Genomic DNA, 144,179 nt, shown 5'->3' on the forward strand with positions numbered 1-144,179 from the left:
TGCCTAATTCGTTGTAGTCTAAGTTCAACCTGCGTGTGTTCAGACTGAGCTGAGTTAATACTGCAGATGCTGGTATCATCCTTCATCCCACACTAGGAGGTAGATCAGTTGTCCTTTTTTTTTTTTTTTTTTTTTGAGACAGGGTATTTTAGTTAGGATTTCTATTGCTGTGATGAAACACCATGACAAAAAGCAACTTGGAGAGAAAAGGGTTGATTTGGCTTACACTTCCACATCACTGTCCATCATTGAAGGAAATCAGGACAGGAACTCAAACAGGGCAGGAGCCTGGAGGCAGGAGCTGATGCAGAGGCCATGGAGAAGTGCTGTCTACTGGCTTTTTCTCCATGGCTTGCTCAACCTGCTTTCTTACAGCACCCAATACCACCAGCCCAGGGGTGGTACAACCCACACTGGGCTGGCGCCTTCCATATTAATTACTGAGAAAATGCCCTAGAGGCCGATAACCCAATCTTATGGAGCCATTTTCTCAATTGAGGTTCCCTTCTTTCAGGTGACTCTATCTTGTGTCAACTTGACATAAAACTGGCCAGCACACAAGGTCTCCTTATGAATCCTTGCCTAACCTAGAATTCCCTATGTAGACCAGACTGGCCTCAAAATCAGATCTGCCTGCTTCAAGTACTGGGATCAGAGGCAGGCACCACCATACCAAGTCCAACTTGCAAAAATCTGTTGAGGCTGGAAAGATAGTTCAGCAGTTAAGAGCACTGGCTGCTCTTCCAAAGGTCCTCAGTTCAATTCCCAGCAACCACATGGTGACTCACAACCATCTATAATGGGATCTGAAGCTCCCTCTGGCCTGCTCTCAGACAGAGCACTCATACCAGATAGATAGATAAAAATCTGTCTCCTTCTATTCAGATCTCTTCACTTTCCTCTCAACTTCATGACATCCTTAACTGGTTAAAACACTGACCGGGCTAGGATCAGGAGCAGAGCTTCTGAACACGCAACCAGAGCTCTGGTTTGGTGAGTCAGGGATTCCTCTGGTCACCACTACCCAGTAAGTGATACACCTCGCTGCGCTACCTCCACACACAGCTCTCCCCTTGGCTGCATCCCATCAATGGGAGCTGTCAGATGCCCTGATGGGGAACAGATGGTGCAAAGAGCAACCACATTCCCAGGGCCATGCCTGCCAAAGTAGGAAGTGAGTTCTGCAGGCAGTGGCTGCCACAGAGGTTCTCCCTAGATCTTCCACTAAGTGCAATGGAGCTAGAGATGACTTCAACTAGCCCCAAATTCACTCAGCTCCCTTAGTGCTGTGGATAAAGATTAGAAGAGCAGGGTTCCAAGACCAGGTCTGCTTTTATATGCCTTCGGGCGCCCAGGAGTTCGCTTGGTTTCCTGTAAATAGCACAAGCTCCATATCTGTCCTGTGTCTCAGACTTAGGGTGGGCATCAATGGAGCTGAGCTAAAGAGCCTGCGTGTTGGGAACCTTCCTCCAGGGCTGTGCATGAGGCAACCCTAGCACCACCCCAGCACACCTTCCATGACGCCAGCTCTCCTGGGTGCAAAGCTTGAGACAATACAAATCAAAATAACTTCCTTAGGTCCTGGGGGAGGTGGAGGGAGGCAGTTTGGGTGGAAATGACCAAAATACATTGGATACAAGCATAGAAATGGAAAGAATCTTTTTTAAAATACACCTATCATATATGGTCAGTTTTGAGGTTACAGACATACAAATGGTTGTCAACAGCATGCAGCTGATCTTGAGAAAGTCCCAATCCTGCTTTATTTTAATAGAACAAATTCCATACTTCACAGCTCAAAATAGTTTTAGGAAAGTGATTAAGTCACAGCATTTTGGGGGTGGTTTGTTTTTTGGTTTTTTTGTTTGTTTGTTTTGCAAAGAAAGAAGTTATCCAGTGACATTGACGGGATGTTTGTAGTCACTTCCTTCATGTTCAGGCCTGCACTCAAAGCTGTAGGGTGAGCTGAAGCTGTGTCCCTGGTCTCAAGGACATCTGGAGTGGGCATCTCACAAGGGGACAGAACACCTGCTAGTCTATGCTGCTGATTCAAGAACAGAATCAGCACATGGCAAGGCTGTGTTTTCTCAGCCTTCCTCTGACCACACAGAGTGGCTGTTGGAGGTGTTTGAAATCTGGTGATGTGTGAATTTCTCTCTCTCTCTCTCTCTCTCTCTCTCTCTCTCTCTCTCTCTCTCTCTCTCTCTCTCTCTCTCTCCCTCTGTCTATGTTTGTCTCTCTGCGTCTATCTCTCTTTGTCTGTCTCTACCCCACCCCTGTCCCCTGCGTGTGCAGCCTTGACAAAGACTGCCCAAGTCTCTCAGAACTTGATTCCTCCCCTGTGGAGTGGGCTTACTATGCGCTCCTCACCTCCTTAGCACAGACTTCTTCATCACGGCACCATCTCACCGTCCTCCCTCTGTGCCCTCTTCATGGACCTTAGGAAAAGCAAAAGAAAATGATGTATATTAAGTTGCCAACCCGATGCCAAAGCTAGGCAGCAGGGTTTCCCTGACAAATGCAACAGATACTTTCCTGGAGATGAATCATGACTAATTTCTCCAAGACAAGTTTCTGAGATGGCTGCATGATGCTTTGGATCTCAAGCTTAGTGTTTGTTACGGTGTCACGACTCTCTCAGTCTTGAAATCCAGGAAGGATGAACTACAATTAAAACCTCATTTAAAGCCGGATGGTGGTGGTGCATGTCTTTAATCCCAGCACTTGGGAGGCAGAGCCAGGCGGATCCCTGTGAGTTCGAGGCCAACCTGGTCTACAGAGTGAGATCCAGGACAGGCACCAAAACTACACAGAGAAACCCTGTCTTGAAAAATGAACAAACAAACAAACAAAAAACTTCATTTAATACATCATTGCTTAGGGATAATAAATGGAAATTGTCCAGATTTGCAGAATTAAAATTCTCAAAGTGAAAATATATCGTTTAAAAGTAGGGCCCAGCAGAATGGCTTGGCGAGTCAGACTTAATGAACTGAGTTTAATCCCCAGGTCCCACAAGGTAGAATGAAAGAACTGAGGCCTGCAAGTTGTCCTGACTTTCAGATACATGTTGGGGCATGTGCACACTCATCAACGCTATGCTTGGGACACACACACATGTACACAGGCATGCATGCACACACACACACACACACACACACACACACACACACACAAGAGAGAGGGGGGGTGATAACACCACTTACTCTTTTTTTAAAAAGTATATATATATATATATATTTTTAAAAAGTATATATACATATACTTTTTTAAAAGTATATGTATGTATGTGCACCACATGTGCATACACATGTGTCCAAAGAGGCCAGAAGAGCACACAGGATCCCCTGAAACTGGTGTTACAGCTATATACTGTATATACCAAAAAGGTCAACTGAATATTTAATATTTGTTATTAGCATTTCTTGAAGGTTTTCCTTAAGTGATGAGAACTGTCAGATGGGAGCAGTTTAATGGCTTGATTGACAGCTGGCAGACCCCTCCCAGTGCCAGGCCACAGCAGCTGCTCTGAGGGTCAGACACGGGGCTGACGGGGTGTGTGGAGACAGCGCCAGATCCAGGGTAGCTGCCGTTGTCTCCACAGCTGAGTCCATGCTCCTGATGTTGCGCAGAGGTGGCAGGAACCGGGACTCCAGGACCACTGTCTTCTCAAGGAGCCATCAAGCAGCCAATACCCCCCTAGCTGTCATGTGGACAGTTGAGGCTGGGTCTTTCTCAACCCCACTCCAGATTCATCTCCGCTGCAGCCAAAACCATCCTGTGTTCACTTGCCTAGACTGCTGTCACAAAATGCTGTGTTTTCAGAGCAGGACCAGGGGTTTTCACCTCTCCATGACGGCATTGCGGTGCCTGGCTCACTAGCGACAGTTCAGTGAGGTGAGCACCCCCATCCCAGCTCTCAACCACACTGCACTCCGGTCACTGCTTGCACACATTTCCTCCCTAGCCAAGAGAGACCAAGACTACTGGGCTTCTTCTTGTCTGCGTAGTTCTGCACAGTGACAGCCTGTGCGGCCTGGCCTGCTTTCTGACTACTTCACCATGTAACGCGGCGGGTCTTAGAAAGGCATGCACCTTAGAATGACTAGATGTGGTGGTGGTGATCAAAAGAGGCCACACCCCCAAAGCCAGCTGGAGAAGGGTGACCTGGCCTGTAGTCTTACTTCTGGAAGTTTCTCTGTGCTTTTAGTTTATGAAAAACTCTTCAGCATTTGGCTCATAACACAGGACGGTCTTCGGTCTTCCATATCCAGATGCCCCACTTGCAGTGGGTAAGTTACTCCATATATTCTTTCTTGCTTAACCCCTTAATCCTTCAAACAACTTGGAAATCCTCATGATTCAATTTACAATACCCCGAGACCTTGTCATGTGTACAGTCTTTATGCAATGGTCACGTTCAGGGACCCACGCCCAGGGCAGAGTCGCCAAGTTTCCTACCTTCATCTACAGCAGGTCACCCACAGGAGCCTGTCCTTGGAAATGAATTCTAACTCAATACTTCCAAACTCAGAGCTTGCAAACCAGTGTCCTGAGGTCCATATCTACCTAGAAGACATTCATTTGGCTGCAGTGTGTCCAAATCTTTCAACTCGACTGCCTTCAAAGTGATAGACCCTACCTGACTCAAACAGCAGAAGTCCCTGGTGCCTCAGCCTTCCTCTGGTCTTCCTCCTCTGTGACACCTGTTTGGCTGTGTGTGGCATTGAAGCCTGTGGCCTCACCTAACCCAAGCACCCTTAGTAAGGCTCACAAGGACCCCAAGGGGCTGGAGCAGAATGGTCATGGTAACCAGAGGGGCTGCCCTGGCTGCTGAGACTTTTCCTTGGCAAGGCCACTTCTCTTTCATTCTCCCAACGTTGGCATAATCCTGCAGAAAGGTGATGTCTCCTGACCCTGGAGTTTAAGGAGGTAAGAGCTTTGTGCTTGGGGGATTCCAGGAAGGGACCTCTGAGAGATTCCATGCTGGTGCCATGTCTCTGAACACTAGCGGTTGGCTTGGGCTGGGGTGTGAGCAAAGCTCCTGCCAAACAAGGGAATTAGCATTGTCCTAGTGAGACATCCCTATAGTCAGTCGATGAAAACCGGCTGCTGCTCAAGTCCACGCTGCTATTTTTAGCCATCCTTTCTGCCACGCTGGCAGAAGCTCCTGCTCAATGGCAGGCAAAGGGCTCCACACGTGCAGACTGGAATGCGGAGACAGAAACACCCCCAGAGGGTGGGGCCAGCCCATGCTTCCTTAAAAGGCATGAGAAAGCCCATGGACCAACTGTGAGATAGGAATATGGACCCCAGATGCGGACATGTTTCCATTCTCAAGAGTTCCTTGGGACAACAAACTCCCCCAGAACCTCCTATGGGCATGCTTATAAAGGAAAACAGGATTTCGCTTTGAAACCTCAAGAGGGACAACAATTGGAAGCCGTAGCTGTGATGTGCTCTGGCCAGAGGCAGGGACCCTGGATAAATTTCCTCCAGGCATTTGCTTTCCGAATCAAAGCTATGCCGCCAGGTGGTGGCGCTTTGCGGCTAAGCAGACTCGGTCCTCGGTGCCAGGTTTCCCCAGGACAACCCCACAGACAGAAAGTATTTTGAATACAATTCTGAAGTAAGGGTAGAACAGAATAATGGAAATGGAATAGAATTAAAATACGTCTTCATTGGGGACCTTAATTCTGAGTCAATAATGCAAAGCGTGTGGAAGTGCTCTGCCTAGAAATGGCCAGTATTTATTTTTATCTTGAAGCTGTATCCTTACCCCGAGGAGTATTTATCCCTTGAAATGGGAGATTCAACAAACTATTGGGTGGAGATGACAGGCAGGCACCCTGTTGCCCAAGCCCTCTTTGCCTTTAAAGAAAAACAAAAATACTTTTTTGAGACAGAGTCTCACTATGTAGCCCTGGCTGTACTAGAACTCGCTATGTAGACCTCGCTGGCCCACACTCCGGTCTTCCACTCTGTCAAGGGTTAGATCTGGTCTAGAGAATAGAGAATGTCAGAAAGTGAACGGAGAACAAGGTATGTCTGGAGGGTGGCCGCAGGTCCTCTAGCATCTAACTCTAGCTTAGGAAAGACCATGGGACCCAGTTCAGTGTATCAGAACGCCACATCCTGGCTTCAAACATCCCATCACATTGGAGTAGATCCTACCAGTTCCCTCCCATGGTTGAAAAAAGATGTGAAAACCATTGTAAATCTTTCAGCAGCAGAAGGAATGCTTGAAAAACAGGTTGAGTTCCAAAACTGGATGAGAGACAAGGTCCTAGCCATCCAGAGCCACTGCCAGAGTTCACATCACAGACGGGGGTCTGGGCTCAGTGGCTACATGTAACATGAGTGCAGTTACTTCACTGGTCCCAAGGGATAGATGGCAGACATACAGCAGGCTTTGGTGCTTGCTCAGAGTATCTTCACAGCCAGGGAACCCTACCTCCCTTCTAGAGTACGGACAATGCAGTCTCTCATCATCTTGATTCTGTCTCCACTACTGTCTAGAGTTCATGTCCAGTGTGTCTGATCAGTCCCATCTGTGCCTCAACCCTCAGCCCACCTTGAGTTCACTTGGGTCTGTGGTGGGTGTCTCCATTTGTGCTGTGTGGTTCACATCCCCTGCCTCTCTGCCCAAGCACCTTCCTTAACAGTGGTGTGTAGGTCATCCACCAAATGGAAAGAGGTAGCATGCCTAGGTTAACCCCCAACCAAAGAACTCAGAGTAAACAGAGAAGCACTCAGACTCCTATTCCTCACCACCCTGCCCCCAGCTCCCCAGTGGTTGGAGGTGGCCCAGTCCCAGCTGCTCACAATGCATCTATGTTGATTTTCTCACACTGTAGTCTTGCTTCTCTGTGGTCTGTTTTGTGCATCCCCAAACAGCTACGTGTGCTGTAACCTGTTTTACACCTGACCTCTCCACTCCCTGGACTAGACAGGGCAGATATCAGACACAGGTTCTCTAACTTTAGCCTCCAAAAGCAGAAATACTTTTTCTCAGGTATACAAGCTCCACCAGTTTCTTTTTGTTGTGCTACTTCTATTTCCAAGACCTCTGGAAAATTTTTGCAAATACAGGAAATCCATCATTCTTTTGAAATCAAACATGTGCAATTGTTTCCCTCTGCAGATGCCCAAGTATCTTCCATCAGATGACTGCAACGGCCATGTGAAGGTTTTCCCAGACACCTCTGACTCGGGGCAAGAGAACGGTGTCTATTTTCCAGGCTGAATATCACTTAAAAGGTGAACTTGTTATGCAGCACCCCATTCGCTGTTCATCACTCACTACCAAATGCCACAGCTGGATTGTTCCAGACCTCCCTGCCAGTGTTTCACTCCATAGCGACTGAGTACCCACACGTAGGTCCCGGAATTAATAATATATAAACTGGATTCATGTGGGCCCTCAGGAGGGCAGGACAACCCAACGTTTGCACAAGATTCCAAGCAAATAGCCAAGATGCCCTGGGAATACAACGGAACTTAGAGTAGCTACCAGCCCTGGCATCAGGGAAGGATGGGGCCCACAGGCAGCATGGAAACTCAAACCTATAAAGAAACAGAGAAAGAGGGGAGCAAAGATCCTCCCCTGCACCATGCCCTGCCAGCTCTGCACCACACACACCCTGCCTGCCCAGCATAGTGGCCCACCAGTCCTGCACCATGATCCATGACTCAGCATAGTCAGACATGGCAGTTCTCAAGTTCCCAGAAGTCACACCCAGCTACGTGGAATCCTGACACCCTGCCTTCCAGAGAGCTGTGGGGCCAGCTGGAAAGCTCACCAGGTAAATCTGATGTGAAACTATGAACCAATCCTTCAAAAAAAAACACTATGAGGATAAATTCCAAACGAATCTCAAAAGATCCAGATATTACCTTCCTACAAAAAGATTGGTACCCACTCACATGAATTAAGACAACTTTTTAATTGTGTACAAAATGGTAGAGAAGAATGAAAAACCGAACACACTTGAAGATCCTGCAGAGATGTTGAAGGCGAGGTTGAGGCAGGCTCTGTGCTCACCAACAGCGCAGGGCAGCATGCCGCGCTGGAAGAGGTCCTCAGCCCCGGTCTTAACCTCCCCACAAGCCAGAGACAAATTCCAGAACAGCCTGCTTCCCCAGGGCCTTCTGAAGGGAGCCAGAGAAGCTCAGATAACAAATGGGACTAGAGAAGGTCATGGTGGAAGGTCAGGGGAGAGCGGTGATTCTCTGAGAGAAGAACGGGAGGTCCAGGCAGAGCTGGCAAAAGGGGCATGGACTTGGCTCTGGGAGAAGACACGAGATTCTCTGACCTCAGCCAGACAGCCGAGGCCGCTGAGGAACAGCAGTTGGGACCACTCGGGGACCAACATTCACTGGGACTTTGGGAGAATGGCTGGTTTGTAATGCCCATGTGTTATACCATAGCTGGGTGAACTGTACCAGTCTGGCATTCTGAATACTCACCTGTACAGCTAAACTAAAGGCTTCCCCTCAGGGCATCACCTGAGATGATGTGGGAAGTACCCACAGCCATGCCAGATTCCAGTGCCACCAGTGAGGGTAATGTGACACTGAGCTGCTAGGACAGCCCATGGTTTCAGTGCCTCAGCCCAGTAGACAGTCATTTCTTACACACACACACACACACACACACACACACACACACACACACACACACACACACGAGGCACTCTTGGTTGCCAAGCCAGGCCAGAGCTGCCCCAAAGAGACAGGGGACACCAGTGTCGTGAACATGCCAGGGATCAAGAATAGACACAAAGCTCGTTTGGTCTAGTGAAGAACTGTTCTAGAGTGGGGTATGGCAGAAGTCAAGGGTCAGGAGCGGCCGTGCAGCTCAGATCGCACTGTCCTCGATCCCCAGCTAACACGAACCACCCCACAAATGTCATGGTTTCTTTGCTGTATGGGAACTTATGTCACTCTGCTCCTGTTGGCTCACAGTGAAGCCAGAGACCATCACCACAGGGTTTCATCACCTGTCACTGTGGTCTTCCTTGAATTTCTGCAATGGCTTCATAGCTGTCCTTGATTGTGCCTGGCGGTCCTGGCATCTTGTCTACCCATACATGGCAGCCTGGGCATCCTTCAGCATTCATCTGCTTCTCTAAGCTGCTGGCCAGATCCCATTTTGGTGAGTAAAACCAGCCTTCTCCTACCACCCCAGTGAGCCCTGCGGTCTCCCCCCTAACCCCTGCCATCCCCCAGTTGTTCAGACCACCCATGGACCTATCCAGTCTTGTTACTCCCTTGAGTATCCTCAGTCTTGAGTTTCCTGCTATGAAGGACTCTGACCCTCTATTTCCTTCTTGCCTGCCTCCCTTACCTCCTTGATATTTAATCAAAGCATCTTAGTGAGGCCCACAGTGATCCCTATAGAGATCTGATGACACAATGATGACATCACAGCATAGTAACACCACCCCTTCCATTTTCACTCACAGTCCTCACAGTTATCCATCACCATCCCCCCCCCAGCAGTCTGTCACATGCATTTCAGGGGAGGGATGCAGAGCTTATGTGTTCATTCATATATCCTCCAAATCCAGAATAGCACATAGGATGGGCTCTGTGCCTGTTGAATAGATTGTAGCATCTGCTGATTATCTTCACTGGGCCAAACAACTATATGGGTTTGGGAGTTCCATGCAAACTTCAAAGTCTGGGGTGGATGAGTCCTCTGCTCTGCTTCAAAACATGCACTAGAGGTAATGCAAGTTTGGTGTAGGTTCACAGAAGAGGTCAGCTGCTGGTCAAGGGAAGTCACTTCCGGTACCCAGGGAGTGTTCTCTGGCAGAGGAATTCTCCTGCCAGCAACCTGCAGCTCTGAGCACCCCTGGGTGTAGATAGAAGGTCTACAATGGTAGCCAGGGTTTCCTTCCCATGAGAACACCAGGTCCTAACTGCATAATAACCACAGATGAGCAAGGAAAAAGAAGCCTGCCATAGTTACTATCCTCACACTTCCTATGTGCCAGCACTTTACAGAGGTATCTGTTTTCTATGGTCCCATGAGAACCTGTATTTCTAGCACCCACCTTGCAGTTAGTGCTTCAGAAACATGTGGGTGGGTGGATGGATGGATGGATGGATGGATAGATGGAGTGGGTGATGTGCTGGCTAGCTTTCATTGTCAACCTGATATGATCTGGCATCATCTGGGAAGAGAGTCTCAATTGAAGGGTTATTTACATTGGGTTGGTATATGAGCATGTTTATGGAGGATTATCTTAAGTTAATTGATACAGGAAAACACCCCATTGTGGACAGCACCATTCCCTAGATGAGCAGTTCTCAAACTGTGGATTGCAACCCCATTGGGGGTTGCATAACAATATCCTGAATATCAAATATTTATATTATGGTTCATAACAGTAGCAAAACTACAATTATGAAGTAGCAATCAAATAATTTTAGGGTTCGGTGTCACCACAACATGAGGGTTAAAGGGTCACAGCCTTAGGAAGGTTGGAGACAAGGGTCCTGAAATATGTGAGAATGGAGGAATCAAGCCAAGCACAAAGAGTGAGTGAGTGAGTAAGGAGGCATCACACATTTCTCTCTACACATCTCCATTGTAGACGTGATATAACTAGCTGTTTGACGCTCCTGCCCTGACGTCCCCACAATGATGGACTATAACCTGAAAATATAAGCAGAAATAAACCCTCCTCTCTCTAGGTTGCTTTTTGTCAACATATTTTATTACAGCATTAGAAACAAGACTAGAACAGGTGTGTAGATATGAATATCCACACAGCAGGAGACAGTTGAATTCACAAATGGTATCAGTTCCTCATGAAGATAGCTTTTAGCTTAAAATAGCTGGTTGAAAAAGACAGCATGTTTGTATATTTAAAAACAGGAAAAAGAGGGAGTAAAAAGAACGTAATGACCTCAGGGGTTTGGAGGAGTGCTGCAAAATGGTGTACTCTGCAAAGATAGGGCTATTGCACTCAGGAACTCTCTGCATCTATAGTAACCTGCACACGATTGAACTCAATTGCATTGGTGGGGCTTCATGAGATCTTGCCCTTCACTAAAGGACTATGGGCAGTTAATGGTGCTGGAGGAGGAACATTCATGTTCATGCAAGTGACCGAAATTAAATCCAGTGAGTCACACATTAAAAAAAAAAGTGCATCAAAATAAAAGGAGGCTTGTTGAAAAGAATAAAGATTTCAGTGAGAAAGGAGGAGGAGGAGGAGGTGAGAGATGGCAATGGAGGGCAAAAATGACAAAATTTGGTGTGTATTAATATACATCAAAGAGCAAAAACATAAATAAAAATGAAAATTAAAAGTTATCAGTATATATAAATAAATGCCTTGTGTATAAAGTATTTCATCTCAATGGATATAAACAAGCTTATTTTTTAATGAGATGAGATAGATGCATCTCACATGTACAGTACAAGAAGCAAGAGAAACTCAGGAATTAATAATGACTCTCAGGAAGCAAAATGGCCACCATGAAGCAATATGGCTCCCAGAAAGCAAGATGGCCACCATGAAGCAATATGGCTCCCAGAAAGCAAGATGGGAAAATGGCAGCCACTTATTTTTTATGGGCTCATTTGTCTCTCAAGTGTAGTGCTCCAGCCAAGAAGCAGGAGTGAGCTGCTTGTACACACAGAGGATGTTATAAGCATCTGAGTGACAAACACTGAGAGGACTTGAGACAGCTGTTGGGGAAGAGGAACTTCAGAGATGACAAAGCCTGCTACAGGGCAACTAGATAGAGTCAAACCATCGAGTGGGCAATGGTGCTCTTCTTCCCTCAAAAAGCCCTCAGCAGATGATCATTTGTCACAGATGCATGACAGAGACAGGTTTAGAATAGTATGTGGGGCTGCCTTGGTGCACCGCCTTTCTTCAAAACCAGCAAGGAACAAGAAAGAGGCTCCGTGGTCAAGTAAACACATCTGAGAGAAATGGTGCCTCAGCCCTTCCTCTTTGTTCATGGGCCGTCAATCTAGTTATGGGATAAAACTAGTTGTTGGTTCATACCAATAACATGGATTTTTTTTAATGGGAGAAGGTGATCTGCCTGGCAAGGACATGGCCTGAGTCATTCCTTCAGTGACAGTAGCCAAACCTCTTCAAAGTGGGGAGACACACGCACACGCACACACATGCTCCTGGGAGCAGGGAAGACCAGGATGAAAATGGCTAGCCTACTCAGCCAACCACCTGAATCTCTATGATCTGTTCTTCTAACTGGAAAACTAGTGGCTGTGATTTTCTCAGCAACCTTAAGCATCCCAGGAACGGGTGCAGAAAAGCAGCACCCAGTCGCAGTGGACCAAATCCAAGTGATGGGGCAGGTGTAGAGAGTAGGCAACAGTAGACAGGAAGAGCAGAGAGGGCCTCTCTCTGCAACAGGAGGAAATGACTCCTCCAGTAATAGACACCACTCAGCTTATTTGTAGTTTACCTGGAACAGACCCTTCAGGGATGTCAGAAATATAGAAATATCTTTGGTCCAACTACTGCCCTGTGCCCTGTAAGCACAACATGTATCTACAGGTCATTTCCAGAATACTACACACAGGCCCCGTGGCCAGTAGTATACAAGCAAAAACAACCAGTGGGCTCACTCTCCAGAACAGACAGACAGACAGCCATCCTGGGAGTCAGTGTAAGACATCCCTGCTCCTTCACACCACAGTTAGGCTGCAAAGTTCACAAGCTACAGTGGTTTTCAGAATTCCCTCATAGAATCAAACCTGTGACTCCCAAAGTGGACATTGACTACCACCTTTTAATCCTGGTCTCACCTCCTCCTCACTTCCCACTCCCCAGCTTCTCGGTGGCCCCCTTCACCTCTCTAAGAACTAACACATCTAACTCCTCAGGGCTGCATCTGGAGGAACCCAAAAAAGAACACTGGGTCATGATAACCCATTTTAGGTCCAGGTCTCATAAATCAAAAAGGAAGGTGCAGAGCTCAGCTCGTTGCTAGGATCCAAAGTTCTCTGCTACCGAAGGTCCTTTTGGGGCTGTGCTTGGGTGTCTGGCAGTCTCATCTTTCAGAGCCATCAGTCATCAATGCTCCAAATCAGAGCACTGAACTGAAGCCACCATGGTCTCTGCTGGGACAGGAGAGGACCAGGAAAGAAGGTCCCAGTGATTTCATGAGGACAAAGCAGGACTTCTGCAGAGAGATGTATGCTTCCCTCATCTTCTGTGGAGAAAGGAGGGGCATTCAGCTGATCTTTCCTCAAAGCCCAGGTCCCAAAATATCTTAAGAGGACACTGAAAGCTGTATGGGCAGGCATGTGAGCCGTTTCTTCCCCACTCTGAGTCATAGGATGGACTCCACTCTCCACTAACCACATGGTGACTGAGCAGAAAAAGGGGATGCCAGTTTCCATGGTGACATCATGTGTGTTTTCTATAGATGGAGTGACCCTAGAAGGGGATGGACTTACGCCAACTTTCTTATGCTCCACCAGAGGGTGACCAGCCTGATAAAGGATCTTAGCATCAAGAGCCTGTGGGTGGTGGCATTGCCTGACACAGAGATGTGGGGGAGAAAAGGAAGTTTATCCCCCAAGCTAGGTGACCAAGAGTCCTCCAGAGAACCAATATATGCTTCACATAGGGGAAACCTGCCACAGACATGAGCCAAACAAAACCAATAGCAACTGGTGGGCACCAGCTCATACCTCCTCCCATCTAGTCCAGGAAGTAGTCCACCAGGGCACTTTATGGGCCTGGAGAACAAAGAGGGGGAGAATGCAGGGTCAGGTCATAGGTTTTCCACTCGAGTTTCACCCAGAGCCAGGAGCTGAGCTTGTCCTGGGGGAGTGGAGCCTGTATAAGGCTAAGACAGAAAGGCTTCATCTAGGATTTGAGATTCAAAGTTCAAAATAAATAGGAGATTCCCATCTTAAGACTCAGTTGTGATGGTTTCAGTAACCAGTCACAACAAATGAACAGTAAGACTCTCTGTGGTCTCGTTGGTGGAGCCGACATCTAGCAATGAGAAGGATCAGCACCTAGGGGTGGGAGCAGACATTGATGATGCTGAAACTGTGATTGATGGAAAAGATGATTTCCTGACCCCCAAGTCACTCAAGATGTGTTTTTGTTGAAAAGCGGGGTGACTGCAGAAGTCATTAGATGAGCTCAGGTCAGACCAGAGGATGGGGGCTCCTAGTCCAATATGACCGGTATTCTCATGAGAAGACAGCCATGTGAAGACAGAGATGCATGAGAAGAAGCCCTGGTTATGAAGGAGACTGGTGGGGAGCATCTGCTAGCTGAGGCACGCCGAGGGCTGTAGCAACCTTGAAAGGCAGAGAGAGACCAGGGAAGGGGATGTCTCCCTTCTGTTTTAGAAGCAGCTCAGTTCTGCTGATATCTTGGTTTAGACATTATCTTAGTTAGGGCTTCTGTTGCTTTAACAAAACACCATGACCAAATAAACTTGGGGAGGAAAGTATTTATTTGGCTTATACTTCACATTGCTGTTCATCATGGAAGGAAGTCAGGACAGGAACTCAAACAGGGCAGGAACCTGGAGGCAGGAGCTGATGCAGAGGCCATGGAGGGGTGTTGCTTACTGGCTTGCTTGCTAAGCCTGCTCTCCTTAGAACCCAGGACCACCAGCCCAAGAATGGTTCCATACTCAATGGGTTGAGCCCTCCCCATGAATCACTAAGAAAATGCTCTACAAGTTTGACTACAACCTGATATTGTGGAGGCATTTTCTTAATTGAGGTGCCTCCTCTCCAATGACTTTAGTTCATGTTAAGTTGACATAAAACCATCCAACATAGACTTCCAGACCACCTGATTGTGAGGGCTCTTGAAATGTCTCCAAAGCTTTGTAATTCCCCTGAAGTTACCCTGATGTTCATTTGTCATCTAGACTCAAGATATACATGAACTCAAGTCCTCAGCATCTTGGACCATGAAGCCCTCAGTTCTTCCCAAGAGCATCATTAATTTCCAGTAATACTCTCCTTGACCCAAGCCATCCCTCATGTCTGCACAGTGACATCAGCGCAGAGCTCAGTTCTTGCTCTTGTTTCTAAAATGTCTGCCCACTCTGAGAACTTAGAAATCTTCTTTGAGAATCTTGCAGGTGTTCTGAGAAGGGTCCCTAAGGCTACTGTCTCCCCTAACTTTCCTGGCTCTGCACACCCCATTATCCCTCTCCTCTCCATCTTCTCTACAGATCTACTTCAATTTTACCTTAACAGTTCTGCTCAGGCATAAGATCCTATCTGGGACCTACTATTGGCACCTCTCAGAGTAGAGGCATTCTATTCAAAAAGATAGTCTCTTGCCCAGTGGGAATTTTTTGTGTACCCTCTGAGAGTGTATCTTCTTTGTAGTGTTGTTGTCGATGATGATGGTGGTAGTGGTTTTGTGTGTGTGTGTGTGTGTGTGTGTGTGTGTGTGTGTGTGTGTGTGTGTGCGCATGCAGAATGGGGAGGGGAGACTGCTTCATTTTACTTTATGGGTATTTTGCCCTTATGTATGTCTACACAGTATGTATATGCCTGGTACCCCCAGAGGCCAGAAGGTGGTATTGGCATCCGCTGCCCCCCCAAACAAGAGTTACAGGCGGTTGTTAGTGTCCATGTGCACTCAACCACTGAGCCATCTCTCTAGCCCCAAGGGAGAGCTTTCTGAAGAAAGGGGGAAGATTGTTAAACAGGAAAGAGAAAAACATCAACAACAAAGTTTATTTTGTCTTAGAGATTCCAGGGAAACAAGAATCAAAGGGAACCAACTCATCTCAGCCATTGTTGGGTAGGCAAAAAATAATAATAATAATAATAATCACGGTAGAGAGGTCAGAAGCTGAGGTTCTGGGGTCAACCAAAAGGTAGAAGACAGCATGAGCATCAGGCCTCTCTTGAGTCAAAAAGAGTCCAGGGCAACCCAACAAGAGTACAGGCCGAATGGGGGTGGCATGCACCTTTACTCCCAGCACTCAGGAGGCAGAGGCAGGAAGATCTCTATGAGTTCGAGGCCAGCCTGGTCTGCAGAATGAGTTCCAAGACAGTCAGGGCTACATAGAGAAACCCTGTCTCCAAATTCCACAAAAAAAGAAAATATATATATGGTATGGTCTGCCTGGCTGTAATAAACACCGTGCACCTGGATCTTCCACAAAAGGGTACCCCAGCTCCACTGGCCTCCTCTTTCCATAGGGTTTTCTGTCCCTGCCAGTAAAACCATAGGCTGGGCCTGAGCCAAAAGTCCTTGGCCTTGGGGGAATCTTGACCATGAGCACCACAGAAACAAGAGAACCAAGACCACAAAACCCATGACACATTCAATATACTTTATTAAAAAGTTTCTTTGTATAAATTTCCTAAAATTTTAAACATTAAATCCCACCTCCAAACTCCAAGACAACAACAACAAAAGAAACAACCCACATTAGAGGAATGCCAACAATATTCTCTATTGCAACTTTCTTTGAATTCTTTAATCGGGGCATTTGTCCCAACAGTGCACACAGATGAATGGGAGTCTGATTTCTTCCAATTAGATCATTTTTCAGAGAATTTAGAAGAAAAAAAATTATTTAAAATCTAATCCAGGAACTCAGGGCCATGAAAACATTAGACTCTTGTTTCTCCATCTAAGCCATGCAGCTACAGGGGAATGAACCAAGCAGAAATGTACAGAGCAGCTGTGACGTTGGGGCTGTGTTCCAGACATCATCGCATTTGCCCGGCACAGGCCTAGAATGAAACTCCAGCGGGAATTTGAATTTAGAGGAATGTTCACATAAACACCAGCAGTGGCTAGCTATTACATAATGGTCCAAGTATTCGGTAGAACTGCCTGGAGATGGAGAGCAGGGTCCACAGACACGTTTAGCACCATATTGACAGGTCACGTGCAGAGGCTTTCCTCCCGAGGTTGAGTGTCAATCAAAGCATGAAAAGGCACCGTGCTGGGGCATTTACCCAGAGCTTCTATTTAAAAAAAAAACGAGCTGGAAATGGCCGCCTCCTTCTTCTCCCAGAGGTACGTGTTGCCTGAAGGCCATGCTTAGGTTCTGATCAGGCTGATAAATCTGGGTGTGGGAAGCATTGAGTGTAGAGAGAGGGAGAGAAGAGTGAGGCAAGAGATAGAGAGAAAAGAAAAGGAGAAGTCACTAGACATAAAAGACACTATTTACCACGGCACGAGCCCACAGCCTCTAGTCTCTACCCGCTCCTCACTGGTTCCTGTGACCTTAGTGGCTTCAGGTCTGGGCAGTCTGAAATGGGACCCCGCCCCGACAGCGCCCCAGCCCTACTTCCACTTGGTACACTGGCTCCCTCCCGACTCTGAGCCCAGGTCCTGTGCCATTACTTAAGGAATTCCCACTATGACGCAGAGATCAGATAGCCCCAGTGTCAACATGATTATTTATGGGAAGCAAAATTAGTTTAAAGTGAATACATGAATGTTTATCATTAGTTTTGTTATTGATCATTATTCTATTCTAACAATCATGTACAGTGGACATTTCTAAAGAGACAAGGATGTGGTAATGTTTCTGATATACTTGGCTCTGTGTTTCCTAACTGCCAGAGATACACTTATGCTTTCAGGACACAAATCAATCATTCCAAAAACTAATTTCATATGTGTGTGTGTAAAATTAAAAATTGTATCTCTTTTTAGTATTTCACAAGAACATCTTATCTGAGGATACAATTTAACTGTATTCAGGTTTTCCATAATCATTGTAATTCAATATTTTTCAGTGGTGCAGTTATTAACCCGGATCTCTACAAAGAGCAAAATAAACACAAGGGAATGACCACTTACCAGGACTGCACATCTTTTCACATTCTTCCTGTGACTTGAATCTGTTCTCATTGCCCCCACAACCTCCATACCAGAATCTCTTGCAGCCTCTCTCATTGAGGTCGTAGTACCACAGTAACTTAAACTGATCACAAGTCCCACCGTCTTTGGTCAGCTTACAAATGTCTATAATATCAAGAAGAGGAAGGAGCATCAATCTGACTGTGTCAACAGCTCAGGCTCCAGAGCCAGTATGGGAGCCTGTGGGCTGATCTCAGTGCTACAGTAAAGAGGGGTTTCGTGGTGGGAAGGGTTCAACCTAGCCACGCCTGTTTCCTCACTGTTGTACTGACTGACATAAGGGTCCCTCTCAGGTTTACAAAGAGTAAATAAAATCACACCAAGAATCTCAAATAAGAGCCATCATTGAACAACAAAAATAAAATGACTAACCCCTCCTCCCACCCCATGTCACTCTCCAAGCCATTTGCTTTCCAGTTCTTTCTATCTTTAGGGTCCAGAGAAGAAACTGAATTTTCAGACACAGGCTTTTCTACTCCTTGGTAAAATGGCATTAAATTCTGTTAGTACTTCAATGTACTTCAAAAGTAAGACTGTACATTTCACAAAGAAAGTAAACTGAAATTTTTGGCAGAATGTAAATGGGTGTATTTTTTAAACTTTTATTTTATTATGTGTGTGTATGTGTGTGTGTGTGTATGTGTGTGTGTGTGTGTGTGTGTGTGTGCAGAGTGGGGAGGGGAGACTGCTTCATTTTACTTTATGGATATTTTGCCCTTATGTATGTCTACGCAGTATGTGTATGCCTGGTACCCCCAGAGGCCAGAAGGTGGCATTGGCATCCACCCCCCCCCAAACAAGAGTTACAGGCGGTTGTTAGTGTTCATGTGCACTCAACCACTGAGCCATCTCTCTAGCCCCAGGGGAGAGCTTTCTGAAGAAAGGCGGGAAGATTGTTAAACAGGAGAAACAAAAACATCAACAACAAAGTGTATTTTGTCTTAGAGATTCCAGGAAAACAAGAATCAAAAGGAACCAACTCATCTCAGCCATTGTTGGGTAGGCAAAAATAATAATAATAATAATAATAATAATAATAATAATAATAATAATCACGGTAGAGAGGTCAGAAGCTGAGGTTCTGGGGTCAACCAAAAGGTAGAAGACAGCATGAGCATCAGTCCTCTCTTGAGTCAAAAAGAGTCCAGGGCAACCCAGCAAGAGTACAGGCCGAATGGGGGCGGCATGCACCTTTACTCCCAGCACTCAGGAGGCAGAGGCAGGAAGATCTCTGTGAGTTCGAGGCCAGCCTGGTCTGCAGAATGAGTTCCAAGACAGTCAGGGCTACATAGAGAAACCCTGTCTCCAAATTCCACAAAAAAAAGAAAAAATATATATGGTATGGTCTGCCTGGCTGTAATAAACACTGTGCACCTGGATCTTCCACAAAAGGGTAGACTATCCAACTCCACTGGCCTCCTGTTTCCATAGGGTTTTCTGTCCCTGCCAGTAAAACCACAGGCTGGGCCTGAGCCAAAAGTCCTTGGCCTTGGGGGAATCTTGACCATGAGCACCACAGAAACAAGAGAACCAAGACCACAAAACCCATGACACATTCAATATACTTTATTAAAAAGTTTCTTTGTATAAATTTCCTAAAATTTTAAACATTAAATCCCACCTCCAAACTCCAAGACAACAACAACAAAAGAAACAACCCACATTAGAGGAATGCCAACAATATTCTCTATCGCAACTTTCTTTGAATTCTTTAGTGGGGCATTTGTCCCAACAGTGCACACAGATGAATGGGAGTCTGATTTCTTCCAATTAGATCATTTTTCAAAGAATTTAGAAGAAAAAAAATTATTTAAAATCTAATCCAGGAACTCAGGGCCATGAAAACATTAGACTCTTGTTTCTCCATCTAAGCCATGCAGCTACAGGGGGATGAACCAAGCAGAAATGTACAGAGCAGCTGTGACGTTGGGGCTATGTTCCAGATATCATCGCATTTGCCCGGCACAGGCCTAGAATGAAACTCCAGCGGGAATTTGAATTTAGAGGAATGTTCACATAAACACCAGCAGTGGCTAGCTATTACATAATGGTCCAAGTATTCGGTAGAACTGCCTGGAGACGGAGAGCAGGGTCCACAGACACGTTTAGCACCATATTGACAGGTCACGTGCAGAGGCTTTCCTCCCGAGGTTGAGTGTCAATCAAAGCATGAAAAGGCACCGTGCTGGGGCATTTACCCAGAGCTTCTATTAAAAAAAAAAAAACGAGCTGGAAATGGCCGCCTTCTTCTTCTCCCAGAGGTACGTGTTGCCCGAAGGCCATGCTTAGGTTCTGATCAGGCTGATAAATCTGGGTGTGGGAAGCATTGAGTGTAGAGAGAGGGAGAGAAGAGTGAGGCAAGAGATAAAGAGAAAAGAAAAGGAGAAGTCACTAGACATAAAAGACACTATTTACCACAGCACGAGCCCAGAGCCTCCAGTCTCTACCCGCTCCTCACTGGTTCCTGTGACCTTCATGGCTTCAGGTCTGGGCAGTCTGAAATGGGACCCCGCCCCGACAGCGCCCCAGCCCTACTTCCACTTGGTACACTGGCTCCCTCCCGACTCTGAGCCCAGGTCCTGTGCCATTACTTAAGGAATTCCCACTATGACGCAGAGATCAGATAGCCCCAGTGTCAACATGATTATTTATGGGAAGCAAAATTAGTTTAAAGTGAATACATGAATGTTTATCATTAGTTTTGTTATTGATCATTATTCTATTCTAACAATCATGTACAGTGGACATTTCTAAAGAGACAAGGATGTGGTAATGTTTCTGATATACTTGGCTCTGTGTTTCCTAACTGCCAGAGATACACTTATGCTTTCAGGAAACAAATCAGTCATTCCAAAAACTAATTTCATGTGTGTGTGTGTGTGTGTGTGTGTGTGTGTGTGTGTGTGTGTGTAAAATTAAAAATTGTATCTCTTTTTAGTGCTTCACTGGAACATATTATCTGAGGATACAATTTAACTGTATTCAGGTTTTCCATAATCATTGCAATTCAAATATTTTTCAGTGGTGCGGTTATTAACCCGGATCTCTACTAAGAGCAAAATAAACACAAGGGAATGACCACTTACCAGGACTGCACATCTTTTCACATTCTTCCTGTGACTTGAATCTGTTCTCATTGCCCCCACAACCTCCATACCAGAATCTCTTGCAGCCTCTCTCATTGAGGTCGTAGTACCACAGTAACTTAAACTGATCACAAGTCCCACCGTCTTTGGTCAGCTTACAAATGTCTATAATATCAAGAAGAGGAAGGAGCATCAATCTGACTGTGTCAACAGCTCAGGCTCCAGAGCCAGTATGGGAGCCTGTGGGATGATCTCAGTGCTACAGCAAAGAGGGGTTTCATGGTGGGAAGGGTTCAGCCTAGCCATGCCTGTTTCCTCACTGTTGTACTGACTGACATAAGGGTCCCTCTCAGATTTACAAAGAGTAAATAAAATCACACCAAGAATCTCAAATATGAGCCATCATTGAACAACAAAAATAAAATGACTAACCCCTCCTCCCACCCCATGTCACTCTCCAAGCCATTTGCTTTCCAGTTCTTTCTATCTTTAGGGTCCAGAGAAGAAACTGAATTTTCAGACCACAGGCTTTTCTGCTCCTTGGTAAAATGGCATTAAATTCTGTTAGAATGTACTTCAAAAGTAAGGCTGTACATTTCACAAAGAAAGTAAACTGAAATTTTTGGCAGAATGTAAATGGGTGTATTTTTAAATTTTTATTTGTGTGTGTGTGTGTGTGTGTGTGCGCTACATCAGACCCCCTGGAACTGGAGTCATAGACAGTTGTGAATAGGCTGACATGGATGCTGGAACTGAACTCTGGACTTCTGGAAGAGCAGCAACCACTTTAAACCCCTGGACCTCCTCTCCAGGCCCTCAATAGACGTTCTTTAGGATAGGTGTGCACATGCACACACATGTGTAGCCAAGTGTCTTCCTTGCCCCTCACATAAAACTAACTCGAAGATGAAACTCCTCACCACAGCAGAAATACTCCAAGGCAAGACTGTGTGAGAACAGGATTTTTTCCTCCAGTTAAGGAAGTTCATGGTTTGCAGCCCAGCTGCAAAGGAAAGCCAGATCCCCTAGATGCCTACAGAGGTAAGTTTACAGTTCAAGAGTAGTGAGGCTTCCGTGTACAGAACTTTCTGGCAAACTCTGGAGTTTGCTGGGAATGATGTGTGCATGTAAAGTGCTTTAATCTCAAAGTCTGGAAGGCTAAGCCTTCTTTCAACAAAAGCCCTGGAGCAGAGACTGCATATTGGTGCAAGCCACTACCAGCCTGACACGCAGCTCTCCCCGCCAAGTGCCTCCTCCATCTAAGACTGCGCAAACCAGAATGTGATTGCTGTAGTTAGGGCTTCCTTGAGCAAGCAAGGAGGCTCAGTCAAGTATTCCAAATACAACTGGAAACGCGTTCCTTGGCAGTTCCATGGTCTTAAGAACACGAATTTGATCACCTTGGGTACCAGCAGTGTTGATGTGTTGATATAAGAGTCTGCCAAATTTACAAGGCTGAAGTCAGAACCCCATGTCTACAATTGGGGCCTAATGTTTCACTTCAGTTTTCAATGTGATTGTGACTGAGTTTTGGGTCCTTCCTTCCATTGTAAGTCAAACACTGCAAGCAGTTAAGCCACCGTCTCCCAAGAGATCAACAGCCTTGAGCACAGCCAAGGAAAGCAAGCATTTGTACCATTTATCTCAACTTGCAGGGTTTAGCCCTTTAAGTTGTTATTGACATGAATTTCCCCATTGCATCATCTTGTGCCAATCAGTGGTAGACAGAAGATAGATGAATGGATGGATGATAGATAGATAGATAGACAGATAGATGATAGATGGATGGAGATATGATAGATGGATTAATAGATGGTTAATGGTAGAGATATATAGATAGATAGTGATAGATGAATAGATAGGTGATTGATGATAGAGATAGATGGATGGATGGATAGATGGATGGATGAATGGATGGATGGATGGATGGATGGATGGATGGATGGATGGATGGATGGATGGGTGGGTGGGTGGGTGCGCGGGCAGGCGGGCAGGCGGGCAGACGGACAGGTAGGTAGGTAGGCAGGTAGGTAGATAATCTATCCATGTGGCATATGGCTAACCAAATGGTATACTGCCATATTAAATTTATTTTCTATCCTACCAACACAAAACACTACCAAAAATGAAAACACAGCATGTATCAACTGTGAGTCATATTTTGGTGTCAGAAGTGATACTATGTGAAAAAAATTATGTATCTTAGAATTAATACAACAATAAAATGTTGGCGAGCATGGGACAACCATTCATTTGTGTAACCGACCCAGTCATACCAACAACGGACACCAAACGTACAATGAGTTCTGTTGGCTAGCTTTGCCATTGGTACTTCTCTTCCACAAATATGGTTCAACTGTTGATTTGTGGTTCATTTGGTAATAGTGAAAAGGAATCAGTGCTCTTAGTTAGACTTGCTTTGTTTAGAAACTTTCACTTTAACTGTAAGATGCATAGAAAGTCTTCACCCAAAGGCTTCACCAGGCAAAAAGGAGATGAGAAAAAAAATAGTTACTTACAAAGTTCTAAAACCAAAATTAACAGCCAGTGCATGGCCTTTGCAGTAATAAGCCTGTGGCTGTCAACAACTGCACACTCAGCCTCTCCATGCTTTCCCAAGTGAGCTAAAACGGAAGGATTTGTTCAGTGGTTGCCAAGTGCCTGTAACAGGGCCCCTACCGTACTGCTTTAAAGTGGCTGCACTGGGATATTTAAGAGCTGAAGAAAGCAAAAGGTGGAGTAGGGCCTAACGGGAAGTTTGTTTTGCTTGGTTTTAAAAAATACAATTTTTAAGCATTTCAAATGTAATTTCAAAGTCTAGAGTCTTGAAAAGCAAGTAATGGATGGCACCATAGGTCTATCAGCAGAATGGACCTCCATCTTCAGGCAAGGTCTTACAGAGGCACAGTCCTCTACCAAAGGGACAGGCTTTATTTAGATGGAGGGCATGGAGCCGGGCGGTGGTAGCACATGCCTTTAATCCCAGCATTCTGGAGGCAGAGGCAGGCAGATCTCTGTGAGTTCGAGGCCAGCCTGGACTACCAAGTGAGTTCCAGGAAAAAGCACAAAGCTACACAGAGAAACCCTGTCTCGGAAAAAAAAAAAAAAAAAAAAAAAAAGTTGGAGGGCATGGAGTCAGACTCCCCTCTCCTTGTGAGGCTCTGTCAAGCAGACATGGATGCTCATCTTCATCCTCAGGCTGGGTGCTTCATACCCACCAGTGTGACAGAGACAGATTTTAGAATCACCTGCAACAAATGCTCTGTAGCCTTGACAGGGCCATGGGCTCCATTAAAAAACAAAGCCACATCTGAGTGGAAAATGCTCCCCTCAATCTGAGAGCAGCAACTCCACACTGAAACACAGAACAGTCTGACCAGATTCGTGTTTAAGGATTATCTTGTTTACACTAACTAAACACTGTTTATCCAGTCTCATCCTTCTGAGATTCACATAAAGGAAACAAATCCATCCCTGAATCTTGCTATCCAGGAGTTCCTCCAAGCCATCTTCTCCCAATGAAACAAGAATTTGCTAGAAATTTTTGTCTTTTCCACATCCAAAGAGGCAAAAGCAAGTAAGAGGGAGTCGAATAAAACAAGTTTCCTGTGCCTTTGAAGTGCATTCTGGGTAACACACAGTTTCCTGTGCCTTTGAAGTGCATTCTGGGTAACACACAGTTTCCTGTGCCTTTGAAGTGCATTCTGGGTCTTCTTTGGCAGGGCTTTTTTTCCCCCCTAAACTTTATTTATTATTTTTGTTGTGTGTGTGTATGATAGGAGAGAGGGATGTGCCACGGCAGGAGGACGGAAGCCAAAGGAAAATGTGGACTAAGTTCTCTCCTTCCACATTTATATGGGTTCTAGCGGGTCAAAGGTCAAAGGTTGTCAGGGCTGACACTGCAATTGCTGGACCCACTGAGCCATCCCCCTGGCCCCGTGACCAGTATCTTGAAGGAAAATCTGGGAACCTCCAGCCACAGAGATGTGGCTTCTTTATGAGGTCAGTCCTCTTGTTGGGGCGCCCTTACCGGGGCAGCTTAAGAATATACCGGAATAGACTCTGAGTCGGGTGGCAGACAAAAGTCTGTCTGCAGTCGTTGGTGAGGGCAGCAGTGTCAAGGGTATGGAAACTCACGTTCATTCTCTCCGCTTCCTCCTCCCCATCCCCCAACCAACTCTCACGGCACCGACCCACTTCAGTTTTCCAGTTTGAGTTGACGACATCATAGCATTAAACTTCTTCAAGGCGTTTTATGCAATCTCTCAGCCATTTAATTGGCACAACCTGTATGGATTCCTGCCTCGTTTCCATAAATTTCTATTGAGAAAATCCCCTAGTTTTCAGCCAGTCTTTTCCCTGGGAAGGCTAGAGGCACTGAACACCATACCGTCGTTTGCCCATTAAAAGATGGAGGTGCCTCTTCAGTCTAGCACAGCCACAAAGGCAGCTACAAACGCTTCTTATGGACAATGATTCACAGCGGGGGGAGGAAAGCACATGGTGAGAGGCACTCTGTTCCTCCTGACTGGCTAGAAAGTACCAAACCGTCTCCAGGCTAAGTAGAAGCTTGCACTTGGAGGACTATGGAACAGCACCGTACCTAAGTCCTCTGGGGATATTGAGTTCTGTTAGCGCTGGCATCTTCAGCTGACCCATCTTAAGTCAAATACGCTGACCGCTGCAGCAGTCGCTTCCTCAAAGCTCATGGCCAAGCCTCCCTTCTGCTTTATGGGAGTGGTGGTTGGCATGAGAACGGCTCCCACTGGCTGATGTGTGGGAACGATTGGTTCCTGTGCTGGCTAGTTTAATGACAATTGGACCCAGGCGAGAGCCGTCTGAGAGGAGAAAACCCCAATTAAGAAAAATGTCTCCATACGATCAGGTTGTGGACAAGCCTGTAGGGCATTTTCTTAATTAGTGATTGATGGGGTGTGGTGGGTGGTGCCATCCCTGGGCTGGTGGTCCTGGGTTCTATAAGAAAGCAGCTGAGCAAGCCATGAGGAACAAGCCAGTAAGCAGCTCCTCTTCATGGCCTCTGCATCTGCTCCTGCCTCCGGGTTCCTGTCCTGTTTCAATTCCTGTCCTGACTTCCTTTGATGATGAACAGTATCTGGAAGTGTAAGCCAAATAAACCCTTTCCTCCCTGAGCTGCTTTTTGGTCATGGTGTTTCATCACAGCGACAGTAACCCTACCTAAGACAGTCCCCAGTTGGTAGAACTGTTTGAGAAAGATTAGGAGGTGTGGTCTTGTTAAAGGAAGTGTGCCATGGCTAGGCTTTGAGGCTTTAAAAGCCTCCCACCATCCCCAGTGAGTTCTCAGCCTCCTGCTTGTGGGTCAAGAGATGGGCTGTCCACTACTGCAGCTGCCTGCAGCCTTCTACCTCTGTTCCACCATCATGAGAAGACCCTTATTCCTCTGCAACTGTAAGCCCCAAATAAGCTCTTCCTACCATTAGTTGCCTTGGTCGTGGTGTCTTATCGCAGCGACAAAAAAATAACTAATTCAGGGGTTGCAGGTTCTCAGACTCACATTCCAAGGACATAAGTCATGCCTGTCATACGCCTGTCGCTAACAGACACACTCTGTGCTCAGGTACCCAAGAGAGTGGTATACAAGACCAAGCCAGAATGTGGCGTTTCAGGAGCACATCCGAATTCTCCTGTTCTGTGGGGTCTAATCCGGTTGTCTTGTGTTTCCTAAGCAGTTTCTTATAGATAATTCAATGAGTGGATGAAACCCTATTCTTTGCAGCACCACAGACCACAGGTCAACCCTAGTCTTAACACTAGACAGAGAGGAAGTGACTAATGGAGACATGCATGCTGCCCGCGGGCTCAGAAGCAACTCCATCCAGCTTCCCCTAGCAGTATGGTAACAAGCATAGTTCTGATGCATTTGAAACAGACAATATGCAGAATGAGATGAAACTCAGCAGCTGAGAGCCCCTTCGGAACTTACTGCATGGAAGTCGAGTGAATCACTCTCAGGCAGTTGATCTCAATTTCAAAGGATTTGCAATTCCTGAGAGAACACTTTCTGAGATCCGTTAGTGAGCCCTACTATTGCCATGACTCACCTGTTTTAGTGAGAAACAATGGTTCCGTGTTCACCATTAGATTGATGGTTGAACTAGATGCTGGTCGTGCTGGCTGAAGAGGTGGAGCCTGAGTTTTCTCTATAAGAAAAAAAAATGCAAGCAACTAGTAGTTGATTCAGAGACAAAAAAGGCTGGGGAATGATAAGCCACAGATGCACACTTCCCTTCCTGGATTAATCTAAGCCACAGATGCACACTTCCCTTCCTGGATTAATCTAAACCACAGATGCACACTTCCCTTCCTGGATTAACCTCTTAGGTGCTGGGGTGCTGTTGAAACACAGGAGAAGTCTGCGCTCACTACAGGTGCTGCAATACACATGCTAAATGCACCTGTTAGCAAGCGGGTAAGAGGGAGTCCCTGACCCAGGAGAATGGTGTCCTGGAGTTGGATGGGTCTTCAGACTCCCTAACCTGAGGCTACTGGTGGGAATGCCTTTCTTCAAGAATGATTCCCCCATCTGAGCCATGCTGAACTAAGGAGAGACACTGTGCCCACACCCTTGAGCAGAGGGGTCAAGAATAAAGAGGTGAGGACCCAGAAAGACTGGAAGAGAAGAGAAATATGTTCGTGAGTGGTTCAGAAGGACTGGAAATGAAGAACATGGTGGTGTGTGCGTGGCTGGGGTCACACGGGAAGTGAAGTGGGGAGATCATTTGGACCCAAGGGTTTCAGGACAGCCTAAGCAACATAGAGACCTAGCTAAAATAATATAATAATAATAATAATAGTAATAATACAGGAAATTTTTGAAAAGGAATGTGAGAGAAGGCCTGAGCAAAGTGTGCGAGCCAGCGGAGTACAGGCCGGTAGGGCCAGGGAGGGAGAGGCTGGTGGCCTACCCACCACAGCTCCAGACACCTCGTGACTCTGCACATCGAGAGCTCTCAGCCTCTTCCCTGGCTCCCTAAGGATTCACTTCCATTCATTGAACTTGGAAACGGGGACGGATAGTGACAACAGAGACCCCACCATCTCCACTGCCAGGATGCAAGCCCTGTTTCCCCAGGTGCCGCCCTGGATGGGATGGGCCAAGGCAGAGCAAATCTGGTCTCCCCCATAAAGTATGCCAGGAGCCAAGGATGAGGGCATACTGCACAGGGAACTCCATCTTCCATGCTTGTTGCTGTGTTTTAAATTTGCAGGGTGCAACCTAAGTACCCAAGGATGGAGAGCTTTTCCTTTTTAATTGGGTCGGTGACTCAGAATAGACTCGGTACATCATTGTTTTACATACTCTTTGGTATGCTATGTAGAAATCAAGAACCACACGCTCTCAAATCAGCCAGGCACTTACTTGTACTGAAACTCCCTTGGTAGATGCCTCTGACCTGAGACTGCAGGTAGCAGACCACAACCACGTGGTAGGTCTGTCCAGGCAGCAGGCCACCGATGACACGGTCAGTGACAGTGAGGTTTTGTCTTAGAACCAGCGACTGGTCATGGGCTGAGGTTACAGTGAGGTCATAAAAATAGGAAGCAGAGGGCTCAGGCCGCTCCCAGTAGAGTCTGGCACTGTTCTCCGTGACTTCAGAGACCTGGACTTCTCGGGACACTTTTGCTGAAAGAGCAGAGCAGAGTGCAGAGTCACAAAGTAAAACTCCTCATGACTGGAACACACACACACACACACACACACACACACACACACACACACACACACACACACACACGGGAGCTTTAGAAGAGTCTGGAAGATGTCAGCAGACAGCTGTCCCAAAGCTTGCCAAGAAAGGGAACTAATGTCCCGTTCATCGGTCATATCCTCCATCAGCCTACATGGCCTGTTACCGCATAGTAACAGAGCCCTCCCTCATTCATCAACAAGGTACATAAATAACGACTTTCATCTTCCTGTCAAAAATCACTTAAGATGATACTTTGAAATGTAAGTTCCAGCATGCTAGCAGGAAGTTAGGTGTGCACTACAAAACCAACCCTGGGATTTCAGACATGGAAAGTCATGACGTTTTAGGCTATGACATGAACTCGTTGTCAAGAAGTCTCTGCTCTCCCTCTGCTCTTAAAAAGACAGTTTCTATTTTTTCGAGAGCATGTATGTCCTAGATTTGTCTTCTTTTATAGCATATGGCTTTCTGTAGAATCTTCCTACATCCACTTTGAAAGGCAGGTAACAATAACTCTCATTAACTCACCCATCCCTCACTAATGAAGTCGGAAATGTGCTTTTCTTGGATCAGAACAAGCACGCTGGTCAGCCTCTGAGGAACAACTGAGTGTCTGAGGTGTAATTTCTCACTTTACTGAACTAACCCCCAATACTGCCACAGAACTCAGTATGGGACCCCTTTCTGTGGCCACATCATTTGGGAAGGAACAAAGCGATTAATTATATCAGCTCCAGCTTAGATTTTTCCAAGTCACATTATAAGGGGAGCAAGTCTGGTTCCAGAAAGAAAGAGAGAAAGAAAGAAGGGAGAAAGGGAGGGGGAGAGAGAGGGAGGGAGGGAGGGAGGGAGGGAGGGAGGGAGGAAGGAAGGAAGGAAGGAAGGAAGGAAGGAAGGAAGGAAGGAAGGAAGGAAGGAAGGAAGGAAGGAAAGATGGCCACCCTGCTGCCCAAGCAGAGCGACAGCAGCAGGTTTTTCCTTCTCCTCCACTCTGAGTCAGGAGAGTCCGACTCATGGCCCACATTCCACATGCGACCAAGGATACCTATGGATGTGGTCCAACACAAAAATCATAAACTTACTTAAAACATTACAGAACGTTTCTTGTGTAACTCGATGACATAGTTCTCGAGCTTGAACTTTGTAGATAACAGCATCACATGGCAATGTCAAAGCAAGCGATGGACAGATCCCTGGCCAATTACCCATGGGTGGTGAGGCCATGGGACCCAGAGAAGACTCTACTACTGCTATGTCCCTAAACCAGTGTGATTCCTAACTGCATTCTAAATACTCATTTTTATATCCACAGGTAAGTACAGCTTTTATAGGTCATCAAAGATGCTTCTTTTTGCAATAGAGACTATTGCAGAAAAAGTTACAATTGCTCAAAATGCAGAAACAGCTTCTAGTGGGGTACCCAGCCCTAACTAATGCATCTTCAACACAGCCTCTACACCTAAAGCTCAGGGAACACTGTGGAAGACAGGGAAGACGTACTGGAAGAACCAGAGAAACAGGACATCTACATCCCAGGGAGGCAGGGATGGCAATACAGGAAGGAGTTGTCTTCATCGGGACCCCAAGCAGCCTTGGGAGGTTGTAACAGGAAAAACTGCTTTACTATACAGAGAAAAGCAAAAGGATGTGTGGACAACCCTATGTAATGGCTAGCATCTTCAAAAGTATCATCTAGCTATGCCAACCTCAGATCAGCAGTCTACCCCGGAAACAGGCTTCCAGGGCCATGTCGTTGGAGGGGTAAATTCATACACAAAAGATGGTTCTCTGAGCAGGTTTTCTTACCCAGGGGCTTAGTAGTGGCTGGCTTGGTGGCAGCTGCTTTGGTCTGTGGCCTGGCGGTCTCTGGCTTCGTAGCAACTGTCCTTGAAGCAGTAGCAAGGGGTCTCGCTGCCGCGGGCTTCGCCGCTGCTGGCTTCGCCGCTACCGCAGGTCTGACTGTGGCTGTGTTCGTGGCCACAGGTTTGGCGGCCACATGCTTGTTGGCAGAGACCGGCTTCACAGCGGCTGGTTTAGCAAGGACTGGCTGAGCTGGGGCTGGCTGAGCTGGGGCTGGCTGAGTATGCATTGGTTGAGCAGGGGCTGGCTTAGCCGGAGCTACTGGTTTAGGAGGAGGTGCCTTGGCAGAGTCTGCTTGCTGAGGAGGGGTTACCTTAGCAGGGGCTGCTTGCTGAGGAGGGGTTACCTTTGCAGGGGCTGCTGGCTGAGGAGGGGTTACCTTAGCAGGGGCTGCTGGCTGAGGAGGGGTTACCTTAGCAGGGGCTGCTGGCTGAGGAGGGGGTAGTTTAGCAGGAGCTACTGGTTTAGCAGCTGCTGTCTTAGCAGGGGCTGCTGGTTTAGCAGGCGCTGATTTAACAGGGACTAGCTGAGCAGGGGCTGGCCTAGCTGGGGCTGGCTTAGCAGGTGGCAGATTTACAATTGCTGTTGGTCTGGTTGTTGTCGCTGGCTTCATTGTGGTCACAACTTTGGGCGTATGACTTGAATTAACACTATGTGGACTGTTTCTGTTAAAAACAAATCAAGCATTAGCTGTACCCAAGCTTTCACATGTTATATGAAATAGTCATAACCCTATGATCTACAGCAAATGTGTAGTTTTAGCAACATGAAGGTACTGGTTTCTATAGATCTTATATAACATTGCATATACTACATTTCTTACTTTTAGAATCTACCACTAAGAAAATGTTGAACAATAGATAAAATAGAATCATTCAAAATGATCACATCTATTATAAATAAATCTGATATTAAAAATCAATTGATAATAAAAGGTGGAAAATAAAAAGTAGAATAAATGTTTAACAATGTTCTAATTTAAACAATTAATTGAGTTATGTATATCAAAATCAGTACTATTCAATGGCACTATAAAGTCTCTACTCATCAGGTAAGGTAGCTCACACTTGTAATCCTAAAACACTGGAAAGATGAGACAGGAGGATTGCTATGAGTTTGAGATCAGCCTGGACTACAAATGCCCAGGCCAGTATGGCCTACACAAGATGACCATGTCTTAAAAAAGTCAAAAAGGGGGAGTGGGGGAGGAAGAAGAGGGAAAGAACTGTGGGGCAATATAGCAGATCCTCAACTCTGTTCACACTCACCACACTCACCACACTCACTCAAATCCAGGCTAGCCCTTGGGCATATTTTGACCCATAAGATATGGTTTAAAGTACCATGTGCTAGGACTGGCTTCCATCTCAAGAGGCCTTATACTTAATCCTTTTCTCGTGAAAACCCTCGTTGTCAGTTTGTGAACAAGCCCAGGCTGGGACAATGGAAGAAGAGAGGTCATGCAGAGCAGAGATGAACCTTCTCATCTAAGACCAGGCTAGACCAGCCTGTCCATTGCTGAGAAACATATCATCAACATAAAGGAGACCCATAGAAAAAGAAAGAAAGAAAAACCATCCTGCTGAACCCAGTGAGAAATTTCTAACCCACAGGATTGCAAATTATTTTTGTTTTAAATCTCTAAGTCCTGGATACTTCGTTATGCAGCAGAAGTTAATCAATACAAAAGAATGTTTAAGACCTCACATTACTTAAAGTCATATTTTCTATATTTCAGTGTCTCCATCCACAAAGCTTTGGATTGGTTGGAGAACCTCTACAGCTATTCTCTCACTGTATTTGGTACAACAATTATAATTACTTACACATGCTTATGACCAAATTTCACACCATTCTTCACTGGTTGGTCCCCTTGGAACCAATCACACTGTTTCCTGATATCTGGAGGCAGGTAAAATGCATTTTCACCTAGAGGAGGAAAAAAAAGTTTCATGTGAATCATGGAAATTAAAATGAGTGTGTCAATGGGTTGGTTACACAAATACTTGGATGACTCAGTTAACGATAGTATGTCTTCAGTGTGAGAAAGTGGACCAGGACAGGATGCAGCTTTAAGTAGAAAGTATAACAGGTTCCAGACATGACCATCAAATGATGAGCCAGTTCTGCTAGTGTCCTGTGGATGCTTTGTTGGGTACACTCTTATTTACCCCTGGGCAGAGCTGAGGCTTGACTTTGCTTCGCACTTTCCCCCCAAATGTTCTGTGGAACAGCCTTCAGAATGTGAGTAGGATGTTGTTCATGGACCTCGACTTTCTCTTCAATGATGAATATTCAGCATGGACACGTTTTTTTTATATTTTATAGGCCACCCTCATTTGTTTGATATGTGGCCTGTGCTGTTCACTGTGAACCATGCCAGACCCTGGCAAATACAACAAACTGGTTGTCCCTATGGAGGATGCAGTCTCCAGAGATCACAGGTCTAGAAACAAATGATCCATAAGACACATAACTGATGCCCTAAGCCCCAGTGTCCAAAGGTGGGAACTATTGGAAATTAGTTTTGAAGATAAATGCAGAGCAGCCTCTGAGATAATGAAGGAGGGAATGAAAGGGATGTTATATCCCACCCAGAGGCTAGCATGGGTTGGGCAGCAAATCCCAAACCAATGCAACCCCTTCTAGAAGCTTCCCTCAACCCTCCCAACAGGGTAGACTTCCTTATGACACACCAGCATACTAGGTCATGTGTAGTCAATGTGTGTTTGGTCCATTGAAACCCTAATTGGGAACTCTTTGGAACACCATCAATGCCTCATGGATAGAAAGTACCAGTCAAATGGGCAGAGTAAGTGAGCAAAGGAGACAAGGGATGGTGCCTATGAGTGCCTTGTTGACTCTAGCTCCCAACTCAAGGCACAGGGTAGTCACATACACACGTGTGTGTGTGTGTGTGTGTGTGTGTGTGTGTGTGTGTGTGTTGAATGAATATATATATACATATATATTTATATTATGTATATTATATATTTATATTATATTAATACATATATATTTGTTGAATGAATGGACAAGGTCACATCAGCACATAGATGTGTATATGTTTTTTCTGTGACTCTTCCAGCCTTGTGACCAGTGTATGAGTCAGGATGAGGAGAAGTAAAAGATCATCCACCAATATGACATCTCTACAAGTTGTAAGAAAAATTTAACAATCAAATAGTATACTTACTGCTGACAAAGGATGGCAGCAGCCTTCCAAAGCGCATCAGGGGCTCCTCATTGAGCTCCGTTGATTTGTCCACAAGTTTGAAGAAGACATCATTGGGCTCACTGGCAAAGCTGTACACCTCCTTGACGTTCACCTTCCTGCCAATGCCCAGAACCACGAAGAAGTAACCCTTGCACTTAGCCTGCAGGATGGCTCTCTGGGCCTCCTCCAGCTGCTGCCTCTGCATATCACCAGTCAGCATCAGCACCACAATTTTGAGGTCCCGTGGGTTTGGTGCACTTTCAAAGACATTCTCTATGGTGTACTCAATGGCATTGCCCAGGGCCATGGTTCCCTGCAGCTGGGTCATCCTCCTGCTAAGGAAGTCCAGCAGCTTTTCCTTGGCACCATAGTCTGTCAGTGAGAATTCCACCTTCACGGGGGGCACACTGGCATTGTCCACAGACTCGTAGGTCGCCTGCTGCACGACAGCCACTCTGGCAAAGTGCTGGGAGGCTTTGGGGTCTGGACTCAGGTCCAGCTGCCTGACCACATAGCTTATGTACTTCTTCATCTCATTGAACTGGAACAGAGTAGTGGCCTCCGAGCTATCCAAGATGAAAGCCAGGTCTATGTCCACATCGCTACCTGCTGCCCTCCGGTCCCTGAAGGAAGGCCGCCAGCTGCCAAATCCACAGGATGGGTCAATATTGCAAATGTCTAGGGAAAAAAAGCATGGTGGCCTTTTATCTTGTGGTCCCCACAGCATCCCCAACTTCTGGGAGTCAGGTGACTGCTGTCGTCACATAAGATAGAAACTTCGCTAGGAGGGGTGGCGCACATCTATAATCTAGGCACTTGGGAGGCTGAGGCAGGAGAATCACCAGGTTGGGGCAGCCTGGGCTACATACTAAGACTATGCCTCACTGCCCTAATTGTGGCCAGATCTCAGTTCTGTCCCTTATTTCACTAGATGAAACTTGTCAGTACCCTAAAGTCTTCATAATGCTCCGTGAGACTAAAACACTCCTGTCACTTGCTACCCCTTAAAGAAATATCTTCTAAGAATACTTTTGAGCCAAATATGTAGGCTCTAGATTCCAAGATGAGAACATCCTTGCATGGCCTTTACATTAGTAAATACAATGAGCCTTGAATCTTAACTGAACTAAGCTCAACACCATTGCTCTCCATTCAAACGTCCCTCTGTCGTCATAACTTTAGTGGCTGTGACTGGTCAGATCCCAGGCCCAGATGAACAGCTTACCCAAGCAAACATGGCAGGTGAGGACGTTCTTCAGGAAGTCTTTGAGGTCCCCCCTTGCAGGCAGAACCAGGGCATGTCCCACTGCTGTGTTATTGATCTAGTTTAGACAAGGAGAGATGTTGGCATGGACACACACACATATGGAGTCATTATGCAAATGGGGAGTGGTAACAGGACAAAACCAATGAGACAACTTCCCCTTGGCACAGCACATTATCATTTGGACTGTGGGTGCTTAGATGATTGATTAGGCACCAAGTAAAGGGTCAGGTACATCCCTGATAGACAGTGGGGGCTAAAATATTATGGTGGTGGCTTTAGCAGTGGCAGAAGCTAGCAAACACTGGTCCATCCTTTCCCTGTTCCCACTCCAGTTTAGATAGTGACAAGAAAAAAGAATATCACTCCCAGATGAAAAGGTCCTGCCTATCATAGCAATAGGCATGTGGCATCCATGTAATGAATAACTGATGTGAATGAGTGAGGGAATTCCCGTCTGATCTATAGAAACCATAGGAATCTCATGTGCATCCGAGTCACTCAGCTCACGCAAAATTAGATGAAAAAAATGTTTCCTCATAAGAACTCATGGCCAGAAACCCAGTTCCATGGCCAGGAATTCAGTTTAATACTGAATTCCAAACACAGTGTCTGACCCCAAACCAGCCTAGTTTGGCAGAATAAACACCGAGGGATGGTGGTACTGATGGAACCGTAGCTTGCTAACACAGAGAGTGGTGATCCCCACTGGCAAGACACAAGAGCCCACATCACCCAGGGTCACCTCACAAGAGAGAAACCCAAGACACAGAGAGGGGTAATGTGCCATGGCTATAAGGCAATGAGGACTAAGGACACCTAATTCTGGTCAGGGGCTCCTATCCTCTGTATCTATTATCCATGTGTCTTGACTAGTATTACTAGAAGTGGTCCTGAATAAACACTACTGGTCAGTTACAACTAAACACACAAGTGAGAACAATATGTGTCTTCTCCATAGGCTATCCTAGGGGCCTAGCTAAGGAAAGGTTTTCGCAGTGGTGGAGATCTTGAGGACACTCATATTTTGATGACCTCCTGGGAGGTTGTAGGCCCCATGACCGGCTCTGGCAGAGTCTCCTCCAGAACAGAGTGGAGTGAGCTGTGTCCAGCACATGGGCCTCAGAGTCTGGTGACCCAGCAGCTCCTCTGCACTTGAGGCCCTCACTAACTCTAAGATCTTCTTAACCACGGGGTGGGAGTGAAAGCATAAAGCTTAGCAATGTGTTATAGGAAGCAAATGCCCAGGACAGGGTCATGAAACTCGAACTGAGCCACATGGCAGAGCCTTGCTCCCTCGCTAGAACTATGAGCATGGATGATGGGACCTGGAGAGAGCAAGTTGCAGTCCTCTGGATGCTGGTCCGGTGCTGATGCTGCAGGCTGCTCTAGACACCTCCCAGGAGATCTCAATTGGCCCAGCCCCTCTAGGACCTTTTAGAAGCCATAGAACACAAATCCTTCATGGAAAGCACGGCATTCCAGAGAACCTTCTCGGGAATGAGAGGGAGGGGCGCCCCAAAGTACCAAGCACAGACCTGCAAAGCGTTGATGAGCTGTCGGTCCTCCTGGCTGGTAAGGAACAAGGGTGTGATCCCCGCATCCGAAAGCTTGAGCACAGCCTCTCGGAGCTGGGGGGATGCTCTCGTGGGCTTATTGCTGAAGAAAACGGCCACTTTTCTCATCAGGAATCCACTCCTCACACGTTTAAACGTGTTCCTGGCCACGAACGACATCGCAGTCTCCAGGCTCTGTTGCTTCGACGTCAAGGCCACTTGGAGATTCTGAATACTGTCTAACAGGGCAGACTTCTTCTTGGAGTCAGCAAATCGGATCTCCGTGGTCACTTCATTGTTATAGGTGACCACAGCCACTCGGGCACCCCTCGGACAGTTGCTCTCGGCGATGGTCAGATCTCCCACAATGCTCAGGAGCACCTCTCGCATCCGGCTGAAGGTGTCCTGAGTGACCCCCTCAGAGGTGTCCAGGGCAAAGGCAAGTTCTGTTGGGAATACAGGGCACTCCAGGGGCCCTGTGGAAAATGGGGTTTTCAGAGATAGGCTATACTCACACAAAGGAGCCTCTTCTCCTCAGAAGAATGTGAAATTACCAGTACTCACCATAGCAACAAGCTAGAAAGGAAACAGAGAAGAAAAGATGAAAGCCAGGTCAGTCAGGTGAGAACGGCAAGTGTGAAAACATGATGTGCCATAGGCAACGGAAGAGCGAATACTTACGGCATTTGTCTTTGATGTTTTGGATGAGGGCGCATTGCTTTGAAGGGAAACGAGAGTATTAGAGAGAGCAGGTAACAGGTGAGTCGGACAACAAACAGTTCACTCGGAACACTCACTACTTACATCCACAGAGTCGCCTCGGTTGCCCTTGTGACCCTGTAAAACCAAACAAGGTCAGTCTGAGAGAGGAAGCAGATGTGTGCGGTGTGGAATGAGAGAAGGGGACGGGAGAGCAGGGGTGAGCACGATCGAGTCATGACATGTACACATACGGAAACGGCAGAGTATAAGGAATTACAGCAGCCTGTACAGTGGCTGTGTGCTAAGAATTATAATAACAAGAAAAATAAAAACAAAAGGTCAGTCTAGTCATAGGAACATGATGGGAAGCCATAGAAACTGCATAACCCTGAACTTTCACAACCCTCTGTCTAAATTAGATTCCATTATTTGAACAGAAGAAAGACACTCTGGAAGACAAAGCGTTCTCCCTAGGCAGTGAGCTGGCTTTGAAGAGGCACCCTCACACCTGGAAGCTCACTGTCCATCCACGTAACTCATGAATCTAACCACAACCACTGAGGCCCCTTTCAACTGTTCTCGGAAACCAACCCAGCTTCTCCTGAGAACACAGCTTCCTCCAGTATGCACATTCTGCACAAACCGTTCCCTGAAGAAGTGAAGGTGAGGAATCACCACATTGTCCCCTCATGCCAAAATTCTCCCATCTCTGTGGGATTCTACCCTTAGGCTCTTGGGCCAGACTCTCAACTGCCCCTGTGTCTTGTCCCCATGTTTTGTCAACCTGAGGGTCAAGCTTTGCGGGCTACTTGGCCGTCTTTCCCTGAAGCAGTTTCTCTTGGCTATTAACCTGAAACAGCTGTGAGTCACCCTATTAAGTGTGTCCGTCCTCAGTCTTGCACCCATCACATCCACAGGCTCAGCCTTCTTCCCTTAGCTTCAAGCAACCCAGCCCCTCAAATTTTCCCTCTAGGAGAGCTTGGCTAGCTCTTGCCTGTTCTTCCCTGAACCTCGTGCGTTTCAATAGAGGGACAAACCAAACAGGGAAACAGTGGTATCAGTCACAAAGGTTCCTCCTGGGCCCTGGAGAAAGCATGACCCATGGGTTCCAAACAATGAGTCAGTGGCTCCCTTGGGAATTTATAGACAAAGGAAGTGCTCCCCAAACCCAGATTTGGCCTAGTTGGGCAATTTCTTCAAGATACAAACAAATGTACTGCATCTTGCTCTCTCTGAACAAACCTTTAGTGAGAAATCATAAAGGCCATTATTATAATATTCCCTGGACCACAGGGTGGCATAAAAAACAAATTTATAACTCAGTGGTAGAGTGCTTGCCTGGCATGAATAGGGCCTTGGGTTCAATTCCCAGTACCACAAAAAAAGTTATTTGCTTTCTTATTTATGTTTCTGGGGACAAAATCCAGGATCTTGTTCACGACAGGCACGTGCTCTGCCATTGAGATCCATTCCCGGCCTCCAGGAAACATTTTTCAAATTGTATTATTTCAAATGCACTTCCCTCCGTCATGGCATCAGAGGGGAAGCAGTTTAATAAACAGACAGTCACACAAGTGCAGGGGACTTTTTTGAGGCGAGAAGATGATGGGAAGTTTTCAGAGATCAGATGCACCAGTCACCCTTCCTTCCACGGAATGATTTGTTAGGACATAGGTGGGTACTTACAGCTGGCCCTGGGTAGCCAGGGTCTCCCTTCTGTCCAACTATCCCTGGAGGTCCTGAATTTCCCTAGAGGAGTAGAAGATGGAACAGTCTTAGCTCATGTAGGTGGGAGGGTGGGGGGAGAGAACTATTCCAGCCCTCCCCTCCCCTGTGAGAAGTCTCTCACTTCAGCAGGGCTGATTGTCTCCAAACTTAGGGGTAGAGGACAAATGACCCCAAAGAGTTTCCAGGAGCCTCCACACTGTACACTCTGGCAGGCTTGAGTAGGACATCTGTCTTTCCCAAACCATCACTAAAATTCCTGAGTGTCCAAGAGAATTAGATAACTGTTCACGAACACCAGTAGCCTGTTGTTTCAAAATGATCTAGATTGACTGTTTTTACTGGTCACATTAACTGGGTAGTTATTGTTATTAACTATATTTCAGGCTAAAAAAACTGTTAGTAGCTTATATCTATAGCTGGACCACAAATTGAGATTCTATCCAATATTAGGAGGGTAGGTGAATGATCACTGAAGAGAGAAATCCAGAGGCATTAGTGGCTTAAGTGAGAGGTGTCTCTGAAACCAGGGAATGAGGAGCCCACAGTCCAGGCATGGCTCACCTGAGATGCTATAGGCTTCCTGACCAGCCCACTCCCACTCCCCCCCCACCCCCGCATTAAGCCCTGCTCCCTCACTGAACAAACATGGCCAGATGGGACTATGAAGACTGACACCATCCAGCCTGGGACCTAAGTCTCCCTGGCACCATGCTGGGGTAACCTGTGGGCTAGTGACTTTTGAGACACGCTATAGAAAGGGCTGTCAGGGCCTCCCCCAACGGGGGGCATGGCTGAAGGAGGCCCGCGCAGAAAACGGCTATGATGGGCCATGAGGACATTGGTTTGAAACCTGGAATTCCCTTCTACTGCCTGGCCTGTCACTGATCGGGCTGAGAAAGAAGAGAGCGGTATTTTAAAGGCTCAACATCCCATCCTGTTGCCATGAGCCTGCTCATTTCCACCCGCAGCAAGGTGTGGGCAAACTTACCCTTCGGCCTCTGATACCTTTGGGTCCTGGTGGTCCATCTGCCCCTGGCTCACCAGGGGTTCCCTGGGAAGAGAGCCAAGAAATGACATGTCAAGGTCTGCAACAGAAGGGCCTGCTGAGGGTCCCTGGGGCAGGATTCCAACAGGGCATCTGGACCATACTTTCCAAATAGTTCACAGGTCCACTTCTACAAACGGCTCCAGTGCATTGGTGTCATGTGAAGAAAGCCTAAATTTAGTCCATCACTGGTGTTCCTGCCGCATGGGTTACGGCATTTACAGGTCCCCGATTCTTCCACTGTCCACATAATCTCAGGCACCATGGACAATGAGCACGGCCCCCTCCACCCATACAACAGGGAGCATCTTAGAGAGTCAGAGACTTTCCCAGTGTGGCCCTGTCCTGAGGGGCTGACGCAGGCTGAAGTTGAGATATTCTGATTTCAGCTCGTGGGAAACGCCAGGCTTCTCCAGAAGCAGCACTGTGCTCCATCACCCAGGGCACTCACCTTTGGTCCTGGATAGCCAGGGAATCCTCTTTCTCCCTGTAAAAGACAATAAATGCCTCAGTATCAGGTCCCAACTTACAGCCATCTAAAATCAATCTTGATATAAGATGTGAGAAGCCATCTTGGTGACTCTCAACAGCAGGGCTTTGTTTCCTCAGAAGCTTCAGCAGATACATACTTTTTTGCCTCTCCGTCCTTCGCTGCCAATCCCGTCTCTCCCATCGTCTCCCTAAGGGGAACAGAGAGAATGTTACCGCAAGCCATTGCATCAGGCACCTCACAGCCACCATGTCACACTGTCCCCCACCCTCAGCAGAGGGTGAGGGCGTGAATGTTTTCAGACCACAAGACAAGAGAAGGAAGTCTTCCCATCTCTGTGCCCTCCTCCACAGGTGTGAGCAAGGTCGTGTCCACAGAGATGCTCAGGTCTACGTGACCATTTATCTGTGAGGCTTCTTCAAAACAGGAACGCTGACCTTGACCTCTCAGACTTCCTGAGTCTTGTGAGCTTAGGTCTTACTCTCCAATCACCAAGCCCTTCATGTCCTAGCCTGTCACCCATTCCAGACACCCTCCTCCAAACACCTGGCTTCTCTATCCCCAGGCCTGTGCCCACCATCATGCAACACATTCAGAGTGAACACTGCTAATCACTCCACAAGAAGAACATGTTGGAAAGACGTATCGATACTTTAAAGCTTGAGATTATAATCATCTGCTGGCTGGCACTTTCACAGAGTCTTCAGAAAGAGTGGTTGTTTTAGAGAAACCGCCAATAGCCTATAGATTTTTTTTCATCCATAAAGCTGCCAATGAAACAAACCCCACTTTGAGATGAGCAGCTTTCACAATTTTCAACTGTATCCCCAATAACTCAAGCAGGGAGCCACAAGCCCCTCTGGGTCCCGGCTTTCTGCACCTGTCCTCGAGATTAGTGAGTCCTGCGGGGCACTGGGTGGTGGCCTTACCGTCTCCCCACGGGGTCCACGGTTCCCGACGCCTCCCTTCGGCCCTGGCTCTCCTGGCTCACCCTACACAGGGAAAGAAAGGATGACACACTGAGTGGAGGCTGGCTCATGTTTCACCTTTTAGGTTTCCACGAAGTCGATTTTTTAATTGTAATAAGTCAGGCACAGCAAGACAAGTACCACATCGGCCTCACGCATGAAGCGGCAAAGGCTGGCGTCATGATAGAGTGGAGACCCATGGTCAGTAGGGATGGAGGAGCGGGGGCCAGAGCACAAATGAGTAATAGGTACCAGCATGCAGTGAGGCAGGAGGGGAATGTTCCAGTGGGTACTGTGGGGTGGCTATGGTTCATAACAATTAATTACGTATTTCACCAGAAGAGTTTCAAGGGTCCCAAGACAAAGAAATGACCGTTTCTCTGACCTTATCATTCTATGTATGTATGAAATTATCACATTGTGCCCTATAAACAGGTACTGTCACATACACAGTTTTAAAATGCTAAGCACGGGGGGCTGGTGAGAAGGCTCAGGAAGTGTTTTTGCTACCAAGCCTGACAACCTGGGTTCAAACCCTGAATTCCATGTGGAGAATCAAGAAAACCAAATCCCGCCAAACTGTCCAATGACTTCCACATACCCACTGTGGTGTGTACACAGCCACATACATGACAGACAGACAGACAGATAGACAAACAGACAGACGGACGAACAGACGGAGGGATGAATGGATGGATTAAAATTTTCAATAAAAAAACAAAATACTGACTATACTTTTTTTTCCATGATCGCACTATATAGACTAGGCTGACCTGACACTTAAAGCAATCCTCCTGTCCCACATTCCAACCAAGTACTAAGATTATAGGCACAGCCACCACAAGTGGCTATGTAACTACCTTTTTTTTCCATTTTTTGGGGGGTGTTTTGAGACCTCTATATAGTCCTGGCTGTCCTAGAACTCACTATTTAGACCAAGCTGGTCTCCAATTCACAGAGCTTCACCTGCCTCTGCCTCCTGAGTGCTGGGATTAAGGATGTGCCCCACCACTAATTGTAACATTCAGAGGGTGTTTGTGACCACTGACGCACAGGGGGTCAGGCTGAAGGGGAAGGGGGGGCAGGCAGCAGGGAGGTGGCAGCATCCAGTTCAGCACAGGCCTCTGTCCTTAGGCAAGCACTACTGTTCTCCAGACAAACCTTCCTCCCCAGGGGACCAGTTCTGCCACGGTCTCCAGGCGCCCCAGCTGTACCTCCACTTCCCTGTAAGGCAAGAGAGGGGTGTACATTGAAGCAACAATGTCCAGACCGAGGATCCTGGCTGTCCCCTGTCAGAGGTCATGGCCTGTCTCACCCACAAATCCCAAGCACTCGGTGATATTCAGCGCTATCCACTCAAGCCCACCGAATCACAGAGCGGCTCCTGCCGAGTCCACACTGTCAGCTACTCCGGCATCAGCTCCACCAGCCAACACCCACTCCGGCTGTCACACTCAGAGGCTTACCCGAGGTCCAGGGATTCCTTGTTCTCCAATCAGGCCTGGGGGACCAACGGGACCAGGGGGACCCTGGGAAGTGAAAGGCCATGTCACAGGTGAGTGCTGTTGAGCTGAGCCTATGAAATCCTACGACTTCTAGGTAACCAAAGAGTGGTAACAACCCAAATGCCAAGCAACCAGTGAATGGAAAAACCGTTCTTCATTCATGTGGTGGAATACTTTCAGCCATTGAAGGGAGTAAAATTCTGGTATGTGCTAGAACATGTCTGGAGTTCCAGAAAACTGTATTAAGTGAAAGCAGCCAAACATAAAAATCCACCTATCAAGTCCAGATAGGCAAAACCATAACCACCCGTGTTAGCCAGAGGTAGAGGGGATCAGGGTGTGGGAGGCAATAAAGGTGGGGGGCAACGGGGATGGAGGGGGTAGGGTAGAAGGAGACAGCAGTTAGGGCGACAGTGGTGGGGGTCTATAAGGGTGAAGGGACATGGGTGGGGATGACAAAGGTGGAGGGTAACAGGTGGGGTCGACAGGGTAGGGGGCAACAATGGCAGAGAGCAATACGGAGGGGTGAGGGTGCAATGGCTCCCTTGGGGTTGGTAAAATGTTTAAAAATTCTCACACAACACGATGAATGCTCTAAGTGCTGTGGAACTGTTAGTAAAGGTCAAATCTGGGTCACGTGACCATCACCTCAACTTAAAACAAAAGGACAAGGGTCTCCGGGGAATACTACAAGGCACGTGTCATGCCAGGGTACTGACCTGTGAGCCTCTGGTACCCTGCTCTCCCTCGAAGCCTGGCTGGCCAGGACCGCCCCTGTTGCCCTTGGAGACAAGACAAGCAGGTCAATAACCCTAGCTCTGTGTTCCGGGCTGAGGAAAGGGGACAGATGGCTGGTGACAGGAGGGGCAAGAACCTGCTCTCGGGGGCGGTAGCTGTCCCTCTGAGCCTACACAATTGTCTCTTGCCTGTTCCACAGGGCGGCTTTGAGAAATAAGGATAATTTGGACTTAGTCCTCTCTGGCACCAGCAAGAAGGCCAGATACGTGGGCAGGCCTGGCAGAGGGCTACCCAGAACTCCACCTGTCAGCCATCTTCCTTCCTTCCACCCCCTCCCCCTCTGAAATCACATGAAACACCTTCTACTGGAGAAGAGGCTGAGTTTGAGAAATGATGGAGAAGGCCGAGGTTTTGTACGCTGTCGGCCAGGGAAAATATCTTAATCCCTAGGCTGACTGTGTCCCGGATTCTCCTGGGAAGCTGGGTGACCGAGAGACAAGAGTCATGCCAATCCAGCCCAGTGGCTCACCTTAGCTCCTGCAGGTCCCCTTCGGCCAAAGCCCCCCTGTGGGAAGAAGCCATATGACTTTGAGGAGGCGATGGGGGAATGCTGAGTCCTAACACACATATCCACCCATTGTAGAGCAAACTCCTTGCCAGAAACTAGCCCGTCTGTCTAGGAGGCTGGTGAGCTCACACCGAGACCTTCCTGCCTTCTTTCCTCCCCCATCGCCAACAGGTTCTACTTCTATGCTATGCCTGCTTGTTACTCCAGTGGAAGTTTGGGAATGACTCCTGACCTGCCAAGGAAAATAATGGCTTCTGGCTGCAGAACCCCAGCCAGTTCCCAGAGAAGAATGAGAAGCAAGAATTCCAACCTTCCTATTGCGCTAACTTAGCAGAGCTGGGATGCTTCCCTGTGGTAGAGAGAGTCCTGGGTTCTCAACCCTCCCGGCCAAATATAACAAGATCAACCCCAGTACACACACGTGGACCTGAGAGTTGGGCTTATGTCTTGGCAGCTTCTCCCTGGGTGTTCCAGAGGTGAGCCTTAGTTTCAAAATATGTGGGCTCACTGCAGAAGGACCCAGGGACTCCCCACCTTGAGACTGCTCCAGTGGAGAGCTGGGAGAAGGGATCTGTGGGTGTGCCAGGCTATCTGGGCAAGGCCAGCGGCTTTGTCAACGTAGAAGCCACATTCCCCACCCCAGGGTGGTCAGCCCAGGAATGCACAGTAGCTACTCCTCAGCCTCCACAGTGCTGTTCTCCCGCCTTGGGTCAGTGTGACTGTGAGGGCCACTCCTGTCCTGCATAGAGTAGCAATCCAGACCCACTCCTTCCTAAGGAACATCCATCAGACTCAGTGTTTTATTGCTTAATGGAAGTCTGCAGAGGCCAGAGGAGGCAGCCAAGGAGTGCCCTGACCCCGAGGAGCCCATCTTGGTCTGTGTTTGGCAGAGCAGACTCCTCAGGGAAGGAGACAGAAGGCATGTCTGTTGCTCCTCACCCTGAGGCAAATTTACTGTGTTCCATCCCTTGGCACTTAGTGAGGCCCTACATTGAGACTAAAAGAGGCCCTGAGTTCCAACAGGAGTTTCTGCCTCCCGCCCATAGTGAACATGACCATACACCCCACACACCCTCCCCTCCCACCCCCCCACCCCGCACTGGACTTTCAGCCCTGTCCTAAAATTGTTTTGAGAGCTGGGTTAAAACAGCTGGTGACAGCAGCCCTTGTCTCCGTGTGACTCAACCATATTAACCCCCCACCACACCCAGACTTTTACCTACAAACTCAAGTTCACAAGCCCGTATGGTAAGCATTTGGCAGACTGAGCTAGCTCTCCCGTCTAATGTCCAAACTTTTTAAGATAACAATTTAAGTTTGGTTTTAGGAACTTAGAAGCCCTTGAATGCGAGGGTGTCACCACTCTGGGAAGCCCTATGCCTCAGAAACTCACTGTGACTGCCAACTGCTGGGCCCAGCTCTGCTGGGGAGCCTGTCCTGAGCTGCCCAGCCGCCCCACCACCACCACTAACTTCCTGCACTCCCTGAGGACTGTGACCTCCTGGCCACTTCTTCCTCCTCAGGTGGGACTCCTCTTCTCCCAGCTACAGGGACCTGGCTTTCTGCTTGCCTGGGCCCGGGAAGCTTTCAATGGGCTTCATAACAGTCATGGCTTCACCTTGGCTTCCACCTTTCTTCCGTGCCTAAGTGTGCAATGAGTCGTTCAACGACATACATTCCAGAAATGTATCGAAAATACAACGTGCTAAACCACAATGAACCTAGTTTCCTTATGTGAGTGGCACCAAGAAAGAACAAAAAAACAAAACAAACAAAAAAACCAAGCAATTATACAAGCAACGAGTGTCTGCTTCAGCCTTCTCCCCCCTCTGCCCTCAGCAGCCAGCATCAACTCTTAGGATGAGAACAGCAAAGACCTTTTTCTTTTTTCTTTTCTTTTTTCTTTTTTTTTTGTGTGTGGGATTATTTAGCGTTCTCTTTGAAAGGAAAGAACAAAGGACTGATAACAGAGGAAATGAAGAATAAAAATTTTTTCTATAAGCAACAAATTTGGTGTAAAGATCCACATCTTGCCCTCTGCCTTCCCCATGGGAACACAAGCATGAAGCATGCTAGCTATGCTCTGTGAAGGCCCTAGACTGTGCTCTGGGGCCTCCCTGACACCTCCAGAACTGTGAGCCAAGCAACGTTAAATCAAAAGCCAAAAGCTACTCATTTGAAATTGATGCTAATTGTCTTATTTTGGGTGCTGTGTCTGTACAGCATAAAATACAGATGGTTTCTGGAATGGCTCTATCTCCTCCTCCTCCAGTCAGGAGCTGCTCCGTATCAGAACACCAGACACCAGGCACCAATCTCTTGCCACTGAGCAGCCTGGCAGGACACAGCATCCTAAGATACTCACATCCTTCCCGGGGTCTCCTGGCCTTCCTGGGACGCCGTCTCTGCCTGGGAGACCCTGGTGTGGGGAGAAAAAAACAGCCTGAGATTCTCACCTGCAGAGAACATTACCCGCCCCCCAGAGAATGTTGCTGGAGATACATGGGGGGGTCTATTCCCAGGGTGCGGGTCTGTCTACAGGAGGACAGAGATCCGAACACTCTTGAGGGACAGTGCTGCTGGTCTCACAGACTCTGCAGTTCATGGGAGCTGTAGTTGGTGAGGTGTGATTGACACACGAGTCAGTTTTCTGCCTTGAGCACAGAGGGTCTCTGGGTATGGATCACTGTACCATGGGGCCGATGTCACCCGTCTCTCCTTTGGGTCCTCTCTGCTGGCTGTCCCGTCCTGAGTCACCCTGAAAATGACATGGGTTGGGGAATGAGCCCCATAGGAGGAAAGCTGCAGCCACTGGAATTCTTAGTAGCGGTGAAGGGAAGGTTCTCAAAACAGTGCTCCGAGCTACATCCTGCCCAGCTAAGGGCCAGAGCCTAACCGTGGCCCTGACTGGGTGACCTAAGTCCTTCCTACTGAGAACATTCAGCCTCACTTTCCATCCTCTCCCACCGAGGCAGGTGACCTGCAGACCAGGCCATCTCAGCAGTGGCCTTTGGCTTAAAGGGTTTCCAAACCACGAACTACAAAGAGCTGCATAGGTTCACTTTTTAAGGCGAGTGCCAAGTGTCCCAGAGGGCATTCCCAGACACACATCTACCAAGTGGCACGCAAACGTTTGTTGTACTGGAAACAAATCAACTCCACTGAACCCCCCCCCCAAATTGAAAGGATACATTTCATATTTTATCAGCACATTTTAAAGCAATTTCAAAACGTAAGTCACTCCTTTCTTCTCCCATAGCCTCCCCCCATGAAATCCACAAGAGAGGATCTTCCTTACCGGGTCACCGCGAATGCCAACGTCTCCTCTCTCTCCCTTCTCTCCTTTGGGTCCTTTGTCGCCCTAAATCAGTCACACATAGGAAGTGAAAAACTAGACATTTCCGGTGGAATCTTTTGACAGGTGTTTTATCGAGTGTTTGAGATTTATGACATGATGCTGTGAGTTATATACAGGTGTGAGATGGTTGCTATGGTGAGGAAAAACGATTGTATCTATTGTCCCACTCAATTGCTTTGTTTCTGTGATCAAAGCAGCTGATGTCTCCTATTCCGACTGGAATCTTAATACAGCAGTTTTTATTAATTATAACCTTCATGACATATATTAGAACTCTAGATCATTCATCAAAATTACATTCCCCCTTTTGTAAGTCTCATGATAACACCTGTTGCCATTTCCCACTTAGCATGAAGCTGGGGAAAAAAACCACTTCTTTTCTAAAATAAATTTTCTTTTCAAGTATGTATATGTGTCTGTGTGTATGTGGATCCAAGTGCAGTGTCTGCAGAGGCCAGAAGGGGGCATCATATCCCCTGGAGTGGAAGTTACAAGCAGTGATGAAACATCCAAGCTGAGTGCTAGGAACTGAACTGGGGTCCTCTGTGAGACCAGTATATGTTTTTAACCACTGAGCCATCTCTTCAGCTCCCAAATCACATCAAAACATTTCTGATGTGTTTGGCTAGTCCACAAATGGTTCCTGGGGTGCCACTCAGTGCCAGGCATTGGGAATCCATTTATAGCAGAACAAACTCTGTCTCCACCCTGTAGAACATGCTTTCAAACAAGGAAATAGCATTTAGGGTGTAACAGCTGAGAGGGGACATCACTCATACATCTACACACAAACCCATGGAAAGAATATTAACTGGTCCCTGGAGACGGTCTTATATTTTCCCCTGCCCCTGGGAACAGTGAGATAAAAGTATACCTACCCTTCTTCCAGGACTCCCCTGTTCTCCAGATGAACCCGGTAACCCCTTGTCTCCCTGTAAAGACAATGAGAGTGGGTCACACGATGTGACAGCTCCTCCAGACTCAGCTGCTGGTAACTGGGACCTCAGGAATAGAAGCAGTTGGGACTTGGGAAGTAAAGTCACCCACCTCTTCACCATCCAGACCATCCAAGCCAATTTCTCCCAGTTCACCCTGAGAAGAGAGACACAGACAGTGAGTGGAATGAGTTATCCCAGCAAGGGAAAATAAGAATGTACTGGGGGCATTCGCATTAAAGCAAACAAACTTTAGTACCTTCTCTCCTGGGAATCCTCGAGAACCCTGGAAGGTAAGGGAACAAAGGAAACGTGAGTGAATCAGGGCCAGTCCCTCAGGACAGATGCCAAAAGATGCTCCCCCACCCCGGCCTGTGTCTGAAAGGCCCTGGCTCTGAGGGTTCTACATTAAACATGTATTCTGGCTTCCTCTCTCACCACCAAGTGAGGTGCTATAAAGTGAATGTGCCTGGAGGTGAACACTTGGGTGGTCTTCATCTCTGGAACGGAGAGGGAAATCCGAAGACAGAAGAGCAGCTTCATAACTGGCAGTAAGCTGGCCCTCCCCTTCCACCCTGCTCCCCATGTCGGCAAGCAGCCACCCCTGGAATCCCATGCAATTCATGGCTGCACCTCTTCCCCTGGCTCCTCCCAGCCAGCCTGTGGCACCTCGTGACTGGCTCCTGGCTGCTTAATGTTTCCACAGGAAATTATTTCTCTGCTCAGGCTGCTTTCCAGCCATAGTCTCTGCTCTGGACTCCTGACCCACCCACTGCAGAGCTACCCTCAGTAAGAGACCCTGGCTGCTGCGCACTAAGAATGGAGAAACCCGGGCCCGCAACCCTCCCTCCCCAAGGCACACAGAGAGGTCGGATCCTCCCTGCATGCACGGTCCTGCCTCTCCTACACCCCGGATCCATACTGTACCTTGACTCCTCTCTGGCCTGGGCAGCCCTGGAAACCTTGTGTACCATTCACACCAGGTGGACCTCGCTCACCCTGCAAAGAAAACAAAGGCATGTTGCACGCTGGCATCCCTTGTCTGGTGGCTCTTCTAACTCGGTCTCCGAGAATGGCATGCAGCATGGAGAGGGTGTCACTGGAACCAGGCTATGTGTGCCAACATCTCCAGTCCCCTAGCTCCTGGCTGAGCAAGAACTCACAACTTTATGTGGGGAATAAACTCTGGGATGGTAGCAGCACCCAGGGGCTACTGCCTGACTGGCTGAATGTCAGTGACCCTGACACCCAGTATGGGTGCTGGGTCCCATAGAAGTTCTCTCCCCTGACCATTCCTCTGTATTGTCATGGTTCCCAGCTGTCCCATGACAACAGAGTCAACACTGACTCCCTTATCTAAACTGGACACCTGGAGGTCTCTTACTCTCCCGGGAGCCCCTCCATCCCATATCCCAGAGATGGGCCTTGTTCTGGGGTCCCAAAGCCTCTCAGACTTGTCAAAGTCTTGCTACATAATAGCTCAGGCTGCCCATCACCCCCCTGCCTCGGCCTCTCAGAACCTGGGATTAGGGGTGCTTACACTAATTTCTGCTCATATTCACTTAAGTGGACACTGGGCACACCATACTTGGAGGCCCCCTGCCTAACCTTTCTCCACTCTGAAATAGATCAAGTCTCCACCTGCATGCCACATCCACAATTATGACGTTCAAAGAACCTCATTGCTCATAGCATGGAAATGCAAGGAAAACGGTTAACTAGGTTAGGAAATCATTTTTTCTCCTAATGAGAAAGGCCCTGGCCGCCAGACAGATTACAAACTCCACTGTTCGGCCCCCACTTGGGAAGAACTAGAGGCGGTAAAAACTTGACGGAAAGGGTAGCTTTTACTCACGGGTCCACCTTCGTCACCAGGATAGCCTCGGTAGCCGTCTTCCCCGGAGATGCCCTGAAATAAAAGCACATGAGTCCCCATGTCACCTATGTTCTGTATAAAGCACCTCATCGGTCCCTCCACTGGGTGGGGCTGTTCTGAAACTCAGCGGGGCACTAAGGCAGTAGGCGTTGGCCAGAGCTGAGTGCTGCTATTCGGTGATAAACCTTTCCATCAGGATCGTTCAGGCTCTTCCTTTACCAAGAGAGCTGGTGGCACCCCCTCAAGGCAAACGCTAAGGGACCCACTGACCCACATCGTGAGGCTGCCAGTGGATTTGCACGGGTTTTCCCATTGGTTTATGAAGTGACAAATCCAGATGTCCAAGAGCAGGAGGAGGGGAAGGTGGCAGGTGCTTGGGCCTTCTCTGTCACCAGCAAGACACACCCTGGGGATACCGGCCGGAGCCCAGAACTGGCAGTACCACTGGGGCTCTTCTCCCTCTCGTGTCCACACACGACATTGGAGAAGTCACTCAGCTAAGATCGTTGGGGCCTGCAGTCTAGCCTGAGGTGTGACCAGCCCAAGTGTCTACCTTTGGCCCGATGCTGCCGATGGGTCCTCTGTCTCCTCTCTCTCCAGAGCACTTGCATGGAACCCCGCAGCAAGCTTTCTCGGCAATGTTGTCCTGCCAAGAAAAAAAAGAAAGAAAAATAAAGAAGAGAAAACAGAAAGCCACCAAGGGGCTGGTAATAGTCTCAATCTGTGGCACACGCGATGGAGAGACCCAAAGCCACTTCCTCAAAGCCGGCTACTGCTGAGGGCTGAGCTCTTGGCGTGGGGTGGGATGCCATTGTTGGAAGAGAAAAGAGCAACCAACTATGGTAATTCTTATCCACACTGTCCCAGACTAGGCCCAGTTTCCAGAAATTTCCAATACAGATATTCAGGATTTGCATTTTCAGTATAACCTCCACCTGTCTAAACCTCAATTATAAAATCCAACAAATACTTTGAAGCTGGCTGAGGTCAAAGAAGATTCAAAATGAGAAATTCACGGCCTGCCTTCCTCTGAGCCGTGGTCAGACTCGTGGCAATCAGTACTTGCCTGGTGGAGTCCCTGGAGGGTGGGCAGCATGTGGGAACCTGGCCTCTGAGCCACAACCACCACAATGTGGTCACCAGTGTCTGTAACACCACCAGACCCTCTGCGTCCCTCCCCCACCCATCCCCTGACCTTACACATCCTGATGTGTTTACATTGCCATGCACTGAACTAGCTGATCACGCATGTTCTAGGCCATGAGCTCCCTACAGTATTTTTCTGCCCTGTTCTGGTCTGAACCTGCTTCTACCCAATAAAAACAGCCTAATTTCGTGTGACAGAGAGAAGTGGAGAAGAAGAAGGGGCAGAGCTGGTCCCTCCCACTCTTGCAGCACTAGTCCCTATCTGAGAATCACTGACCCCACTCCCCATCCCAGGGGGCAATTGCTCCCACTGAGAGAGGAGCCCAGAAGAGGAGGCAAGGAGAGGACTCTCCCACCAGGGAGTGGTCTCCGTCTCTCTTTCCCTGTATAGTCGTGATTCCATCTTGCAGATAAGGCAGATGCCATATCCAGGTCTCATACAGCAATAAAACAGCTCTCAAGTGAATTCGATGACACACCCAAATACCCTTCCCCCAGTCACCGGGCCATCAAGTCATCCGGCTTTGCTGTCTTGAGACGCCAAAAATCTAAATTAGTGTGTGTGCAAAACTCTAAGAGAAACAAAGACTCACAAGCTGCTCTGCCAGCTCATAATCCAAGTCAAGCAAGTTGAGCCTCAGGGGCCTGTCGTACATGAAGCCCCGCCCAAACTCCAGCTGCTGCGTCAGCCGCTCCAGGTTGGCCACGCGTTCAAGGCCCACCAGGATCAGGGCTCGGACACCTGCGAGAAAAGAACCAGTTAATTAATACACCTCGCCTAGGCATTAGAGAGCCAGATGTCATTTTTCCTGACTCTGGTTTTGCTCAGTTATCCAATTTTTGGGGGGGAGGGGTGTTGTTCAATTTACATTTTGGGGGGGCGGAGAGTGAACACAAGTACCACACATGATGGTCACACACACACACACACACACACACACACACACACACACACACACACACAATTAGTCAATCAATCAATCAATCAATCAAACTTTTTTTAAAGAAAGTATGCTTGGATAGCTCTGCTTCCTTAACATCTTCTAGAGCAGTGACTCTCAACCTGTGGGTCATGACCCTTTGGGGGATCATGTATCAGATATCCAGTATATTAGATAATTATATTGCAATTCATAACAATAGCAAAATTATAGGTATGAGGTAACAACGAAAATAATTCTATGGTGGGGGTCACCATATCATGAGGAACTGTATTAAAGGGTCGCAGCATTAGGAAGACTGAGAACCACTGCTCTAGAGCCTCTGGCTTCGGCAACTGCTTCATCGTCAACAGCGGGACGTTCCAAAGCTCACCTGACCAAGCAAGGCTGCCCATCCAGTCATGGGCAGGTCTGCTTGATAAGAACTTATGTGATTTATTTCACATTAGTTATGTGTATATTAATTTAAGGGATGAATATTGGTTGTGTTATAGTTAGCGGTTTAACTATGAAGCTGTGAGAACTGGAAACTGATAGTGTGGCAGCTTTCTAGTCATCTCCTGCCATCCTTAGCGTATGTGATGGCCTTTAGTGAACTAATACTTGAGCCCTTTTGCAAAGCCTCACTAATTCTGGATAGTCCCCTGGTAAATGTGTCTCTGAAGCAGGGCTAGGACCTGGCACTAAAGCTGTCCCTTGCTCAAAAGTAACTTTAGTACCCTAAGAAGGGCCCAGAGGCAGGGCTAGAGCCTCTGATGGCCCACACCCCAGGACTCCATTGCCAGACCCAGCAAAGTGGCGGGTCTGCCCTGGACAGTGGGAAGGGGCTCACTTCTCACACCGAGGAAGCCTGGGACCCACCTTCTTGCCGGAGTTCCTCTGATGCTCTGTGTAAGTCAGCCAGGTCGCCATCGGCTCCATCCGTGAAGTGAATGACTACCTATAACCAACAGAGGAGTCAAGACTCACCCTACTGACGGAGAGCATGACAGACAGTCGGAAGGGGATGGTGAGTTCAAGTTCCCCATCTACAGCTGAGGGGACTATAGGCCAAGGTCAAGGGCACTGTGCTATCAATGTGTAACATGATATGTGTCTGTGTATGCTCATGTGCGTGTGTGTGTGTGTGTGTGTGTGTGTGTGTGTGTGTGTGTGTGCGCGCGCGCGCGATGGACTAAACTGTGTTGAAATTCTAATTTCTGGTACCTTAAAATGTGACTGTTTTTGCAGACAGGATCTTAAAGAAACAGCTAAGCTGAGTGAGACTGCTGGGTAGCCCCTAATCTAGTCTGACTGGTGACCTCCTAGGAGGAGCCGATTGAGGCACAAGCAGACAGAGGCATGACCCTGTGAGGACCCAAGGAGAAGGCTGCCATTTACAAGTCAAGCTGAGAGGCTTCAGAGAAAAGCAGCCCTGCCCAGGTCTTAACACGAGCCTACCAGCCTCCAACATTGTGAGAAAAAAATTCTTGTGGTTTAAGGCACTGTGCCTGTGGTATTTTGCTTGGCAGCCTCAGCAAACAAATACAGCATGAGTGGTCATAGTGTGTGTGTGTGTGTGTGTGTGTGTGTGTGTGTTATGTGTATGTGTGATATAGTGTGTGTATGTGTGTGAGTGTGTTATGTGTGTTTGTAATGTGGTGAGTGTTTGTATTATGTGTGGTATGGTATATGTGTGTTGTGTGTATGTGCAGTGTGGTGAGTATGTGTGCTATGTGTATGTGTGGTGTGGGGGTATGTATATGGTTTGATGTGAGTGTTTGAGCATGTGTGTATGATGTGTGTGTGTGTGTACAGAGAGAGAATACAAACAGACAGCCTATCTTTAACAAGACTATAATTAAAAGTGGGTCCGTCACAAATCCAAATCTTCCCAGCTGAGTTACTAATTTCTAGGACATTGGGGGCTTAAAGGGCTCTAACAAGACAAAGAAGACACAGGGAATTACGGTCAGTCCATAAGAGAGGAACTCTCCTCACAGGCGCTAACAACCCTGTCCCACCCACTGTGATACACGGCCCAACACTCGGGGTGAGTTTCCAGAAGCCAGAGTTGCGGCTGCACACGGAACTCCCAGCCCTGGGCCACTCACCTTCACACTGTCGGGTGAGGCCTGCCTGAATTTGTTCTGGTACAGCTTCAGGGTGTCAGCTGTGAGGATGTACGGGTGCTGGCTGCGCATGTTGCGAAACTTCTCAAACAGCTCGGGCTGGTACTCGGCAAAGTCAAAGCCCTCCACCGGCCCGGAGGGCGTGTTGGCCACCACCGCCACCCGCACAGTGGGCAGCTGGTTGCCGCTGCAGCTGATCCTTTGCATCTGGCTGATTCGATTCAAGATGGTGTCCACCTTGGACTCGAGTCCCTTCTGACTCACAAATACATTCTGATCTCGAGATCCATCAAACCCCAGGATGACTTCCAGATTACAGGCTGGCAAGGAGAGACGCAGGGAGACAGCAAAATGAGGTCTTGCACGTGGGAACTCAGAGAAGCAACTAGTTCTGACTCCCTCTCACTGTCAGGAAACAAAACCCTGGGCCATTTGAATATGTTTGCTCTTGGTGGAGGGGAGGGGTTGGCTGTTTAGTCACAATGATGTACATTTGGTATGTAAGTCTCTCTCAAGTTGGTGTTTTAAATTGAAAGTACTGTAGAACACAAATGCCCCAACCCAGGCAACTGATCCAATAAACATATAACTGCAAATGAGAGGCAGACCCATAACCCTAGCACCAGCCCACCCAGGAATTTTATGAGTTCCAAGTCAGGCTCCAAAGCAAGCTGTGTCACACACACACAAAAAAAAAAACATTTTTAAAAATAAGTGAGCCTAAACTATCTGGGGAAGTAAATAGTGGGAGAAAAAGTGAAGCTGATAAGGCTTTGACTCTTATCCTGAGAGAACCTTCTAGAACAGTGGGTAGGTGAGCACAGGGTCATAAATAAATGTCCAAAGCAACCATGAACCTGAGGAACCCACAGGACAGCACTAGGGACACTCAGTGTCAGCAGGAAGAGTGAAGTTGTGCACGTGACGATTACCTTTGGAAACATCCGTCACACCAGGGCAGAGGGTTTCGTGCATGGCGTCATGCAGAGTCTCCAGGACGGTCTCACTGAGTTCCGACAGCTCCTGTACGCTGCTCACCCGGAAGGCCGTGGCGCTGTTGGAGGCTATCCTCCCCACCTCCTCAGAGTCAATGTTCCTCACGCCCACAGTAAACACCTTGACCCCTTTCTGGGTGAGGGCCAGGCTCACTTCCTGAGCATCCTCCACTGACTTCCCTCCTGTGATCACGAAGGCGATCTGAGGGACGCGCTCATTCAGGCGGCTGCCAGCGTCTGGCACGAAGTGATTCAGCCGCAGGTGCTCCAGGCCCACCTTGGTGTTGGCATGCCTCCCGCCCTTGTAGACCACTTTGTTGATGGCTTCAATAATCTGCCTTTTGGTGGAATAGTCCCGCAGGAAGAATTCATCCGTGGGGTCTGAGTTGTACTGGACCAGCCCCACTCTGATGGAATCGCCGTCTTCATAGACGGTGTCCACAATTTCAGATACAAAACGGAGTACTTCCTGGAAACTGTCCCTCCTGAAATTGATGGACCCATCCAACAGGAACACGATGTCGGCCTTTTTCTTCTCTACAAGTGAGTACAAGGGAGATGAGGGGGCTCCAAACTCAGAATGTGAACACACACAACACAAATCAAAATAACTAAGACGTCTACTACTTCGTCTGTCAGGAGAGCTTGCACTCTGTTCCATGCCCCTCTAGACCCATCCTGCAGACAGTACACTAAGAACTGGAAGATAAATGGCAAGTCACCCAAATAAAAGGGAAAGGAGGCATAAGAACTCAGCAAACCAGACCTGATTATCTGACCACTTACACTTATGCTTCCAGAAGTGCCAAAATGGGAGATTGGAGACAGTGTGAGGAACACAGGATGTGCCCACCCACCTCAGAAGGAGACAGTTAAAAAATAAAGAGGGACCGTGGATCCCTCAGGAAAACCACCCCTGCTTGAGTACACTGAGTGTCTGAAAGCCCATCGCCCAGAAGAGAAGCAAGGCAAAGGGGTCTGGAGGGGTTGGATTAGAATCTCAAGGGTAAGAACTTAGACATGGAGAGGCTGCCATAAGTAGGATAGTCATGGTGATCATATTGGTCCAAAGAAGGAAGTGTGCCTAGATCACAATAGGTAACCCACCATGAGAGATGACCTGACTTCAAATCTGTGTGCAGTGGGCTTTGGCTGACTCCAGCCAATGAATGTGATCCTCCAAGACAACTACATCAAGCATTCAGCAGCTCTGTGGTTAACTTCAGAAAAGATAGAGGACCGATGACCATATGCTTTGGGGGACATGTTTCCCTCTACAATTTCAAATGAACTATTTCCCCAGTATTTAAGTTCTAATATCTGTAGACACAACCCTGACAATATTATTGCAAAGAAAGCTAGTTATCATTTCATTTAAAACAGTTGACACCATATTCTGCAATCAAGCATCAAACAGCTCCTACCTGGCCTTGAGGGAGAAAATATGTCTACACCAGGAGGCCGAGGAGTAGCCCCAGATGGTCCAAATGCAAGCATGACCCTCTCTTCTATATTGGGCAGCTCTCTGAATTCCCGAACCGTGAAGACCAGTCTGGGGTCATTGATGATGGTTTGCAAGTCGACTCTATCAATGTTTCGGTCACCTATCCCTATACTCGTGATCCCTGATGAGCTTATAATTTGGGCATGCCTAGCCACATCATCCTGGGACTTCCCACCCAGGAATAACACCAGGTGTTGAGGCACTCCATCTTCTATCCGGCTCCCAGCAGACTTCACAAAGAGGTTTCTTGCCACAAACTCCAGGGCTTTGCCAGTGTTCAGGGGAGACCCTCCTTTGAACCTCAGACGCCGTATAGCTTCAAGCACAGGAGCCTGTGACCTGTGGGTCTTCAGGTAGAACTCAGGGAAGACATCATTGCTGAACTGCACGACCCCAATCCTCTTTTGACTGGGGCCAATGTTGAATTTTTGAACAATCTTGCTCACAAAGTCTCGGATATAAGCGATGCCTTCAGGCTTGACGGCATCGGAGCTGTCAATCAGGAAGACAATGTCGGCGGCATCACTTTCAATCACTGCAGACAGAAGAAAAAGTGGAGTTCAGTGCCTGTGCATTCCCGCTCTGCCTTTCTCACTACCTCGGCTTCCGGAGCTTGCGTTTGTCACACCCAGTGTGACCCAGCACTGAAGTTATAATCTAACATGTGTTGGGCTTTTGAGACTTAAGCCTTGAAAGATGTGTTTTCCAGGTTAATGGTGCTTGCCAGCATGCCTGATGATCTGAGTTCAAGATCCCACAGAAGAGCAACCACTCTCAAAACTTGTCCTCTGACCTACACACACACACACACTTTTTAACAAAAAAAATTGACATTCTAAATGCAGGTAATAACTACTTCTTCAAATATTTTAAGTCATCCAAAACTTTCTCTAAGTCAACTTTATTTTGATTTTGGCCTTGTGGCTTGGGTTACTACTAATTTTAAACCTATGGGGATTGTTGAGAAACTAATCCCATGTTACCATAGCAACAGAAAATCATGACTCATGAACAGGAACCACCAAAGAGACTGTGACCACCGAGGCCCACATCTTTGTCACATGAAAGTGGGGAGGAGACACCTGAGGTCAACTGTGACCACTTGTCCACAGTGAACACCACTAAGATGAGTCCCACGTGGATCTTCAGCATTTGCTGCTGCTCTGCCTCCATGGGGGAAGGGTTCCCACAATGCAATGCTGCATGCCAAGAGTCATGTCAACTGTCCCCAGACGTTGGCTTTCTTATATCCCTTGAATCTTGTTAAATTGCATTTTAATGAACCTATAGCATTCAATTTTTTTCTTTTTACTATTATTTTTTCTTCTCTCCAGGATGAGGTTTTTAACTAGTGGAAAACTCTATACTGCAAAGTTTTACTTCATGCTGGGCTTTTTTTTTTTTTAATTGAATGAAATTACCTGAAGACTGTTGCATTAGATTTATGAGAAACAGAAGTAATTTCCTGTCCAGGCTTGGGTCCAATGCCCATGTTAGCTCATGATGAATGTGCAAATATTCCAAAAAAGAGATAAATCCAAAATCTGAAGCAATTCTGATCCCAAGAATTTTTAATATTTCAACTTGTATAAAATTAATCAAAATATCTTGGGAAAGATGAGCCACATTCTCCTGTTGGAATTCCAGATGTCTCTCAGCTATCCTTCAACTAAACTAATAGGTTGCCTCTCAGTGAATTTCGGCCTGGTTTTTGCCTCAATTCCAGGCTTTTCCAGTGCAATACTACAAAGTGAAATGTTGAGCTGATTATGAAGTGAGGTCATTCACTAAGAAAGAGGAAAACTGGGGAACTGGCCTGGGTCACAGTCTTGGGGTTCCCTGCTGAGCACAACACCCCCGGGACCAAAGGGAAACAAAGAGGGGGAAGTAAGAAAAGGGGGTAAAGAAATATGGGGGTGCCTACAATATATACGAGTATGAAAATTTTATTTTAAAAATATTATGTTAGGAGAGCAGCCTGCCTCCATGGGTCTTACCTGCAGGAGGATAGCGAGTACTGGTCAGGATCTGCTGGATCTGCTGGGAGGTTAGAGTGGTAATGGGTGTCAGTAGTTTCTGCTCCAGTCTGGGCAGCTCCCTGAAGGTGCTCACTGAGAACACGTACTCGGGGCTCAGGGAGATCTTCACCAGCTCCTCCTGGTTTGTGTGCCTGGCTATGGTCAGAGGGGCCACGCCAAACTGCTTAAGCTCCACTGCTGAGGCGTCTACCTCGTCATCGGACTTCGATGATGAAATGAGGACCAGGAACTGCGGGACACCCTCTTCTATCCGGCTCCCCAGCGGCCTCTGGAAGATGTTCTTGAGCACGTACTCCAGGGCATTGCCGATGTAGACCTGCCTCCCGCCCTTGGGCCTCAGCCGGCGCACAGCATTCTGCACTTCGTCCTTGCTGAAGTGAGCATTCAGAGGAAACTCCATCTTGGGGTCCTCACTGAACTGGATGACTGCTACCCGGGTGGTGTCAAAGCCTATGTCCAGGTACTCAACCATCCTCTCAATCAGGGTGCGGATGTGCTGGAACTCCGGGCTGGCATTTTGGGATCCATCGATGAGAAAGACCACATCCTTCTTGCTGCTAGCACCTGTAAAGTAGACAGCATTATGGCCTTCAGCTTCAAGGATGTCAGACCTCAAGCACTAGTGAGCCATCTCCTAGTCTGTCATCAAATCTGTGCCCAGTGGGCAAGAGATCCTAGCACCAGGCTCTACAGTAAGAAGACCAAAGAGCCATTCCGGTGTGTTTTCACATCTAAATGTCAGATGAAAGAGAAACCAGCAAGAGACTTGGAAGGCAGAGCCCGAGGGAGGCAGAAACCAAAGAGCTGTACCTACACCAGGGGCATCAACTGTGGCAAGAACTGCCCACAGGCCCCCTACGAGGGTGCTGGGAAGAGGCACTGGCTCTGCCAGGTGGGGGACTCAGAAGAGAATGCACTCTGAGGAGTGTGAGGTGAGGGTGAGTAATGGGTTGGTGTGGTTGTGAGAGGGCAGGAGAGACCCTGCACAGTGCACACCTAAGTCTTCCAAAGGTGTAGGTGCTGGAGGGCAGTGGGGCACTGAGAGAGCTGTCCCAAGCAACACACATCTACCATAAGAGGAATCGTCCAGCACCGTGGAGAACGCCGTGATGGGGCACGGTGAGTGAGATGTGAGGGGGTAAACTGAGCAACACACATCTCCTTAAGAGGAATCGTCCAGCACCGTGGAGAACGCCGTGATGGGGCACGGTGAGTGAGATGTGAGGGGATAAACTGAGCAGGGACAAAGAGAAGGGTAGAAGGCAGAGATGGGCCATCCCAGGGGGAAAAAAAGATCACTCTGAAGTGTGAAGTGTGGAACCATCACTGGGAGGGACCAAGCAGAGCTTCTGTTCTGAGCATTCTCTTCAAGTTACTTGTAATTTCTCTACGAAATGAGACTCAAGGTCTGAAGCTGAGAGTGAGGCGTGGGGAGAGAGAAGTGGGGGACACGAGGTGGGAAGAAAGGGGGAGCATACAGAGTGGTCACTGATGTGGGGGGGAGTGAATGAAACAGGAACCAAGCTTGTGGAAGCGTAGGTCTGGTTTCACAAGAGAGAGACTCTACACACACACACACACACACACACACACACACACACACACACATGCACGCGCGCACACACACACACACACACACATGCACGCGCGCACACACACGCACAAACGCACACACACGCACAAACACACGCACGCACGCACCCAGGCACACAAGCACCCTAGGGCCTCGAGGAACACCCTGACAGATACTCCTGTGCTACAACAGAGTTCAGAAATGGCTGCATTCCCCTGCTATGAGAGAGAGAGAGAGAGAGAGAGAGAGAGAGAGAGAGAGAGAGAGAGAGAGAGAGAGATTCCTCAAATGTATATGAGTGTGAACATCTTCGAACATTCCATGTAAGTGCACAGAGCTCATGGCTCTCACCTGAACACCAAGGAAAAGCTGATCCTCAGGGCACACAGGAGGCAAATCCTGCCTCCGAATTTCTCTCGCATGCCATTACCTCATCTTCCTTCCCTGACCCCTCATTTCCCTCTCTCCACATCATGAAAACACATGGCCACTTCTGCCCCTTGCTGTCCTGTGACCACCCTGCCTCAGTGCTCAGGAAGCACAGGCCCTGGGCCAACACGTGCTAAGGATGGGTGCCTCTTGGCCTCTTTCCTTCTTAGAGGCCATGGCTCAGACCTCGTTCAGGGTTATTGTGCACAGAACGGCATGGCCTCTCCACAGTTGGGACACCTCTCAGTCCTAAGCAAATGTCACACATTGGTGCTATAGATACAAACAGAGGGAGACTCTACCCCTCTGGACAGAGCAGGGCATCGGTGGTCAGGCTCCTCCTGATAGCAGAAGGCTACTGCTTCCAAAGGTGCCACTTAGGCTGGACACTCAGCAAGGGTCTCCCTCAGGCTCCTCTGTAGAGCCTGGATTTATGCCACGTGCATGCCCTCTTCGGTGCTTTAATTTGGCCACAAACAAGAATCTTAGCTTCACTATTTGATATCTCAAAAATAAATAAATAAATGAATGAATGAATGAATAAATGAATAAGGCTCCTAGTTTTTCATACAGCTCTACACTCTATGTGGCAGGGGAAACAAGACTGAAAACGCTTTGCACACAGTCCAAGCAAGTAGCCAAGGTGATTATGGGGAAGAGAAACTTTAATAATCCCACCCCAACCCCTCACCTGCGCTCGGCAATGGCAAAATCACTGGTTTCAAATTGCTCAGCTCCTCACGGTTAAGCTGGATCACCCTCTCGGAGACCACCTGCTGGACCGTCCCAAGCTCCCGGAAGCTGGGAATGGCCACAGCGAAGTCCGGGATGAAGGAGATGGTCTGCATCTCAGAGATGTCAGCATTCCCAATGCCGATGCCAATGGGCACAGCCCCACCCTGCTTCAGGACCGCCGAGGGGCCTCTCACATCATCCCCTGACCGCTCGGCTGTGAGCACGATCAGGAGCTGGGGGACACCTTCTGCTATCCTGCTCCCTGTGGAACTGGTCAGGATATTCCTCAACACAAAGTCCAGCGCCGCCCCTGTGTTGGGGATTGGGCCACCCAGCAGTGTCAACCTGCGGACGGCATTGATGACACCCTGCTGGTCCATGTGGGAATTCAGGTAGAATTCAGGTCTGGTCCGATCGCTGTACTGTACCAGGGCTACCCGCACCCGGTCAGGACCCACATCCAGGCTCTCCACTACTCTCTGCACAAACTCCTTTAGCAGGGGGAAGCCACTGCGGACACCTTCCGAGCCATCGATCAGGAACACCACATCCTTTTCACCTGAAATTGGAGAGAAGCACCTGGTGACTCACACAGGACTGGACACAACAGCTATATACCACCGTGTTGGGTGGCATAACCGCCCCCCAGGAAGGTCCAACCCCAAATCCTTCTGTCTGTGAAGAAGACTTTGCAGAGGTGATTAAGTGACAAGTTAGGGAAGAAGGGTATGGATTCCCCCAAACAGGCACAACATCATCCCCAAACAGGAAGGGGGACGGGACTAGGGTGCACATCTGGAGGCTGGAGAAGAGGCCATGAGCCAGAGAATCTGAATGACTTCTGGACTCTGAAAAAGGGAAAGAAATGGGCCCTCTCCCAGGCCCTCCAGCTAGAAGGCAGCCTGCCCTGCCAACACCTTGACTTTATCTCGGGGAGGATGGATTCTGATACCTGACCTAGAAAAATTGTCAGGAAGGAATTCCTTCTGTTGCAAGCCGTGGTGTGTGTGGTAAGGCATTGGGGCAGCAGTGGAAAATGAATGTGTGGGAAAGAGAAGGCCCTTTGTTTGAACTGTCTTAAATGTGGACAGAATTGCAAGGCCAGGTGTGGTGACCTTTATGCCAGGACTCAAGAGACAGAGGCAGAAGGATCTCTGTGAATTTGGGGCTAACCTGATCTGCAGAGCAAGTTCCAGGCCAGCTAGGGTTATGTACCTCAACCAATCAGGAACTGCTAACTTTGAAAGGTAAACTCCAGGAAATGGCTGGGAACATGCAGAGCCAGGCACTTTGCAAATCTTAAGACTTCAAAGGTTCAAGGCACAAGAGAATCAGTGGAAGAAATGAATGTGACCTCTATGTCAGTGTCACAGATTCCCCCAAACTAACCGTGAGAGACTCCCTTTATCAGAAAAGAGCCTCTAGATACAGGCCCTGCGGCGGAGACAAGTGGACTCAGGTGGGCCTGTGGCGGCGGGCCACAGGGGTGGACAAGCCCGGGGACGGAGAGGGGCGGACGCAGCTTGGAACGGGGATGCCCCTAGCCCCAACACCTGGGGAAGAGGTTATCTCCGTGGGTCGGAACCAGGGCGAGTCTGGGCACTCCGTTTGGGGACAACCCAGGGCCCAACTGCTGATCCTGTGAAACCCAACAACTTGGAGGTGTTGGTGAGACTACCCTGCTCAGCTGAAACCCATCTGGGAGAGGATTCAGATGCCTACAGTTTGAAGTCTGAAGAAACAAGATCAGCTGAGGAGTTGACAAACGAACAAAACGTGACCTGGGAACACAGAAGAAGGCGCTATCCAGCCACTAAACCAGATCACCAGAATCATAAGTATATAATTCACCGACTGAAATCAGCTGTCCCTGAAGAAACAGCCCAATAGCACCAATTTAACCAAGAACCCCTACTAAACCAAGACTAAAAATTAGAACAAGAGAGGCACTCTCAGACACAGACACCACCTGCACCGCACAGAGGAAAATATGAGTAGACGCCAGTGCAAAAATACAGGCAACAACATAAAGACCTATATGGCAACATCAGAACCTAGTGATTCTACACCTGCAAGACCTAAACATACCATGACAGAAGAAACAGAAGAGATCAACCCTAAAAATGACTTTAAGAAGATGATAGAGGCCCTTAAAGAAGAAATAAAACATTCCCTCAATGAGGAAATAAAAACTTTCCTTAAAGAGGAAATGAAAAACTACCTTAAAGAGGAAATAAAAACTTTCCTTAAAGAGGAAATGAAACACTCTCTTAAAGAGGAAATAAGAACTTCCCTTAAAGAGGAAATGAAAAACTCCATTAAAGAGGAAATAAAAAACTCCCTTAAAGAAATGGAAGAAAAAACGAACAAAAAATGGGAAGAAATCAAATCAAGCCAAGAAAAAGCAATTAAACAGATGAAAGAAACATTCCAAGATCTGAAAAATGAATTTGAGACAATAAAGAAAACACATGCTGAGGGAATGCTGGAAATAGAAATCCTGACAAAACGAACAGGAACTATAGAAACAAGCATAACCAACCGATTGCAAGAGATGGAACAGAGAATCTCTGACACTGAAGACATGATAGAGAAAATAGATTCGTCAGTCAAAGAAAATACTAAAGATAAAAAAGTTGTAACACAAAACGTCCAGGAAATTTGGGACACCATGAAAAGACCAAACCTAAGAATAATAGGGATAGAAGAAGGAGAAGAATACCAACTCAAAGGCACAGAAAATATATTCAACAAAATCATAGAAGAAAACTTCCCTAACCTAAAGAAAGAAATACCTATGAAGATACAAGAAGCTTATAGAACACCGAATAGGCTGGATCCAAAAAAAAAGTCCCCTCGCCACATAATAATCAAAACACTAAACACACAGAACAAAGAAAAAATATTAAGAGCCGCAAAGGAAAAAGACCAAGTAACATATAAAGGTAAACCCATCAGAATAACACCAGACTACTCAATAGAGACTATGAAAGCGAGAAGATCATGGACAAATCTCATGCAGACACTAAGAGACCACGGATGCCAACCCAGACTATTATACCCAGCAAAACTCTTAATCACCATAGGCGGAATAAACAAAATATTCCAGGATAAAACCAGATTTAATCAATACCTGTCTACAAACCCAGCCCTACAGAAAGCACTAGAAGGGAAAATTCAACCCAAAGAAGCTAAACACATCCATGAAAAATCAAGCAATAGATAATCCTACACCAACATACACCACAGAAGAAACAAGCTGGCGTAGCTATCCTAATATCTAGAGAAAAAGGATGTTTCAAAAGAGAAGAAGTCTTGTGGCAATGCCTCAGTGGTCCAGGTAACTACCAGAACTCAGAAAAGTTGGTTGAACTTGGGATTGACTGGGAGGCCAAAGATTTTAAAAGCAGAAGATTCTCTCAAGACATAAGTTGTGTGATAATAGTGTAGTTTGTGTGTGTGTGTGAATGAGAATTTGTAAATGTTGAATTCTAGGCTTCAACAATCATTGTCAGTGCAGATTAAGCTGCAAGTATTTATGTTCTAAAACTTAAATTATAAAGCTAGTTACGTCTTTCTAACAACTAGTTTTAATGTTTATGAGCATATTTTACCTACATTACCTTTTCAGGATGTTGAGAAAGATGCATCACAAGCACAGGCTGGAGGCTGGGGGCTAGATGGTTTTGAAGAAGAGGTCTTGGTGGACTCTTTCATAGAGCAAAGGGAAGCAATGCCTTCTGGGAAATGAGCTAAATTTTAATCTAGTCTTTAAGATTAGAAGTCAAAAACAAAAATATTAAGGAAAGGAAAACTTAATTGATCTTTGAAGTATTGTTATGTGGAATTGAGTGGGACTTTTGAGGCCTTTCTTCCAGAAAACAAGGACTTGGTTGTCAGGCCTATATTAGGCCTAAACCTTGGTGCCATGTAGTTGTACTTAAATCATTTCAATGGAAAGTGTCTTAGTGATTGGATCTTCTAGTGCAGTTTGGAGTTCTTCCATTTGAAAAATGTGATATTTACATGGGATTGTTTGAATCTTGTTTTCTAGTCCCTCCCCATCACCACCCTCATAATCTGAAGGTAGATTTTTCTCTTGATAAAGGAACAAAAAAGGTGAACATCTTGTTTGTAAATAGGTATCTAGTAACTAGTGGTAAACTTGAAATGGTAGAATTCTTTAAAGCCTAATTCTAGGTAATTTTAAGAAAATGTATCTTAATTATTTTTGAACCTGTATTCACCTTGTTTTTTTCAAATATCTTAAGTTATATTTTCTTTTTCAGAGCTGCTTCTTATTTGGGGCTACTTTTTTTTTTTTTTAATTGGGGTGTAATTCATAAAAGGGTATATTGTTTTGATGAGACTTTTTACAACTATGGCTGATGTCTTTCTTTAGTCTTCCAAGAAGGGCCATTTTACTTTTTTAGAGTTACTTTTTAAAGTCATGAGGTCAACAACTTGGACTACTATGCATGTAAGCGCTAATGCAAATTAAAGCCCAAGTTGACCTCCAGCAGCAGTTCATTCTATGTTGACAATGAGAGAACACTTTGCCTGTTAGGATACTGTTACTCGTGGACTAAAATGCTGAAAAAACCCCTCCCCCTATTTTGTTTTTTGCAAAAATCAAGGTATATTCTAGGGTTTCCTGGTTGACCTCAACAGATAAACTGAGATGATAGTCTTAGATCAGAAATGATCTGAATGTAGATTTATAGTCTACATGTACAGCTGGCTAAGTGAGATCGCTTTCACAGTTCTGCATGTATCCCATCGGCTCCCCATTAGTCACTGAACTCTTAAAACTGGTATTGTAACATTATTACAATGTTTTGCACCAATTTTATAAACTTTACAGTACAATATGTGTTCCTTTTCTGAGGCAAACCAAAGGTATATTTCTCAAGGTTCTGCTGCTATCAGCAGCGTTGATGGAGGATTTTTTATACATTTGTAATAGATAGGAATAAACCAGAAAAAAAGAAGAAAAAAAAAGTGGTGGAGGAAAAGGTGAACACTGCAAGAATACTCAAAAGGGCTGAGAGTTGCAAACGCCAAGAATGGCTTTGCATAGTAAATGGAATAGAACAGCTCTGAACTATAGCTTACTTTTCCTGGTTTGGTCTGACAGAATGATTGAATGCTTTTGTACAAAAATCAGAGCCTTAAAAACAAGGATTTGGTGAGATTGTAAAATGGTGTGCCACTTTGGCAAAACAGTTTGGTGGTTGGTCAAAATGCAAAACATTGTTACTCTGTTACTCAACAATTCTACCCTTAGGAATATATCCTCAAACTACTGAAAATGTGCACCTATGAAACATGTACATGAAGGTTTACAGCAGTGTGTTGCTAATAGTAAAAAAGTTAAAACAACTCAAATAGCTATCAAATACTGGAGAGAAATAAAATGTGGCTTATTCATACAATAGAATATTATTAAGACATAAAAATGAATGAGAAACTGACAGATTAAATGACTTTGGTGAACCTTCATAATTTCATTTGTAGATCTTTCCATTTCTAATTTATAAATACATTTGGGGTTATAAATTATAAATGTACTGCCTCCTGTCAACATTGTATACTTCTATTTGATGATTTCTGTGTCAAACATTATATGGAAATGTTTCCAAGTATTTTCTGTATTAACTGTGAATGAATAGAACAAAATAAATTGCCTGTGATGGGAAAAAAAAAAAAAAAAAAAAAAAAAAAAAAAAAAAAAAAAAAAAAAAAAAGAAAAGAGCCTCTAGAGACTCAGTTTTCAATCAAAAGGAATATATGATCGGTATGTGTATAGATGTGATCGTAATATATATTTGTAGTGTTGTGTGTGTGTGTGTGAGTGTGTGTGTGTGTGTGTGTGTGTGTGTGTGTGTGTGTGTGTGTGTGTGTTCATTCTATCAGCAGGGCAAGCTGCCTTCTAGCTGGAGGGCCTGGGAGATAACCCATTTCTCCCATGATATCATGAGAGAAATATATACACATATATGTGTATATATATATTATGTATATATTCATTTTATCATGCAAGGAAGAGTGGTTAAATACCAACTTAAGGGAGTGTGAATTCAGTCAGCAATTTAAATGCAGCTTTCATGATGGAATTGAATTCGTCTACCTCCTCTAATATCTTTAGTTTTTAATGAATGTAACTGAAGGACTTGCATCAGTGATATTCCACATAAAGCATATCACTTGACACTTGATGTCAAGATGAAGGCTATTTTAGCTACAACACAGCCATGATATATGGCTTTATTATCAGATAGGAATTTTTAAAGACAAAATATTGTTATCTAAACCTCTTTAATGCATCTTATATGAAATAGTCTAGTGCCTTTAAAAGGTATTCACCCATATCCTTCCAAGACACAAGTTAGAAAATGAAAGACATTTTGTCCCCCTGGAAACGGCCTGCAATTTCCACGTTCTCTGTATGCCCTGGTAGGGCTTCATCTGAGAACCTAGAGCCAACAGCCTCTGATAAAGTTCTAAAGCTAGAGACTGGGCCGCAGGGGGAGCCCACATGGATGCGCCATACCTGATACAGGCTCTACACTCTGGGCAGCTTTCAGAAGGCTCACAATCTGTGGCTGGAGGTCCCCAATCTTCGGAAGCGATTCTGCAGTCAGGATGAATGCCGGGGATGGCACGATCTGCTCCAGCTCATCCGGATTAGCGTTCTTGGCTTGAAAGATGAAAGGTATCACGCCTCTCTGCTTCAGGGAGCTTGCTGGGCCGGCCACAGCATCTGTCGACCTACCGGCAACCAGCAGCACCAGGAACTGCTGCACGTTATCCTCAATGCGGCTGCCAGCCGACCTCACGAAGATGTCCCTCTGTGCATAGTCCAGGGCGTAGCCCAGGTTGAGGGCTTTACCCGTCTTTATCTTCATCCTTTTCACAAGATTCAGGATTTCAGCCTTACTCTGGTGCTCACTGAAGCGTGACTCCAGCCTGACGTCATCACTGAACTGAGCTATCGCTACTCGGGTCCCGTCCGGCTTCACATCCAGTTCCTCAATGATCTTGTAGAGAAAGTCTCGGATAGCAGGGAACTGGCCCACGACATTGGCAGAGCCATCAAAGAGGAAAAGAATGTCCCGCTTGCCCTCTACAAGGAAAGCAGATGGACAAAGTCAGCCAAGAGGCCCTGACACCAGGTGGATCCTGCCGAGGACCACCACATGATGTGGGAGTTCACCAGATTTATCTGACATCACCATATCAGCTAGAGAAGAGAATGAAGACCCTGCTGTGGCCTCAGCTGTTCCAGGGCAGCACAAATTTGCAAAGAAACAGCCCTGGGCTGGCCATTCTACAAGCCCACCCCCAAGACATTCTTGACAAAGCAAGCTGCTGGAAAGCCCGCCCGTCCTGTTCTCACAGTTAGACCACTAAGAACAGCCCAGTGTTTTCATGTCAGTACAAATAAAACCACCCAAACTCTGTTTCTCTCTATACTTCTGCTGAAAACTGACCTCCATTTTCTATGACAGAGACTGGTTGCAGACTAACTTCCCATGGACACCTGGGCTGACAGGGATCTGCTCCCACTCAATCATGTTTTCAGTAACTTTAAGGTAAAGAGTCAAGACCCAAAATACTGTCGATGATTTGGGGGCAGGGTTCAAATCTCTGCTAACATTTCCAATCTCCCCAAACGGAAACCACAGAAAACATGAGTGATGGCCAAAGGAGGGCCGTACCACACCATGTAAAAATGTCATCTCAAACTGTTCTGAGAACTACTTCAGTGAGGCAGCCGTTGGCTCAGGCTTGCTACCCGTCTGGGTGGAGGTGGAAAACTGGTGGGTCTCGTGTATCCGTCTCTGAGGGTCATAATAATCTGCCACAGTAAGAGTAACACGGACTCACTGTTGCGTGAAGATGTACAGATAACTTTTGACACATGGCAGAGTCTGAATGTAGAATGCCACATAAAGGAAGAATTTGAATTTTAAAGGATGCCAAGGCATAATTATCTAATAGAGTCAATCAGTCTCTCTCTTCCTCTCTCTGTGTCTCCTTCCCATTTTCCCCCTTCCTCCCCCCTCCTTTCTTTCCCCTTTCCCAACTTTCTCATGGATTGTCACTCTAGACCAGTGGTTCTCAATCTGTGGGTCGTGACCCATGTGATGGGTCACCTAAGATACTTACATTATGATTCACAACAGTAGCAAAATTACAGTTATGAAGTAGCAATGAAATAATTTTTGTGGTTGGCGGGGTCACCACAACATGAGGACCTGCATTAAAGGGTCACAACATTTTAAGAAATTGGAGAACCACTGGTCTAGAATGTTCACCTTGTTCAGCTTCCGAACAAATCTGAGACCACATGAACAGGTCATAGCTGGATGTTCGACACTTGGAGTCTAAATTTGTTAGGGCAGTGTCTTCAGCCAGTCCAACCAAAATGAACCCACCATCCTTCCTCATGTCATAGGCTCTGGGCTTTCATTGACCACTGCTTCCAGGAAGCGGGGGAGGGGACACTGGAGGGAGATTTACCTGGCTGGGTTAGTGGAACTTCCTGTACACCTCCACTAACATATGTAGTTAGGGGCTGAATCAGCTGTTGAGGCAAAGCCGGCAGCGAGCTGAAATCATCCATGAGATACACCAGGCTTGGATTAAAGGCAATGTGTTCTAGCTCAGCCTTATCCGCCCGGCTGGCCCCCACACAGAAGGTCAGCACGCCCTCACGCACCAGGGCATTGGCAGCTTGCAAATAAGCGTCCTCAGAAGGCCCCGCCATGAGCAGGAGCAGCAACCGAGGCACACGTTCCTGGGTCCTGCTGCCGCCCGCCTCCGTGAAGTGATTGGCACGGACATAGCTCAAGGCAGAGCCTGTGTTCAGGCCCGCGCCCCCCTTGAGCTGCAAGCGCCTCAGGTGAGCAAGCATCTCTGACTTGGTCTGGTAAGTGTCTAGAGAGAACTCCGTGACTGGGGTGTCGCTAAATTGCACTAAGCCAACACGGATATTGTCACTTCCAACATCGAGGCTGTTAACTAGGTTGGTTACAAAGTCACGCACATAAGGAAAATTGTTTTTTCCAACGTTGTCGGATCCATCCAAAAGGAAGATGATATCCCGTTTGTTTACGTGAACTGCGGTGAAGCACAGAGAACACAGTGAGACACACCCCTGAGAGGGCTTCCCATGTGTGCCCGCGAGAGCACACATGGCACACTCAGAACACAGAGGAAGTCAGCGTGGCAGAGCGTGTCATCTGGTAAAATATGGCAAGCGGCTGCATATTTTCCTCCCGTGGTGGCTGGAGCTTGTGAGGTACGCCGATAGCCAAGTGTACAAAACTGAGATTGCTCACAGACAGACAAAGCACTAGGGTTAGAATGTGTACAACCAACAAAATCACCAGGTTCCTGAAACAGCATGCCCTCCCTGGAACTGAATTCCACAGGGTTGCGTCATCTCCAGACCCCTAGTCACAGGATGGTCGCCCATGCTGGGTGAGCCCTCTGGGACTCACCTAACTGCACAAAGGGGACTCTTTCCACCCAAAGCTCAGGGAACCTCAGCCCACACGGCCCTAGGAACACACCTTCCTTAAGACTACCTGCCAATCAAAGGATGTGGTCCTCTGATGGGAGTCCTCATCCCCCTGCCTCTCTCTATTGTTCTGCTGTCTTATTAAGGGTCATTTCAGTAGTGACCAGTAGGGCAGATCCTCCAAGGATGTGGCAGGATCCTAGGTGTGATAGTTAAAACAATGTCAATTTAGCAGACTCTAAACATTGCCTAGGAGGCAAACTTCTGCGCATGTCTGTAAGGGAGTTTTTTCTAGGGTCGTTGAGGTGGGACAATGTATTCATTCTGTGGGTCCTGGGCAGAGTCCAAAGGAGAAAGTTCAGCTGAGCAGCAGGATCCATCTCTCTGTGTTTCTTGACTATGAAGCTTCTGCTGCCATGGCCCCCTCCCCATAGAGGGTGGCACCCTCAAACTGTGAGCCACAATTAACCCTTCCTCCAATGCCTTGTTTTGGTCATGTACCTTGTCACAGACACCAGGGAAGTCAGGTGACAGTAAAATGCAAAGATATTATATCCTGTGTTAGGCCGAAATTAGTTGCATGAAGAAAAGTTTATCTGTGGGCTCAAATCTGGGGATTCAACCAAGGCTCAAGAGTATTTGAAAAAAAGTGTACAGAATACAAGTCTGCCCCTTGACAGCACTTCTGAGTGGCTATAATGCTAGCAATCAGATTTGTTACTATGTATATAGGAAGGTGTACATGATTTATACTTGAGCATTTCGATATCTAAACCTAGGGACTTGAGCATCTATGGGTTTCTGTATCCGTGGGTAGAGGGAATTGACCATCCCCTGTGTATACTGAAGGACACATTTAGAACTTACTACTTAACTCAGACTACCTGGATCCTCTGTTCATTCATCAAATTTAAATCTGGCTATAAAAGAGTGGATTCGGGGGGAGGAGAGAGAGAGAGAGAGAGAGAGAGAGAGAGAGAGAGAGAGAGAGAGAGAGAGAGAGAGAGAGAATTTGAGAGCTCTCAAGACCAGACGTCTGAGGAGCAAGCAGGCACCCATGCAGTAGGTTCATGCACTATGTAGTAATCCTTCAGTGTGAGGTCTGTGAGGAGGGCAAGCTGGATTCCAGGATATTCATCTTCTCTTCATTACAGATGGAGGTTTGTGTTTGCCCAGTTCACAGGCTGAGAGCTTTATAGTGTGTTTAGGAATAGCTCTGCACTGTCAATCATATTAAATGAGGGAGCAGAAGGACCATGTGTTTGGTCTTTACACCCATCCGTCAGTATGCTTTCCTGTTGAAGGGAATCCCTTATACAGAGAGAAAAGAGGGGTTAAAAAGCCGAGGGTGCTACATCTTCTGTGAGTAGAGATACTGTCAGCTCAGAAAAGGAAGGTCCTTGACTCAGGGGAGGTTTCTAGAAAGGGTCACTAATAAAAACAGAGGGGATGCCTGTCATAGAACTTAGAGTGACTTCTGTGGCCAGAAGAACAGGCAGGTGGCCTTGTGATGCTGCAGTTTAAATTACATGCATTTACAGAGTGACATTTTCAACTCTACAGTTTCAACCCTGCAAAAAAAAATTAAACCTTAAATAAACAGTTTGCAGTGGTTGTTTTCACCACGAAACAGTGGCCTGTCCATTAAACATCAGTATGTCACTGGACATTTCTCAAAGGTTCTGCCTGCCAGCCCCCTCCTGTATGTATAGACCACAGCTACCATACCTTCTGTGGTTCCAGTGAGAGTCCTGAGGGGCGCCAGCAGATTGGGTAGCATGCTTAGCAAAGGAGAAGGGCGGAACTCAGCAGGAGTGAAGACCAGGGAGGAGTCGAAAGCGATCTCTTTCAGCTCGTCCTCATCGGCGGCCCTGCTGCCGATGGCAAAGGCCATGATGCTGCCCCGCTTCAGCTCCTGGGCTGGCTGGCTGACCTCATCGAGGGACTTACCACCCGTGATCAGCACCAGGAGCTTAGGAACCCCCTCAGCTGCCCTATGGCCAACTGAGCTAGTAAATAGGTTGTTTCGAACAAAGTCCAGAGCTGAGCCCGTGTACAGGACTGAGCCTTCCAGGGGCTTCATCTTCCGTACAGCAGTTATGGCGTCCCTTCTGGTGGAGTGGGAATTTAAATAGAACTCGGGCTTGACAGTATCTGCATACTGAGCCACTGACACCTGAACCAGGTCTTGTCCGATTTCCAGCCTCTGGATGACTTTGGTAATGAAGTCTCGGATGGCATTGAAGTTGGACTGCCCCAGGCTGGAGGAACCATCCACCAGGAAGACTATGTCCCTCTTGTTGACTTCCATGACTGTAGATAGCAACAACAAAAGGTGAATAGAATGGCCTCAGTGATCAGGTTCCACAGCGACACTCTGAAGCCCTCTGTGCACAGGAAAGCTCTCGCTCTGACCAGTGTCGCAGGGGGAAGTGTCACATACCGTGATGGGCTCCCTTCCAACCCCGCCTACTTGCCATGTGGTGAAGAAATAGCTTCAGAAAAAGAGAGTTACTTTTACCTTCACACACCACCACTAAAGAGGTAGTTGGCTCTTCACCGCTACAAGCATAGTTTGAAAGTTTGGATGAGAAAATCCCGGGTCTACTCAGAAAGCTCTTTGTATCCCTAGCCTGATTTCAAATCCACATACTGACAAATGCAAAATCTGGTAAAGAATGGGCACCCCCTCCCCTTTTTCTTTGGTTATATCTTACGTGGCTTCCTTTGGCAGGCAAAAACAAATGTCTACCTTTTCATAAATTTTGGGAGAAGAAACCAGTCTCCACCCCACCAAGGGTAGCCATAGGTTTTCACTTCACAGCCCAGGGTGGGAATGGTGATCAGTGACATGCCATGGCCTGAGTGACTTAGATAAACCACAAAAAACGAGCGCCTTGGGCAGAACTCCGCTGGCAGTGACTTCACTCAGCACTGTCTCAGAATGTGTCCAACCTACCCAAGGGATGGGGACGAGGTCTCTGCCAGACTCAGTGCCCATTCCTGATGTCTCAGGCTGCTCCTAGACTGTAAAGATACTAGCTGAGCTGAGCTGGAGTAGGCATATTTTAAAAAAGGCCCCCGGTATCCCTTGTAACAGACATCAGGTATGACAAGCCAATTTTTTTAATACCCAGCAGAAGAAGGAAAGTTGGAAATAAAGGCAAGAAAGAGCTTCCTAAGGACTGAAACACCTCTCATGATGTATTCTAAAACACAGCTCATTCCTAGTCCCAGGGAGCAGAGGCTGGGAATACGGTGTCAGGGTCATCGGCGCTGCCGTAAGGCATGGCTTTAGTATGACTGCACCTCCTCCAGCACTCTTTGCACCAAAAGGAGACAAATCTGAGTTCTGCCAGGAGGGGGGTGTTCATGCATGAGTACTTTTAGTGCATGTGCCCAGTTACCTGCTGGTGCAACTGTGTATGGATCACCTACCCCTCCACCCTAGGCCACAAACAGGATTATGACCTCAGGGATCTCTTTCCTCCTTCATTTTAGAACGTGCAGTCTCTTGGGGTTGCATCTCTGATTGCAATGTAAAAATGTCTTTGCAGATAAACTTAGTGTGTATGTGCGTAGTGGACTTCCCATAACTTTACATCACTGGGAGCAACGTGTATACCAGTGTATATATGCATGTATTTCACATATAATGCTCTGCATCTATGTCACACATGTTTATCATGCGTCTCTCATGCAGCAGACTGGTAGACAAATGCCCATGGGATGGACACCTGAGATGTGTCATGCCCCTTCCCAAGCACAGGTTGTGACCTGATAAGAGTAACACTTGCCGCCTCCCAAGTTTTAGCATCTCACCATACATTTTACCAGTGGTCCATGGGAAGGACAGATGTCCACACATGGGGGACATGGAAATGGTAGAGCACGGACTTAGCTTTGTGGATTCTACAGTGTCCCTCGGGGCTCCCAGTTTCCATGACACAAGTCCTCTTTGATTACGGACAAGGTCACTTGGTTTGTGTTTGAAGAGCCCCCTGGAATGGTGCTTAGGCAAATTTAATAAGCACCGGAAAAAAAGTCCTAAGCCACTCAAAGAAGGATCAGGTTCCTATGTTTGCCACATGCTTCTGTCGCCAGCTGATTAACCTTTGCAGGCTAGTGTCTTCTTCTGGACTCCCGCTTCTGTGAGATGGAGGAGGGGCTGCATGATGGACCATCTCACACCTCACACCCAGTTCTTCAACTGCATGATTCTCAGGCTTCCTGGTAGGGATCCATCTCGAGGATACACCAAGGCTTCCTGACAGGGCCAGGTTTTCTCTCCCCCAGAGCTCTAACGAGTCATAATCTCTTAGGGAGTGACCTTGAAGGTCCTGCTAATCTCAGCCAGGAATGGCCCTCTTCAGCACTCACTCCTGTGACTCACAACAAGACAACCCAGGATCCCTTTTTCCCTCCAAAAGCTTGGGAGTTGGGAAAGGACATCCTCAGTCTCCCCATTAATATCTCCAAATGAATCCTCTCAAGACCTACTCCTTCCCATCCGTTTACTCCTGTCCCCGGTCCTTAGAGCTCCAGTCTATCCTCTCATCTCTCTTCCCAGTCTTCTGAAGGACTTGGGAACCCAGTCATCTGAAGCCCCCGGTGCTCACAACAACTGGGTCCTCCCATCTACCCCACCCCTGCTTCTAGGGTCACCTTATGACCTTCTAGAGACACTACAGAGTATGCACACCCCTGAGATCTCCCGTGATCTGCCACCTGCCTCTTCTCTTTCAGACAAATGGCACCCCTGCTTCTTCATCCACCAAGTTCAATCTGACCTTCAACCCTTCCCCTCCCCCGTCAAGCCCTCTCAGCCTCACAACCCCCACCCTGTGCTACCCTCATGGGCTCTCTGACCCACCAGCCCTCACTTCCCCCTCCTGCCAAAGTCTCCGTGGTCCTCTTCCCTGCTCCCCTTGTGTCACCCAAGCAAACGGGTGTTCCTGGGGGAAACAGCACCATCAGGAAGTCTGTGTTCTACAGTGGAGACCTCACAGCACACATGGGTGACAGCACCAGCATGCCACAATGGGATGCTCCCAGGAAACTGGTCTCCCTGTTCTGCAAAAGGACCACCTCGTGATCTGCTCTCTGCTCGGTTTCCCTCCGCTGGCATAGGAGGGTCTGATCTCCACCTACATCTGTAATAACTGCTGACTCTCCCTCCCCCAAGCCAGCTGCTGCTCCAGCCTGTCGCGTGGACTCTGGGCTCCTCATCCCCAGCACTCCAGCCGGGCTGTCATCCGTCTGTCTGTCGATTCAGGGAAGCCACACTTCTTGTTGTAAGGACAGGCTGCCTGCTGCTCCCTTTGCCTAGACCACTTTTCTCTCTGCTCTTCCTGTGCTCTGCCCATTTCTGTCTACAACTTTGCAGACGGGTCCACTACGTTCCCTGACCCCATCCTCTGCAACACAGCCTCGTTTGGTGGCCTTGTAGCTTGCCACACTTGAGAAATGTAATGCTGTGTGGTCACCAGCTCACATGTTATAGACCCAACAACTGTACCTCTCTTTCTCCACCCTGTATCCACAATGCTTGGCATAATTACTGGCACATATCAAATATTCAAGAATATCTACTGAATATTTATGAGTTCATCACTGAGACTCACGGTGACTTCTGTGAGGAAGGAACTAAAATGGCAGTTAACAACAGAAAATCCAATATAAGGGCAGCACACCACCCATTTTAATACAGAAGTCAAAGAAAGCCTCTCTTGAAGCAAGAATATCTTCACCTGGAACAACTTCTTTGGTGGGAATTTAAGGAATCAGAGCCCAGAGACATTGTGAGATTGGGCCAGGATCACAAGATACCTGAGACCAGAGCCAGATCTCCCAGAGGCAGTCATGGTACTTACTCTGTTTTCTAAAACAGAGCAATGGTTTGCTTCCCATGTATGCAGACTCGGAGAAGCTCAGTGGACTGGAAATTTCCCCTTCGTTGTTTCCCTAATTACCAGAGCCACAGCAAGGCAGTCTGATGCGCAGCTGCAGCTCAGACCACCGCGGAGCAGGTCCCAGACCTGGAGTCCTTTCTTCAGTGTTTCCTCTCAGAGCATCCAGCTCAGGCTCCTGACCTCCCCCCTCACCCCCTGCACCCTGTCCCCATCGAAACAGAAGGAGCAGGAAAGCGAAAGGGGGCACAGCAAGCTGCAATCTGATTGGCCTCTGGTCCCAGGGATACTAAGAGCCTTCCCAGGAAAGAGGTCCTTGCATATGGCTAAATCTGGTGCCAAAGTCAGGTGACAATGTTGTGGCCCTGAGCTTTCTGTCACAACTGTGTTATCACCAGAGCTCCATCTGAGGAAGTATGATCAGTTTTCTTCCACTTTTACTCTGGTTAGAACAGCCAATTAGCAAAGTCTAGGGAAGCAGAGGTCAACTCCACATATGAGCCAATAAGGAAGCTTTTCATTGAGACTTTAAAGGGTCCTGCTGTTAATTTCATATAATGGCATGTTCACCAAGACATTTAATTTTAAAATACTGTTACCCTGTTGCTAAGGAAAACCAGCCAGGAATCCCAGGGATACGTTGGGTAAATATGACAACAGTCATTTCACAGGTCCATCCAGGCTCTTTCTTGCAAACATAGCTAGACAGACAGGTGTTTCCACACAGAAAAAATGGAATCACAGACTGTGGATGCTAGCCAGAGTCTCCTATGAGCCTTGTTCACATGCTCATTTTCACTGAGCCCACACTCTGTTGAAGAACAATGAGAAACAGGGTCTTGTGTTCCAGGGATGACCCGAGAGCATCCCTATGAGAAGGTAACACCAGAAAGTGACCTGAGTGCTTGTGGATCACTTTGGGAGTGTGTCACCACTTCCTGGGTGGTTTCCAGCTGGCCTGTCTGGGGTCATGAAACCAACACCATCTGAGAGTGATGCACTTCAGACAGACCACCAGCCTTTCTGGTGTCCCCACAGGGCCTGTGTTTAAGTGTGTCTCTGTCCTATGACGCTGATTGGCTTGTATTCTTTAAATGACTCCAGTTGGCTGTGCTGATGAAGGCCTTCCATTTGAGCATAGATGATAAACCTGCCACTCAACACAGCTCCTCCCAAACTTGGAAGCACAGGTCCAGAATGATCTATGAATAAATACTCCATGCAGTAGGTGCTCAGCTGGGCCTTACCTTCAGAAATGTCCCTCTTGTGTCCACCACACTGAGACAGAAGCAGACACCACTCCCCTTTGCTGCTTTTGGGAAGACACTATTTATGAGTGTACTTCTAAAACATGGACAATACCTTTACCCTGGAGTAGCTTTCTCAGAACTGTGGTGAATCCCTCAAGCCCTTGTCCAAATGACTGGATAATAGATGTCTAATGATGTCTAATAGCTCAAAGCAGCAGGTTTGTCACATTAGCCTAGAGAGCACATTTTTCTTACAACCCACGTTCTAAGAGAGTGTTCCATTCATTCATCCATCTTTAGATTTATCTGAACAATGCAATGACCACACACAGCCCACACAGAATTCAGCACATCCCAGAATGACTGACTGGCTGTGAGTACTTACGGGTTCTCCCAAGGTGAATCACTCCAGTGCCCACCTTCCTTTTAAGACAATCAACACACAACACACCCCCATTCCTGTAAAGATGGCAAAAAAAGGCATACATACCTTGTGTGACAATGGTTGGCGGTTGCAAGACAATGTGCCTTTGGGCCACACCAACAAGGTACGGCAGTAATTGCTCCTGGAGGTCCCCAAAGCTACGGAATTCCGGGACAGTAAACACCAAGCTGTCATCGGTAGCTATGTGTTGAAGCTCTGCCCTGGAGGCAGCCTGGGCTCCAAGGCCAAATGCGAACACACTAGCCTGCTTCAGAGCTACCACCCCATCCCGAATCTCATCACTAGAAGGCCCGGCACTTATGAGGACCAGCACCTGGGGGACCCCTTCCTCCACACGGCTGCCACCTGTCCGGGTGAAGTGATTCTCTACCACAAAGTCAAGGGCCAGGCCTATATTGGCCAACTCCCCCCCAGCAAAGCTGAGCCTTTTCACAGCTTCCAGAACCATAGCCTTGGAGGGGTAGGCATCCAAGGAGAACATGGTTCTGGGCTCATCGCTATACTGGACCACCCCCACTCGGATCTGCTGATTTCCAACCGAGAGTCTCTCAAGGACATTTACAAGGAAGTCTCGAATGACAGCGAAATGGGCACTTCCGGTGTTGTCTGAGCCATCAATAAGGAAAACAATGTCGGCTGAGTCTTGTGCTTTAAAAGAAAGAAATGCAAAAAAAAAAAAAAAGTGAAAGCATTAGAACAAGTGACCACATGCATCATCTTGGCTTTCTGACGTGTTTCCTTGGAAACCATTAAGAAACACGAAACAGACAAACAAAACACAATGTCGGTGAAGGAGTGTGGAGTCTCTTAAAGAGTTCTGCATTCTGAGTGGATAAGAGGCAACTATTTACAACCGTGGTTGAAAGATGGGCATTCATAACAGATTTTCATCCATGATACCTTCACGGTTAAACGTCATACTCCAAGGGAGAAATCAATATTCTGGCTTTTTTTCTTCTAAATTTAGAGGGAAGTATAATTGCATCTGATTATAAGATATCACACTGCAGGAGAGATGATCAAGATGTCACAAATCCAAAGGTTATTTCGAATTTATGCTCATTTCTCATCAAAATAAATTTTGATGCAAATTCACAGCTTAGGAAACAAAAGCCCGGGTTTGTGGTCCAGTGACCGATAGTTCCAGAAAGCTTATTTAATTCCTTGAATAACTATCATTCATTTGTTTCTTGAAAATCAAAATGGATGACTCTACACACGTCTGGGACCCAAAACTCAGACACAGTTTTAAAAAAGATCCCTTGGTGTGCGATAGATCCTCTGTTCATCTCTCACAAGCATGGCTGTGTGGAATCCGAACATGGGGCTGGGGTCGGAATGTTGGTTGTGCATTGCCTCTATATTCAGTCAAATAATGAAGAACAATGTTAAGCAGAGTGACATGAAACCAGTCATGACGTAATTATCCAACCTCATTTTATGACATCCTAGCGGATTACCTCGCAGGACCCAGGTTGGCTAAGCCAAAATCAGTGCTGCCATCAATGAAGGACATAAAAATGGCCGCCAAAGACCTCTCTTTCCGAGTGACGGGAACTTGAGCCTTCCGGTCTGTTCCTGAAAATGGGGCTTACACAGAGACTCAGGGAAAGGGGAGCAATGAGTGTGTCTACAATCCAGGGCAGGGAAGTCCAAAGGTTTAACTCAAGCATGTAAATCAAACTGTTCCCCAGAAAATGCTTTAATGCTTAAGGGTGTCCTGGGGCCAAGAATAGCCTCTGCACGAGTATGAATATTTATACTCTGGGGCTTGGGAGCATAATTATTACACTGTAATATAAGAAAAGACCATCCATTTGGATTTTTGAGTGCCAGTGGGTGTTTTATGTTTAAATTTAGTTTTTCTTGTGCCAGAAAATCTGTTTATGTTCTCACTGGGGAAAAGCCCTCAAAGCTCATTTCACAAAACCAGTGAGTTTTTCTCTCAGGCAGTGTTCTCCTGAGAACTGAAGCAGGGGGATGCCAGGCTTCAGTGCACTCTCCCTTCTCCACATACTTAACAGTCCTTCCCTACACATTCAGGGTTTAATCCTGAGAGAGGTTTAATCCAGGGGGACGTAGAATTTGGAAGGTTGCTACCACTGCCCTCCCCACAAGGAACAAGAGGACAGTTGCCTTGCTACAGTGACCGAGGTCTTCGGTGTTAGTAACTGTCATACGACAGCAGCAGCAGCAGACGAACTCTTGGTTTGAACTCCAATTAGTCCCCAGTCTTCAGCCCCAACACAAGATTCCTGAGGGATATCGGGAGGATGCAGAGCCAGAGAATGTGAGTTACACAGGCCATAAAAAATGACTCTCACCATTGCGTGGAGGACACCATAAAACGCCTCCACGTTTCCCAGTCTAAGCCAGTGACCTCAAGAGACACAGAAGGATCTGGCTCTTAGTCATCCTATCTAGACATTTTAAAAGAGAGTTAGTTATGATCAAGATGGACACTAAAAAGCCCTCCAGTCACCGCAGGGCATGATTCTGTCTTCCTTGCCTCCACTATCCCATACTCTTTGGTAGCAATTCCTAGTGGTGTAAATACCCCAAAAGAGCTCTCTGGGTGGGAAAGCAAGCTGAACGCCATCGGCAGTAGGTCATAAAACGGTGGATAATTTGTCATCACTGAGTAAAAATCCATGATCATCTTACACACACACAATAATGGAACACACAGAGCATGCTTTGTTAGCCGCAAGAGCCGAAGCCTCACAGCGACCCAGGAGCCCCGGGGTCTTGTGTGCAGCAAGGCGCACAGCGGCCAACACCAAGTCCGAGAGACATCAGACTGGAAGCCGCCTGGCTTTCTGCTTCGCGTCTCATGTGTCACACTCTCTGCGGCACCTTCTATGGAAAGTGTTTGAGATGCCCAAGGAAGAGCCCTAAGCCCTACCTGCCTGAGTGCCCGGGAAACATCACACACCTATTTTCTGTACAAAACACAAAGTTTGAAGAAAATGTATGCTGAACTCCTCAGAATCACCCTCAGCTTGTGTTTTAGAACAAAGGTCTCATATCTCAGTTGCATCCATTTTCAAAGGGTGATGTGGGGACTTCTTAAAACACAACCGAGACCAGCAAGGAGAGCTGGCTCCATTCAGGATGGCGTTCCTTAACGCTTCCTGTGGGTAGGCTCTTGCTTTAGAATCAAGAACGGTCTACAGGGAAACAGTCCCTGCAGCAACCTTAGTCAGACCACTGATGTGTCTCTTCCTAAACTTTATTCAGGGCTCACGATTGGGATTAGGGCTACTTGTTTTATCTTATTTTAGCCTTGCTATGGAACACGCAGTGAGACATGGTATGAAGGAAGTGCCGAGTGCAGTTAATCAGGAAAGGTGACAGACTCATTCTCCACCCTGGTGCTGCCAGTGGCTTAGACATAGAAGACAGAGATGTTCTCTTGGCATAAAAACAAAGGTTTTAGCTGAGCAGAAATAGGCAGTTGGTAGACTCTTTGCTCTAGCAGTGGTCATTTCGGGTTTTATCCGTACATAATGGCTGCATCACCTATTCCTGCTTATTAGTTTGCCAAGTTAACTTTGGAAACGTGCCATTCTCTACTAATCACATTTTTAAATGAGTGTATTACTACACCCATATTCCAAAAGGGGTGAGTCAGAGAATCTCAATGGACACAGACAGCTACCCTGAGTTCCCCCTCATCCTTCCCTCTGAAACAGGAATGTGACCCCGGGTGATCTCTAGAACCCACCTTCATGTCCTATAACCTGGCAGGATGGCACACTGCCAGAGGAGAGGCCCCCCTCACTGGAAGCAGGGGACCCCACTAGTCTGAATAAATGGGCCAAGCTGTCTCCTCCCTGTCATTTGGTAGACCTTGGTAACCCCAGTCCTACCAAAGCTGAGATCATGGCGGACCATGGGGAAGCCATGGGATGAACAGCATTCTGAAACTCTTTAGGATATATCAGCCCCGAAGCATTTATGTACCCAAGCCTCGCCTGTCCCCAGCAACACATTTCTTTCTGCTGACACCTACCAGCTCCCTCTTTGCCTGCCACTTTCTAAATCCCTGTGATGAAACCTGGCCTGGTATTATTTTCGTATAGCGGCTCTTTGTTCTGATGAGAATACCTCAGCATCGTGATCAGCAGGAGACTGACTTCTCCAGCTGCCTTACCTCCAGCCTCCACCTCAGCCATCCTCTTAATGGAGAAGAAAAGCTGCCCACGAGCCTTGCTTCCTCTCCCACTTCCTCTGGGCTGTACATATTTCCTGAGTGCTGGCTGCATGATTTTCTCTAGTCAGGAACCAGTCACCATCCATTAGCCCCTCTCTGTGGCTTCAGGCACGTGATGATCGACCTGCAGCCACACTGCATACTCAGAGCTATCTAAGGAGACTTTTACGTCTGTGTAGATGACCCTGATGAACACCAGCCTCTCAGCTCCTCAGCCTCCTCGTGCCCAGAGGCCCTCTCTTTAGTGATCGTATGAATGCATAAGGCCACCCTTCCAGCCTCATTGGCAACCCCTCCAGTCCCCCAATCCCCAAAGCCCTCTGGCTACACACTGTGCTGTCTCCCTGATACACACTCAAGTCCTGCCCCTCATCCTGCCCCTCAGGCTTTCATTCTCAGAATCCTCCCCATTCATTCTAGCTTTTCCTCGGCCTCCCCACCTTGCCGGGACTCCATGGGAGGGTGTTGCAGGTGGCAGGGCCCTGGTAGCTTCTGCTCAGTATTTCCTCTCCTTATAACTCCCTCTTTCAAAACTCCCAATCTGGGAGTTCCTTTGATTCTGAAAGTACCTGAGGAGTCTGAAGAAAGCTAGAGGGCCACCCTGGTGGAGCTGTCCCTTGGCGGGCAAGGTCTGATTTTCAGGAAGCACTGCTCTAAGTCAGCAGTCATTTCCTGCGCACTGTGGGAACCCTCATCACGCCTCTGCACCCCTTGTTCCAAACAGCTCCAAGCCCAGGCTCCCGTACCTGGTGCTGCTCTCCTCCGCCATCAGCATTCTAGAAATGACCCATGCCCACACCACCTGAACTGCTCAGCTTCTCTCCTACCCACCCCAGAATCCCAGGGATGCAGACCTTTTCTCTTGAGGAGGAGATGCGTGTCTCTCGCAGCATGCCTCCCTACTCCCCACCCACCCTCTTCCTCTCCACAAGGAGAGCTGCATGGCTTGTGTTCCAGCACAGGGTGCCCTGCCCCCGCCCGGGTCCGAAGAAGCTAATCGTGGCCACTAGGCAAGATTGCTGCTGAGCAGGACAACGTCCACTCTTGTCACATCCCTTCCCTCTCAGTCTTTTGGGCACTTATCAATGGAGGGAGATCCAATGGGCTTGATTGATTTAAGGACTCTCCAGGTACTGAGTCTGCCCATCTGTATAATGTTAACACATAGCGTGACAATGACCTGCTGTCACATACTCCTACGGTGACCGTGAGTAGGGCATTACAATCTGAAGAGCCCCCTGGTTACAGTCACAGGGCACCAAAGACACAACAGTGCAGACCCTGGGCAGGGGTGTCACAGCTCTGCACTGGCTCCTTCCCAAGCTTGTCACCCACCCTCTAGGACTCAGTTTCTTCCAAACAACCTTGGGCCACATCACAGCTAAGACTCCCTGCCCTCTGATTGTGTCACGCCTTAGTATCACTGAACGGGAGAGAAGAGTGGTCCACTGTTTGCCAGACACCAACACTGACCCCCCTCTCCTCCCTCAGACCAGTGCATCCTGGAGCTCTCCTGCTCATCCGAGGGAGGCTTTCTACTTAAGGAAGGTAAAGTAACTCTGGGGTCCTGTCAGAAACTTCTTGGTACAGGCAGAGGCTGGGTCTGAAGGAGACTGAAGAACACAGTCCTGCCTTTGCTTTTAAGCTTGAGAACATCTCTTCCCTAAGCCCCCAGCGTCTCTTAGGCACTACGTTGCTTTCAGCCAGTGTTCGCTAAGCTCATAGGCACAGAGCAGCAGGGCAGGGAGCAGCCTGGCCGAGAAGACATTACCTGTGATGTCTTTAAGGCTTCCCGCGTCCCCAGCCCTTTCTGAGTTCACGGAGGAGTGTATACAGGACACTAAGTTCCCTACTACACCGTGAAGTGAGGTAACGTTCTCTAGGTTGAAGACATGCATACTGAGCGGTTCGCTTGCTATTTCTCTCAGGGCTCTTTCATCTGCATCCTCAACTCCAACTGCAAACACGCTAACGTCCGCAGACTTAAGCTCCGCTGAGGGCAGAGCAAAGCCGTCCTCTGATTGTCCGTCAGTCAACACTACGATAACCTGAGGGACTCCATCAGCGGCCCGGCTTCCAGAGGCCTTGGCGAGGTGGCTGTGAATTATGTATTCTAATCCTTTTCCAGTCTGATTGCTTCCCTCAATGTAAGACATGTTCAAAATATGAGAAAGGACTTCTTGCTTAGTGTGGTACGTATTTAACAGGAACTCGGTATGTGGATTTGCGTTGAGCCGGACCAGAGCAAACTGGAAATCATTGTCTCCCACAGCTAAAGACTCTACAACATCAGACAGAAACTCTTGAACGAGCAGGAAACGGTCCTTCCCAGCACTCCAAGAGGAATCCACTAGAAACACTATGTCAGCAGCCACACCGTTTTTGACATCTTTAAAAAAAGACAGTGGTTCAGGTTTTTCTACCGATACAATGACCTCCCATCAATGCACCTCTTCCTAAATAAGTTAAGCAGATCTCTCTGCTACTACTAAGTAGGTCACACCTGGCTTTCAATGAAGGCAGGTAAACAAACTTACTTACCTGCAGAGCAGGGCCAAGAAAGAGGACAAGCCGCTGCTATACCCAGCAATAGTCCAAGTCCCATACTGAGTAGCCCCAAGTCATGGGCCAGCAGAATATTCCAGAATAGCAGAAACACCTCCGGGTGCCTTGGAGCTGAGGCATGACTGTTTACGACAATCTGACCCCCTCCCCATGTCCACCTGACCGGACCAAAGGGATCACGTGTCACTGACAAACAACCATCATTAGGAACTCACTGTTTGGTGTGGGGTAGAGAGTGGCCCCAACAGGGATATAAGGAGCCCACTGGTGTTTTATTAGAACTCACTCCAACCCCCAGGGCTTCCCAAAATTTGCAAGAAATGTAATGTGACAAGTAGTTCTGTAAGTGGAGAAAGTCATGGCTATTTAGAGGGAGAAGTCTTGTTTTTCTTGGATTTTTGAACATAAAGAAGAGGAGCTTTCTAACCAGTTACTACATATTTCCAGAGCAGAGCAGCCTGCCTATATTCTGAGTAGTAGCGTGCTTGGTCAAGGATGCTCAGTTTCCCCACATTTATAGGAACCCTGGGACCAAGCCATCGGTGGCCCTGGGGGGAGCCTTCAGAAGCTGTGGTCAGGCTGCCTCTGAGAATCTACTTTCCTCATGTTTCTCTGAGAGGCCCTAAGCCTTGCTGCTCTCCCACTGGGGTAGGCTACCTTCCCCCCATCTAAGGAACCCAGCCTTGTAGACAGCCCTGTCGAAGGCCCAGTATCCCTGGGCAATGCCAGGGAGACCCCATCAAGGGCTTCCTGTTCCAACACTGGAAGCTTATCTTGCTGTCCTAAAATCTTGAAAGTAAATTCTTCAAAGGGGCATTAGGATTTACTGTTTAGAGTTGTTTTTGGAAACATCATTTTTAAAGATACAACGGTTCCATGTATAACCCATCATTCTGTGTCTAGAGACAGAAACAGGCAAGGTTGGGTTTTGTTTTATTTCTTCTTTTAAGAAAATAATTTTTATCATAGTAATTGTCTTCTTCTGGCAAACCAGTGCCAGGGATGTGGGAAAGTTCCCCAGATGGTGATCATGGGGTGGAGACTCTGCTAAGACCCAGTGTGAAGATAATTCTGCTCCCAAGCAACTCAGGATTTGAAATTCAAGTTTTAGCCCAAAAAAAAGGTCACCTTGCCCTGAACACAGTGTCTGAAAGGCCTGCAAAGTCTGTCCACACCCTGTGACATTCAACATTCCCAGGCCCCACGTCCAGCTCTGGGTGGCTAAGATCTAGAATCAGGCAACCAACGCTAGTTTATTGTTGTTGTTGTTGTTTGTTTGTTTGTTAGGAAATGTAAACCTTACCTGCTTGCTGTTGGGCGTGAGTCACGACAATGCCTGAGAGGAGGAGGCTAAAGACGGCCACAAGGGGCAGATGCCGGTGTTTCCTCATTTTGGATGTCTAAGCACCAAGTGTGAACCTAGAAGAAAGGACAGGGTGAAAAGAATGATCGGTGTTTTCTCTCATACTGCAAAATTTTCCAAAACCCATTGCTTTTTGTGTCATTTTAGACTTCTGAATAGGCTTCGTGCGTTATTCAGTCTTTGAACCAGCAGCAAATGATAAAAAGCAGGCAGGCAGACGGACAAGGAGACACAAACAGACACATCATCATGACATGCAGTTGGCAAAACCCCTAGAGACAGCAGTGGTCCCTCAAGGCTTGTTACCTAAATGTCACAGTTCTCTTATGAGGCACTCTGATTCCCTACAAGAACGGAGCCACGCAGTACACTTCTCAGAATGGGTCCCCATAGTGAAGTGATGCATGACTGCATACTACACACACACACACACACACACACACACACACACACACACACACACGCACGCACGCACGCGCGCGCGCACACATGCACACATGAACACTGAGCTACAGAATGAGTTCAAGGCCAACCTAAGCAGTCACTGAGACCCTTTTGTCAAAAAGAAAAGTGCAAAGAGAGCTGGAGATACAGCTTGGCGATAAAGCATTTATCTGTCATGGGTGAAGTCCCTGGTTCAGTCCTCAGCTCTACAAACAAGTTGGGTATCAAGAAGGAGAGAATGGCAAACCAGAGGTGGGTAGATGGAGCTCTTCCCAAGGGGCCACAGACTTTATTACTTATTTTAGTGTGTGTGTGTGTGTGTGTGTGTGCCTGCCTGAGTGTGCACATGGGCACCTTGTACATGGATCCCCTGGAGATCAGAAGAGAGTGTCAGAGCCCCTGGAACTGGATTTACAGATAGTTGTGAGCTACCATGTGAGTACTAGGAATGGACCCTGAGTCCTCTGCGAGAGCACCCAGTACTCAGCCACGGGGCCATCACTCCAGCCCCAGGACCTCGGGCCTTCTTACTTCCTACCTGGACATATTTTTAAGCTTGAGGACAATTTTATTAGAGTTTAAGGGTAAAACAGCAGAGCAAGCAAGCTGTACATCTCAGCAGACGCCGGAAGGAGGGAAGTAAAGACAAGGAAAAGAGAAATCCACAGTTTACAATGGTGATGGACAAGCAGCCGCCTGGATGGGGCTGAGCCTTTGGCCTGTATCGAAAAAGAGATCAAGACAAGTCAAAAGAAAAACAAAAGGTTATCCCTTTCTGAGTCCAAACTGAGGAAAGCGGAAGATCAGAGTCACAGCACCCTCTCTACCATGGTGCTCTCTCTACCTCATTTCTCTCTCCACCACGATGCTCTCTCTCTCTGCTGCAAGCCTCTGCACCAAGAAGAGAGGCTTCTGGGAATGGAACGTGTAACCCTCATTAAAACCCCCCATCTCTTGCTGGTCGTTCCCTAACACCGTGTGGAAAATACAGTTCTATTTTCTTAATGGACCTTCAAAGTACTCTCACCACAATCTGGAACATTCTCTTTTCACTCCAATTGCTAAGTAACGAGTTAAGTGGGCACCCTCTTCTGGAAAGTAGTATCAGCTAACCCTGTGAGCAAGACTCTCTTATTCCAATGACGGCATACATCAGCCACAGTCAGGAAGTACATGACTAACCCTTCTTCCAAACTGAGGCCGGCAGTGACTTGAAGAGAGCGTGCTCCTGAGAAAACAGACTGATGGGAGAGGCTGAGGAGTGAAGGGTCTGTGTGTACAGTGGGTGACGGGTAGAGGGATGCTTACCTTCTGACAGGAATAGGCTCTGCCCAGCCAAAGGCAGCGAGGCCTGTTTCCAACTCGGCCTTTTCCTCCCTTGCTGGCCAACTTTCCCTGCTGTGTGTCAGCCTCCGATCTCATCATCATGGAACAAACCCAAAGAAATTCAATTTGCATGGCAATGAAGCCGGAGCTGAGGGCAGGATGCTCATTACCTGGTTTCCCATCATGCACCAGCTGGCGGCTGCAAATGTGACTTCCAGGCAGACAAGTTCAGGTTCAGAATGTTCAATAGCCCATGTCATCAGGCCTGCCAACACCTTCTCTCCCCGCTCAGGCTTCACACCAGCCTCCTCATCCTCCTGCCTCCAATAATGAATCAGCTTGGGGCTGGAGTCTTCCTCAAGACTCCTGTACAGAGCTGCCTGGGTGTTTCTGTCCAGGCTGCGGTCCTCTTACCTCTCCTCTCTTCCCCATGACCTGAGGCACTGATTCCTGTCATTAAGGACCCATGGCCTTTGGTGGTGGGACTCAGCATCTCCCAGTGAGCAAGTGGGAAGGCCAGAAGGCCCAGGTGAGCAAGGGTACTTCATGGAGGCCCAGGGAAGGGACCAGAGCCAAACAGATCAGTATTAGTTCATATTCTCACTTATTTTTCTTCTGTACTGAGTTTGAGAACATACTATCTGATACTGGGAATCATCTAGAATAGTCTGTGGTTAAAGGGGAAAGTCTATCTGGTTTAAGAAACTGAAAATCATTTAATCTAGGGATATTGGGCTGACTTCATAATTTAGGTTTCACTATTAGGGTGTTTAAATGTCCAAAGAGGCTCTTTCTGTGAATAAAACTCTAGCTGAAGCCATCTTCATCAGTGTGGACAATAATTCAGGACCTCCCCTCCCATCTCCTATCTCTCTGGTTTTTAAGTGCATAACAGATTTTCAAATGTGGAGTTTTTTATCGTATTATGTTAAAAGTCCAAATGCTTGTAAATTGCTTCTATATCCTCTGTGTTGGGTATGGTTTGAGTCGGCCTGTGGAGGACCAGGAGAATGGAGAAGAAGATGTGTGTGTGGTGTGGTTTGCACAACAGCCTTCACCATTTTGTGGTTAAAACAAGACTCCATTATGGTGATATTTTGTTTGTACTCTAACAAATAAAGCTTTCCTGGAGATCAGAGGGCAGAGCTAGCCACTAGTTAGCCATAGAGGCCAGGGAGTGGTGGCACACGCCTGTAATCCCAGCACTTGGGAGAAGGAAACAGGAAGTGATATGGCTGGGTAGAGAAAGAAAGTGATAAGGTGAGGAGGCAGAGACAGGAGCTCTGCCCCTTTCAGGCTGAGGAGCTGGGGAGGTGAGAAGTGACTGTGGCTTGTTCCTTTGTCTCTCTGACCTTTCAGCATTTACCCCTCTATCTGACTCCAGGTTTTTATTATTAACCAATTAGAATTCTGCTACACTCCATGAGGCCTGCAAAGTGTGAGGGCAGAAGCATGCCGGAAGTTGGATAATCTGGAATTATCAGCTGTTTCCAGAAATGCACAGCCTATCAAGATTGTATAGAAAACTATGAAAGAAAGAGAGAGAGAGAGAGAGAGAGAGAGAGAGAGAGAGAGAGAGAGAGAGAGAGAGAGAGAGAACAAACAACTTCTGAGCTGACATAGCTACTATGGAATTTGAATCAGCTGCTAAACCCTCCTGAAAATAAGGCTCAGGAATGGGTGGCTGCAGAGGGAAATCCCATCAACCATTGAAAGAATTAACCCAAGTTCTGACCAAACCCCCCTCAAAACACCGAGGAAGAGGCAACACTTCCAGACTTGTTTCATGTGCCCATGATTATCTGGAAACAGGAATATGAAAAGATACCACCAGAAAAGAAAATTACAGACAATATTCCTGATAAATACTGATGCAAACATGCTCAGCCAAATTCTAGAAAACCAAACTCAAAAGCAGCTTAAAATGAGGACACATCATTACCAAGTGGGATGTGTTCCTGGAATGCAAGTATGGTGTGTGACATAGATAGTTAGATACATACATACATACATACATACATACATACATACATACATAGATGAAGATAGATGATAGATAGATGATAGATAGATAGATAGATAGATAGATAGATAGATAGATAGATAGATTAGATAGATAGATGATAATAGAGATAGATGATAGATATATAGATACATACATACATACGTAGATGGATGGAGAGAGAGAGAGAGAGAGAGAGAGGTTGGTAGATAGACAGACAGGCAGGCAGACAGACAGATGATGGGAGAAATCATATGCTCATCTCATTTAATACAGAGAATTCATTTGACAAACTTTAGCAATTGTCATGATACAGATAAGTAAACCATTCAACAAACTGGGACTCGGAGGAAATCACTTCACAATTAAAGCCACATCCAGAAATCTTCAGCAAGCATCATACTCAATAGAAAAAAAACTTTAAAAAACCACCTGCTTGGGTGCAGAGTTCAGTGATGGAGCAATTGCCTAACATATGGGTGATCCTGGATCCCGTCCCCAAACAACAAAAAGGTATGGTTGAAAACAGAGAGCTTTTCTGAGTAGTGACTGGGTCTTCTCTCTTACTTCTTTTTAAGAGAAACTAAAAGGTCCAGTCAGATCAATTAGGCAAGAAAAGGAAGCTAACGGCACTCAGATTGGAGAGGAAAATGGAAGGCCATTTCTATATGCAGATGGCATGCAGGGAAAGCTGGGTGTCCATGATCAGAGGACTGAAGCTAGACCCTGGCCTCACACCACGTGCAAAATCAAACGCAAAATGAGTGAGAGACCTAGCTGTAGAGCTGGGGAGATGGGTCAGTCAGTAGAAGCTCATGTCACCAAGCCTGACCACCCAAATATGGTCCCTGGAACTGGCATGGTGGAAGTAAAGAACCAACCCTTTTGAGGAGTCTTCTGACCTACACATATACACAGATAGACAGATAGACAGATGATAGACACACAGGTAGATAATGCTTTTCAGGCCAGCGAGGTGGCTCAGCGGGTGAAGACAATTGCCACCAACCCTGATGACCTGCATTAGATGCCTGGGACCCACAGGAGGGAAAAAGAGAACCATTCCTTGCAAGTTGTCCTCTGACTCTCATGCCTGTGCTATGGCACACAAATAAACAAATAAATGTGAGAAACTGTCAAAAATGTGTAAGAGAGAAAAAGGACATGAAGTTGGGTGGGTAGGGAGTTGGGGGGATCCTGGGGAAAGTAAAGAATATGATCTAAATACTTTGTATGAAATTCTCAGACAATAAATAAAATAAACGTAGTTTTTTATTTTTAAGACCTAACTGTAAGACCTGAGATTATAAAACCTCCCAGAAGAGAACATGGAGGAGCTTTATGACCCTGTGTTTGTGTGAGTTTCTTGTGTAAGATACCAAAAGTCAATCAGACAAAGAGACCTGACAAATTGAACTACATCAAACGTAAAGACTCTGTCCAGGGGCCAGGGCTGCAGCTTTGTTGATAGAGTACTGGGCCACTCTCCCCAAAGCCCTGGGTTTGATCCATGATGCCCCATATACCAGGTGTGGTCACATCCTTGTAGCCACAGCACACAGGTGATGGAGAAAAGGGGATCCAAAATTCAAAGTCATCCTCAGCCAAATAGCAAGGAAAAAAAGAAAAATGGGAAAAAATTTCTTTCTAACAAATAGAACAAAAATCAATGTAATAAAAGCAGAACTCACAGAGTTAAAAGAAATATTGAGAACCCTATCTCTGATTAAGGGTTATCCACAGTACTTAAGAAGGTACGCAGCAATGAAAAATCATTTGTTTAAATGAGTGAAGGGCATGAAAAGGGATTTCTCCAAAGGAGATACACATGACTAATAATCATGTGAAAATATGTTCAATGTTACTAAAATTGGGGGAATCTAAACTAGATCTACAATAAGCTATCATGCCCATCACAGTGGCTGCTATCTAACTAAACACAGAGGCAGGACAGACACACAGGAACTGTGGCTCCTGTACACTATAAGCAGGGATGAGAAGCAGTGCAGCTAATTAAAAAAAAGTGGAGGATCCTCAAAGATTAGAAATAGAATGGCCATATGATCCAGCAATCTATGCATAGGTATACAAATACAAAAATCTAAAGCCAAGTGAGATATTTGCATAGCCACACCCACTGCAGCCTTACTCATAATATCCAAGTAATTTTAATAGACAGATGAATGAAAATGTGTATTTCCATGCAATAGCATACTAGTAGGCCTTAAAGGATATAACTGTCATATGCTACAATGTGATGAAACTTGGGGGCATGCTACTAAGAGCCAGTAACATACAAAAAATGGTAACAATAACAACAAGATGAAACAAGTGTATGAGTCCCTCATGTGAGGTATCTAATGTAGCCAGACTCTTAGAAACAGTGAGGATCACCACCTGTGACTCAAAACCTGCCCTGTGCCTCAGACTCTGAGACTTTCAGGAACTGAGCTCAGCTGCCATAAAACCACCTGTCCAATCCAACTTCCTCTTGATAGCATGTCAGCAGTGGGAAGAGCACGTGGTTCTATAATGGCGTCTGGGAAGCTGTCCACACAGTTCTTTCTGCAATGAAGTCAGATGGTGGCAACACCACAAATGTCCCGTCCCACTTTCATTGCCTGATTGACACAGAAATGCACAAATCTGAAAAGCAGTCTGCGGGGGTCAGTGCTGTGGCCCACGGTGTGCCCGTGTCTTACGGAAACCTCAGTGCCAGGGGCGGGGCTCAGAGAACAACCCACAGCCAATGGAGAACCCTCTGCTGACTGGCTGGTCTCGCTCTCACTGCCCCAGCTCTGCCCCTTCACTCTATAGAACACTGTCAAACTTAGGTTTCACTCTAGAAACTTCCTAGACCTTTCTACCCTTCTGGACCATTCTAGAATTTTCTTCATTAAAAAGGGCTAAAGAAAACACAATCTCTCTCTCTCTCTCTCTCTCTCTCTCTCTCTCTCTCTCTCTCTCTCTCTCTCTCTCTCTCTCTCTCCATGCTAAATTAACTGATGGCTTGCACTCAAGGACAACACAGAAGAACACTGTACACATGCTATTCTTCATTCTACTGGAGTTGGTAATCACATATTTGATGGAGAATCTGCATCCTACATACAGTTTGTTCTTCCAGAGTCACTAGTGGCTTTCTAACTAGTCTGGAGCAGTATTTTAACATTAGATTAACATATTTGAAAAGCTACAGCTCTCTCACAACTGTGCACAAAACTGCATCTCTGAAAGCACTGTGCCCCAGGAACAGGCCCATTCTTTTGTGACTCTAAATTCAACTATACCACTACTTGCCACCATGTTCCATCAAAGTTTTAGGCATCACAACTCCAATCAAAAATTGTTGCATGCAGATATTCTAGCAATCCAGTTCAATTATTTTAAATAATTAATACAGGACATGTATGAGTTTAAATAATATTGCACGAGTGTGTGTGTGTGTGTGTGCATGTACACATGCATGCATAAGGAGGACAGACATCAATGTTATATGTTTTCCCTAACTGTTTTCTGCCTCGTGATTTGAGGCAAGATCTCTCAGTGAACTTAGAGTTTACCAATTGGGCTAGACTTACTAGCTAGCAAGCCTCCAGGAATCCTGCCTCTGCCTCCCAGGGCCAAAATGACAGGTGTATACAGCCACACCTGGACTTTTATGTGAGTCTTGGATAAAACTCAGTCCTCAGGCTTGCGCAGCCAGGACTTCACTAACTGAGCCATTGCCCCATCAAGTAGCATCCTGTAGGAGAATTAGGATACAAGAACATACTAGCATCTTGCTATGAGGCAGTCGGCTATGGGATCCATGGGGGTGGGGAAGGTGGGGTCTGAGGCGAGGGCTGTCTGACCACTGTTGAGTCTAAGTTAAGGACAGGAAGAGCTGTGATGTCTCTGCAAACCACATGGACAGAGAGCTCAGTGTGGGTGAGTCATGTGGATTAGTTTTGCTAACAGTTTGTTAACCATCCCTGCCCCTCACACAGGGGACTCCTTTGAGTATACTAATTCGGCCATGTGTTAGTCACAGAGTGAGTCACCCTAGAGCAGGCCCTAAATGAGTTCCTAGCCTTCAGTGCTCCCTAAAATCTAAGTGCTGATGCTATGATTCTGTAATGACTTCTGAAGCCACCAGCTCATTGAGTTTCTCTAAGGAAATGGCACTCACATTATATGAATGACCTGAGCCAAGATGTTCATTTTCTCAGCATTCATCTTGAAAGGGCAGCTCCCAAGGTGCCAATGGCTCACAGAGTGACAAAATCCATCCGGGCGTCGAAGGAGAAGTAAGGATGGGGAACCCCTTCACCTCTGAGAAACAGAGCAGGAGCTAATGCTCGGGGTTCATGTGTCACTGAGCTTCTACTGGTGACCAGCTAAGCTGCTGGATCCTTGGGTATGAAATTGAAAAGAAATTATCTCCATGGTTTGCTGCAAGGAAAGCAAGACTCGGGGATGTCATGAGCCACACAGTAGAGTGAGCAGTAAAAATTAATAAATATTCAACAGTGGGGTCAGAACCTCTACATCATATGACTGCCTCCTCGGGATGGTGGCAGAGGAAGTGCTTGTAGGCAAAGCAGATTTCGTCTCCATTTCACTAATCTAAAGATGTCAAATATCACCGCCCCAGAGAATGACCTGGATTGCCCGTCTTAATGAAAGGGGACAGAGATAGCTATACCCCCTTCTCCTCCCACCATTCTCCTCTTCTTCCATCACTCTCTGGAAGGAGAGAGAAGTGGACTGAAGAAATAGTCAGTGGGCTTCTCTCTCAGAGGCAGGATTTCTCACCTTCTTCAGCTGTTTTCCACCCCTACCGTGTTATAGCTGAGAAACTAAAACCAGGTGAGGAGAGATGCTTTGCAAAAGCCACATAGATTAAAAAAAAAAAAAAAAGATAGTGCCAGCATCCAGACTGAAGTCCACGGCTCCAAGGAAGAGATGAAGCTCAGTCTCAGGAAGTGATACAGGCTAGGCAGGCTTTGGCAGGGACCTCCAGGAAACTCCCTGAGTCTTGGTGGGGGAAGAACAGGCATCCTTGGTGTTGGTGAATGTCTAGCTCTGTTCTTCCTGATATGAAAATATAAAAGTCAGACTTGGCTGTCTGGGACCCTCCAGCTGGGTGGGGTGGGCTGTCCTTTGTCAGGGACTCTGTGCCCTCAAGGCAACAGATTCAGAAGCCTGAGTGCATTATTCACTGTGTCCTCAGCTTTCGGGTTAGCGTGTCTAAGTCTTGTATTTCACTGTCTCCTTTTCACAGAGTTGAGGGGTCTTTTTCCCACGTGGTTGCTGCCCACTTGAAGTTTCTGGGGACTCTGTTTATTGTCAAGGTTGCCCTACTCTGTCTTCAACTCCGAGTCATAATTGTATTGCACAGGTTTTCCCAGGCCATTGTGCAATCCTGTGAAATTAGTTTTCATTAAGCTTCCCCCAAAGCATTCTCATTTTCCATGTCTGGAAATCTTTTTTAAGAAAGACACACACACACACACACACACACACACACACACACACACACACACACACACATGGAAATCATTTTGAAACAAAGACTTAAATGCATCCAGAGCTCCCATTTTGAAGTCTTGCATTTGATTTGTCTCCAGGCACCGCTTTATAAACCCGGGCAGCTCTCCTATAGAGTTCTGAGGCTTCCATTAACACCTCACTGTCCTGCTTAAACTGGGGCCACAGCCATCACCAAAAGCCACAACAAGAACCTGGCTGTGCACCCCCACACGCTGCGGAATAAAACCTCAAATTACGTTACAGTTGGGGTGTTCGCTTACTCTTACCTTTACCACCCTCCTGTCTTGACTTTTAAGAATCAAAGCAGGAGCTGGACAGACGGCTCAGCAGTTAGGAGGACTGTTCTTACAGAGGACCCAAGTTCTGTTCCCAGCACCCACATCAGGCAGCTCACAACAGCTTGACACTCTAGCTCCAGGAGATGTGATGCCCTCTTCTGGCCTCCATGGGCCACTGCATGCAGAAATCTTTAAGAATCCAAGTGCCTGGTTCTGCCCTTTTCCCTTACCCTTCCCTACCTTCTTGTCGCAGAGATCCCATGGGGAGACCTAAGAGAAGAGGGTAGCCTTTCCTCTATCACTGTTTGACACAATCTTGCAGAAATCTTTAGAAGCAAATCATCTGGAACACACACACACACACTCCCCAAAGGAATGCATCAGAAATTGAGTTTTTTTCCACTGATTCAACAACTATGGCCTTACATTTCTGTTCTATGACAATGTTCAACTGTAACAATTTGAGTCTGTATCTTTCCTGTGGCTGCAAATTCCTTCAACATGTCTGGTCATGTGTGATCATGCATGAGCAAGCACCCTCCTTGTCACATGCCAGTACTGGAGAGTGCCAGCTCCTTCTGGTGGGACCAAATAGGGAAGTGCGCAGATGTTCAGCAGCCATCATAGGGTTCTATAAAAGAGGTGATAGAGAAAGAGAGGGTGTGGAGGACACACACACACACACACACACACACACACACACACACACACACACTAGCTCTTTTCCTTATCTGGAAGCAGCACTTAGGAGGTGGAGGCACAAATTTCAGGAGTTCAAGGCCAGCTAGATACATGGTGGGTTGGGGCCATCCTGAGCTACATGAGTCTCTGTCTCCAAAAGAGGGGATGGGAGCAAACTCCAGATTAACTGTCCAGATATTTAGAAAGGGGCTTTAAAATCTATTCCTAGAATCCAAGAAAATAACCATGAAGCAGAGAGTTCTCAATCTGCCATGCTAGAGGCCACCATGAAACATAAAAGGCACTCTAAGATCTGAACTGTGTGGTAGCCAGATGAGACGCTGTGCCCATTTATCCGGCTAATTATAACCATCAGGCAGAGACTGCATTGGGCTTTGACAGTCAGGGAGAAAGCCTGCTACAAAATGCTTCACAAGCAATTATACAAGCGGCCGCCACTCCTTTCCTACCCACGACACAGGCCACAGTTGGATCTCGCTCTCAGCGCTTCCCACATTCATCCCATTTCTTCCTTTGCTGGCGAGGGATTTGGGTTCCACCAAGCCTCACTCGAAACCATGTGTGCCACAGCGGATTTATGAAAGCAAGTGGCCGCAGCACTCTCACGGCCTAAGGAAAGGTAAGTTTTTGCTTACTTTCAAGTGTGAGGGGAAAATTCACCTTGAAGTAGACAGAGATCTTGTATCAGTTTGCCTCCTTATTGGTTCTACCAGTAACCTCCCCCACGGTTACTTTTTAGGAGTAAAACAGGGCAAACGGTGTGAACTGGCAGGGATCCCTGGACCACTGTGTTGCATCTGCATCCACTGCATCCTGGCAGGTCCCTGACATCCCACATCCCCTACAATGCCCTAGATGGGTTTAAGTTGAGCTGATTCTAGATGCCAGTGCTGGCTGCTGACTCAACTCGGGACGATTCCAGAAGTGAAAAGCTAGTTTTCTGGAACAGTTTCCCCTGAGACCTTAGTCATGGCCAGCTGCTGGTCCGTTCTGAAATGAAACTGACCCGTGAGTTCTTCCTTCCAGCAGCAATTCCCAAAGTGCTGGGGCCGTGGAAATCGAGAGAACAGTGCACACTGGGGGATTCTACAGAGCTGGCCCCGGGTGAGGCTTTCCCTGGCCACTCCCACCTCACAAACACTTCTCTGTATTTCATGATTGTTAAAGCTGAGGAGGAGAGAGGACGGTGCAGGGCTATGCATGTCCAGACCCTGCAGGTGAACACTGTGCCTCGAGATGCAGGCTTGGCAAGCCGGCTTGTATCTGTCTCATTCCTCTCCTTTTTCAAATGTCCAGATTTTTTTTTTTTTTTTTTTTTTAGAAAGTTTCACATATACAGCCCAGCCTAGCCAGCCTTGAATTTCTGATGCTCCTTCCTCTGTCTTCCAAATGCTGGTGCTATAGACATGCACCACCATTTCTGGATTATGTGGTGCTGGGAACCAAACACTCTCCCCACTGAGCCATATGCCAGACCCTCCAGGATTTTTTTTTAAGCAATGGCGACTCCTCTGCCACATCATCAACTCCAAAGAACACCTGGGAAATACAGAAATGCCTTTCCATGGTACTTCTTAAGGCTTATCCACCCTACCCATGCCTGGGTCCTGGGTGCATGCTTGGTGGAATCCATCAGGCAGGTACAGAGCATTGGGCAGGGCTGGCATTATTACTACTCCAAACACTGTGGCCACACACCAGCCATTGGCCTCTCTGAGTAACATGTCCCACGTCCCCAAAGGATGTGAAGAAAGCATTCACCAAGATAATGTTCTTTCTAGGATCTCAAGAGCCAAACTCAAGTCATGAGTTTGCCAACCAGAAGAGCAGAGTCTAGGTCTTCTTGCTTGTCCCCTCCCCCCTCTTGAAGCTTAGCAACCTGGAGTACAGCGAACCTGGCTGGCAAGTCTGATAACATGCTGCGGTCAACTAACAGAAGGTCAAGGGGTCTGAGACAGAATTTTGTGTCTCGGGTCCCCTTGGATAAATAATGATAAGTCAGAAAGCCACCACTGTATTTTAGTCAAAAAGTATTTAGAATGAGATGTTTGTGTGAATTTCTTTCAAATATGTCTGGGGAGGACAGCAAAGGGCAGGTTATGCACACTTGAAGAGCTCCCGGCTCAGAGGACTTGAATAAGAGTGTTCAAATAAGAGATTACACAGTGTATGGGCAAGCATGTTTCAGTCTCCGTGCTCTCCATGGAAGCTTTTGTAATTTAGGCTCAGGTAATGTGTTTCCTTTAAAGTTTACCAATTGTTCGACGCTCTTGAAATGGAATAACTTAAGAGCAGACAGAGAATGTGTTGTTTGGAAGCATAAATTTCATTCCAGTATACTCATACACAAGCGGGGAAGAAAAATGGAATTTTAAGTGTATGCCCATCACAGAGAGTGTACTGGAGCAGCTGTAGGCCAATCCTAACTGCCACCCACAGCTGGGGTGTGAATTGGCTCCCCACGGGCCCTGAAACCCCACCCTGGAAGCACTGGGAACTTCCATTTTCCTGACACTCAGGGATACACCGCCCTCTAGTGAAAAGAAACAAGAACGCACCCCCAGAAGGCCCTATGGGCTTACTCAGACTTTCCTTCCCAAAACAGACATGTGAGACTGGGATGCATTAAGAATTACAATTTTGAAAGCTAACGTAATTAATTCCTAAAGAGCATCTCTTTAAAAATCAGGACCTGGCAGGTACTCCCTGAGAATAAGACACTCATTGCCTTGATTTACATGGCAATGGATTTTTATTGAGCGTTATCTCTTGGGGTTTTAAAACCCCAGTGAGCACAAAGGAGCTTTATCGAGAAGTGGGGGAACAGAGAGAAACATCCTCATCTATTTTAACAACATGTTTTAGACCCTGCCGCAGGCCTGGGGAGCCCGCTCGGTGTTAAGAGCACTCTCTGCTCTTGCCGAGGACTTGAGATCAGTTCCCAGCATCCATGTCGGGTGGCTCACAGCTGCCAGCAAGCCCAGCTCCAGAGGGCTCCAGCACCTCTTGCCACCGTGGGCACCTGCCCTCAAGTCCATACCCACACACCGGCACACGATACACATAATTAGAAATAGTAAAAATAAATCTCAAAGTATGAAGCATTTTGTTTTTGGTTTTCTAAGCTGAGCCACTAACAGGGTTTTTAAATGTCAGGTCACACCTCAAGTCATCAACTATTTATATAGCAGTTGTGTGTTTTTACTGCCTGCCTGCCTCAGCCAGGACACCGTGCGCAGTTCCTACCTGGAGGTCAGCGCAGAAAAGCCTCCTTGGTACACAGTGTCTCATTTAGCTCTGCACATCACCTGTCATCCTTCCCCCAAAGACACCCAATTTACAGCTTCTTCCACAAAGAAGGGACGGTTATTTCACTTTTTTTTTCCCCTAACATAGTTAGCATGCTTTCAAGAACGTCTCCCATACAACAGAACTGGCCACTTGCTAATGAATTTTAAGTCCTAAATGTGGAATTTCACATAAAAAGCAGACGGGGACACAGACAGCTGCTGTACTGGAGCCACGCTTTCCCCAAGTCACCACATGTCTGGGAAGGGCAAGGAAGCAAGCGAGCTCTGGGTGGTAAACGCCTCTACCCACTCCCAAGGAGGGAGGTGGTCACAGGAAGACGCTGAGTCCTTAAGCATGGGGTCTGTAGGTTCCACTCCAAAATCAAGGTCAGAGTTCACAGCCCCAGGAGCTGCTTGAATAGAGGAATTTCTCCCAGTTGATGGTCAGGGATAGATTATATTGCACTGTGTGAACTCACAGAACACACTTAGAGTGTCACTGCAGGATAATTCCAAGTGCAGAAGACACAGGCAGTCCTTGCTCAGGACCATGATTATCTTGTCTCAGATACATCATTAAGGTCCCGGGCTTGAGGGTCTCCACCAGAATGGGGTGTGGTACACACCTCCAATGTAAGATACACTCTTAGGCCAAGCATACCTCAGCCACCCCCTAGGAAGATCCTGTGGCCACGCCCTCTGATTCCCAGACTGGAAAAATCCAGGAGAGGCACTCTGTGCCACCCATCCTGTTCCTCTTCCCCACCCAGTGTCTGCTGAATGGCTTTCACTGCTGTGAGTGAAGAAAAGAGAATTCCCCTAGTAGTAATGTGAAGTTTTCTCCTGATCAAAGACACCCAGACGTGGGACCACTATTCTCAATCTTAAATTTCTCCAAAAGAAATTCTACAGCCCCATTCCCTCCCCCTCCACAGAAGTCCACACCAGAATGGAGCAAAATCCAAGCTATCACTGCGAGTCCTCCATGCCCTCGAGGTGGCCTGGATGGAAGACAGTCCCACATTGGAATCCCAGTCACAGCACCATGCCCTCCTCCTCAAGGTGGGCGTCACTTCTTTCTCCAGGAGTTGTGTGTCCTTATGAAGACAAAGCCAACTGTCCCACTGCTTTGAGTAGAATGTAACAGGGGACTGTCTCCTCTGAGGGGATAAATCTGTCAGCCTATGCCACATGGAGGTACAAATGCATCTAGGATCCCCTACTGCTGGGGGCCCCTTCAGTCTCATGGTTCCAGCAACAGGAAAGGATGATGTTGGAAGCCCAGCCTCTCAGGTGGGCCCTGGCAAGCGGTTCGGCATCTAAGAGCCCCCTCCCTCCTCGCCTACGAAGCTGGAGAATGGCCACACTGGAAGCTTCCAGCCCAAAATCACCCAGGAAAGAAGTATAATGCCTCAGTAATGGCAGCTACAGCAACCAGCTGGTTCTACATTGTTTTGTTAAGAGCAATATAATTTTTATTTTAAAGGCTTTTCCAAATTTCAGCTTCTTGCAGTATTCAGAACTGTGTCCCCCTGAGAAGTCGGGAACTGTCTTCAGATGCCATGAGCACCCTGAAGCTCTCAGACCCTGGGGCTTTCATCTGGATCAGCTATGGGGAGGGAGAGAAATGGCCTCCTCTGGGGTATAGGGTGCCCTCTCATGCTCAGAACAGCTTCTTCTGGAGGTCCAGATCAACCACCAACTTTGCCTTTTATAAAACTCATTTTCTTCAGCCACTGCCCAGTATCCCAACGAACCCTTCCCCGATGACCCCACCCTTGCATTGATCCTATAGTAGCTTGAAATAGGTCCCCCAAACAGGCTGGCAACTATCCATGAACACTTTCTATCCTCAGTGAGAGAGGATCAGAGCCCCACCCAGCATCCTCATGGCCAGGGAATAGCCCTTGGGCCTCCCAACTTGGCACAGGCCTCCCATCTGGACAACCTAGGCCAGCCCAGCCCTGAATCTGGCCTTATCCACTAGGAGAGCTGCACTGGCACCACATTCCCCCTCCGTTAGGCCTGAAGTTCCCTTAAGCACCCCCAAAGGACAGCTCCTGCAACCGTGGCTTCAGATTCCTGAAAAGATGGAGCCCCGATGGCCATGGCCGAGAAGCTCCTGCCCAGCCCTGAGCCTGGGCACCAGTGTCTCTCCAAACTCAGAAGATAGTAGTTTTCCTGATCACCTCCCCACAGCAGAACCACTTAGGAGTCTACTCTAACCCATGAGCCCTGGAGAACCCAGAGAGATCCCAGGACTCCACTCCGCAGGTTGCCCTCCGCTCCTATTGGATGTCTCTGCAAACAAAGCACATTCCAGCTGGCCTGGGGAAGAAGGGGTCACTCTCCACAAACCAGCAGGCAGAGAGCAGCCCAGCGGGGGGTGCACGGGGCGCAAGCAGGAACACTCGGGATGCTCCCAGCAGCCGCAAGCCTAGACACCACTGGGCGACTCATGAACTTCAGCAGGTTAAAGAAGCCCAGTGACCACAAAGGACAGAAACAGAGGCGGACTCTTCCAGAAACCTAAAATTTGTACAGAAAACCGACTGACAGGGTGACCGTAAGAGCCGCTAACTTTCGCATCTGGTTGAAATATTTCCTTCATGCCACAGTGGAAAAAAAAAAAAAAAAAAGCAAAAAACAAAAAATCGCACTTACCCTGAGCAAACCTGAAGATGCGTGTCCCTGGACTTCTAGACTCAATCACGCTTCACCAGGATGCATAGTTTTCTCTCTCACTAAATCTCCTTCTCTTCCTGCAAGCCTTCCCCACCTAGGAAAGGAGGCTCCAGGACCGGAGGACGCAGTCTCCTCCTGCAATCCTAGCTGGAGGCTGGAGCCTGGAGAACTGAGCAGTCTTTGCTGAAAGACTGAACTCTAAACTGGACAGGGTCCAGGGGTACAGTCAGGGCTTCCTCCTGCTCCTCCTCTCCCTCCCACCTCCCTCTCCCTCCTCCCCTGCCTTCTCCTCCTCCTCCTTCTCCTTCCTTCCTCCAGACCCCTCTTCTCCCCTCCCCACTGTAGGACAGACCCAAACTGTAAATGAAAACCAGACCCTGGGCTCTGTTGCTTCTGGCCTGCTCTGTAAGCTGATGTCACCTCTGAGGGCCGTCTTTGCCCTCCAAGCGTTTAGCTGGACTCCTGCAAACTCTAACTCAAAAAGAAAGAAATGGACCATGAGCTAGAAGGAATTATAATTTTCAATCATTGGTTGCTGAAATAAAAATAAAGTGTGGTAAGGATGGGAACCTAAAGGGCTGGGGACACAGCTTAGCCCAGTGGTTCTCAACCTTCCTCATGCTTCGACCCTTTAACACAGCTCCTCATGCTGTGGTGACCCCAACCATACAATTATTTTCATTACTGCTTCATAACTGTAATTTTGCTTCTGTCAGGAATATATATGTATATATCTGATATGCAGGGTATCTGATATGCGACCCCCAAAGGGGTCATGTACCTCAGATTTAAATCCACTGGAGCTAGTAAACTGCGTGATGCCTGTGTATAAGGACCTGGGTTCTGACCCCAAAACACATATTAGGAAAAAAAGTGGGGGCAGTGTAGTGGCCCTTGCTTGTCATTCCATCACTGGGGAGGCAGAGACAGGCCGGTCCCTGGGGCTCAGGGACCAGCAAATCAAAATCAGCAAGCTCCAAGTCAAAAAGACCCTGTCTCAAGTAATAATAATAACAATAATGAAAGAAAAACAACATGGAAGGGACGGAGAGATGGGTCAGTGGCTAAGAGCACTGGCTGCTCGTGCAGAGGACTCTTGCAGAGTTCAGTTCCCAGCACCCACATGGCAGCTCACAATCATCCAGTTCAGGGGGATCTGACACCACCCCCCTTTGACTCTATGGGCACCCCCCCCACACACACACACACACACACACGGTACACAGACATAAATGCAGGCAAAACACTCATACATATAAAATAAAGATACATTAAATTTAAATTTAAACCCACTTCAATAGTTTTAAAAATGATAATAATAATAAATTGACCACTTCTAGCCATCACCTTCTGGGCCTGGCCTCTGGCAGGAGAAAGAATGAGTTTTGGAATTTCTCCGTGGGTATCCATGGTTTCCCACCACCATCTGAAAGGAAAACAGGAAATGCACCTCCCCCCCTCCACCCTCACCACACCCTCCCATTTCTTCTTGAAGTTTCTGAACTAAGAGCTCTGTTAATAATCTCTCCTTTCAAATATCAAACCCAGCAATTAGCGTCGTCTCCTTGGCTTGCCGCTAACCAGAGCTCCGATGCCAGCGCAGAGGGCAGGAGAGGGAGAGCTCTGTACATAATGATTCTGATTGTGAGGCTTGGCCTCCTTCTCCAACTCACACTGGGATGGGGGTGGTGGGAGGGGGCTGGTTCTCCGGCCCAGACTCTCAAGAAAGCTCTCCAGTCAGAACATGAGTCTCTACAGAGCTTTGTGCCCTTCAAAGCACGCTAAAGTACATCTCTACTCATCTCTCTCTTCCAGATCTCAAGGACTTCCCCCACCTGGAGCCCTTTCAAATAATATGCAGGAGGAGGGTGCCCATGTGTGCATTTAAGATGCAGAGAAGAACACGGGTTCGTGCTGTGTCGCTCTCCATCTTATTCCCTTGGGAAAGGTCTCTCACTGAACCTGGAGCTCAGCTGTCAGCCACCAAGCCCCAGCAATCCTGTCTCTACCCCCTGTCCTGAGCTGAGGCTATGGTGGCACACTTGGCCACATCTAGCTTCTTAAGTGGGTCCTGGGTATTCGAACTCAGGTCCTCATGTGTGCTTGAGGAGCAAGTGCGCTCACCCACTCCGCCACCTCTCCAGACCCCAAGACAGTTTGGGTTAGGTGAAATTATTCTCCTGTGTCACAGGTGAGTAAAGCCGTACTCCAAGAGGACCAGCGACATTGTTAGGATCCTCACTGAGTTAGTAGCAGAGCCCAGGTCAGAGGCCCAACTTTGGGTAGATCTACGCTTCTCACCACCCGGCCATCATGAAGAGTTAGAAGTCACAAGACATCAGGAGGGATCTAAAGAGTGTATTTTGCCAGGCAATCGCATCAAAGCCATGTGCAGGGAAATGAACTCCTTCCACATGTCACCTCCTTCCAGTAGAGGGGAGAAGGGGAGGCAGCGCCCCAGAAAGGATGCTCAACCTGCAGCTCCATGGATTCCTGATGCTCTAAAAGGGGGGCTGTTCCGGTGCTGAGGACTCACTCGCTCTGTGTAGGGTGGGTGGGTAACGGGGATGGAGACTTGAACTGGGGGTTTCCTCACCCACCTCCTTTAAGTGAAAATGGGAGCAGAGGGTCTAGGTGTGGAACCACACGGCCCATGTGTATGACATGGGGGGACAGCATTCCCCACTCAGACCCCAGTCCTCTCTCCACCCTGCAGTTATGTATCCTGGCCCCACTAAAACACCAAGGTGCTTGCTGCCTTTCTCTTGGACGGAGTGCCAGGACCGCCCTGGGGAGCACTATCTGTCCATGGCTCGTTCCTGATGCAAATAGACAACTTTTAACAACGGACATCCCAAGCAGCGCATTCCACTGAGATTAACTGAGCCAGCACTCTGCACAGAATCACACGTGTGGCCCCCTCTGTCAAGTGCAGATGCAACTGTGCGCTTTCAAAACAGCTCCTTGCTCGTTGTTAGAAATTAGTCTCATTCAAAGGGTGCTGAGCCAGGATAACCAGGGAAGTGCCTCTCTGCTCAGCAAAGAATTAGAGTCTTTATCACATAATGGTTACCATGTTCTAGACCCTCTCCCATCCCACATGTGACTACAGAAGCTTCTGGAACCTGGTGGCAGCCCATGGCAAGCCTCCCTTGTCCCAACTAAGAGATCCCCGTCCTATGTCTTTCTCACCCAACCATCAGTGTTGGAGATTCTACTTTGCCACTTGGTCCCAGGAGGAGACCCCTGTTACTTTGCTTTTCCTGAACCAGGTAAGACGAAGTGTTAACAAGTCCATCTCCCAGGATTCTTTGCACTCTGGAGCTGGATGTGGGGGCGCAGGAGACGGGGGGTGGGGGAGGCACAGGGGGTGTTAGGTCCACCTCTAACACACTGCTGATCAGTGCTGTGTGGAAGGTTGACCCGAGACACCCGTGACTTCACTCTGGCTGACCTTGTTTCCACAGGCCAGCATCATTCAGAAGATGCTGTGGGTGGCCCTCCTGGAGTCCTCCATAGGAAAGGCAGTGGCTACTGGTTCACACCCACACTCTCTGGGGGGCCAGTGCCTGTGGATTCTGGGAGCTGTACACTCTGGAGATACAGAGGTTGTGGTCGTCAAAGTGCTAGGAAGCCCTCCAGTGACCGGAGCCTTGTCTAATGTCTCCTCCTGAGTGCGGGTGGAACCTGAGTCTTGCTCAGTGACATCTGCCCTTGACAGGGGACATGGCTCCCTCACTGAAGGACTGTATACAGCAGTGCCCGTGGGAGAGTCTTTTCTGCCATCACTTCCCGTTTCCCAGGGCTCTGTCTCTCCTCGGCTTCTCTGGTCTGAATGTCTGTCTGCGTCCTTTCAAAATGTGTGTGGTGAACTTACCACTCCCAGGACTATTTTATGTACACCACGAGCTTATTAAGTCAGCTTTAAAGTAGTAACAACGGCAGAGCTGCACCTGAGAGGCTGAGAACCTGGTAGTTTCACGGTGCTTGAGTCTGGGTGCCTCCTCAGTCAGAGCAGTCCCTCAATGCCTGTCACTCACTGGTTGCCTGGCAACTAGTTTTTACTCAGTCCATGCAGCTGGGTACCTCCGCAGTCCCAATCTGTCGTCGGAAGCCAGGAAGTTTCCCAGAGAGCCGCTGGTCTCTAGTTCTCAAGGAAACCTTGGCGAGTGGTTCTGCTATCAGGTCAGGACTCGGTTTCAGCAACAACAGGGTGAATAACTCTGAAGTGGACGGGGAGAAGCAAGGACAAGGCAAGATGGTCTTCCCTCCACTGTCCCCATTATCTGAGCTGATTCTAGAAGGTGCTCCTGGCAACCATGGTGGGCCTCCCCACATTAATAACAAAATCAAAACTCTCCTTAATGTGGGGCTCCCTAGTCAAGGGACTCTTGTTCGAGGCAAAGTGACATTATAACCAACCATAGTAAAGGCTTTGGGGAGGTTTAGACCATGAGAATGGAGCCATCATTTAAAACGCCGTCCATGGGCCAGGAAGCCGACCTTGCCAAACATGAAGGCTGCTGGTGCCTTGCTCTTGAGCTCCTGTCTCCAGAACTATGGAGACAGAGACTTCTGCTGCTGTGAGCTGAGTCCATCTCCAGTGACAATGACGGACCTTGACAAAGTCAGCTGCTGCCCCATGACAGGGTCACACAGTAAGCTAGTTTAGGGGTCTCTAGGAGCTTCCAACAGCCCAGACCAGCAGTCTGGGAGCAGGTCGTGAAGCCTACAGCCACCACAACAGACCCCTGAAAGCCACCACAGGAGTCGTGGAAAGACCCTAAGCTCAGAAAGATGTGAACCTCAGCCAGCATCTAGATCCAACCTACTGAATCCAAGTAGGGGACCCAGCCATGCCACACCCAAACTCCTAACCAGGATACCAATGCATGTACTGTGACAACTTGTTACACAGCCATGGATGACTCATTCAGGACTGAGCTTGGCTCTCTTGGGATGGCCCACATCCAGGACTAGCTTATGTGGGCACAACACTCGAGGCCATTGCCTTGGGCCAGACAACCTCTAATCATGACTCACACTCCAGACTTCCATAGGATCTCACACCCCATATACCACAGCCTGGACCCCCATGGGACCCACCCAGCCCACATATTAGACTCCCATGGGTTACCCTCAAGAACACCCTGACTCCCTAGGATCGCCTCTGTTCACACTCTGAACTCCCTTGGGATCTCCCCAGGCCTGTTATGGTCCTTCCTCAGCCCACACACTGGCCACCACACCCCGCACTGGTCCCTCACAAAATTCCCTCAAGAATACACTGACCTCTCTGGGATCTCCTCAGCCACACTCTGGCTTCTTGTCCCTACTCTTGGTCTCCGTCACCCACCCTCATGAGGTGGGCACTCTCCCTCAGCAATCACTTGCACAGGGCACCCTGCTTCTAGAGTATTTGATCTTGGAGAAGCAAAAACTACCCTCTGGGTGTTAAGAGACAGTCTCAGGCTATGGGAGTCGGGCTCAGCATCCCAGCTCCTTCCCTGGCTTCTGGGAGATGGCAGAAGCCGTAATGACTGAGTGAACATCCAAAATCCATATTCCAGTCCCAGCAGCCAACGGAGGGTACTGCTCATCATCCCCTCAGACCTGGCTTGCAACTGTGTGGTGTGTTCCTAAACCTCAATCTTTTTTCCAAGTTTCTGAAGTGGGAGAGGCTGGTGCTGGGGTTCCTGGGAAGTACCGCTGGGGGGCTGGCTCAAGGCCTCTCCTCTGAGCTCCCGACCAACTCCATGAACCAAGTGATGTTCACAGTGTCTAGATCTGTCTCCTTCCCGTCAGAAACCTGACTGAGGCAGGTGAGTGACATCCAACCCCAAGGCTCTTATGGCCCTTCCAGGCTCTACCGCCCCTCCCCTACCCCCCAGGCACTTTGTACACTCCTGTTTTAAGGCATACTTGGAGGAGGAGTTATAGAATTATAGATCATCCAGGGCTGCCTTCTGCTACACATGCAATATTGTTCTAGCAATGCTGAATAGAGCAATCAAATGGCCTCTCTCTTTAGCCCGCTGAAACACAGGTGTGAAGGAAGCCGTGCTGGCAGCTGTCAGGTCTGCTGGCTCTGTGCCTCAACCAGCTCTTTCCCACAAATCTCCTTTAATAGGAAGCTCAGAAGAATGCGGTCCTCTTCCTGCAGACTCTCCAAGAGTTACCTCCACTGGGAGGTTCAGGATGGACACATCTCATCAGAACCTTCACCTTGCACACAGCTGGCCTCCAGCTCTCAGTGACATGATTCACAGAGCTGCCTCTCTGCTGCCCTCTGGAGGAAGCCAAGCAGAGAGAAAAGAACAGGTAGTGGAGAGGATGAACAGCCTCCTTGAGTCCAGACATCAGCGACAAGCCTGTCCCAGAGCTTGGGCTTACCCCCTTTCATGCCAAGTCTGCCTTTAGTTATAGCAGCCAAAAAAAAAAAGTATTCATTTTCTACAACAATTCAAGTTCGGTTCCTGACACAGCCAAATATGTCCTGCACGATACACTCATAAAACTGCTTCAGTTGGATTCCCAGAGCTCAGCCTGGTGCCTGGCCGTGGATCTCTGCATCTGCCTCCATCAGTCACTGGACAAAGGCGCTATGATGACAGCTAGGTTATTTGCTAGGCCGGTCACCAGAGTAGACCAGTCCAGGCACCCAATGGACCACTGCCAGCAGACCAAGGTGGGGTTATCCTTGTGGATTCCTGAGACCCTCCCCAGCACCCTGCCTCTTCCTATTCCCACGATGTCCTCATCTATCATGGTATCTTCCCTCCCTGCCCTTCCACTCTGTCTCTGTTTCATCTTGACCTTCCCATTTCCATCTGTTCTCATCCCCCACTCCTCACCCTCTACCTCTCTCAAACCCAGTCCACTCATGTAGATCTCATCCACTTCTTCACAGGGTCATCCATGTGTCCCTCCTAGGGTCTTTCCCTATTATCTAGCCGCTCTGGAGGTTGCAGTCTGGCCATCCCTTCCTTCACATCTAGTATCCACTTATGAGTGAGTACATACTATGTTTGTCCTTCTGAGTCTGGGTTACCTCACTCAAGATGATATTTTCTAGTTCCATCCATTTGCTTGCAAATTTCATGATGTCATTGTTTTTTACTGCTGAGTAGTACTCCATTGTGTATATGTACCACATTTTCTTTATCCATTCTTCAGTTGAGGGACATCTAGGATGTTTCCAGGTTCTTGCTATCACAAATAATGCTGATATGAACATAGTTGAGCATGTGTCCTTGTGGTAAGATTGAGCATTCCTTGGGTATATGCCCAAGAGTGGTATAGCTGGTCTTGAGGAAGACTTATTCCCAATTTTCTGAGAAACCGCCATACTGATTTCTGCAGGCGAGGGACATCGAGATCATGATGGGAGGACATGCAGAGATGACTGGCCACACTCGTGGAAGCCCATAAACTGTGAACTGGTGGCTGTGGAGCCCCCATGGGACTGGACTAGGCCCTCTGGATATGGAAGACAGTTGTTTGGCTCGAACTGTTTGGGGGGCACCCAGGCAGGGGGATCGGGATCTGTCCCTGGGGCATGGGCAGGCTTCTGGAAATCCAATGCCTTGGTGCAGTGGGAGGGGTTTTGGACCTGCCAAGGCTCAGTGTGCTGGGCTCTGCTGACTCCCCTTGGGAGACCTTGATTTGAGGGATGTGGGGATGCGGGGTGGTTTGGGAGAGAGGGCTGGGGGGGGGGAAGGAGAGAGGAGGGAGGAAGGAGGATCTGTGAATGGTATGTGAAATAGAAAATTTCTTAATAAAGAAAATGAAAATTTCTTAATAAAGAAAAATGAAAAAAACAACCTGCCTCTTTGAGGACAATTAAAAAATGTGTCCTGGGCCAGTAGGTCAGTGAGGCCAGTACAATAATCCCCTCTATAATTCTATAACTCCTATAAATAGGCAGGAGAGGAGTTTTGTCACTGACATGAAGGCCCAAAAGGTGAAATGAATGACAGATGTCCCCCTACCACCTCAACCGAGACACATAAGGACCTGGAGACTGTGTTGTTATGTTCGTCAGACTTTTGTTTCTGTGACAAAATACCTCAGAAAAGCAACTTCAAGGAGGAAGGACTTGGAGTCAGTTCCAGAAGTGACAGCCTGTGGTCAGCTGGCTACATGGTTGCTACACTAAGGAGCTGCTCACCTCGATGACCTCATGATGGCCAGAAAGCAGAGTACAAGCAATGGGAAAGAGCATGGAGGGGCCATATGCTGTGGGACAGGCCCCAGGGACTCACTTCTTCCATCAAGTCCCCGTTTCCAGAGTCCTGTCATCTCCAATAGTCTAGTAAATTATAAACCCATCAATGGATTAATCCATGGATGAAGGTAAGAGTGCCCTCATGATCCTACTCACTTCCGGAGCCCCTCCCCCCATGCCTCCCTCACTGGGAACAAAGCCTTCAATATATGAGCCCATTGGAAGAACATGGCATATCCCAATCATAATATGGTGATAGATACAATCAATCAAAAACCTTTCTAACAAAACATATATTTTTTTTTCAAAGAAAGAAATTCCTGGGGCTTCTACATTTATCTCGAATAACTTGGGGGGCGGCACTTTAACTCCTCTGGGGAGACTGTGTGAACCAGAAGCGCCACATCATCCCTGAGCCGGCTCTAGGAAAATCTTGCAAGCTCACCCAGTTAAAAATACAACAGTCTTCCTAGAAGTCTGGGAGCCGTTAAACACGTTCAGCTGATTAATTTTAAGGCTGTCACAAGCCTAAATGTGAGAGGAGCCAAGAAACCTTCTCATAGTTGATTGCAATTCAATGATTTTAGCAAAGATGTGTTTGGTTTTATAATTATAGGACTACATGAAAATTCCAATTGGACCCTTTGCTTTGTGCAGTTTGAAATGTAAATTTCCATTTGTAAAAAGCAGGTGGATCCAGTCTCTCTTTAGTAATCTGTCTTAGTTGGGGTTTCGATTGCTGCAACAAAACACCATGACCAAAAAGCAAGTTGGGTTACTCTTCCAGGTCATAGTCCATCGTTGGAGGAAGTCAGGACAGGAATTCAAGCAGGGCTGGAATCTGGAGGCAGGAGCTGATGCAGAGGCCATGGAGGAGCGCTGCTTACTGGCTTGCTCTCTATGGCTTGCTCAGCCTACTTTCTTATAGGACCCAGGACCACCAGCCCAGGGACAGCACCACCCACAATTGGCTGGGCCCTCCCTCATCCATCACTAATTGAGAAAATGCCTTACAGCTAGATCTCATGGAGGCATTTCCTCAACTGAGGCTCCTTCCTCTCTGATGACTAGCTTGTGTCAAGTTGACTCACGAATCCAGCCAGCCCATAATCTCGGGATGGAGTTTTTTTTTCTTTGTGCCCAGAGTCAGACATTTCCTGGCCAATTTCACTGCCAGCTCAGCTCCTGCTGCTGGTCAACAAATGTGCCCTGAGGGGTTCTGTGTGGAGACTGAGGACCAGGAGGTGGTGCCTAGACAAATCTCCAGGGAGATTTCCCTGCAGAACCTGCCTTGATGTTACTTGAATTGCACCCCAGAAAGACCAGCACCCCTGCTTGGAAGCGCCAGAAGTGAGCATCTGCCTTTACATCTTGGAGAGATAAGGGCTGTGGAAGCTGTGGCCTTTGAGAGACTTGAGAACTAGAAATTGCATTTGTGGAGACAAAGGGCAGATTTCTCAGGAATAAAAAGTTTGGGCTCTTTTGTTCAAAACTGAGCTGTGGCTGAACGGACAAGAATTTGTTGGAGGTCTGTGCAGGAAGGATGCAAGACCCTGGGTCTGCAACCCAAGAAGGTCAAGAGCAGTTAAGCCAGAGATGCGCCAGGGAGCCAGACTTAGGAACAGTTAAGTCCAGACTCACAAGGGCAGATCCTACACAGACAGGGAAGTAGAGGGAGGGGTAAAGTCAAATTGTTGTAGGAGCAGGGCTCCCCGCTCAGACCTCCCCCAGCGGAAGTCACTCACGATCAATAGACACACACACCTCCTGTGTTCGTTCGCCAGGGCCCCAGAACAAGGTGCCTAAAGCAACAGAAACCTGTCTTCTCACTGTCCTAGAGGCTGAAAGTCAGGGTGTGGCCGAGCCTCGTGGTCTCCAGAGCTTCCAGGGAGCACTCTGCCCACTGCCTCCAGCTGCTGGGGGCTCCAGGTTCTTCTCCACCCATGGCAGCCTCTCATGGTGAAGCTTCTCTGTGTGTCTGTCTCTCTTTTCCCATTCTCATGGCAGCCATACTTGGTTAGACCCGGTCCTCTCCACAGTGGCCATGTCATTACTTAGTTACGCACACAGTGACTCGGCTTCCAGGCCAGGACAGACACACTGTGAGTCTTGGCAGTTAGAATTTCACACATCTGTTAAGAAGAACACAATTCAGTCTATAATGTCCTGGTGACCTAAAGACAGGCTCCCCTATAGAGGACTGGATCTAAAGAAAGATACACTATGCTGGTTTATAAGTTGGAAAAATAGGGAAGCCCTATTCCCAGCCAACTGGAAACTTCATTGTTTAACAAATTATTCCATAAATGCATAGATTCCAACTAAGCTCTCCAGTGCCTCCTCCCTAATAGGATCGACCAACCACACCCTCTAAGAAAAACCCCTAAGAAAGTAACAGAAATGTAAACAGCAGACATAAAGAAGAAAAAAATAGAGAAAGAACAGGAAAGAAGAAGGAAAGAAAGAAAACAGCAAGAATGAAAAAAGGAGAGAAAGTAAAAGGAGAAAAAAGCAGAAAGAAAGAGAAAAGGGAAGCATGAATGTGGCGGTTTGAATAAAACTGGCCCCCATAGGCTCATAGGGAGTAACACTATTAGGAGGTGTGGCCTTGTTGGAGGAAGGGTGTCACTAGGGTGCAGGCTTTGAGGTCTCAGATGCTCAAGGGAGGCCCAGCATCACTCTCTCTTCCTGCTGCCGACTGATCTGGATGTAGGACTCTCAGCTCCTCTCCAGCACCATGTCTGACTGCATGCCACCATGCTCCCCACCATGATGATAATGGACAAACCTCTGAACCTGTAAGCCAGCCCCAATTAAATGTTTTCATTTATAAGAATTGCCGTGATCATGGTGTCTCTTCACAGCAATAAAACCCTAACTAAGACAATGAGAAAGAAGAAAAAGACAGACAGAAAGAAAGGAGGAAGAACAGAAAGAGGGAGGAAAATGAGGGAGAGGAGAGAGAAAGGAAAGAGATTAATGGAGCAGGTCTGGCAGTATACACCTTGAATCCCAGCACTCTAGAAGCAGGAGGATTTCTGTAGGTTCAAGGTCAACCTGATCTACATAATGAAGCCAGTCAGTGCTACATAGTGATGCCCTATCTCAAAAATAAGTAAATGAACATTGAAGGGGGAGCTAATATAGAAAGGAAAGCTTTTCTATTGAGTAATAGTAAATATTCACAAGGATCAAAGAAAAGATACTGATTGGTCTGAAGAGATGGCTCAGCAGTAAAGAGAATGGACTGCTCCCTCAGAGGACCTGAGTTCAGTTCCCAGCATCCATGTCAGGCGTCTCACAACTGCCTATAACTCAAGCTCCTGGGGAGTCAATGCTTCAAGCCTCCAAAGGCACCTGCACATACCCATACACAGTCCCCCACCCACCCAGTTGTTGCCATAAGGTGAGATTTGCTCCATGTCACAGGACTTTGTGTACTGCTGCCCCCAAAATCATGGAGCCATGAGCCCGTGGGCTGAAACCTCTGGAAGCATGAGCCAAAATAAAGCTTTCTCAGTGTTAGGATCCAGACCAGACTTCTGCTGAGGCTGTAACACCTGCAGCAGCCCCCGCCCTCCTACATGTGCTGATGGACACCCTACTAAGAGCACTAGTTAGCAAGCTTCTGGGTAGCCAGACTTCTGGGCTAGGAATTGGGTTTACATCAAAGGGATGCCAGTGACCACACACCCTACTCCAAATCCCTTTCCCTGCCTTCTGTCAGGGAATCAGGAAGCCTGGCTGCAAACTCCAGCTGAGAAGGGACCCTGACTCAGCTACATGGGCCTGAATCTGTTTCATAGGCTCCCACCCATTGCTGAATATGTGTTGAAGATGTGTTACATTCATTTACGCTGTGGAATATTTGTTTAATGGTGCAAAGATGTGTTGCATTCTTTTAGGTTGCATTTGTTTAACCCTGTAAAGCTGTGTTACTGTGCCTGTCTAAAACACCCAATTGGTCTAATAAAGAGCTGAATGGCCAATAGTGAGGCAGGAGAAAGGATAGGCGGGGCTGGCAGGCAGAGAGAATAAGAGAAGGGGGTCCTCCCTTCGAGAAGAGGAGGAGAAGAAGATGCCAGAGACTAGCCACCCAGCCACACAGTCAGTCACAGAGTAAGAAGAAAAGAAAATTATATAGACTAAAGAAAGGTAAAAAGTCCAGAGGCAAAACATAGTAAAAGAGAAACGGGATAATTTAAGTTAGAAAGGCTGGCTAGGACCAAGCCAAGCTAAGACTGGGTATTCATAAGTAAGAATAAGTCTCCATGTATTTATTTGGGAGCTGGGTGGCAGGCCCCCAAGAGTAAAAAAAAAAAAAGTACACCCACCCATGCTTCATAGGCCCCCACCCATGCTGTCTGACCTGGAAAACTCTCCTCAGAAGCTCCGCCATGCTATTGTCTGTCTTTCTGTCTGTCTGTCTACCCATGGAATTAATAACTCTTCTAATAAACATCTTACCCGCCCCCATGATCCAGCTCAGTATCCCTTGAGCCCCACATCCGAGACTTTCTATTTTAAAGTTGATTTTCTCAAGGATCTTGTCACAGCAACAAGAGTTGACTCTATGGGTTTGTACAACAGACCGTGGATGGGAATCTATGCCTGACCCTCTCCCCAGTAACTCTAGAAACAGGGAGACAATGGAGCGGTGCCTCCAAATGCCTGGGAAATATCTAAATCGTGTGTTCACACAACTATTAATCAAATGTAAAATTAGAAGAAAGACACAGTTAGAGAAGTCCTCAAAAATTTGTTGTCCGTTACATTTGCCAGAAGTTCACTAAAGGATACGTTCCATCGCACAGACGGGCAAACCAGGGGAAAAGGAAGGAGTCGGGCTTGGATGAGCTGCAGGAAAACAGAGCTTCCGGGCAGACCCAAGAATGGCCTGTGTAAGAGGCACAAGACCAGGTCACCACCCGAGGACCAGAAAACCAGGACAGGGTTCTACAGGAGGCTCAGGAGCTGGGAAACCAGAGAAAGGGTTCGGGGAATCAACACGGCTTCATACATAGGCATGAAAACCCATGATGGGGTCATAGCTAATTCTCAGAGGCACACGTGCTGAGGAGTTACTTAACCAAAACTCATGACACACTTGTGGGGGGCTGGGGAGGAGGCATGGCTGACATGAGATAGAGATGATTTGGTGTCCAGAGAAGGACGACTGAAGGTCTGGGGGAGCCAGACAGACGGCAGGGTTTGAAAAAGGATGGGATGGCTTGGTGGTTTTGGGTTTATTAAAAAGAGGGGGGAAAGCCATGTCCTTTTTAAAAGGAGAAAAAACAAAGTCAGAATGAAAATCCAATAGCTTAGCTCCCCTTTGATACTGTTTTCAAGTTCACCAAGATTAAAGGGTAGAAAATTGAGAATGGGTTTCCTAGCAACAGCACTGAGTGTGTTGGTCCCAAAGTACTACTTTTCAATTTGAAGAAACAGACTTTTGGCTTAAAGTTTAAAATTTTCAGGCGTAATTTCATATACAATGGGTTTTCCCTTTTCATTATCATTTACAAAGTCAAGAGGAGGGAAGAGAGAGAGCCTGCCACATTCTGGAAACCCACAGCCCCCTTCAGAGCAGCCTCAGAGCATGACTGTGGACAATGGTCACGGTATGGTTTGTTGTTGATGTAGGCCTTTTGTTTCCTGGAAGTCACCCTGTCACATGCCAAAGTGATGAGGGCCTTCTTATATTCCTCATCAATTCTTATTCTGCATCTACTGTTATTAAAAGATAGATTGTTTTCTCAAACAACTTTCTCCAGTCTCTGTCCCAGTGATATGCTAACCTCAACCCTGGTGAGTTGTGGGAATGTGGGCAGGTCTTGGGGTGCTTCACAGAGTGTGCATCTGTCACACACCAAGGAGGCCAGTGCTGCTGGCTAGCCAGCTGTGCTAGTCAGAAGTTCATCATGTGTCAAGCCCTTGAAAGGAGTTTTCGCTCCTCCAGAGACAAGAACTTATTGAAGGAAGGTTCCCACAGTGTCCAAAGGTCAGACCAGGTGGTACACACTGTAACCCCAGCACTTGGGAACCGAGTCAGGAGGGCCAAAGCCACCACTGGCTGGGTAGCAAGTTACAGGCCAGTCCCTGTCTAAGAGAGAGAAAGAGAAGAATACAAGGACTGAGATATAGCTTAGAGGTATGCCTTGAAGCCTGGATTCCAACCCCAATGCTACAAAAACAAGCAAACCAACAAAACCAGAGAGCTGGAGAGTTTGCTCAGCGGTCAAGAGCACTTGCTGCTCTTGCAGAGGTCCAGGGTTCGGTCCCTAGCACCCACAAGTTACAACCACTGTAACTCCTGTTCCATTGAATCCAAACCCTCTTTGGCCTCCATAGACACCAGGCATGCAAAGTGGTGCACATAAATACATAAATACATGCAGGAACTCACACCTACACAAAAAAATAAAAATAAATAAGATTTTTAATAGTGAGACCTTGTGTCAATTAAAAAAAAAAAACCAAAGCACACTATTAGGCTGAGAACTTACTTTATCATATCTTCTGTTCCTGCGATCAAAAGGGTTGTTGAACTCTGTTTCTAAGACAACACAAGTCTGAAATAACAAAACCACCAGAAACAAAAGTTCTCACAAATGTCCACATTACCATAGACATTTACTCTTTGTTAATACTAAATGAACCATCACATTATATTTGAAATAAGGTTTTCTCTCTCGGTTACCCAAAAGACAATTCTGAGAACTACTCCTCCAAAAGCGCCTTGTCCATCATTGAAATTCATGGGTTTTGTTTGAAACTGTAGGATAGCCATCAATAGACTAAAAGAACATGGCATGTGTGGAAGCAGTAATGTGTGTTCTCTCATCCTCGGCCCTTTCCACAAACTGCATTGAACATAACCACTGACTCACCAAAGGCACACAGCTCCACCACAAAGCCCATCTGAAATTCCCCCATGGTTCCTGCTCTCCAGCTAACGGGGAAGGGAGGGCAGGCCCTGAGCATAGGAGGCTTCATTGTCAAGGGTAGGAGGCTTCATTGTTACTCCTACCCTCCTCTCTTCCCAGGAGAAGACATACCTCTAGTCATCACTGATGGCCCAAACTCACCTTGGCGGCCCCGTGATGTGCTGGAGCCCATGACTAGCTCAGCTGGTAGTAGGTGATGCAGTGTGGTTTTAAGACTGCATGGCAGCTGTCTCTGCTCTCCAAGTCCCTCTTCTTCTGCACAAAAGTGGCACACGGTGGCTGCTTCTCCAGCTCAGCCATGCGTAGACTCAAGCTGACGAGAGCAACCCACAAGTGCTTTCCTGTGACGTGAGGAAGAAGCCGATGTTCGATGTGGAAAGCCTGCAGCATCGCAGGACAGCTTGTTTGCACAGTGGAGCTGATGGGCAAGTTGGATGAGAAGAGTGACGTCAGCTCCTGTGCACTGCTGGAGTGTAGAGGATCATTCCCTAGAACACAGAGCTCTCCTCTGACCATGCCCTGTCTTGTCCTAAAGTGTATCCAGCCTTGTGCTGCTCAGGTTCAAATCCTACCCTTGTCTTTTCACCCCAGAGTATGAACTGAGTGCTTTGAAACTTCTAACAAAACACCTATTTACTGAATAAAACAACCCCTGCCCTCAACTAAATAATAATTTCCTAATGAGTCTACATAGCACAGTATAGTTCAAGTTCTTTTTAAATTTAATTGGTCAAATTTAAAAGTTTGTAGAGTAGGCTGGGTATACAGGTCAGTAGTGGGACATTTGTCTACTGTAGATGTGAGAGTTCCCAAGTTCAATCCTTAGTGCTATATTGCGTGCGTGCATGAGTGTGTGTGTGTGTGTGTGTGTGTGTGTGTGTGTGTGTGTGTATGTGTGTGTGTGTGTGTGTGTGTGTGTGTGTGTGTGTGTTCCCACAATCCCCATCATTGGATCATTGGCCAGGTCACAGTACACTGGCTATTCTCTCTTGCAGTGACCATCTGAGATGACCTTAGGAGTCTTGAATGTCAGGTCTAGGAATCTTTCTGTTATAACCATCTATTCTCAGATAGGAATATGGCAGCTTCAAGACCATGAGGACTTGTCAAGTGAACAGCACCAACTCATGGCTCAGCTTTGCACTCCAGTCAGTCCTCACATCTGAGCTTCCAGGTACTGGTAAGGCTGCAACAACCAGCCTTCCACCAACCCCATGGTCAGACTGGCTGTTCTGGAGGACTCTCCTGATACTGAGGGGTCTACCACCCACAAGGACAGTGGCCCTCCCCAACCATGCCAAAGTGGTTTTGTTCATCCATCTAACCTACCTCTCTCATTTCCTACAAGGTGCTGCCCAGCCCAGTCCCTGAGGTATCTGTGAGGCAGGCAGTGTCCTGTACACCATCCTGTTGCGTTCAGCTGCTTCATCAACGGCAGGTCATCAGGCCTGCTGAACTCCATGCTGCTCCCAGCTTAGGATTTGGTTCTGGAGTCATCCAGTGCCCAGTAATATAGGTCCTCTTTCTGCCACCATGAGGCTTCTTGACTCATCCTTGTGTTCTCAGATTCCAGGTTACTGTGGCAAGGTGTGGGCTCAAGCAGGTGCTCAGAAAGATGAGCTGACTAGCTCTGTGCACTCTGTGTGGACTTGTCACTCCAACAAGTGACACTAACCACTACCACAGTACGGTCAAACAGGCAGAAACACATGACCAATCAAGCAGATGTGCAAGGTCAACCAAGCAGATGTGTATGGTCAACCAAGTGGATATGCATGTTCAGCTAAGCAGATGTGCATGGTCAACTAGCAGGTGTGCATGCTCAACCTAGCAGATTGCATAGTCAATTAAGCAAATATACATGGTCAACCCAGCAGATGTGCATGATTAACCTAGCAGGTATATATGGTCAACCTAGCAGATGTTCATGGTCAACCTAGCAGATGTGCATTATCATACAAGTGGATGTGCATGGCCAACCAATGTACATGGTCTAGCAGATGTTCATGCTCTCAACTAAGCAGATGTACATGCTCAACTAAGTAGATGTACATACTCAACCAAGTGGATGTACATGGTCAGCCAAGTGGATATTCATAATCAACTAAGTGGTTGTGGTTGTGTATGGTCAATCAAGCAGATAGTAATGGTCAACCTAACAGATGTGCATGGTTAATACAGTGGATGTTATCAGGTACCAGTTCAGACCCTTGAGCTACTATTTGGTCTAATGAATGCCACAGCCTTGTACCACACCAATCTGGGTTCAGCTACAGAATTGAAGGACATGATCCTTGAAATCTTCTGAGAGAGTATGGAGCACAAAGCCTTCACAATACACATGAGGAAAATGTGGTAAGAAAACAAATGAGGACTGGACCCACTGTAGAAGTCTCTGGAAGTTCCAAGGCTTCCCAATCTCTTTTTTCTGTAGCTTTCCTTTATGGGGTATCAAAGTTTCAGCATTAACTATTTTAGTTTCATCTCTGCTACTGTGATAAAAACCCCATGACACAAAGCAACTTAGGGGAGGAAATATTTGATTTAGCTTACAATTGCAGTTTATAGTCCATCACTGAGGGAAATCAAGGCAGGAACTTGAAAGCAGGCCTGCCTGCGATCCCACACCTCTGACCAAGGAAACAACTTTATAGCTAAAGAAACACGTAGGAACCATGGAAGATGATACTTACTGGCTGGCAGGGAGACCCATGCTTTCTGATACAGTTCAGGACCACTTGCCTAGGGAATGGTACCACCCATGGAGGGCTGGGGCTTCTTATTTTAATTAGCAATAAAGACAGTCCTCACAGACATGTCCACAGGCCAATGTGGTCTAGTCAATCTCTCAACTGAGGCTTTCTTACTGGGAAATTATAGGTTATTTCAAGCTAACATTTAAAATTAACTAGCACAAACATAAACTTCCTGAAAAGAAGGTTGAGTTTTCCTCTGCTCTGCCTCTTTCCAGCCTCTAAGTACAGCAACCTTTTACTACTTAGCTCTTTGTTAGAAGAATATAATAGTGAGACTTTTCTTTCATGAAGCAAATCAACCTCTGCTGGTCCCTTTTGTCATCCTCATCATCTAAGTGACTCTGGGTCACAACCCATATCAGGTCCTTAGCTCACATCCCAAGATCACAACTTTAGTTTTCAGGAATTTGTTTGGAATCTGAAGTCTCCAAAACAATAAGCAACCATGGAGCCCAAGCCAGATGTATAAAAATTAAAGACAGAATAAGTTTAGGGTTGAAAACAAATTTGTCTTCTCTCAATAGCCCCAAAATAGTCTGTCCCCAGTTTGGTGAGAATGTTTGTCAGAGGATACTAAACAGTCCTGTTAAACTGTGGGAGATACAGGTACCTTTACTCTGTCCACATTCCAGAAGGAGACACCCAACCAGAGCAAGCCTGTCCCCATGGCACCCCTGGAGTCTGTCTCCTGGGGCCATTCCCTCCATTTTGCTCCTGTTCTCCATCCCCCTGCCTCCACAGCAACTGGATTTCTGAATTTCTGTTGTCACCTTGAGCTTGTCTCATAGGTGTAAGAAGACCCAACTACCAGAAACATAAGTTAATGAAAAGAAAGAGCCAGCTTCTTTGTAGAAATTGACAAGCTGACTTAAGATTCATAAGGATATGAGACACCCTGAGTATCTTGAAAAAGTAGACCAAAACTTGTATGGGGCTCACTCTTCTTGACTTCAAAAGTTACTACAAAGAAAATAGCATCAAGACAATGTAGGTTTTATATTATGGATGAAGTCTAAGAGAATACTGTAGAGTCTAGAAATAACCCTATGTTCACGCTCAGTTTATGGATGTCCTTTCCTTTCATGTTAAACAAAGCTGTTCAACAAGACAGCTCTGAGGTGGAAAAAAAAACAGTCCTTTTTTCAATCATTAATGTTGGGAATAACTGAATAGCCACATTCAAAAAAAAAAATCAACCAATCAACAATGTTAGATCCTTAACTCACATCAAATACAAAAATTAACTCATAAGAGGCAAAGACCTACATGCAAAAGCTAAAACTATAAGATTCTGAGGACAAAGAAACCCATAGGTCTAAGTTTTCCCAGCCTTGGATTAGCCAATTAAGTCTTCCATGACACACACTGAAGACAAAAACAAAAGAAAAAGTTTAAATTGGATTTCATCCGATTTCAAAGCTAATATTCTTCAAAACATATTTTCAAGAAAATGAAGGTACCTTAGAAAGAAATGGTGTGTGCAAAATGCATATAATTTAGATACAGAATCTGAAGCAAAAACACATCAATAACTATTACAATTCAGTAACAAAAAGGCAACCCAGTGTAAGAAGTGTGGTTTTGTGTGTCAACTTGACACAAGCTAGAGTCATCAGCTAGGGAGGAACCTCAGTTGAGGAAATGCCTCAATGAGATGCAGCTGTAAGGCATTTTCTCAATTAGTGATCCATGAGGGGAGGGCCCAGCCCATGGTGGGTGGTACCATCCCTGGGTTAGTGGTCTTGGGTTCTGTAAGAAAGCAAGCTGGCCAGGCAGTAGTGGCACACGCCTTTGATCCCAGCACTTGTGAGGCAGAGGCAGGCGGATCTCTGTAAGTTTGAGGCCAGCGTGATCTACAAAGTGAGTTCCAAGACAGCCAGGACTATTATACAGAGAAACTCTGTCTTGAAAATCAAAAAAAAAGAAAAGAAAGAAAGAAAGAAAGAAAGAAAGAAAGAAAGAAAGAAAGAAAGAAAGAAAGAAAGAAAGAAAGAAAAGAGAGAGACAGAGAGACATAGAGAAAGGAAGGAAGGAAAGAAAAAAAGGAAGGAAGGAAGGAAGGAAGGAAGGAAGGAAGGAAGGAAGGAAGGAAGAAGGCTGACATGCATTGTTGACTCCCATGGGAGGCCTTACCCTTTCTGAAGAGTGGATCAGAGGTTAGAAAGGAGGTGGGGGGAGGGAACAGGAGGAGAGGAGGGAGAGGAAACTGGTTGGAATGTAAAATAAATTTTAAAAATTAATAATAAAAGAAATTAATTAATAAAAAAAGAAAGAAAGAAGGTTGAGCAAGCCATGGGAAGCAAGCCAGTAAGCAGCACCCTCCATGTTCTCTGCATCATCTCCTGCCTCTGGGATCCTGCCCTGTTTGAGTTCCTGTCCTGACTTCCTTCAGTGATGAACAGCAATGCTGAAGTGTAAGCCTAATAAATCCTTTCCTCCCCAACTTGCCTTTTGGTCATGGTGTTTCATCACAGCAATAGAAACCCTCACTAGGACGGCACCTGAACAGGCATTGTCCCAAAGAAGGTGAGCCAATGAGTGACAGGTGCAGGAGTGTATGCTGTGGGCAGGCATTGGGGTGGGCAGGCATCGGGGTGAGCAGGCATTGGGGTGGGCAGGCATCAGGGTAGCATAGCCACTCCCAGGGAGGGGCCACCTCCCATGCACTAGGTTGACTGAGATGCTGAGCAGTGGTGAGAATATGGAGAAAACAGAACTCATAACCCTGTGGTGGGAATAGAAGACAGGGCAGACACATCAAAAAAACTACTTCAGCAGCTCTTCAAACTAAGCTAGTTTACCGCATTCCAGCATTTCCATTCCTACACATCTAAGAGACGTGAATATATATGGGTGTGTGTGTGTGTGTGTGTGTGTGTGTTCAAAGGCTTGTACACAAATGCTCATAGCAGCAGTATTAATAACATCCAACGGGTGGAAGCAACATAGGGACCCATCAGACAGTGAGTGAAGAGCCAGCAAGGTGGCTCAGCAGGTAAAGGTGCCGTGGTCAATGCTGACAACCTGAGTTCAATCAGGAATTCACATGGTAGAAGGAGAGAACCAACACCCACAGGTTGACCTCTGACCTTCTCACACGTGCCATGAAATGTGTAGGCATACACCATCCTTGTTTCATTCCTCTTGCTGTGATAAAACACTGTCCAAAAGCAACTTAGGGGAAGCAAGGTTTATCTGGCTTACCCTTCTGAGTCATAGTCCGCCATTAAGGGAAGTCAGAGCAGGAACTCAAGGCAGGAACCTGAAAGCAAGCTGTAGAGGAACATTGTTTGCAGGCTCACTCACAGGCCTGTGCCTAGCTATCTTTTTTATACAGCCCAAGATTGTCTCCCTAGGGAATGGTGCTGCCCACAGTGGGCTGGTCTTTCTGCCTCAATAATCAAAACAATCCCCACAGACAATCTGAGAAGGATAATTACTAGATTGAGACTCCTTTGTCAGGTGATTCTAGGCTGTGGCAAGTTGGCATTTAATGCTATCTAGGACACAAACATACACACATAAACATCTACAATAAAAATATGAAAAGTTTCAGTGATGGGTGCATAAGCAAACTATAATAGTTATATAAGATGACATTAATTGTCTATAAGAAAGATAGTGCTCCAGCTTGGGTAGACTTTGAAAACCTCATGCTGAGCAAGCCAGTAAACTGTGTTCCTCCATGGCCTCTGCTTCAATTCCTGCCTCCAGGTTCCTGCCTTTAGTTCCTTCCCTGACTTGCTTCAGTGATGAACTATGATGTGGAAGTGTAAGCAAAATGAACCCTTTCTTCCCTGGTCTCAAGAAACAAAAAAAAAAAAAACAAAAAAAAATCTTCATGCTAAGTGAAAGAAGCCTGGCACACACACACACACACACACACACACACACACACACACACACACACACACACACACCACGGTATATGATACCTCTGCATACACTGTCTGAGAAAGTTTGTCTACAGCGACAAACAGATGCGTGGTCACTAGGAGGCAGTGAAGAAGACTACAATGAGATAAGACAAGACAAGGTAAAGAGAAACTGAGGACACAAATCATGTGCATCAGCTAAGCAGTGGAGAAGCATGGAGCAGGTGCAAGACAGGCGCCTGAGCACCCAGGATGGGGTTGGGCGTGACACTGGTCTCTCAGTGATAAACCTCGAGATTTGGAATTGGCCACCCACTCCTGAGTTCCATTTATGGCAAAGTAAGAATAACACCCATCTTTCTGGTGTCACGGGGTTACCATGGAGACCGATAGGAGTTAGTAGAAATGTTTCAAAGACCGGAGAGTGTTCTGGCAGACATAACTCACATGGAGCTTTGGGATGACGGAGCCTAGAACCCTTTCCACAGTTGCTTCCTTGGCACCTTGGATAAGGCAGGTGCCACTTGCCAGGGCGATGTCAGGCCTGTGTGGTGCTTCCAGGTGAACCACTCTGTGTACTGTGATGAGAGCTTGCAACCCTAAACAGGACAGGGCATCCACATCTTTGTCAACCCCAGCTAGTTACCAGGACTGGAGAGATGAGCCCCCTCAAGAGAGTACAGTGACAGATGGAAAGAGTTCTACAGAGAGGAAAAAGCAGGAATGAGGAATCCCTACAGAAGCTGTCCGGGAACAGGGGACCATCAGGAGCTGCGTGGGTGGATGACATAGCAATGAGTAACAGAGGAGAGCCAGGATCACATCCCACCCTCTCAGCGTGACCACAGACAGGGAGTGGCTGGAGCCCTGAGTGGGGGGTCAATGAGGCATGCCCAACTGCCATTCAGAGGAACTGGCACAAGAGTGTCCTGTTCCAGCTGCCACCTCAGGCCTCCCTCAGGCAAAGTAAATGAGATACTCACTAAAGCCGTCAGTGAGGGCCGCCACTGATTCATGGTTTATAAGCACCGGTGAAGGGCTTTTTCCATGGGCTGCAGTCATGGATGGCTAAGAAGCTGTAAACAGCGACCGTCACCATGGGTGAGCCTCCCCACCTCAGTGTTTCCTCAGCTCACCTTTCCAACCATGGGCATGGTCACTGAACACCCAAAAATCACCCCATCACTTCTCTCCTGCACAGCTTGAGCCTCCAGTTAGTGCTTAGCAGGCGCCCGAGGCACGTGTCCAGTCTGCTACTGAGATATGGGAGAAGCAGTGAGTGGACTGCAGCCCGTTTCCTAGAGAGACTGAAAGGGATCGGGTAAGGAGGGGAGTCTTCTCCAGTGGGCTTGCCGGGCCATTAGCCTGGCTGTATCATTGCTTCATTCATTCAGTGAATGAGGAATGAGCGATACAAATCACGGTCAAATACACATGGTTCTCAGCATGGGGAAAAGGCTTTCTGATTCTTAGGACATCCTCTGTACCCTTGTCACCTTTACTCTCCCAGGAAAATGACTCCCTCCAGGTATCCTGTATAGAGATGCTGGTAACTGTGCCCTCTCATAGCTTCCAGCCAAGGTTCTATAGCCCAGAAGAACCCCATTTGAAGGGACTATCATGACTAATCTTAGAGCTGTTGGGACCCTGATGTGCCACAGCTCTTCACTGTGGGTAAGACCAAGAGCTCGTGTAGACACACCACTGTCTCCCACCACCCCCGTGTCCTTTCTCAGGAAAGGACAAGAAAGCCCATCTCTCTGAAGCTTCAACTACTGCAGGCAAAGCCCACGCTAGAGCCTCTCTCAGAAGCTGGTCCAGAGAGGAGCCCAGCACCAAAGGCTGGCAGAGATGGAGTGCAGGGCATCTTAGTGTGTGCTCTAGAGCTGCTGAGCCACACCCAACATGAACCCCTTCCATACCCCCTACCCTCACCTACGACCCTCCCTCCTTACCAGTGCCTCGTACTGGATTGGCCATTTTCAGGAGCGCCTACTGTTGCATCTGCTTCCAGGCAGCCAGACCTAAGATACAGTGAGCCGGGTCTGACTCAAATCCCAGCTGCACAGCCTCTCTGGCCAGGTACTCCACCTCCCCAGGTTTCAGTATTCTGTAACAGAAGTGTGATAGCAGCACTGCCTGCAAGGGTATCCTGCAAACAGGCTGGGCAGGTTAACACAGTGAAGTGGCTGGCCCCTCAAAAGGGTCTGAAGACGCCCTAATTCTGCAAGACAGTGATGGGCAGGTAGCTAGCTCTGAACTGCCTATCAGACTGGACCTCACAAAGCAAGAGTCTATGTTTTCTAGAATCTTCCAAATGGCCATACCTCAACCCTTTAGGACCTACAGGATGCCATCTTTGCCAGCTAAGATGGAGCAAGACAAATAACTGCTTTCCTCCATGATCACAGGATTCGTATCCAAGCTCCCTGGGGGCAGCTGAGCCCATTGTCATATTGTGGGGTGGTGCCGGCCACTCTCAGGAGAACAGTGCTTCAGACCTCCTGCCCATGGCTTTCGAGAAAGAGTGACATGTGACTTTGATTCTAGGAGCCCTCTGGAATATGGCAATTTCCGAGGTGTCCCTTAGAGGTAGGGTACACACCTCCTACTTCCCACATTCCAAACCCCATCTCTTTTGTCAGAGGCGAGGACTCCATCAGCACACACTATGAAAGTGTCCCCTGTCCAAGCTTTCAGCGTCATCCAGGCCAGGCTGAAAACATATCTAACAAGGACCATTTTCTGCAGACGGATGCTCCAGACAAGAATCATGCCTAATTTTCAAAAGCAATTACCCCTCCTAATTCTAAGTGCCTCTCTCCCTGCCCCCAGGTATTATCCAGCTGATCTCTCTTGATTTCCTCTAACAACTGTCTGTAGAGATAGGGCCTGTACATATAGTAAGGAATCGCTAATCACTTTAGAAAAGAAGTGTTATGGATTATATATTCATTGGTTTATTTTAATTAAATGCAACGTATAGATTCTGTGAACAGGAATTCCTGGAAAGAAGCTGTGTCTGCAAAAGCTGAGGGACTAATAAGGACTTCAGTGCCAAGAGGCTGGAGTGCTGCAGGTTCAGAACCTAGGTGCATTTACCCTGGGCTACTTTGTCCCTTGCCTGCCTCTGTGTCAAACCTAACATCCTGATAAACTTAAAGACCTTTGGGATGTGTTAACTTAACAAAACCCTGTTCTCCACCAATCAGCACTGAGTGTCGTCAAGCAGCATCTGAAGCCTCTAGCTGAAATCTCTCTCTACCATGCTGCAAACACCTACGTACGCTTCTCCCGATCTATTTGAACAGGCTTATGACTTTCTGTATCATGTTACTATAAAAACTTCATGAAACTTCTTCCATATTGGAGCATGGTATTTAGGGTAACCTAAATCTGTGTTCCTAGACCATGCTCACTCAAATTTGGCTCTAGACTAAACAAACCCTTATTCTCTACAAGGTGAGAACAGTGCCTTTGTGTCAACGGTTCTCAGAAACCAGTTCTGAGAGTCTTTATGGAGATGTTTCTTCTCTCAGGGGGAGGGGGTGCTAAGGTAGGTGTCTTGTAGCTTTCTGGAACTGTGGGAGACTTGGGGAATATACACAGGGTTCTATAGTTCAGAGATGATCATGTCCTTCCTCCCTTTCCCATAGTGTCAGCATCTGACATGCCGGGGGGCCAAGGTCAGCTTTCATTCCTCTCATCCCTAAGAGGTCCATACGACATCAAAACCCACCCCTCCAGCCATATACACTTTCCAGCTGTACCTGGGTGGGTGTATGTATGCTTATATATGTCTCCTATGAATAAGCAACTCATGTTCCTCATTTATTGTCACACTCCTCTCCAGAAGCTGCCCCGCCCCACACCTCATCATTAGTTAAGGCGAAGCTAGGAACATCAAGGTTCCAAATGGAACATCAAGGTTCCAAATGGAACCTCCTGATACCCCGCAGGGGTGCCAGTGCAGGCAGCTGAGACTCCCGCATTGCCAGAAAAGCCAAAGATCTCACTTTAAAATATGACTCTTGCATGTCACAGGAAGTCTTTTTTGAAACAAACACATCCTGCAGGTCTCTAACTGTGACCTTCCCCAGAGAAAGGAGACAGCTGGGGTCTGGAAAGTGGAAGACATGCCTGTGTCTGTCACATGTTCTCCAGCAAGGAAAAGGGAGGCCAGGGGGAACTCACAGGTCCCTTCCAGTTCTGAGTTTCTGATCTCTCTGCTTCTCCTCCCTGCCCCCCAAATATCCAGACTTACATTTTACATCCCCTCTTGGTGTCATTTTATTAGAATATTAACTAAATTATAAGTGTGTCTGTTCAGTGAGAGTCTGGTAATGAAACTTTAACTAACTACCAGATTTCCGACTGTTTTCCATTGACCCATATATTAAAATAGCAAAAGCCTTTGGTCTCTGGAGGGTTCTGGACAAGTCAGGATCCAGTAGAAATGACGCGCCCGTTGTGGAATTTCACTAGGCAACAGGCTCCAAACAGAACATGCTAACACTTCTGAGGACAAATGCAGTCCTTCTGGCTCCTTCTGCCTCTGCCACTTTCCTGTATCCAGTTTCTTTGCTGTTTTATTTTTAACATTACCTCTAAGTGTCCTGTGTGTTTTTACTACTATAATTTAAGTACCCACCCCTTACAATGGTTCTTTCTGAGTCACCACATTATCATGCTGGTCACTTCTTTGGAATATGGCTGTCCCATCTCAAAATGCTCACCTAAGAGGAGCAATGAATCCCTGCTTTATTACCAGGGTCTAGGTGTTCCAGGGATGGTTTAGGGGTCAGTTTTAGCAGGAGGTCAGGAAGGATAACTGGTCAACCTCAGAAAAAGCCCAGTTCAAGTGGGAGAAAAGCCAATGTCAAGATCCAATGGAGAGTCTGTGAGTTGGGAGTGGGATTTGGGAACCAGTAGAGACCGTAAACTTGGGTTGTAGATGTGGGGCCATCAGAAGGGAATTCTGTGCCACTATACCCACTCTGCCCCACACAGAATGCAAATATAGATGTTTCTCAACTCATCCTGGAGTCAGCTCCCCTAACACACCTTCACTCAAAAACAGCAACTGTGGAAAAATGCATTTAGTACCCTAACCTACTGAATATGCTCCCCTTAGCCACACAGCCCACGGCAGACGTCATTTATACCCCTTGTGGTCATCAAATTAACTGCTCTGCATTCATGGTCATTGCTCAGAAACACCAGAAGATCAGAGCACACACCATTAGCCCGTGGAAAGGTCGACGGCAGAGTCTAAGGTTCAGTTTCTACTGAATTGTGTGTTATGTACGCATGAGTCATCAAAAATTGGGGACTGCCTCTACCTTTGAGTAGCGGGTGCCCTCATCTGCAGAGCCATCTCACCAGCCTTCACCCTTTAAGTGAACACAAATTATGAAATGACCCTTCCTCCATGTAGTTCATTATCCCTCCTTTCAATGTCTACAAGCATACATCACCACAGAGCACTCATCACTCAGGTACTTAGGTAAGAAAGAAGGATGTGCCAAGAGTACAGGAAGCATAGGGAGCCACATGCTAGCCCCCAAAAGATATGTCCAGACTCTATTCCTCTGAGCCCCAGATTATGAGCTTCTTTGATGATAAAATAGAAGAATCTCTGTAGATACAATGAAGGATTTTGAGACTAGATTGTCTTAGGTTACCTGACTCATAAAACCAATAAATAATGTCCTCATAAGAAATCAAAGCATGGTGCATCTGGAGAGATGCCCCAGCAGTTAAGGGCACTTACTGACCTTGAAGAGAACTGGGGTTCAGTTCCCCATATGCTCTTGGAGGTTCACAACCATCTGTAACTACAACTCTGAGGGATATGATGCCCTCTTCTGACCTCCATGGGTGCTACACTCCTGTGGTGCATACACACACACACACACACACACACACACACACACACACACACACACACATAAAACTAAAAAGTCTAGAAGAAATAAAAGCTTGAGGGCACAGGCACAGCGAGAGGGAGGAGCCATGTGCAAATAGAGTCATAAACTAGAGGGATGCAGCCACCAGCAAGGGCCACCTGGAGCTTGTGGAAGGAACAGGGCCCTTCTAGTCACTGATCTCAGAGTTTTGGTCTCCCTCCTGGACACTGGAAAACACATTTCTGTAGGCTTCAACCATAAGAATTGAATTATCCTACAAGACACTCAAAGGAACCCACCCTTGGAAAGAATCTCAACTGATAATGGAAAGGACTGGATGAGGGTCATCCTCTTGGCACATCCTTCTTTCTTGGGTGTCATCTAGACCCCCATGGTCCAGAGAAGCACATTGTACTCACCACTGTAGTGATTATATTTCTTGTTGCTGCAATCAAATACCTGACAAAGGCAGCTGAAGATTGTACTTGGCTAACATGCCCAGGTCATACAGTCCATCATCATCAGGGCAGGGAAGGTAGTCTGGTAGGAGCAGGAGGCAGCTGGTCACATGGCACCCACAGTCAAGAAACAGAGGAGATGAGTATTTGTGCCCAGCTTACTCACTCCTTTTTATTCAGTTCGAGACCCCAGAGCATAATATGGTACCCTTCACATTCAGAGTGCATCTTTCCTAGTATAGACACTCCCACACACATGCTCAGAGATTTGCTTCCAGGGTGATTGTGAACCCCAGAAGGCAGCCGGGATTAGCTACTACAGGTCTTTTTACTTTGTGAGAAGCCAGGATCCTGACTGTCACTCCTGATTCCCCAAGGTAAACTGGGTCATTGGTCACTTCTGATGCGCAGGCTGCCAGAGCTACATGCTGTCACCAACCACACAGTGGGACATGAGCTGACTGAAGCCCCTGTCTCCTCTGAGTTCTCACCAGGCTTCTCAGTCTTCTCTAAGGAGCCTCAGCCCCAACAGCACAGGACACAGCGTGCTGGGGGTGGGGAAGAAAAGCCCTATTGATTTGGGACTTTGGGATCAGACTGAATTCAGCCCAAAAAGCCTCTTCCAAGTAGGAAAGGAGTTCCAGGGGAACAAATGCCCTCTTACAGTTTGTTTTTACATTTTCAACTCAAAGGAAAATATCTAGAGCAGCTGCAGTTTTAAGAACCTGGAGAAAAAAAACTCTTCCATTCCTACCACCTCCAAAATAAAATCACCCTTTAGCAAAGACATCAGGAAAATAAAAATACTAAACATCACATTCAGAAAAACCTGGGGGTATTTACAGCCAAAAGTCACACTAGGAAGCAGGAAGTGAGAGAAAACGTAGGGGACATAGGGCCCTGAGGGAAGGATATGTGTGAGTAGCTGCCTGGCTGCCACAGTACCCAGGAAGGCTCATGGAAGCCACAGATGCCATAGAGAAAGGCAATCTCCACCCAGGCAACAAGGTCAGGGTTCCCGGAACCAGGGAGCGGCATAACGGTCAACAACGAGCCTCAGCCAGGCTCCACACCCCTGCTACAAGGAGATGAGTAGTTTACTCCCTGGGCAAAGCCATGCTCAAAGAGCAAAGGTACAGAGACACCATAGAGAGCATTTCAGAAGGGCCAACTGAAAACCAGGGAGGAAAGAAGCCATGGACGCTGGACACAGAACACCAGTCCTGCCCGCTCACCCAGGAAACCCCAGCAATGCCTCATCCACAGAGATAGGTAGATGGCCATTTTCTAGAAAAATCAGCCAGCCTCCAAATAAAACAGCCTCAGAAACCACCTACTACTGGTCCCTAGTGAGCACACCAGCTGGCCTTCAGGTTAGTGCAGAACAGCACAAGCCATCCATGTTTAGGGACTATCCAACAACCATCCATGTTTAGAGACCATCCCACAGGCATCCATGTTTAGGGACCATCCCACAACCATCCATGTTTAGGATCATCCCACAACCATCCATGTTTAGAGACCATCCCACAGTCATCCATGTTTAGGGACCATCCCACAGTCATCCATGTTTAGGGACCATCCCACAGCCATCCATGTTTAGGGACCATCCCACAGCCATCCATATTTAGGATCATCCCACAGCCATCCATGTTTAGAGACCATCCCACAGCCATCCATGTTTAAAACCATCCCACAACCATCCCAAGGCCTGGAGCTTTTGTTGTTGATGATGATGATATTTTATTTTATTTACTGGTGTGTGTGTGTGTGTGTGTGTGTGTGTGTGTGTGTGTGTGTGTGTGTGTGCTGTGGGAGCACTTACATGGAGGTCAGAGAACAACTTTGTGAAACTGGTCCTCCTTTTCTATGTTTATGTGGGTTCCAAGGACCGAACCCAGGTTACCAGACTTGCACAGCAAGTACCTTTCTTTACCTGCTGAGCCATCTCTCCAGCCCATAGACCCTAATTTCAAACAATGCCTAACACTAACGTCAAAGGCCACGTCAGTCAATAAATGGTGAAGTGGGAAGAACTTGAGTTAAAGCCAACAGTAAAGATCAACATAGCTGAGAAAATCCCCCAAGAAAGCAGCGCAAAAATAAAAAGAATTATATAGTGGAAAGTCAACTATACAGAGCCATTAAAGCCTGTAGATGCGGAAGGGGAAATTCTGAAAGAACTAACAGGGGCTCACACTTGTAAAGCCGGAGCTAGGGAAAATGAGATGGGAGGATCTCCATGAGTTCAAGGCCATCCTGGGCTACAGAGTCAGTCTGGTCTAGAATAAGACATTATGGGGTGTGGTTGGGGTTGTCTAGAAAACAACAGCCACTGATCTCTGGTGAGCCTCCACACTTCCCTTCTGTGAGCAAAGTTCTTACCCTGGTCTTCATCTACTGCCACCGCTCTATGAGGCCATCACAATTGCTTAAGGATTACTAAAAAATTAGGGAAGTGTTTGATTCTGTTAATTACCAAAAAAGAAATTAGTTAAAAGACCTCCGCAGTCAAAGCCTTGCCACATGATACCTGTCCGATTCCCCAAACTTAGGAATAATTAATTACCTAATATGTAACGACTCTGAGTCTCCAAGGGCACAGGTGGGCATGGGAGTGGTGCCCTCAGAGAGTAATGGGCGCATTCAAGCTGAAAGCAGTTTTCAGACCCATAAACAATTTTCTAGAATGTTCTCTATTAGTTCCCTGTTTCCTTGTTTTCAGAACTCCTCACACACCAGTAGGAGGTCCTTCGAATGGAGCTGCACTTTTCTCTTGAGTAGCAGGGTCTGTGGTGCCACACTCGAGGAGCCACTTATACCAGCACCATTTACACCCAGCCAGAGAGGATTCGGGAACCCTGGGGAAGCACAGGCACCCTGCTCTGGGCAGATGCCCAGGTCCATGGCACAGAAGCGTCAATGTGCCCCACAACTGGCCGTGAAGAGACCCTTGGGTCACTTGCCAACCATGGAAGTTGGTGCTAGGCAAACAATGGTGCCTGATGGAATGGCATGCCAAAGAGCAGTGGTAGGCGGAAGAAGAGCGTTTGAGCCTGGGCAGCACCAAGCTAGCGGGCATGGCCAGGCGGGAGATAGGCACAGTTCACCCTGCACTTGGATTCTGGCTTCTGTTAGGTGCTGTGGCCCCTGCTGCCCCACCCAACCCCTGATGACCTGAATCTCTCTAAGCACAGGCTTCTTGCTGAATAGGACCCCACTTGACTCCCTGAAAGGCCCTGGATCACCACCCCTACTTAAAGAAGGGTCTGGAAGCAGACGGAGTATGGTGTCTCTGTGGGGTAGCCTGGGAGAGGAAGAAGACAAGCAGGCAGATCCTGGTTGGGCCCTGGCACCCACCCCGGTGCCTGCTCTCACCAGGCTGCAGTAAGCGCCACAGACCCACCACCATATGGGCCCCATTCTTTGTAGGTGGGGGGCACTACATTTTGTCTCCATCTTGAGCAACACCCAGTCCTGATTTCTCAGTTAAAACACCCACAGATGTTCCTTTGAGTGTAACTGCCTCAGTGTCGCAAGGCAGCTGAAGAGGGAAAGTATTCAGGGGCCTGCACGGAGCCCACATTCCTCCCAAGAAAACACCAGTTCAGGCAGCCACAGTGTGAGCAGATGACCCAGAGCAGGGCTCTCTGCTAGAAGAGGGGAGGGAGGGGAGAAGGGGGAGGGGAGGGGAGGGGAGGGGAGGGGAGGGGAGAAGGGGGAGGGGAGAAGGGGGAGGGGAGGGGAGGGGAGGGGAGGGGAGGGGAGGGGAGGGGAAGGGAGGGAAACTAAAGTAGAAAAGCAGAAAGAAGGTCAGCGTGCTGCCCATGCAACAGTACAGCTCAGAGTGGATGCAGACTTTAGCAGCCACCCCTCTGCAAGCTCCAGGATTTGGACAGAGATCAGCTGTCCCCTGACTGAGAACAGTTGGCACGTATGGACATAGGACACTTGCTAAACACGCAGTTAACTGCAATTGGCTCCTTGGTTCTGGTCCTGTAAGAGCTGAGGCCAAAAGAATTGAGTTGTGCAAGCAATACACCAAGAAGGACAGAAGGGAGAGGGGAGAAGGCAAAGAGAGCCCGCCCCAGCAATGGCTGTGATACCCGGCCAGGCAGAAGTGGGCGGGAGGAGGCTGGACTCCAGCGCAGTTCCAAGAAGGGAAGTCCTCAAGCCAGCTTTACATTAGAGGAGCCCGTGGTTCACAGGAACTGGCTGGGGACAGGATCCCATACATGCTCCTGCAGTCACTCTGGGCTAGAAACAGTCCTCCAGAAGTGTGACCTTAGAGAAGCCAGCTGGACGTCTCGAGGAACAGTAGCCCTTTAGCAACTGACCATACCAGAGCAGACTGAGCGTGTAAATGACCCCCAAGCCTGACCCCTCATCTGCCTCTGCTGCTGCTCTCTGCAGCCCTTGTCCTGGGTTCAACCTTCCCCCATGGCTGCTCATACAGACCCACCGGAGGAATCCCCAAGGAAGGTTTCCCCATTCCACAGTGACGTCACAGCACCTCCGAGCACCTCCCACAGCAGAAATGCAGCTTGTGTCCCCTGGGCCAGCTGTCTCCTCACCCAGAGAGCAGTTCAACCCCGGAGTCTGTCCATGGCACCCTTTTCTGTGCTGTGGCCACACACACGACTCAGATAGCTGTGTAATGAAAGGATGGATGGGACTGAGAGCAGGCTCAGTGGTGTATCACATGACTGAGTACAGCTCTGGGTTCGATCCCTGACACCAGGAGGGAAAGATAAATAAACAGAAGAGTGTTGAATTCTTGACTTGTCGAATTATCCTAATTAAAATGGATTTCAAAACTCAAAGGAACCTTAACTCATCATCTTAGAATATGAAACATCCAGATTTCTTGCTTGATTAATATTACAAAAACAATCATTTATATTTTTAAAATTCCAGTCGAAGGGGGGAAGAGATGGTTTGGCAATCAAGGGCACAAGCTCTTGGAGAGGACCTGAATTCGGTTCCCAGCACCCACAATGGGCAACTCAAACCACCTATAACGGCAGCTCCAGGGACTCTGACACCTTCTCTGACCCCCTCCAATATCTGTACTGACACGCACACACCTCTGCATTGACATATGCATACATGCACACAATTAAAAATAAATCTTTCTTAAAATCAAGTTGTGATACACACGTGCTAATGGACTGGCCATCTGAAGCCTTGGGGAGGCTCTCAGCTTCATTCTTGCTGGCCAAGGGTTTGTGATACATAAAAGTGCATTCTTGCTTGGTTTGAGTTTTTGTAAACACGCACATTTACTTCCTGGGCCAAGGTTACCTGATAGGGCGAAAAATTAAACCAGGCTCAGGTCGGAGGGGCCACAGCAAGATTGAGGCTTCGACAATTTTATTGAGAGCAATCCGACTTTCTATACCCTTATCAGAAACACAGTATAGTGGCAATTTCCAGGATCAATACGACTGTAGTTGTCAGGATACAGTGACGGTGACGTTTGCAAGCGATGCAGGGTGCACAGATTAACGTCTAGGACCAATTGTCCTGGCACGCTCCCCTGCTGCTGCCTTGACTTCAAGGAAACATACAGAGAAATGCAAAGTGGCCTGAATGCTTTGTTAACTGAAGGCACACAGTGCCCCAGGAGCCATGGACTCTGACCTAAAAAACCTATTATGCATGCCTCTCAAGCTAAGTCAGGCTGATTTCATGATGATTTCCCCAAAGGTTTCGGTCTTGCTTTTTTTTTTGTTTTGTTTTTGTTTTTGTTTTTTGCTAAGCTTTCCAAGTCAAATAATTCCTTAATTATGGGTGTCTAAAAGAGACTTAACAAGAAGTCATGAACCCTTGTTTGGAGCTAACAATGCAGAATTCAGCTGTAGTGAAAGAGAGTTCAACATCAATGCAAGGTTGTTGCCAGAGACTTCAAGGTGTGGCTAAGCCAGGTACACAACCAGGACTCTTCCCGAAGCTCAGTTAAGCTGCCCTCACAAAACACTAAACGCTAGGTGGGGTGTAAACAATGAAAACGCAAAGTCCACTGTTGTGTGATATTTTGTTTGTGTTCTGACAAATAAAGCTTGCCTGGAGATCAGAGGGCAGGGCCAGCCACTAGTTAACCATAGAGCCAGGCAGTGGTGGCACATGCCTTTAATCCCAGCACTTGGGAGAAGGAAGCAGGGAGATCAGGGGTTCAAGGACACACTGGGCTACACGAAACTGAACCATTCTAAAAAAGAAACAGAGCTGGGTGGTGGTACGTGCCTTTAGTCCCAGCACCATCGGGAGGTGGAGACAGGATCACCCTCCATTTGGTCTGAAGATTCACAGAGGGAAGAAGTCTCTAGTGGTTGCTACTCTGCTTCTCTGATCTTTCAGCTTTCTCCCTAATATCTGACTCTGTGTTTTTTATTTAATAAGACTAATTAGGATCTGAGGGGGACCCACCCCCTCCTTTTTTCCCAGGGTACTCTTGAGGAGTGAGGGATAAGAGATTTAGATAGAAATATAAAGGGGAGAGAGACAGATAGAAACACAGGATAGCTTCGGGAGGGCCTGGATCAATATCCACTGGCCCCTTCTGTCTCTTCTAAAGGGCTTTTTAAAGAAATGCCAAGGGACGGAGCAAAAGAGACCTCCCCCCAGCACAGCCAAGTGCAGACCCTTCCAAATACCTGGTGACCACCATGTGTCAATCCATCTCCTTATGCAGCCCTGCTGGGTAAAGCAAGCTCAGATCTCACTAGGAAACCTCTGAGGGCTCCCACAAGGATCACCATTCAGTCCACAACCTTGTCACCAGCAGTTTTGATGTCAGGTGACAGATACTTCCTGGTTCATAGACACGTGGCCCCTCCTCACCCTATCCTCCTGTGGTGGAGGGGGCACTGAATTCCTAGGGGACTGTGAGTGCACTGATGAAGCCTCCACTCTTATGACCTCATTTACACCCCTAAACTCCCATCTACTCTACCATAGTCTTGGAGCTGGGGTTTCAGTGTGTGACATTGAGAAGGACACCATATTCTGGTCACAGTGGCTCTGACTGTTAGCTTTAATTGTCAACTTGACACAATCTAGAATCACCTGGGAAGACAGTCTCAAGGACAGATTGTCTACATGGGGTTGGTCTGTGGACACATCTGGAGGAATGTTGTCTTAACTGTGTTGACTAATGTGGGAAGACTCAGCACAATGTGGGTGGCACCATCCCCTAGGCATGGGTCATAAGCTGTATAGGAATAGAGAAATCAAGCTTAAGCACAAGCAAGCCTGAGTTAGGTGAATTACAGGCCAGAACTCCCCAAAGGGTCTGCACAGTGCTATAGCAACTGAGACATGCAGGATAAGGAGTCAGGCCCTCCTCAGAACTTATGTGTTTCTGAACACAAGTGTTTCTTCCCCATTCCTAGGGGGTTCTTGACCTGAGCAGACTCTCAGGAGGCTAGAAGAGAACCCAGAAACGTTCCACTCCTAGCTGAGGAGCTGATGCCTGTGCATTCTTAAGGGATGCAGCCCCTGGAGGGTTCTCCCTCTGGAGGATGTCCACACATACAGCCACACACCCCATCATCCACTCACCCATGTAGCCATAAACACACATGCACACACACACACACCCATACACACACATACCTACACACATATACTTGCACACACCCACATACACACATTCACACACACACACACACACACACACACACACACACACACACACACACATATATCTACCCCCACACACATACACATATTCACACACACACACACACACACACACACACTAGCAGCACCTAACAGACTCCCTAGGTTAAAGGCAAGAGCACATGAGGTGAAAAGGGAGAGGTGAAGGGAGAGGAGTTGGAGAGGAGGAGGAAATGGATTTGATCACAATTCATCGTACACATGTATGACATTCTCAAAAAAATTAAATTTTAAAAATGTGGAAATAAGCGCCCCTTGGCATGCCAAGATGGAAGATTAGGGAAAATATGATCTCTGTGGCCCATCACTGAGTGGGAAGTTTTATTTATTCAACTGTTCCCTGTTATTTTCCTTCCAGGACAGGCTGAAAGTGAGTCTAGTCTGTGGGACCCTGTGGCTGGGAAGAGCAGGGCAGCCAGAGACCAGTACCTGCCCTCCCAAGGCACCACCCATTCCCCCTGTCTCCCCTCACCTTCCATTCTTCTTCACGCCCTCCTCCCTTTCCAACCTTCCCCCTCCTTCCCCTCGCCTCCTCCCTCCCCTTCCCTGATGTCCCTCCTGAAGAGCATTGCCTTCGTGTCCCTCCTCCTCTTCTTCCTCCTCCTCTTCCTCCTCCTCTGAGACCTCAGCTTAGCCACTTTCTCGAACTCATCCTTAGTGAGCCTGGGAGAAACCCGCATGTAGTGGAAACTTCCATGGAACTTTGACATCCCATCCATTTCCCAACATCCACGGCAAAACCCCCTGAGTTACGTTTCCGTCAAAGATGGTGAGAAAGTATTTTCAGGAAATGCTGGTGCTCTCTGCTCTGCTGTTCCAGCTGCAGCCACTGCAGTGGGGCCAGGAGGATGGCTGCAAATGCGTTTGCAGAAGCTGAGCAGGGGCAGGCCAGAGAGGTCCTTGCCCACTGCAAAGCAAGGCCCGCTGGCCTCATGAGCCGCTCCTCAAAGCCCTCAGTCAGCAGATACCACCCCACCTTCACTTAGACAATGGTCAAGTCCATTCCTCTGATGCCTGAATGTGACAGTATCATCTGAGTGGCATTCAGCTCTGACATTTGTTCAGCAGTGTGTAATGTCAAGATGCTACATTCAGGCCCTGCACCGTGTCCTGGGAGCAGGTGAGGACTGTGCCCACAGGTGGCTCTACTGAAGGGTGGAGCCCACACATAAGGGATGAGAAACCGTTGAGTATGCCTTGGTGCCCCAGCCAAGGGCCCTTCATCTTGTCCTGAGTCCCAGGGACTTTGCTGTGCCCTGTTTATTTCCTAACGGCTCATGGGTTTGAGTTTTTTTTTTTTTTTTTTTTGGTTTTTTTTTTTTTTTTTTTTTTTTTTTGGTTTTTCGAGACAGGGTTTCTCTGTGTAGCTTTGTGCCTTTTCCTGGAACTCACTTGGTATTCCAGGCTGGCCTCAAACGCACAAAGATCCGCCTGCCTCTGCCTCCCGAGTGCTGGGATTAAAGGCGTGCGCCACCACCGCCCAGCGGGTTTGAGTTTTAATGATAGGGTCTGTTTGGAGTCACATTTGTATAAGATGAGATTTCTGTTTTGATTCATTTTCTGGGGAAGAGAATATTCCCCAGAAATTGTCTCCATGGCCCCATCTAACCTCCATAGGGTTTCTGCAGGTTGAGTCCATGTTCGTACTCATCCTGGAAAGCTGTGGGAGCATTCACAAGCAGTGTGGAGCGCTTAGCTGTGTGCTGTCCTGTGGAGTCACCAGGGCTGTAGAAGGAACTTCGAGTCCCCTAGGCCTGGGATAGCCCTCTGCAGTCCCAAACCAATTCTCCTCCTGCTACCTGGCCACACACAAGCCCTCCAGATCACCCAGATCTGCCAAAGCTATCTGAACCCCCAACATTGTACACTGCCCCTCTGTGGGGTTGTGGTGCTGTGGGGGTTGGGACTGCAGAGCACATGGTGGGGTGACAGGGAGGACAAGAAAACCTGAGGACAGTGCTGGGGGAAGACGCACTTGGGGTCCCCAGCAGGCCACAAGGTCTGATGTCAACCAGGCTGGTGTTTTCTGAGCCCTCTCTGGAGCTGAGGCCTTCTGTCCTCTAAGAGGCGGGTCCCGCCTCTAAATAGTGTATTGCCCTCCCCTCATGCTGCCGATGAGGCCCATTTCCTCTTCAGGCCCCTGCAGAAAATGAAAAACATCTGGGAACCATCTGCAAACCCAGACACAGAGAGCACTCAAGGCTCTGGGCCTGCACTGCCCCTCCCCCAGAGTTAAGGCGCTGAGTGGAGACAGGCCATCTTCTTCAGCAGCCTGCGGGTGGCTTTCCTTCCCACCTTCACAGGCCTGCTGAGCTCTGCCCAGCAGGGGAAGAAGCCAACCCTCACACCAGTCCCTCTGTCTTTCTGTGTCCCTTGTACCCCTGTGGGACAAGGACAAGACTGGGTGAGGGATCACTGGCTACACTTTGACCTGGACTCTGGAACATCATGGAGCTCAAAGGTTGGGGAGGCCCTGGCTGGTCCTGAAATGGGCGTAGCTGAGGCAGGAAAGAGCACATATTACATGCACTGTAAAGGTGGCAAGACATCAGAGAGGTCTCCCGGAGCCTAGCCAATGTCTGGACATCCAGACTGCACATTCACAGTCCATCCAACCAGCAGGACATGGGAAGGAAAGATAAGAACGCCCAACTTTACAAAAGTGACCAGTGTGTCCTACCTGCCACCAATGGGGAAAAGGCGCCAGCCTGAGCCATCCTCAGGCTTTTTAGGACCGGAGGCGTGGAGAAATCGTGAGTGATTTGGGCAATCCAACTAGTTGAATGTTCACTCGGACAAGGGACCATCCTTAGAAATGTAGGTTCACCTTAAGCCATGCAAAAGAGGCAGAATAGTTATCCTCTAATGAGATGCTGTACTTGTCCTTTCCAGAATCCCACTGCTAGTCTGCTTGCTTTCTGAATTATTCAGGAAAGTGTAACTTTTCCTTTTCCTCCATCTCTTGTCTAAGCATACATTATATTATTAATTATTATTACTACATTGGTTTTCCCGGCATTTAGAGTTTCCATGCTTTCCTAGAGCTCTCCTCTGCACCACGTGGCTGCTTGTCTGCGGTGTGGCTGCCCACCATGCCAGCCTCAATGGCATGGATTTCTTCCTTCTCTCCTCCATTCTCCTCCTCTGGGTGGCAGCTCAAATTTACAGCTGGCCTGCCCCAGGCTTTCCTTTAAACTCTAATAAAATTGTCCTTGAGCTTCTGTTTGAGTGCGTTCTTAAATTATGTTATTAATGATGTGTAGAACCCCAAGAAGAGACCCTGATTTCTCCTGTATCTAGAGGAAGGAAGGGAGAGAGGGAGGGAGGGAGGGAGGGAGCAAGGGAGGGAGGGAGGGAGGGAGGGAGGAGGAAGGGTGGAAGGGAGGGAGGGAGGGAGGGAGAAAGGAAGGCAGGAAGGAAGGCAGGAAGGAAGGAAGAAGGGAGGGGGAGGAAAGGAGGGAGGGAGGGAGGGAGGAAGGAAGGAAGGAAGGAAGGAAGGAAGGAAGGAAGGAAGGAAGGAAGGAAGGAAGGAAGGAAGGAAGGAAGGAAGGAAGGAAGAAGTGGAGGGAGGAAAGGAGGGAGGGAGGGAAGCCAATAGCATGGACTTCCCAAGACTTCTGGAATTCACACAGCCTTTCATAGACATTACCTCATGTCACTCTTCAGAAAGCCCGCAGGGGACCGTTCTGGACCAGAACCACAGCTGTCAGAGAAGCTGGACAGTGTCTAGCATAACAGAGCAAAGCGGGGCCGTGGAGCCAGGCTAGGGCTCTCTCCTCTGCTAGATACTAACATCAGGCTGAGCGAATGCCCCCCCCCCGTACCCCAGTCTCCCTCTTCCCTTCTGTCCTTGCACCAGGGCCTGAAGCTCTAAGCCTGGGGGCTCTTCTTGCGCTCAAGACTACAGGGCTGGCACACTGGTCGGACAAAGATGTAAGGGGACTGAGGTCCCCTAAGCATTTCTATCAATAATAGGCTGGAGCTAAGAAATGAACAACCCGCTGTCTTAGCCCTTGACACCTCCACAGAATACCTAAACAGTCACCAAGAGGCCCCCCCCCAGGAAGGCCACAGTGGCCATCTGCTTATTTACACGCTGTGGTGGTTTGAATGTAGTTGACCTCCATAATCTCACAGGGAGTGGCACTATTAGAAGGTGTGGCCTTCTTGGAAGAGGTATGTCACTGTGGGGGTGGGCTTTGTGGTGGTATTGTGTTCCCCAAAATATTGTGCACCCTAATAAACTTACCTGGGGTCAGAGACAGAACAGTCACTAGATACAGAGGATAGAAAATGGTGGCACTCACACCTTTAATCCTAGTATTCCAGAGGCAGAAATCCCTCTGGACCTCTGAGTTCAAGGCCACATTGGAAACAGCCAGGCATGGTGACACACGCCTTTAATCCCAGGGAGTGATGGCAGAAAGCAGAAAGATATATAAGGGATGAAGACCAGAAACTAGCAGCATTTGGCTGGTTAAGCTTTCAGGCTTTCGAGCAGCAGTTCAGCTGAGATTCATTCTAGATGAGGACTCAGAGGCTTCTAGTCTGAGGAAACAAGATCAGCTGAGGAACTGTCGAGGTGAGGAAGCTGTGGCTTGTTCTGCTTCTCTGATCTTCCAGTGTTCACCCCAATACCTGGCTCAGGTTTGATTTTATTAATAAGAACTTTTAAGATTCCTGCTACAGGCTTTGAGGTCTCTTTTGCTCCAGCTTCACTTAGTATGACAGGGTCCACTTTCTGGTGCCTTCTAATGGAGATGAGCCAGCGCCATGTCTGCCTGCTCCCCACCGTGAGGATAATGGACTG

The 144,179-nt window shown here is 47.5% G+C and overlaps 1 protein-coding gene and 1 long non-coding RNA gene across 7 annotated transcripts; both read right to left on the reverse strand.

Annotated features, from left to right (window-relative positions):
- Window positions 1–16,312: 16,312 nt before the first annotated feature.
- Window positions 16,313–18,564, reverse strand: LOC143268262 (uncharacterized). The gene is made up of 2 exons (XR_013043973.1): window positions 17,817–18,564; window positions 16,313–17,073 (listed from the first exon to the last, which is right to left on the reverse strand). It is a non-coding gene; the product is annotated as an uncharacterized LOC143268262 (long non-coding RNA).
- An 860-nt stretch (window positions 18,565–19,424) lies between these two features.
- Window positions 19,425–103,739, reverse strand: Col6a3 (collagen type VI alpha 3 chain). Of its 6 annotated transcripts, XM_016007112.3 has the most exons (44): window positions 103,494–103,739; window positions 87,193–87,308; window positions 85,096–85,713; window positions 79,154–79,756; window positions 73,233–73,817; window positions 70,502–71,101; window positions 68,529–69,101; window positions 61,932–62,534; window positions 59,197–59,802; window positions 57,120–57,734; window positions 55,633–56,232; window positions 54,683–55,020; window positions 53,451–53,529; window positions 52,242–52,390; window positions 51,056–51,148; window positions 50,482–50,535; window positions 49,554–49,625; window positions 48,886–48,912; window positions 48,739–48,783; window positions 48,570–48,623; window positions 47,632–47,694; window positions 47,026–47,091; window positions 46,699–46,752; window positions 44,295–44,330; window positions 43,747–43,809; window positions 42,989–43,051; window positions 42,684–42,746; window positions 41,484–41,546; window positions 40,694–40,744; window positions 40,516–40,551; window positions 40,008–40,070; window positions 38,978–39,040; window positions 37,394–37,426; window positions 37,271–37,307; window positions 37,154–37,165; window positions 36,572–37,065; window positions 34,995–35,091; window positions 33,749–34,447; window positions 32,379–32,481; window positions 30,499–31,217; window positions 28,362–28,625; window positions 27,043–27,141; window positions 20,963–21,127; window positions 19,425–20,186 (listed from the first exon to the last, which is right to left on the reverse strand). In XM_016007112.3, exons 2-44 carry the CDS (start codon window positions 87,278–87,280, stop codon window positions 20,173–20,175), a joined length of 9,822 nt encoding a protein of 3,273 aa, XP_015862598.1. In that variant the 5' UTR covers window positions 87,281–87,308; window positions 103,494–103,739; the 3' UTR covers window positions 19,425–20,172. The 6 variants fall into 6 exon arrangements, with proteins under 6 accessions (XP_015862598.1, XP_042115744.1, XP_042115743.1 ...); XM_042259810.2 differs by lacking the exon at window positions 85,096–85,713 and having other exon boundaries at window positions 103,494–103,737; XM_042259809.2 differs by lacking the exon at window positions 70,502–71,101 and having other exon boundaries at window positions 103,494–103,737.
- Between the last annotated feature and the right edge of the window lie 40,440 nt (window positions 103,740–144,179).

Source organism: Peromyscus maniculatus, chromosome 13 (genome assembly GCF_049852395.1).
Source record: "Peromyscus maniculatus bairdii isolate BWxNUB_F1_BW_parent chromosome 13, HU_Pman_BW_mat_3.1, whole genome shotgun sequence".
Classification (NCBI taxonomy): Eukaryota; Metazoa; Chordata; class Mammalia; order Rodentia; family Cricetidae; genus Peromyscus; species Peromyscus maniculatus.

What these genes read in the sequence shown, in the direction of transcription:
- Col6a3 (XM_016007112.3), bottom strand. Translation starts at nt 87,280, where the DNA reads ATGAGGAAACACCGGCATCTGCCCCTTGTGGCCGTCTTTAGCCTCCTC. An exon ending in TCACGCCCAACAGCAAGCAG is followed by an intron (nt 85,714 to 87,192) that starts GTAAGGTTTACA and finishes CTTTTTTTAAAG; the next exon opens with ATGTCAAAAACGGTGTGGCT. An exon ending in AGTTCCACTAACCCAGCCAG is followed by an intron (nt 69,102 to 70,501) that starts GTAAATCTCCCT and finishes CTTTCCTTGTAG; the next exon opens with AGGGCAAGCGGGACATTCTT.